The sequence below is a fragment of the Chelonia mydas genome, chromosome 9 (assembly GCF_015237465.2).
Source record: "Chelonia mydas isolate rCheMyd1 chromosome 9, rCheMyd1.pri.v2, whole genome shotgun sequence".
Lineage (NCBI taxonomy): Eukaryota > Metazoa > Chordata > Testudines > Cheloniidae > Chelonia > Chelonia mydas.
In genome coordinates, this window is record NC_057855.1 from 57,024,230 (window position 1) to 57,156,345 (window position 132,116).

Here is a 132,116-nt window from a genome sequence, read left to right on the forward strand (position 1 = left end):
GTAGTGTGGGGCCCAAAACTGGACACAGTACTCCAGATGAGGCCTCACCAGTGTCGAATAGAGGGGAACGATCACGTCCCTCGATCTGCTCGCTATGCCCCTACTTATACATCCCAAAATGCCATTGGCCTTCTTGGCAACAAGGGCACACTGCTGACTCATATCCAGCTTCTCGTCCACTGTCACCCCTAGGTCCTTTTCCGCAGAACTGCTGCCTAGCCATTCGGTCCCTAGTCTGTAGCTGTGCATTGGGTTCTTCCGTCCTAAGTGCAGGACCCTGCACTTATCCTTATTGAACCTCATCAGATTTCTTTTGGCCCAATCCTCCAATTTGTCTAGGTCATTCTGTATCCCATCCCTCCCCTCCAGCGTATCTACCACTCCTCCCAGTTTAGTATCATCCGCAAATTTGCTGAGAGTGCAATCCACACCATCCTCCAGATCATTTATGAAGATATTGAACAAAACCGGCCCCAGGACCGACCCCTGGGGCACTCCACTTGACACCGGCTGCCAACTAGACATGGAGCCATTGATCACTACCCGTTGAGCCCGACAATCTAGCCAGCTTTCTACCCACCTTATAGTGCATTCATCCAGCCCATACTTCCTTAACTTGCTGACAAGAATACTGTGAGAGACCGTGTCAAAAGCTTTGCTAAAGTCAACAAACAATACATCCACTGCTTTCCCTTCATCCACAGAACCAGTAATCTCATCAGAAAAGGCGATTAGATTAGTCAGGCATGACCTTCCCTTGGTGAATCCATGCTGACTGTTCCTGATCACTTTCCTCTCATGTAAGTGCTTCAGGATTGATTCTTTGAGGACCTGCTCCATGATTTTTCCAGGGACTGAGGTGAGGCTGACTGGCCTGTAGTTCCCAGGATCCTCCTTCTTCCCTTTTTTAAAGATTGGCACTACATTAGCCTTTTTCCAGTCATCCGGGACTTCCCCCGTTCGCCACGAGTTTTCAAAGATAATGGCCAAGAGCTCTGCAATCACAGCCGCCAATTCCTTCAGCACTCTCGGATGCAACTCGTCCGGCCCCATGGACTTGTGCACGTCCAGCTTTTCTAAATAGTCCCTAACCACCTCTATCTCCACAGCGGGCTGGCCATCTCTTCCCCATTTTGTGATGCCCAGCGCAGCAGTCTGGGAGCTGACCTTGTTAGTGAAGACAGAGGCAAAAAAAGCATTGAGTACATTAGCTTTTTCCACATCCTCTGTCACTAGGTTGCCTCCCTCATTCAGTAAGGGGCCCACACTTTCCTTGGCTTTCTTCTTGTTGCCAACATACCTGAAGAAACCCTTCTTGTTACTCTTGACATCTCTTGCTAGCTGCAGCTCCAGGTGCGATTTGGCCCTCCTGATATCTTTCCTACATGCCCGAGCAATATTTTTATACTCTTCCCTGGTCATATGTCCAACCTTCCACTTCTTGTAAGCTTCTTTTTTATGTTTAAGATCCGCTATGATTTCACCATTAAGCCAAGCCACCCTCTTAGTGAAAAAGTTTTTCCTAATATCCAACCTAAACCTCCCCCACTGCAACTTGAGACCATTACTCCTTGTCCTGTCCTCTTCTACCACTGAGAATAGTCTAGAACCATCCTCTCTGGAACCACCTCTCAGGTAGTTGAAAGCAGCTATCAAATCCCCCCTCATTCTTCTCTTCCGCAGACTAAACAATCCCAGTTCCCTCAGCCTCTCCTCATAAGTCATGTGTTCCAGACCCCTAATCATTTTTGTTGCCCTTCGCTGGACTCTCTCCAATTTATCCACGTCCTTCTTGTAGTCTGGGGCCCAAAACTGGACACAGTACTCCAGATGAGGCCTCACCAATGTCGAATAGAGGGGAACGATCACGTCCCTCGATCTGCTCACTATGCCCCTACTTATACATCCCAAAATGCCATTGGCCTTCTTGGCAACAAGGGCACACTGCTGACTCATATCCAGCTTCTCGTCCACTGTAACCCCTAGGACCTTTTCCGCAGAACTGCTGCCTAGCCATTCGATCCCTAGTCTGTAGCTGTGCATTGGGTTCTTCCGTCCTAAGTGCAGGACCCTGCACTTATCCTTATTGAACCACATCAGGTTTCTTTTGGCCCAATCCTCCAATATGTCTAGGTCCCTCTGTATCCTATCCCTGCCCTCCAGCGTATCTACCACTCCTCCCAGTTTAGTATCATCCGCAAATTTGCTGAGAGTGCAATCCACACCATCCTCCAGATCATTTATGAAAATATTGAACAAAACCGGCCCCAGGACCGACCCCTGGGGCACTCCACTTGACACCGGCTGCCAACTAGACATGGAGCCATTGATCACTACCCGTTGAGCCCGACAATCTAGCCAACTTTCTACCCACCTTATAGTGCATTCATCCAGCCCATACTTCTTTAACTTGCTGACAAGAATACTGTGGGAGACCGTGTCAAAAGCTTTGCTAAAGTCAAGAAACAATACATCCACTGCTTTCCCTTCATCCACAGAATCAGTAATCTCATCATAGAAGGCTATTAGATTAGTCAGGCATGACCTACCCTTGGTGAATCCATGCTGACTGTTCCTGATCACTTTCCTCTCGTGTAAGTGTTTCAGGATTGATTCCTTGAGGACCTGCTCCATGATTTTTCCGGGGACTGAGGTGAGGCTGACTGGCCTGTAGTTCCCAGGATCCTCCTTCTTCCCTTTTTTAAAGATTGGCACTACATTAGCCTTTTTCCAGTCATCTGGGACTTCCCCCGTTCGCCATGAGTTTTCAAAGATAATGGCCAATGGCTCTGCAATCACATCCGCCAATTCCTTTAGCACTCTCGGATGCAACTCGTCCGGCCCCATAGACTTGTGCACGTCCAGCTTTTCTAAATAGTCCCTAACCACCTCTTTCTCCACAGAGGGCTGGCCATCTACTCCCCATGTTGCGATGCCCAGCGCAGCAGTCTGGGAGCTGTCCTTGTTAGTGAAGACAGAGGCAAAAAAAGCATTGAGCACATTAGCTTTTTCCACATCCTCTGTCACTAGGTTGCCTCCCTCATTCAGTAAGGGGCCCACACTTTCCTTGGCTTTCTTCTTGTTGCCAACATACCTGAAGAAACCCTTCTTGTTACTCTTGACATCTCTTGCTAGCTGCAGCTCCAGGTGCGATTTGGCCCTCCTGATTTCATTCCTACATGCCCGAGCAATATTTTTATACTCTTCCCTGGTCATATGTCCAACCTTCCACTTCTTGTAAGCTTCTTTTTTATGTTTAAGATCCGCTAGGATTTCACTGTTAAGCCAAGCTGGTCGCCTGCCATATTTACTATTCTTTCGACTCATCGGGATGGTTTGTCCCTGTAACCTCAACAGGGATTCCTTGAAATACAGCCAGCTCTCCTGGACTCCTTTCCCCTTCATGTTAGTCCCCCAGGGGATCCTACCCATCCGCTCCCTGAGGGAGTCGAAGTCTGCTTTCCTGAAGTCCAGGGTCTGTATCCTGCTGCTTACCTTTCTTCCCTGCGTCAGGATCCTGAACTCAACCAACTCATGGTCACTGCCTCCCAGATTCCCGTCCACTTTTGCTTCCCCCACTGATTCTTCCCTGTTTGTGAGCAGCAGGTCAAGAAAAGCTCCCCCCCTAGTTGGCTCGTCTAGCACTTGCACCAGGAAATTTTCCCCTACGCTTTCCAAAAACTTCCTGGATTGTCTATGCACCGCTGTATTGCTCTCCCAGCAAATATCAGGAAAATTAAAGTCACCCATGAGAACCAGGGCGTGCGATCTAGTAGCTTCTGCGAGTTGCCGGAAGAAAGCCTCATCCACCTCATCCCCCTGGTCTGGTGGTCTATAGCAGACTCCCACCACTACATCACTCTTGTTGCTCACACTTCTAAACTTAATCCATAGACACTCAGGTTTTTCTGCAGTTTCATACCGGAGCTCTGAGCAGTCATACTGCTCCCTTACATACAGTGCTACTCCACCACCTTTTCTGCCCTGCCTGTCCTTCCTGAACAGCTTATAACCATCCATGACAGTACTCCAGTCATGTGAGTTATCCCACCAAGTCTCTGTTATTCCAATGACATCATAACTCCTTGACATCACCAGGACCTCTAGTTCTCCCTGCTTGTTTCCAAGGCTTTGTGCATTTGTATACAAGCACTTGAGATAACCTGCTGATCGCCCCTCCTTCTCAGTATGAGGCAGGAGCCCGCCCCTCACAGACGTTCCTGCCTGTGTTTCCTCCCAGTATCCCGCTTTCCCACTTACCTCAGGGCTTTGGTCTCCTTCCCCCGGTGAACCTAGTTTAAAGCCCTCCTCACTAGGTTAGCCAGCCTGCTCGCAAAGATGCTCTTCCCTCTCTTCGTAAGATGGAGCCCATCTCTGCCCAGCACACCTCCTTCATGGAACACCATCCCATAGGTCCTACATAGAGCCCCATCAGTTCAGTGCCTATGAATTCATGATGCAGACTAAGACCTTATTAATAGATGTGAGACCGCCTCGCTGCGGGAGGCTGGGTCAAGACCTCTAGAGTTTAACAGAGCCACAATCACGGAGCTGCTAAACTCCAGTACCATTCTCCTCCCCTCACCTTGGAAACCACAACTCCGTATCGTTATTCTCTATTCTCCTCTCTGCAGCATCTCTCATTTAATTTCTGTTGGGCCCACTCCTCTCCGAACGCCCAGTGATGCTCCTGGTGAGGATGAAGATAAAGGAGCACATCACTGGGACTAAGAGGCACTTGCAAGGAGAGCAGCAGATCATGCAGGTATCACAGCGTTTGCATTCTGATTGCACAGATTGGTTAGCTGTGAGCATTGTTGTCCCTCCCACCGCTCAACTTGCATTCCTCAGCTGGTGATTCCGAGTGCAAGACAGCATTTATAATTTGCATGCTAGTAATGGCTAGAAGCCCCAGCTAGCATGGGACTCACTGCACTAAGCACTGTGCAAACACATGGTGAGAGAATCTCTGCCCCAGAGCGTCTGCAGTCTACCTAGGTCAGACAGACAAAGGGTGAGAGAATGGAAGGGTTGTTATCCCTGTTTTATCAAGGGGGAATCTAAAGCCCAGCCCTTTGTGCAGCACCCTGAACATCAAACCTTTTCATTATAAAACTCTCTGACAGTGGCCAGTGCCAGGTGCCCCAGAGGGAATGAACAGCACGAAGGAAACTACACGAAAGGACAATGTATAGCACTGAGTTTACTGTTTGCTCTTCATGCATCAATCTGTCTTTCTCTCTTTCTCAGATCACCAAGGTTGGCAGTGCTGGTTGGGCTCATGCTGTGTGACAGGTCCTCAGGGCTGACAGCTGCAGTACGCCAGAGAATTTTTCAGAGGGTCTCTCCTCTCAGATACTGTTCAGACCTGGACATGCGAACCCTGGGGTGGGAAAATAAAACTGAGCTCACTTGCTAAGGGATGCAATGCACAGAGGATCACCCATCCTCTGAAAGGGAGCATGTGCAGAGGAATGCATACAAAAGAGTGTACAGGTTGGTGTGTATCTGCACATCCTCTGATAGAGTTGGTGTGTGTTCAGCTGTGTGTAAATGTACATGCATTGCAGATGTAAACATGCATATAAACCTGTGAGCCTGCCTGTATGCATGTGTATGGGGAGGGGCCTATATATTCTGAGATTCCATGGCTGTGAAATTCCACTGCCCATGAATTGTACTCAGTGAAGTCTGAGCTTTAATTTAAAAGTAAATTTCTGACCCTTAGGTTTATGAGGAAAATCTTCAAAACAGGAGCTAGCTGTGAACCAGTGTGTGACATCTCCCTGAGCCTGCAGCCAGACAGCTGCCCCACTACCTCTGCAGTGTAGGGAGTGCCCCATTCATCCCAATGGGGTGTTGACACAGAATCTGGATGACAACAGCCTTGCCAGTGTTTGCTATTTCACTGCTGAGTGTTTTAGCAGAAACTTTCCAGGAATGTGCTTATCTGTGGCTGCTGGACAGAGTGGTGAATCCTAGGGCATGCTGGCTCACCAGCTGCTGACACAGCCCTGGTCTACACTAGGAGATGAGGTCAAATTTAGCAGCGTTAAATCAATTTAGCCCTGCACCCGTCCACACGACGAAGCCCTTTTTTCGACTTAAAGGGCTCTTAAAATCGATTTCCTTACTCCACCCCCGACAAGGGGATTAGCACTGAAATCGGCCTTGCTGGGTCGAATTTGGGGTACTGTGGACGCAATTAGATGGTATTGGCCTCCGGGAGCTATCCCACAGTGCTCCATTGTGACCGCTCTGGACAGGACTCTCAACTCAGATGCACTGGCCAGGTAGACAGGAAAAGGCCTGCAAACTTTTGAATTTCAATTTCCTGTTTGGCCAGCGTGGCAAGCTGCAGGTGACTATGCAGAGCTCATCAGCAGAGGTGACCATGATGGAGTCCCAGAATTGCAAAAGAGCTCCAGCATGGACCGAACGGGAGGTACAGGATCTGATCGCTGTATGGGGAGAGGAATCCGTGCTATCAGAACTCCGTTCCAGTTTTCGAAATGCCAAAACATTTGTCAAAATCTCCAAGGGCATGAAGGACAGAGGCCATAACAGGGACCCGAAGCAGTGCCGCGTGAAACTTAAGGAGCTGAGGCAAGCCTACCAGAAAACCAGAGAGGCGAACGGCCGCTCCCGGTCCGAGCCCCAAACATGCCGCTTCTATGATGAGCTGCATGCCATTTTAGGGGGTTTAGCTACCACTACCCCAGCCGTGTTGTTTGACTCCTTCAATGGAGATGGAGGCAACACGGAAGCAGGTTTTGGGGACGAGAAAGATGACGATGATGAGGTTGTAGATAGCTCACAGCAAGCAAGCGGAGAAACCATTTTTCCCGACAGCCAGGAACGGTTTCTCACCCTGGACCTGGAGCCAGTACCCCCCGAACCCACCCAAGGCTGCCTCCCGGACCCGCCAGGTGGAGAAGGGACCTCTGGTGAGTATACCTTTTAAAATACTATACATGGTTTAAAAGCAAGCATGTTTAATGATTAATTTGCCCTGGCATTCGTGGCTCTCCTGGATATACTCCCAAAGCCTTTGCAAAAGGTTTCTGGGGAGGGCAGCCTTATTCCATCCACCGTGGTAGGACACTTTACCACTTCAGGCCAGTAGCACGTACTCGGGAATCATTGTAGAACAAAGCATTGCAGTGTATGTTTGCTGGCGTTCAAACAACATCCGTTCTTTATCTCTCTGTGTTATCCTCAGGAGAGTGATATCATTCATGGTCACCTGGTTGAAATAGGATGCTTTTCTTAAGGGGACACTCAGGGGTCCTGTTCCTGCTGGGCTGTTTGCCTGTGGCTGAACAGAAATGTTCCCCGCTGTTAGCCACGGGGAGAGGGGAGGGGCTAGCCATGTGCTGGGGGGAGCCAAATGCGACCTTGTAACGAAAGCACATGTGCTATGTATGTAATGTTAACAGCAAGGTTTACCGTGAAAGAGTGTACCCATTGTTCTAGAAAACGTGTCTTTTTAAATACCACTGTCCCTTTTTTTCTCTCCACCAGCTGCATGTGTTTCAAGGATCACAGGATCTTCTCCTTCTGAGAGGCTAGTGAAGATTAGAAGGTGAAAAAAATGCACTCGTGATGAAATGTTCTCTGAGCTCATGCTGTCCTCCCACACTGACAGAGCACAGACGAATGCGTGGAGGCAGACAATGTCAGAGTGCAGGAAAGCACAAAATGACCAGGAGGAGAGGTGGCGGGTTGAAGAGAGTAAGTGGCGGGCTGAAGAGAGGGCTGAAGCTGAAAGGTGGCGGCAGCGTGATGAGAGGAGGCAGGATTCAATGCTGAGGCTACTGGAGGATCAAACCAATATGCTCCAGCATATGGTTGAGCTGCAGGAAAGGCAGCAGGAGCACAGACCGCCGCTACAGCCCCTGTGTAACCAACCGCCCTCCTCCCCAAGTTCCATAGCCTCCTCACCCAGATGCCCAAGAATGCAGTGGGGGGGCCTCCAGCCACCCCACCCCAGAGGATTGCCCAAGCAACAGAAGGCTGGCATTCAATAAGTTTTAAAGTTATAAAGTGCTGTGTGGCCTTGTCCTTCCCTCCTCCACCACCCCTCCTGGTGCTTCTCTCCTCCACCACCCCTCCCGGGCTACCTTGGTAGTTATCTCCCTATTTGTGTGATGAATGAATAAAGAATGCATGAATGTGAAGCAACAATGACTTTATTGCCTCTGCAAGTGGTGATCGAAGGGAGGAGGGGAGGGTGGTTAGCTTACAGGGAAGTAGAGTGAACCAAGGGGCGGGGAGTTTCATCAAGGAGAAACAAAGAGAACTGTCACACCGTAGCCTGTCCAGTCATGAAACTGGTTTTCAAAGCTTCTCTGATGCACACCGCGCCCTCCTGTGCTCTTCTAACCACCCTGGTGTCTGGCTGTGCGTAACCAGCAGCCAGGTGATTTGCCTCAACCTCCCATCCCTCCATAAATGTCTCCCCCTTACTCTCACAGATATTGTGGAGCGCACAGCAAGCAGTAATAACAGTGGGAATATTGGTTTCGCTGAGGTCTAACCGAGTCAGTAAACTGCGCCAGCGCGCTTTTAAATGTCCAAATGCACATTCTACCACCATTCTGCACTTGCTCAGCCTGTAGTTGAACAGCTCCTGACTACTGTCCAGGCTGCCTGTGTATGGCTTCATGAGCCATGGCATTAAGGGGTAGGCTGGGTCCCCAAAGATAACTATAGGCATTTCAACATCCCCAACGGTTATTTTCTGGTCTGGGAATAAAGTCCCTTCCTGCAGCTTTTGAAACAGACCAGAGTTCCTGAAGATGCGAGTGTCATGTACCTTTCCCAGCCATCCCACATTGATGTTGGTGAAACGTCCCTTGTGATCCACCAGTGCTTGCAGCACTATTGAAAAGTACCCCTTGCGGTTTATGTACTCGCCAGCGTGGTGCTCCGGTGCCAAGATAGGGATATGGGTTCCGTCTATGGCCCCACCACAGTTAGGGAATCCTATTGCAGCAAAGCCATCCACTATGACCTGCACATTTCCCAGGGTCACTACCCTTAATATCAGCAGATCTTTGATTGCATTGGCTACTTGGATCACAGCAGCCCCCACAGTAGATTTGCCCACTCCAAATTGATTCCCGACTGACCGGTAGCTGTCTGGTGTTGCAAGCTTCCACAGGGCTATTTCCACTCGCTTCTCAACTGTGAGGGCTGCTCTCATCTTGGTATTCTTGCGCCTCAGGGCAGGGGAAAGCAAGTCACAAAGTTCCATGAAAGTGCCCTTACAGATGCGAAAGGGTCTTCTACTGCAATGCGGATTCCACCCTGGCCCATATGCTGCTTCCCTGTGTGCAGCAATTATCCCGCCGCCCCTCACGGCACAGTGGCACGGACATGTTAGCCTTAGTGGGACAAGGAGTACAGTTGCTCCAAGTCCATGGTGCAGTATATAAGCACCTGCCCATTGCCTCCTCAGTTCCTTCTTTCCCTCCGTGGCTGTCGCTGGAATGCTCTTATCTCTTGCTCAGGAAGCAATACCCCGTAGTGATCTTCTTCCTGCAACTAAATTGTAAATAAGTGCAAATAGTTAGTTAGAATAAGTTAGTAAGGTAGTTAATAGAATACTTGTAAACTCCTGCCCTGCAGGGCTAGCCTGCCTGGACTCCAGTGCATGCCTCGTTCCCAGGGCTTCAAACCGTGTGTGGCGTGCCGCAAACACATGCTGTCAGGGTTCACTCCCCACTCTGAGCTCTAAGGTACAGATGTGGGGACCCGCATGAAGGACCCCCTAAGCTTATTTCTACCAGCTTAGGTTAAAAACTTCCCCAAGGCACAAATCCTTCCTTGTCCTTGGATGGGTACTGCTACCACCACAAAGTGAGTTAGACAAAGATTCAGGAAAAGGACCACTTGGAGTTCCTGTTTCTCTAAAATATCTCCCCAAGCCCTTTCACTCCCTTCCCTGGGTAGGCTTGAGAATAATATACCAACCAAATAGATAAACCAGATTCTTAAAAACAAAACTTCATTATAAAGAAAAAAAGTAAAAGAAGCACCTCTGTAAAATCAGGATGGATGGTAACTTTACAGGGTAATCAGATTCAAAACAGAGAGGATTCCCCTCTAGGCAAAACTTTAAAGTTACAAAAAACAGGGATAAACCTCTCTCTTAGCACAGGGAAAATTCACAAGCTAAAATAAAAGATAATCTAATGCCTTTCCTTGCTTTACTTACAATTTTTGTAATCCTAGATTTTATTTCAAGCAGGGTTTTAAGAGATGGTTTTTCCTGCCCCTGGTTCCTCTCTAGCTCCGAGAGAACCCCCACAAAGAGACAAAGCAAAAACCTTTCCCCACAGATTTGAAAGTATGTTCTCCCCTTTTATTTGACCTTCTTAACCCTTTACAGGTAAAGGAGGGATTTTATGCTACCCTTAGCTGAATGTTTATGACATATGCCAATAAGTAATCCCCACGACAGTTATTTGAAGTGCCTCGGAGATGGTCAAATCCAAGAAAAGTGCCAGATTTTCAAACCTAAAACTAAGGAGAGAGACAATTTGTTGAAATTCCTCCTCATAGAGGCGGCGCTGTGCCCCTCTTCGGAGCGACAACCTGACCCGGCACTGAGCACTTCTTTGACCAGGAACACACCAGCATCTATTAGAGAAACCCAGCGTGGCCTGCGTTCCCCAGTACCAACCACCTCCTGGCACCGACACACCTTTCTGGAACCCAGGAAGGCAGCACCGACAGCACGACACCGCTGTCTGTCTCTGGTGCCGAAGAAGAGGACAAAAAAGTCAGACTGGGGGCATTCCCCCACGAGAAAGACCCGCATCAGGCCACGCCCAATCGGTCACAACTCAGCTGGTGCTGTTGACTCCAGCCTCAGCGGGGGACCTGTCGAGTCTCGTGCCGATGGACTCCCCTCTTAGGCTTGTGGACCACTGGAGCAGGTCCTTCATCATTCACCATGAGATGAACCAAGGCTGTGTAGTGCTGAAGGGATCAATAAAACACCTATATTAAATTCATCCCTAGGAGCACCATCGATGCGAGAGGCATGTGAGGCAGCGCAGAGCCTCTGTTCCCTGGGCTCAGGCACCGCAGGGCCTGGGTTCCAAGAAGACAAGCACCGTTCTTGGGCAAGCCAGCAATGATGGTGAGGCACCGCCCCCAGTCTTGCTCATCTTCGAGAGGCTCAACACTGTGGCCGCGCTCGCCACAGCCGCATCACTCCTCACCTCAGCACCGGTCACAGTCCCAGCACCGATCTCATTCGCAGTGCTGGTCGCACTCCCAGCATCAGTTGCAATTGTGGCACAGTTCATGATCCTGCCACCACTCTGAATCATGGCACTGCTCCCCATCATGTCTATTTGGCAGCCGGTATCAAGCGGAGTGCCCCAGGGGTCGGTCCTGGGGACGGTTTTGTTCAACATCTTTATTAATGATCTGGATGATGGGATAGATTGCACCCTCTGCAAGTTCGTGGATGACACTAAGGTAAGGGGAGAAGTAGATACCCTGGAGGGTAGGGATAGGGTCCAGAGTGACCTAGACAAATTGGAGGATTGGGCCAAAAGAAATCTGATGAGGTTCAACAAGGACAAGTGCAGAGTCCTGCACTTAGGAAGGAAGAATCCCATGCACCGCTACAGGCTGGGGACTGACTGGCTAAGCAGCAGTTCTGCAGAAAAGGACCTGGGGATTACAGTGGATGAGAAGCTGGATATGAGTCAGCAGTGTGCCCTTGTTGCCAAGAAGGCTAACGGCATATTGGACTGTATTAGTAGGAGTATTGCCAGCAGATCAAGGGAAGTGATTATTTCTATTCGGCACTGGTGAGGCCACATCTGGAGTATTGTGTCCAGTTTTGGGCCCCCCACTACAGAAAGGATGTGGAAAAATTGGAGAGAGTCCAGCAGAGGGCAATGAAAATTATTAGGGGGCTGGGGCACATGACTTATGAGGAGAGGCTGAGGGAACTGGGATTGTTTAGTCTGCAGAAGAGAAGAGTGAGGGGGGATTTGATAGCAGCCTTCAACTACCTGAAGGGGGTACAGAACAAGGAGCAATGGTCTCAAGTTGCAGTGGGGGGAGGTCTAGGTTGGATATTAGGAAACACTATTTCAGTAGGAGGGTGGTGAAGAACTGGAATGGGTTACCTAGGGAGGTGGTGGAATCTCCACCCTTAGAGGTTTTTAAGGCCCAGCTTGACAAAGCCCTGGCTGAGATGATTTAGTTGGCGCTGGTCTTGCTTTGAGCAGGGGGTTGGACTAGATGACCTCCTGAGGTCTCTTCCAACCCTAATCTTCTACGATTCTATGATCACCACGCCACTCCCCATCACCGCTCCCACAGTGACATCGCTCTCCATTTCAGCACCATTATTTGGCACCGAAGAGCACAGCATCGCAATGATCGCTTAGGAGCGGGTCCTCAGGCTCCGAATCACAGGTGGATTCATACATCTTGTGAGGGAGCAGACTCTGGGCGGAGCATATGTGTTCTACTGCCATGGCCCAGGGGCTCGTTCTGGCGGCATGGCCTCCTGGCCAGTGGCAGATGCCACTCCAGTGACTGACATGAACCCCTTGGACGACTGACATGGCCCAGGGCTCCCATGCAGGATGCTCACATTCAGCAGCCTCAGAGACGAGGGCACCCCTGCCATCCTTGTTGGAGATGGGTTTCTTCTCTAGGGCAGAAGTCTGGGACTCTCAGGTCACACTTGCAGGTGATCCGCCGCACCGGAGGATGTACAAGGTCCTGTTGTACTGAAGAAGTTATCACAAAAGTTAAACTAAATTAGAAGATTGTGATTTGGCCCCAGCATCCAGGATCTATCACCTGGTAAAATAAAATCCCTCACACCCCACCCAGCATCCCAGGTAAGTAAAACTTAACCCAAGTTTAAGGTGCAAACAAAGTGTTATTTATTTGGGGAAAGTGAACACAGTTAAGGGGGAGAAACAATAAACAGAGCAAAACAGCACAGTGGTCGGAACCAGTTGGGCCTGAAGCCCGGCTCCCAGCTAACCCTTAGCAAACCCTGGGTATCCCTAATTAGAGCCCTTTTTATACTTGCAGGGTGATGGCAATGACTGACAAGTGGACAGCGGACAGTTTACCGGGAACCTAGTCCCTGCAACCGCTGTTGGGCTCCGGACCTTCCACTGCCTTAAGATGGAGTTTGCAGGAGGAACACAGAACATGGCTGAGATGGAGCAGATGTTATGGCTCAGGACATGCTCAGGATCCTCCTGGATTGTTTGCAGGTGAGTGAAGTTGACTCTCATAGTGTGTGCAAAGTGACGGGTTCACAGGCTGCCTCTATGGCAGACAGCCACCATTGCTGGGCGCAGCATCCTTATACATATAACCTCTATGATGCAAAAGTTCTGTAGAGAAAGGCTGTTGTTTAGCCCTATTCAATATGGCAATACCAACAAGATGGCATCCAAAACCAGCAATGTGCATAAGCAGCACGCAAACATCATAACATTAACCCATTATAGCATAAGGATTCACATAACAAAACAAAAACCTGAAAAATAAGCCTACAGTCTGGTAACTGTACAAGCCTCTTCGTCATCTTTGCCTGATGAGGCAGTAGCGAGTATGACCATAGCCCTGATGCAAAATGATTACAAGGCTCACCAGGAGCTCTTGCGTCGGATGGCTCAGAACCTCAACCTTCAAGTAGAGGAGATAATGGAGTCAGCCCTGGCCTTGGTAGACATACTGACCCCCTCAGGACCAGCGAAAGTAGCCTTGCCCCTGAATACGGCTGTCTTGTGACCCATAAGGGCACTTTGTCACACCATGGCCTCTCTTCAACCCACAGCTAAACAAGTGGAGAGGAAATACTTTGTACTCCACAAGGGATATGAATACCGGTACACTCATCCTGCACCGGGTTCCCTGGTTGTTGCTGCAGCCAACAAGAGGGAAAGGCAAGGGGAACAGGGACCATCACCCAAGGCAAAAGAGGCCAGGAAACTGGACCTTTTAGGGAGGAAAATATACTCCACGGGAGTTCTCCAGTTAAGAACCACCAGGCGCTGTTCAGCAGGTATAACTTTAATTCCTGGTCAGCCATGCAGAAGTTTAAGGAGCTCCTACCATCGGACTCTAAATCAGAGTTTACTGCCATGGCAGATGAAGGCAAGGCCATAGCCAAGGCATCCCTCCAGGTGGCCTCAGATGCCATGGATGTGGCAGCCCAGGTGATGGCCACAGGCATGGTAACGAGACAAAACTCCTGGCTTCAGTTGTCTGGCCTACCCCATGAGGTCCAACAGACAGTGCAGGACATACCATCTGAGGGACAGTCCCTCTTCTCAGAACAAATGGATGCCCGGCTTCATAGCCTAAAAGATTTGAGGGCGACGCTGAAGTTGTTTGGCCGTCACACTCCAGCCCCTCCCCTCCCCTCCATCCCAATCCTGCCTGGAAGCATTACAAACCTCAGCCCTTGTGCCATTTTTACCCGCCTCACCACCAGCAGAGACACGACTTCGGTTGACGAAGGAATAAAGGCTTCAGAAAGAGACAACCAAAGGGCAATAAGCAAACTTTTGAGGGTGCGCCCGAGGACTGTGCACCACTCCATAACTTGGATGTCACCCAGAGGTGAAAGTGGGCCCCAAACCCTTTAAATCGCTGCTGGAGCCCCGGCCGGCACAGGCCGGGCAGCATGGAAAAGCTGGCTGGGGAAGGCTGACCCCCAGCCCCACCCTTTTCACCTGAGGCCCTGCCCCTTTCAGGGGCCCAGTAAGTCTTTTATCTTACTTTCACCCCTGATGTCACCTCTATGTTTGTGGACCGTTTGTCCAGCTTTTACTGGGCACGGGTCAACATCACTTCCGACCGATGGGTGCTTCATATGGTAGAAGTGGGATATACCCTGCAGTTTATTTCTTCCCTTCCTTTCCACTTCCCCTCCCTGTCCCCCTTCAGGGACCCTTCTCACAAAAATCTCCTGGCCCAGGAGGTGCAGTCACTCCTAAGGGTGGGGGCAGTGGAGGAGGGTCTAAGAGCTAAGAGGCCAGGGGTTTTACTCCTGCTACTTCCTGATCCCAAAGTCCAATGGGGATTTCAGACCCATCCTAGACCTTCAGAACCTCAGCAAGTTCATGAAGAAGCTGAAGTTCCGCATGGTCTCCCTAGCCTCGATTATTCCTTCCTTAGATCCACGGGACAGGTATGCCGCCCTCAACTTGAAGGACATGTACATTCACATAGCCATCTTCCCAGGCCACAGAAAATACCTTCGATTTGTAGTAAACCAGAATCACTATCAGTTCATGGTGCTGCCTTTTGGCCTGCCAGCAGTCCTGAAAGTATTCACGAAATGCACGGCAGTGATAGCAGCCTCTGTCAGGAAATGAGGAGTGAAGGTCTTCCCATACCTGGATGACTGGTTGGTCAGGGGTCAGTCCAAAGAACTAGTGGAAGGGCACATAGACTTCGTACAATCCACTTTCAGGAACCTAGGTCTCCTGGACAACAAACACAAGCCCACCTTGTCAGGATTCCCTCCCCACTCTGAACTCTAGGGTACAGATGTGGGGACCCGCATGAAAAACCCCCTAAGCTTATTTTTACCAGTTTAGGTTAAAAACTTTCCCAAGGCACAAATTTCACCTTGTATTTGAACAGTATGCTGCCACCACCAAGTGATTTAGACAAAGAACAGGGAAAGGACCACTTGGAGTTCCTATTTCCCCAAAATAGCCCCCCAAGCCCTTACACCCCCTTTCCTGGGGAGGCTTGAGAATAAACAAGATGAGCACAAACCAGCCTTGGATTTTTAAGACCCAAAAAACCCAATCAGATTCTTAAAAAACAGAACTTTTCTTCAGAGAAATTCACCCCACATCAGTTTCAGATTCCTGAACTACAGCATATTAGATATTTCTTGTGTTGCCTACTCTATCCCATGGCTGGATCTGGGTAGGCTGAGCCATACAGAGGATCACCTACAGGAGCGAGTGCCATGGTGCAGTGGTGCTAGGGTTAATTCTACAGAAGCGCTAAAAATAAGGTTGCGGGTTCTGGCAAACTGTTACTCTATGTAACTTAACTCCAAGATGCAGCACACAATACTGAACGAGCATGTAATTGTGTCCTCTCTCCCCCCCATCCCTTCCACTCTGTTGTTTGTTACCCTCTTGTTTTGTTGTGTTGGGAGCTGGTAGTCTCTTTGGACCATTTTTATGTCACTGGGAGGCCACTAGCCTATGCTTGGACTCTGTGAATGGATACACACTAATGAAGGCTCTGAGGTGAGGCAGGGAGGGCTGGATGTGCTGCTGACCATGCTGGCAGGTGGAGGGCGGATTTGGGGAGCTAGCCCTTTTCCCAGATGGAGCCTGCCCCTGGTTTGTGGGGCTTGCCCAGCGCCGTGCCCGTGGGTTGCCTGTGTCACTGTGTAACGGTGATGCCGTAGCCCGGGGTGGGGGGGGGAGGGGGCTGCGCTATGGCCCCACGACGGGGTTTCAGGCCTGATGAGCTGGGCTGCAAGGATCTGGGGCTGTTCCCCTCACAGGCTGGGACACCACACCCCTACTCCGCCCCACTCCCCAGGGAGCCGCTACCCCTCAGCCTCCCAGGGCTTTGGGGAGCCGAGCCAACTCCCCCCTGCATCCCCCCTCAACAGACTGGGGACCGACTCCCCTCTCCTCTCCCCTCCCCTCCCCTCCCCTCCCCTCCCACGAAGCGGCGGAAATCTCAGCCCCGCCTCTTGCCTGCTTCCGGGGGGTCAGCGCATCCCCGTTAGCCACGCCCCTTCTCTGAAAGGGTCGGGCACAGCCTCTTCCGGTCAGGCGGCTGCCCATTGGCTGGCACGCGACGGTTTCACTTCCGGGCGGCAGCAGGTGCGCGGATGGCGGCGGCGGGTGGCTCGGGCCCAGCTGGCCCCGGGGGACTGGGGGCGGCCGGCCCCGGCGGGGGCTGGGACGGGGACTTCCTGGCGCGGTACCGGCTGGTGTCGGCCAAGCTGCGGAAGCGGTTCCTGCGGAAGCCGAACGTGTCGGAGGCGGCGGAGCAGTTCGGGGTGCTGGCCCGGGAGCTGCGGGCCCAGGAAAGCCTGCCCTACGCCGCCTGGTGCCAGCTGGCCGTGGCCCGCTGCGCCCAGAGCCTCTTCCACGGGCCCGGCGAGGCGCAGGCCCTGACCGAGGCCGCTCGCCTCTTCCTGCGCCAGGAGCGGGACCTGCAGCAGCGGCTGAGCCTGAGCGGCGGCTTCGCCGAGCATCTGCAGGCCTCGCACAGCTGCTTCGCCTTCGCCGCCCGCCTGCACCTGGAACTGGGGCAGCCGGCGCTGGCGGCAGGGCTCTGCCTGGAGCTGGGCTCGGCGCTGCGGGACATGGAGCAACCTGGCCAGGCCGCCCCGCACTTCCAGCGCGCTGCCGAGCTGCTGGCAGCCGCCGAGCTGCCCTTGGAGGCGCTGCGCTGCCTGGGAGAGCTGGCCTCCTGCCTGCTGCTCACCCGCGACTACGACGGGGCCCTAGCAGCGCTCACCCAGGCCCAGCTGCTGGCCCAGGCCGGGCCCAGCCCGCCCAGTGGTGCCTTCCTGGAGGTGTTGGTGCGCTGCGAGGTGTCCCGGGTGCTGCTGCTCCTGCTGCTCCAGCCGCCGCCTCCCAAGCTGCTGCCCGAGCATGCCCAGACCCTGGAGAAATACTGCTGGGAGGCCTTCGAGAGTGGGGCGGGGGCTGGGCAGCTCCCCCAGGCAGGGTACCTGCCCCCTGGCCTCTTCCTCCTGCTGCAGTCCACTGTCATGGCCTGTCAGGAGAAGGACCTGGAGGCACTCAAGGTGCTGCAGGCAGAGCTCTGGCCACTGCTCAGCCCTGAACAGAACCACCTGCTCCACCTGGTGCTTCAAGAGATGATCAGCCCCTCTGGACACGGGGCCTGAGTCCCCCCAGGCAGACTGGCTTCAGTTGCCTGCTGCCACTTCCATAGGGGAGTCAGTCTCCCACCAGAAAGAGAGGCCTGCCCCACCCACCTGCTGCTGCCTTAGTGGGACTAGGGAGATAGGCCTTGTCCATCTTCAGCTGCCATCTCTGTGGCACCATCTGCCATCTCCACAGAGACTAACTGCACCTTCACTGATCTGTTGCTATCTCCCTCATATAGCCTGAAACCCTCACCAAGCATCACCAGAGAAATTAACCTTGTACACCTACTCCAACCATCCACAGGAGAGATGAGCCCCATCTGCTACACTGAGGAATGGCCTTTCCCCTCTGCTGCCAGCCACAGGAGTCTAATCCCAATAGGATCACCACCAACATGACTTGTTTCACCCACCATGGGATTCTGTTTCCCACAGTAGCCACATAGAGGGTTCTTCCATTTTGGCTCATCACCACTACAAAGCCTTGGTTCATCTCCCTGCTACTATCCGCATGTAGGAAAGGACTATGTGAGCTAAAGATTATTTTCCTATTGGGGACAAGGAACTTTGACATGCCAGCACTTCCTATTAACTACTTCTCGTTATAGAGACCTTTCCTTTTTCAGCCCCAGTGCAGCATCTTTGCAATTCTCCTCTCATTCACAGATTTGAGACACCTGCTACTGCAGGAGATGACCTGATCCATTAGAAACTGTGTATGTAAACTACTACAGTTTAAGGTAGTAAGAGGCTGGATTCTTGCCATTTTTTATGAAGATACTACAAATGGCACTCATTTTCTAAACAGTCCACAAATGCCAGGATTCAGTCTTTTAGTTTAAAATTCTCGCATTTGGAGATGTAATGACTAGTGCATTTTTTCTGTATCTGTTTCAAAATGAGACTGGTTTTGTATCAGTGTAATTCACATGTGAGCAAGCTGGTAAAAATACCAGTTTCTCTTTAAAATGCTAATTTAAAAAAAGTAACTAAACTCAACTCTTTCCATTTAAAAACTAAATTGGAAGCTAAAATTTTATTCTGTACCTTCTGCTCCTGGTTCTGTTTCAATGTTGGCAGCTGTTGCCTAAGAGTTGTACTTTCTAACTACCTGGCTCTCGGTCCTAGCTCTTCCTCTGTTAATATAATGCTGTAGCTAGAACTCTGGAGACACCAATGTATCCTGAAGCCTTCCTAGTTCTTTAAGATGTAATTCAGCAAATATTGTAGACTTTTAAAATTGTTTACTGCTCAATGCAAATATCACTAGCTACAACCTAGGCAATGTGGGGAGTCATTGCTGCTGGCTCTTTAGCTTCACTACCTTGTTGGTTTCATTCAACAAGTAGGTAAAGATGGATGTAATATGTTTAATTTTAGCATTTGCTACAGATACTATATTACTTTACATATCAGGCCTGTTACAGCAGTTTAAAAGGATTGTATTGGTGTAGGGGGAACATTTACCTGTAACTTTGGCCCTCAGATATGTTTTTGTAACTCCTTCTAAGGCGTATAGGAGTTGTGCAAAATTGAGCCTTGATGTATATCTGAAAAGCATGTGAACTTTGATTAGTTTAACACTTTTAACATTAATTTTTCCATTTTAATGATAAAGAGAATTGATAAGACCCTTTCTGTGGTCTAATGAACTAAACCTGGGCCTAGAAGCCATAGAGTTCTGCACTGTGACTCTGTAGTCTGACAAATCATTTAATCTTTGTGGGCCAGCTTTCCTACTTGAATTTCCATTTCCATTTTACAAATTGCTGGTGTAAATTTAGTGTTTGTATGGCACTTATGTGCTGAAAAATAACAACAATGCCCTGAGAAGAGCATGTTGCTGGCCATCTTCTGGAAAGAATGTTTTCCTGCTGAGGATGAACTTTAGTTACCCCTTTCTGGGGTGGGTTCCCTTTAATTGTTTCTTTAGGATGCATGAATACAATGTTTTTTTCTTTTTGCGAGTGGGATTACCTTTTACACAAATAGAACCTTGTGGACCTCAAGCTAAGTAGTGTTCCTATTTAACATGGTCTTCTGGGTGAATAAAAGTGAGGCTGTTTTGGAAGTTGCTTAAAAATACTTCAAGCCTATACTGTACTAAGTGGAGACGAAACATCCCTGTCAAACATTGGAAATTGATGGGTATTTTGTCTTTATTTTGCTTTATGTGCAACTGCAAACTGATTTATACATATAAAAGTGAACTTTACATTATTTCTTAAATGTTTCGAAATGTAATTTTTACTGGCATGTTTTGAAATCATCAGTTCATTCACTGATGTACGACTCTAATGAAGCATCTATGTACTGGAACTCAGAATGGAATTTCCTGTCTTTATTGTCCTGAAGTAGTCTTCAGCTCTCTAAGCTTGTGTATGTGCTGCAGGGCTTGAGCCTAGGTGCAGTGCCAGAGGGCAGGATACAGGGAAAAAAATATTAAAGGGAGCTACTACTGCATGTTACATCTTTAAGATAAAACTGTGCAAAAACAAAGCTCCAGGTCTTCCTCCTGTGGGGAAGACTCATAACCATGTACTGAACTGGTGATGGGTGGGAACAGAGTGCTTCAAAAAGAAAGCTTAGCCTTCTGAACTATCCTACTAGGGCTGAAAATGTTTAAGGGCTATTCTAAACATAGAAAACTCTGTCCCTGGTTAGAGATTGCTTATTCCATACTTTCCATGGTGTCTGATTCTGTAAAATACTCATACCCTTTTCTTTCTACTCTTTTAATCTGCATTATGACTTTTTAAAAAAGGAAAACTACTCATTACCTCCTTCCTCCATTCCACATCTGTTGGGTGAACGGTTTTGAGTTTTGACTGTGCTTCTGGAGCCTGTGTACCTCGGCCACAGCTCGCTCTTCTTCGCTTGAGTACACTACTACCTGCAGCAGCATGCTTGTAATAGCGCTATGAACTGGCAATCACATCGCTGTTGAGAGGGGCTGAGGCGTTTCTGTGGCTGTGGTACTCCTTTCCCCTAAGAAAGCGGAATGAGCATATGCAGTGTAATTACGGACTCTGGCACAGCTTTCCTGCAGCAGTAACTTTTTTTAAAAGGGTGTGACTGCTTCCCATATGTCCAAGAGTCAAATAGTCTTTGCTTGCCCTAGGAGGAGGTCTGGCGTTAGCGCTTGGCAAGGTCGCTGCGCCCCCCACGCTCCAGTTACGGCCATCCCCGTGGCGTGCGCTTGCTGCGGGAGAGGCACGTTCAATGTCGCATCCTGGCCCGGGAAGTTTGTGGGGGTGCCCAGCGCCCCGCAGGAGCTGGTCATGAGGGCCTGCGGCGGGGCTAGCGGGCTGCGGCGGTCGGGCCCCACAGTGGGGGGGGGGCTAGTCTGTCACGTGATGGGGAGCGGGCCGCACGCCGCCTTGTCAGGTGGCGGGGAGCAGCGCCCCCCCCTTCCCCGGGCTGGGTCCTTGAGCACGTGACGGGGAAGGGCCCTGCGCGCGGTGCATCTCGGGACAGGGGCGGCCCTCGAGTCTCTCTTTCTGCGCGGCGGCGGGTGGCGGCAGCACGCGGCTCCCGGAGCGCGCGGGGCGAAGATGGCTGACCGGGAAGGTGGGGAGCTTGTCCCGGCCGGGGGGCGGTTCTGTCCGGCCCGAGCACGTGGCCTGGGGCTGGTCTCGGTCTCTCCGGCTGTCCCGGGCGCGGCCCTGCTCCGCCGCCTGGGCCGCGATCCGAGCCCTGCCACCAACGGGGGCCGCTCCGCGTACACGTGGCTCCTGCCGCCCTTCCCCGGGCGACCTTTAGAAACCCAGGAGCTCCTGGAATTACCTCGGGGCCAAATACGTGGTGCCGTGGTGGCAACACCCGCTTCCCCGTACCCAGGCCCAGCGGGATGCGCGCGCGCCCCGGCGTGTGCCAGCTCCGCAGCCTCTCGGCTTTCGTTTGCAAACGCTCCAGTCACCCGAGCTGTGCTGGAAACCTGTCCGCCAGTATGGCGTGTGCCTGACTGTGGGCATCCTGGCACGTGGCTCGGAGACCGGGAGGTGTAAGCTTCGTCCCGCTCCTGCCCCATTAATCTCACTTCAGCACTGAGTCTAAAGCCTAATGAAGATAGTTTTCATGTCAACAATGGTCATTTTTTTGTCAGTTTTTGTCAGGAGAGGGGGAGGAGTGAAGCTCCTGGACTTGGGCGTTGCTGCAGAGAAGAAAATGCAGAGAGGTTAAAAGTAGGAAAGAGACAGATGAGGAGGGGAGAAAAAGAGAAAAGACAATGGAGAAGGGAGAAAACTGCAGTGTGGAAGTAGTTGCTCTTAAATATCATATGTTGCCTCTGATATTGAATGCAACAAAGTACTGAACAAATAATAATTAAATTGCTTTTGAACCTGATACTGAACTAAGGAATCTAATTTTTTAGGAGATAAATCTTGCTTGTGTATAAAATTCTGTAGTGCTGCCAGTTTGGATTTGGATGAGTTCTGGTATGAAAAATATTTAACGTACCTCTGTTTCAAATATAGGCTGTATAACTAAGAAGCAGAAGAAGAAAAAGGATAAGAAACTTCTACCAGATGCAGATGTTGCTGTGAGTGAAGTTGTTTTTCCACTTGTCTGACTGAGTTTGCCTCCAGGCTAGCTTGGTGCCTTGACTTGATTTCAAGTTGAGCAAAACTCTTGTTTGGGGAAGATCCTGGAACCTTCACCTGTTTTAAGTATCTCTAGAAAAGGACTCAATGGCCCACTTCTGGAATCTCTTACTGTTTGAGTAATGATTTAACAATGTTATTCACCTGCAATTTTAGGTCTTTAGTTGGAGGGTGGATGGGAGAGAAGCAGCAGGACAGAAGGCAAGCAGTGTTGTTTCCTGCCTTGGTTTTGGTGAATGCTGTTCATGGGAGCTCAGGGACTTAAGATGGGACAGTGTTATGGCTTAGAATGAAAGACAGTTGAAGTCTTTGTCCTGAATCAGCACCTCTCCTTGCTCCAAGTATGCACAGAAAAATAGAATTGCCCTGACTGGGGGCAAAAAACTGTGAATTTCTTTAATAATAAACACATTTTAGCAGATTTTTAAGTTCTTTGTCAGCTTTGATCCCCAAGAATTTAGAGTGTTGGTGTCTCTTGGAGTAAAACTACTTTTTTTTTTCTAATAAAAGTAAATCTCTTGAGACTAAAATGGCTGTTTAGGATCCAATGGAGTGATGTATTTGTACTACAACTGACTGAAGGTTTAGTATATCGCCTTCCGCCACCAACTCTCTGTATAAATTTTTTCATGAGTAATGTACCTGAATACTTGGATGCTAAATATCTAAACTGTATTCTTAAATTCATTCACCTAAATTTGGATTACTGCTGGTTATGCGCTGTGTATCTTATGACTTTAAAAACAAACTTTGTATTTGTGAATAATCTAAGCACTGTACCCAGGTGTACAAACAGTCTTTTCTCAACCTGTATATCGTATAATTTTAACATTAGCTTTAATACATTTTTGAAATCTGTTCTTATCAGTTTAATTATTCTGGTAGGTAAGGGGTGGGGGGAGATGCTTGTGCTTAGAATGTATCATTTAAAAGAGAATCTGTCCTAAATTGGCCTTTATTCATTTTTAAATAGAAATAATCCATTATTGGATTGGGATTTAGTCTTTTTTCACCCATTCACTGAGTCACCTGAAGTCAAGAGGAGCAAAATAGCACCTCTTTCCTTTCAAATTGTGATGCATGCATTAAGACGTGATCAGCCAGTGTTTTGGGTTTGTTTTTTTGGAGAAGTTGCTTAACTAAGGTCATGTCTATACTACAGACCTTGCACAGCTGTACTGCAGCAGCTGCGCTGCTCTAAGGTCTTCCGTGTAGCCACTCTATGCTGATGGGAGTGAGCTCTCCCATCAACATAATTAAACCACCCTCAACGAGCAGCAATAGCTATGTTGCTGGGAGAAGGGCTCTTGCCAACATAGCGCTGTCTACACCAACACTTCCGTTGGTGAAATTTATGCCGGTTGGGATGTGGTTTCTTTTGCTCCTCTGACCAACAAAAGTGCTAGTGTAGACATAGTCTAAGTCTAGCTTTTGCTCTTTTGCAATGCACCAAAGAGATTCTGCCTCCTATGGTCTTTTGGAACTGAAACTTTGCTAGTGTTTTAGTGAGTGAAGGGAGCAGACTGGGATCATTATTCTGCATTCAAACATGTAGCCATCCTTTAGTACTTTGACTTGCCATGGAGCTCTGAGGGCCTGTTTCACGTCATGGTTTGTTAATTCAGTTCCAGAACTCTTCAGTTTTACTTGGTGTTATAGCCATAATCTCTCTGGACAATGATCGTTTTGCAGTGAATTCGTGGTGCTGTGGATATATGTTGCTTTGGTGTAGCTGTCATTGAAGGGAATTGTGTAAGATGTGTTAGCAGTAATTTGTGAATGTTGGCAATAGAATACAAAAGACTTTCGGTTGTAAGAAAGAGATAAGACACTTTGCATGTCAACTCCACTTCTCTGATCTGTGATTTCTCTCCCCAGGACATACAGCACACAGAGGAATTCTTCATCAAACCTGAATCCCGAGTGGCTCAGCTGGACACATCTCAGTGGCCCTTGCTGCTGAAGGTAAAGAGGATTATAGGATTCCGTCTGTGTGTCCAGATATCAGAACATTACTCCTTGATTCACATGTGTTCCTTAGCCTGCCTGTAAAGAAATACCCTACATGGGAACCTAAGGCAGAGGGCAACCAATCTTGCACCAGGCTTTATGACCCAAATGTTGAAAAGGGCTTTCACTCATTGTGTGCCTGATCTGTCAAACTGCATATGATCTTGACCTGCCATATAACCATCCCCACAGGATTTTACACCCATCCCTTCTTTCTGTGCAGGGATAACGTTTGCATAAGTCTCCACAGAGACCCTAGTTCTGTACACAGGCACACTGGGTTTGCTCTACTTTGTAAAGCTCTGTTGTTCTACAGAGCTTTTAACCTTCTTTGCATAGCATTGGCCTTTTCTTGCTGTAGAAAGTCTGTTTCTAGAGCTGCCAGTATGGGAGAGGCATTTTCAGTTAATTGTAATTTAAACTAGGTCAGATTACGTGATAGCAGATCTCCATGGGGATCAAATTCCAGGTAAAATGGGATTTGTTTCTAAAGACTTAGAGTATTTTTGTTTATGGTACATTTTGTTTGGATTTTGTAGAACTTTGACAAGCTAAATGTGAGGACAACGCACTACACACCCCTTCCCTCTGGCTGCAATCCCCTGAAGAGAGACATCGCTGAGTATGTTAGGTATGTTTGTTGGGGAAAACTGTAACTTCCGTCACAGTTGACATCCTCAAAGGGTTTGGTGACTCTCCCAGTTTAAGTAGGTCTGGAAACAGTTACTTTTTCTTCACTGTTGTTGGGTATACAAAATTCCTCTTTAAATTTGGTTACCAGTCGCCTACATTTCAATTTGTTCTAGTCAGATTCTTTTGGGGTAGATTTAGAAATGAAAAGTAGAGTAATGTTATGGTGTCTGAAAGCTATATAGCTTCCCTTTCCCAGCATGGTTCACTTTCTGTCATTGTATAGTGGGTATTGATAAAGAGACACAAGTAAATGTACATCCAATGTGAAAACTTTAGTGGAGATGTTTTGCCAGGCTGGGGGAGTTTTCTCTTGTATTATTTGATGCAGTCAGGCCAAGGTGGCGGTAAGGCCAAGATTTTCAAAAACAGGAGTTTAGGGTTAAGCTGTGTAATAAAAGTCCTGTTTTAAATATAGAGCACCTAACAGCTCATTTGACTTAAATGAGAGCTGTTGGTTGCTCAGCACTTTTGAAAATGCTCCATATTAGGAGGAGCTCCTATTCTTAAAAATCTTGGATGTAGTTTTTCTTGGCTGCAAAACATCTCTCTCTTTAGAAGCCAGATGCCCTTGGTAAAATACAACCAGGTTATCAAATGGCATTGAAGGTTCTAATCATCTGTGTGCTGTGTTCTAGGACAGGCTTTATTAACCTCGACAAGCCATCCAACCCTTCTTCCCATGAGGTGGTTGCCTGGATCCGGCGCATCCTCCGGGTTGAGAAGACAGGGCACAGTGGGACGCTTGACCCCAAAGTGACGGGGTGTCTGATTGTGTGCATCGAACGAGCAACACGGCTGGTCAAGTCTCAGCAGAGTGCAGGCATGTCATTTACTGCTTTGGGGTAGTTTACTCTCTAGTTCTTTTAAGTGGTCAGATGAAAGACTGACTGACTGTCTGCATTTTAATGATGAGCAGAGGATTCCAGTTCCAGGCCTCTAAAGCCTGCCTATTTCTAACTAAGGTTTGCTGTCCATTATGGCAGAATACAAAGTTGGGATGAACTGGAGGCCTGGCAAGTTATTGTTTTCCTGAGCTTTGTGGCGTCACCATTTTTAGCTGATCAGGTCTCAGAACAGCAAATTTTAATTTACACACAAGAGGTTACCATTGCTTTTATTCAGCCTTGTGCTGTGCTGCCCTACACAATAAATCTTGCTCCATAAATAAACCTGCAGCTTGTGTTTCTTTGTTGATAGATTCAAGGGGTTAGAGCTTTTTGTGCTTGAGCCGTTTCTAAAAGTCAGTGGCTGTTAAGAAGACTGGTCTCTATAGATGTTTGAATTGTAATAACACCGACATGGCGGTGAACAATAAAATGCAAGTGGCCGCTCCTGACTACTCTTCTGTCATTCTTTCAGGCAAAGAGTATGTGGGAATCATTCGGCTGCACAATGCTATTGAAAGTGAGATTCAGCTTTCCAGGGTAAGTCTCTGCATGCTTGAACCCACGTTCGCTTCCTGCTGTGTTGTCTCACGCACATCTCTACCGTACACTGATAAGAGCATTCCTTAAAGAGCCATTGAGAGCATTTTGTTGCGGTAGAGGTAATAGAGTAAACAGCCCCTAATAAAATCAAAATTGTGCAACATGACATCATGTTACTTAATCAGATGCTTAATTTGCATTGGTTCACTGTATATTTGCTGTCTGTGTTTTAGTAGGATTGTCCATAACAATTGCAATTCTCCCTTGAGAATACGAACCTCAGGCCTTGAGATGTTGACATGCCCTTGCTATTTCACAAATGCTGTGATCGTGCATTTTAAAAAAGACCTTAAGTCTCCTCCTGGCAGGCATGCGGTGTATGTGAAGTGATGATGAATCCATTCTCAGAGTGCTACTGCATTGCCCTCCCTTCAGCATGCAGATTCCTGTTCTTGGGTCCCCGTGCTGTGCAGCCTCCAAATACCCTCCAGCCTTTCATTGTTTTATTGGGAGCCGCTGGTGCGGCCAGCTCTGTGCAGGAGAGGGGCAGAGCCAGCAGGGCGGGAGCCCCTCTTCATAGGGCTCTGTCTCAACCAAGATGAGTGATGCTGTCTGATCACATGCTGCTGCCTGGTAAAGTAGCCCCATTGGTAGCTGGGGGAGTAATTTCTATCTAGGGGGTGCATAAGTGGCTCAGATGGGCTTGCTTTAATGATGTATGATCAGATACAACATGTGATATACAATAGGAAAATGATTTTTATTGCCCAAATAGCAGCATGCTTTTCTGTCTAGATGTGCTGATGGGATGGTGTGGGCTCTGTGAAGGTGAAAGCTGACAGCTCTTCTGCTTCTCCCCCTAGGCAATAGAAACTCTGACCGGTGCCCTGTTTCAGCGACCTCCCCTCATTGCAGCTGTCAAGAGGCAGCTGAGGGTCCGAACCATCTATGAGAGCAAACTGGTAGAATACGACCCTGAGAGGAGATTAGGTAAAACGCCTCATATGTTCTCTGCTATCACTTCAAAGCATGAAAGTGCTGTTGTGGGCTCTCCTTGTGAGGATCTAGTGAACACACCACTAGAGGGGACTTGCTGTTCCTCTTCCAAGTGCAGTGATGTGCAGACACTTGATGGTCCCATTTTAAAATCCAGGCTTTAACTTGTTAATTGAAACTGGTTTAAAAGAGATGTCTGTGTTCCAGGCTGAACTCCAAAGGGGATGCACTGCACTGCAGCCATCTGAGGAAAGGAAAAGTGCCCTCTGTTGATGTTCCTGGGGAAATGTGATGAATTCCTCATTATGGTGATCTCTGATGACTGATGGAATCCCACCTACTTCCATGTGGGATGAGCTTCTTCCCAGTACAGAGAAATGCCCTTAGACTGCCAGTCCCCACCCTCTGCAAGAGCTAAAATTGTCTTGCATATTTTCCCCATGATAAAAGTTGCTGAACTCTTCCATGAAGAGCCAAATGATGCAAAGTAGATGACATTAGCACTCTGTGCAAAGATGACTTACATCTATCACCCAATACTGATGGCTCATTGGAGGCACTGAACATGGAGCTAATCACAGGGCTCACTTTAATCCCCACAGGCAAGTGTGTTAAATTATGGTACCGCTGGATAGCTCAAAATTCTTCTCTCCCCTCCCTATATTGCATTCCAGGTATCTTCTGGGTGAGTTGTGAAGCTGGCACCTACATCCGTACGCTGTGTGTCCACTTGGGCCTGCTGCTGGGGGTTGGAGGTCAGATGCAAGAGCTCCGGCGAGTGCGCTCGGGGATCATGGGAGAGAAGGTAGGAGGGTATGCCTGGCTTTCTTTTGAAAGGCCCTTGCTGTAAGTTATCTTAACCCAGAGTGTTGAGTTCAGTTCAGGGCTGCTGTCCCTGTTCTGATAATTAAACTTTGGGACAGTGAGTGGCTGGGAGTCATGTCAAGATGATGGGAAGCTTCGCTTTCTGCCACTTCCGTCACTCAGCCCACAAAACGTCCATGTACTGAAAGAGCTCAACTGCTTTCTTCTTGCACTCTGACTTTGGGCTCTTCAAGGTATCTAATGTAGGAAACATACTTGGATTAAAATGAGCACCTCTTTGTAAGGTCCTTGGCTACTGCTGTGCTGGGGGTGGTATAAAAGCCTAGGTAGACTTTCCAGCATGGGCCGAGATGGTCCTGGAGTTTTGGAGAAACACTTCATTTGTGGAACAAATTCTCTGCTCTTTTCATAGCAGGGAGGCTCTTGATGCAGCCATTTTTCCTAAGAGCCTGTGATCTTAGTGCCTGATACACTGCATCCAGAATACTGAGGTTTCTGACAGGGTGCTTGCTGCCATTGCAGACAGCGTTGTTGTGTGTGCGATTTGGGGCGCTAGGTAGCTCAGCCTTTCACGTGCTGATGTTTCATGTGTGGGAAGCTAAGTTCATTTGTGGGTCAGGTCACAAATGAGTTTTTGTGGTAAACATTATATACAAACGTGGCAGTTTGTGGTCAGGAGGGTCCCAGGACTGGAACAGCAGAGGTCAGAGCAGAGGGGTGCTAGCAGAGTTATGTGTGGGGAGTTTAAGCTGCACTTACCTGCCTTGTTCATAGCTCTCGGTAATTTTATCTTCAACCCCTTTTGGGAACCCCAGAATTCATCACTGCTTTTTCTGCAATGTATTTCTCACCATTGTTTTAGCCAGTTTTTCTCGGTCTGGTTAGATTGGGTGGCTGGGCCAAGGGTTAACTTAGTGGGCATCTCTCTCTGCAGGACCACATGGTGACAATGCACGATGTACTGGATGCCCAGTGGCAGTATGACAACAACAAGGATGAGAGTTATCTGAGGAGGGTTATCTTCCCCTTGGAGAAGCTGCTGACTTCACACAAACGGCTGGTTATGAAGGACAGTGCGGTGAGTTCCTGAATGGCTTTGGAAAATATCAGCAGGTGGTGGGACAGTGGGGTGACACTAATGCATTTCATCCTAACTTCACCTCCAGCTTGGACAACAAGTAACAAATAACTTTGGTGGTGGTGATCCAGATCCTTATAAACAACCACCAGCATCTCTTTCAAGGAGGCAATGTGCAGGTCTGAATAGCAGGGGGTGCTGTGAATCAGCATAGAGGAGCAATGGCCAAATCCTGGAGCGTGGGAGGAGGTGCTCTTAAGTCATACATGAAAAAATATCATTTTATCACTGGGGCAGCACCAATTGGTATTTAGTGGCTGAATAAATTTGCAGAGTCAATGTTATGCATTGGTTAAGACCATGTAACTTTACATTCTCAACCAGATTTTTCAGCCTTCCTCTTACACCCTTCCAGGTTAATGCCATCTGCTACGGCGCCAAGATCATGCTTCCTGGTGTTCTGAGGTATGAAGATGGCATTGAGATTAATCAGGAGATTGTCGTCATCACCACTAAAGGGGAGGCCATCTGCATGGGTAAGAAGAGGTCAATGTTCTTCCTCCAGCCACTGAGCTAGCTACTTGGCCGTAAAGCCAGAGCAATAGAACATCTTCAGAAGCTTGTAACAAACATGGGCGGCGGGACGGCACTCGCCATGGCTGGAATCTTTCATCCGTGTTTCCTGGTGGGAAATGATGGGATGCTGTCACTGAAATAACTATGACTTTGCTACCCTTAGAAGTGTGAGAACAACATTGCTTAGAGAGGTCAGTGATACCAGCTGAGAAATAATGGCCTAGTTATAACTCTGGTATCTGGTACAGTAACAGATTTTATTGCTCTATAATGTGTTTTTTCTATTTTTATCAATTTAAATTTTCCCAGTTGTGCGAAATTGTGGTAGAGCAGATAATTTAATGACACGTTAAGATTCAAAAAGTTAGTGTTACAACTGTTAAAACACATTGTCAACATTATATGTCAAAATGTACAAAATAAATATCTTTAAATCAAACTCTTAAGTTCTTAGGCAAAGAAAGAAATCAATGGAAATATATTTTGGTCAGTTTGTATACAGTGAAATTGACAATTATCGACACTTAGCAGTAAAAGTCTAATCCTTCCAAGCCTAGCTATACCACTCCATTCCCATGTCCTGGGCTTTCAAGCACACACTGTATGTGAAATGATGATGAAGTTTATCCATTCTCTGAGTACTGCTGCACTGCCCTCCCTGCAGCACCTAGATTCCTGTTCTAGGGTCTCTGTGCTGTGCAGTCTCCAAATACCCTCCAGCCTTTCAGTGTTCTACTGGGGGCTGCTTGAGGGTGTGGCTGGCTGCCTGCAGGAGCGGGACAGAGCCAGCAGAGCTGGAGCCCCTCTCCGTGGGGGCTCCATCTCAACCAAGACGAGTGATGCTCTCTGATCACATACTGCTGTCTGTGAACTTCTCTCTCCTAACAAATCTAGTATAAAGAAATGATGCATCTTGGATGGCTGCTGAATGGGTGTGCACTGTTATTTTGTACTAATGTCTTTTTTATTACCAGATATTTGCAGCAAAGAATTTGCCTAGGTAATAAGGACTAAGGTGCCATCCTGACTGGGCGCACGTCTGGCAATGAGCAGTGGTGTGTGTGTGTTGCTTATGCCCTGTATCCAATACAGGACACCACTGGGTGGCGTAACAATTCACTCCTAGCTAGTCTGTGAACCCGCATCTGTTGCTCTGCTGGGGGCTGAGCCACATAGTGGTTGGTGAACCTGCTACAATCTTAGCTATGAGATCTGAGTCTTTTAGCTCAGGCAGTAGATGCTCCTGCTTTCAGATCTAGAGTTCCCCAGTTTGTACTTCCCTGATGATGAACCAGACAGGGAGTGAGTTACAAGTGGAAGCCTGTCCAGGGCGTGAGTTGGATGGACTTCTTGGGTAATTGTGTAGGGGGCTGATGAAAATTGCATCCCTTTGGATGTCAATCTTGGGAATACCATCTTTGTAGCCCATCTGTGCACCACCATAATGCTGAGTCATAGGAGACTGAATCCAATAGCTGGCCAGTATTGCTCTTTTGTGCCTAAATGTTCATTCTTTTCATTTCCACTAATGCAGCTGTTGCCTTGATGACCACCGCAGTGATTTCTACCTGTGACCACGGTATAGTGGCAAAGATCAAGAGGGTGATTATGGAAAGAGACACTTACCCCCGCAAATGGGGTCTTGGTCCCAAGGTGAGACTAAGGGTGGGAGGCTGTGTGGTGTTGGAAATTGGTTCAAAGCAGCCTCTTACAAAGCTGCAGGTCCTAGATAAAGGCTTCCAGTTTGTCACCACCATTTACAAACATATGTTGTTTGTCTAAACCCTTGGAGCCAAGAAGATGAAAAAGGGAGCAAAACTGATCAAGCCGCTGTGAGACTGTAGAGCTCTTTGGGCTATGTCTACACAGCTGTAACCATGTCCGAGGACTAGGCTGTCCCTAACCTGGTTAAAAGTCTGGTTCCAGTTGGTGGTGTAGACTAGATCTTGACTAGGCTAAGCCAGGATCAGACTGATTTTAATCTGTGCTGCGAATTCTTCCAGGAAGAGCCAAATGATGTGATGTAGCTGACATTAGCACTGTGTGCAAAGATGACTTAAATCTATCACCCAATACTGATGGCTCGTGGAAGAATTAGAAGATGCTCCATGCCCCCCACTCTTGAGAGGCTGAAGTAGTGTCTGTAAGAATGCTTCAAGTCTCTAATGAAAGGTGCCATTGAAATTCAAAATAGCATTAGAGACACAGTATATCGTGGCCATGTGGCAGAGTACTAAAGTCTGTTGAAAGGGGCTCCAGGAGCAGCAGAAATACCACTTCCATCTCTCTTGCACAATTCCACTTACCCACGTGCCTGGTGCACATATGATTAGCATTTATGTATAGCTGGGTCTGTAACAGTAGAAGACTTGCTCCAATTTGCTTGCAGTTCCTTCTCATGCAGTGACACAGTGGGAGGGTAAAATAATCTTTTCTGGAATACTACTACTTTAATTAACCGGTGTTGCAAATAGAAGAATGACATCAGCCAAGGAATAAACTCCTAAGTAACAATGATAATTTGCGATGTGCTATCAGAGGCTCTTTGAGGACATATTTGTCTCTCTCTCTGACCTGGTAAAGGTTTCATCGTGAACTTGGTTCTCTTCCACAGTGTGTCATCACATGCCAAGTGACTTCTCCAACTAGAAATGATAGCTCCTTTGAAGCTAGAATGTGACCTTTTCTCTCTGCATTTTCACGCCAGGCAAGTCAAAAGATGATGATGATCAAGCAGGGCCTGTTGAGCAAGCATGGCAAGCCCAATGAGAGCACGCCAGATTCCTGGAAGAAGGAGTATGTGGACTACAGGTAATGCACAGTGCTCCAGAGACCTGTTTGAGGGACAGGGCAGAGGGGTGAATTGCATGTGTTCAGTCTCTGCTGTGGTATCTTAGAGTGCCACTTCCTTAGGGCATATTGCTGACTTCTGCTGGAAAATGTCAGTTTGGGGTATAAAAGGTCACAGGGGTTGAATATAGCATGTTAAAAATATTGTCAAGCAACATAATACCTTTTCAAAGTATGTTAATTGCAATGCGGTTATTTGCCATCCCTAGGGAGCACTGCCCTGGAGGAATAACGGACGGTGCTATTCCAGACAAGCCAAGTGAGCAGACAGTTATCCCTTTCTAGCTTGATACCTGTGGCTCTAGAGGGAGTCAGTCTGCCAAATTAAACAGGGGAGGCTCTGCCTTTGTCCAGCACAGTTAGGCACTGATGTGGGCTGCAGGCTTTCCGTACACTGTCGAGTGTTGTATAACATAGCAATCAGAAAAAGGAGCTGTAGTGTGTCAACTGTGTAGCAGCAGGAGGCTGAGGGATGTAGCTTGGTTTGCAGCAAGCATCTAGGAGGGAGGACAGTAAATCTGAACGTATAGGATTGATTGGCAGTATTCACACATTCAACTCAGAGGTGTTTTCCTCCTTTCAGTGTTGCTGTAAAGAAAGAGGCAGAAGCCCCAGCAGCAATGGCTGAGAGAGTACCAAAAGTAAGTACCATAGGCTGCTTTCGTGTAACATCCATTTCAGACCTGTGTATTGTCAGATGAACATCTCTGCCTTGGCAGATTGATCCTGTGAATTATGCTTTCCTATGCTGTTTCTTTGGGGGAGGCAGAGTTAACATGTGGAGTCTCCTTCAATTTGTCCAGCAGAGTGGACTTTCATATGTTATCCATATTCACCTGTGGTTAGTGTTACATCACCAGGCTTTGAATTCATTGGGGGACAAGATCTGGGAACAAGAGCCCTAAAGACGGCTCAAGACCATGGCCCAGAATCTGAATGCAGAGCTGCACTCATGGGATTCCAGAGGCCAGGGTCACTAGCCCCTATCCTAGTCTGGTGCAGTTCATCCCAGTTGAAAAAGCCCAACCAGCATGTGCGTGTTACCAAAGGAAGCAGGTTATCTTTGGGGAGCCAACCCTGGACCTGTTTTTGGGCTCTGTCACTTTGCGTACAGATGACATAGAAGAGACTGGAAGAATGTGGAGCCCTAAGCTGTAGATGGAATGATATGGGAAGAACATGAGGGAGGGGTGTGCCAGGGATTCTCGCAAAGCTTTCAGAAGACCATAGACAGGTTCCAGAGGATCTAGTCTCCCTCATTACACAAGCAGTGAGGAACCATGCTCTTACCATGCTTCTGAGGGTGCAGAAGGCTAGGATGGGAAGGCAAATTGAGGAGGTGGCGTCAGGACTATTTGGGGTCTGTCATCTGAACTTGAGACAGGACTCCTGTTATGGAGAGCTGATCTGATGCTGGCTTTACTCTTAAACAGAGAAAGCGGGAGACAGAGAGTGAAAATGAGGCATCAGTGGCTCCATCCTCCCTGGCCACTCCGCAACCAGAGGAGCAGAGCAGGAAGGAAAAGAAAAAGAAGAAAAAAGAGAAGAAGGCCAAAGAAGCTGCAGAGAGCGGAGGGGAGCTAATGGAAGTGGTAGGTAGCTTGATGGTGCTGCAGAGCTAGGAGTGTGGCTGCACTGCATCACTTGTACACCCCTCTTAGTGATACTTACAAACCCTGAGACACCTATTTAATTTGTCCATGTAGGTCGCTGCTTTCCCCCGTCAGTATAGAGTTACATCACTGCAAGCCTCCTCAATATAGCTAAGCTTAGTTGGCACCATTGTCTGTCCCTGGGGGCTGGCCTGCCATGGATAAACAGATTAATCTGTAGGACAGGGTGTGGAAGGGGCTGTTACAGACTGCCCTTGTTTAATGGGTTAGGAATAATCTGCCCCTGGGTAGCTTTCTCACAATTGTCTGGCAGAGATTATTATGCCGCCTTCTGGTGCCTCTGGAGTAGTGCACAGTTGGAGATAGGGCACCAGGCTAGATGCCTATTGATGTGGTGTGGCAATTGCTTCACCAGTGTACATGCTCCTGGACTTGGTGCATTGCATGTTGGTAATTACCCTGCCAGGCAGATTTTGTTTTGGGGAGCCTTGGATGGGGGAGTGTCAGCATGGTATGTCACTCTTCCCTCATGGATGAGAGCTCCTGGGGGGTAGTTAAGATGAATCCTTATATAAATACCTCATTAGTCCTTGCTGAAAGGTGTCACAAATCAGCAGTGATTCCTTCCCAGCCACCCTTCCTGAGCTCCATCTTCTCTGCAGGCCAGTGACACCAGCACCAAGAAGAAGAAGAAAAAGAAGAAACAAAAGCAAGCTGAAGAGAGCTCGGAGTAAGTGGCTAGATCCCTCCCAGCCAGACAAGGCCATCTGCTTTGGATGGAAGACAGAAATAACAAAAGCTATTCCCCAGCAGTGCAGAAACACTGCCTGCAGAAGGGTGATGAGGCTTCTAATCCATTGCTTACACAAACAAAAGCATGTCTGCAGTGTGGCTCAGCAAGCTCACCATAAGCCTCTCCTCATCCTGTTTTAAGGGTGGCTGGAGGGAAGAGGTAAAACTTACCCATTGCAGTGGACTCTGATCTGCTAAGCTGGTTGCCTTGATACGTATAAAACTCTTCTCAGGGAACCAGCAGCTTCTGCTAAAAATGGGCCCTCCTAACCTCCAGTGTTTTGAGCTATTTCCACAAATGGAGATAATGCCTCCCTTCCTAGTCCTGCCTTTCCCTCTGTTCGTGGGTCCGGGAGCCATTACCCTGACAGTCACAGAATGTTCTTACAGCTGAAGGAATTGGCCTGAGCCACTCGCCCTCTTGGAGCAGCGTCCGGGGTCTGGATGATCACACTGGATATTTTAAGTTCTTTGGTTTTAAATTGCAGTGCTTGGCTTGAGTCTCGGCTAGCCAAGTCCCAGTGTCTCCCCCAGGAGGGTAGATGGTTTTAGGTACGTTTTCAGTTTGTGTAGGCTTAGAATTTGTACTTGAGGTTTCTCCCATTTTGTTTCAAAGTGCAGGGACCTGGCTCCATTTGCTGTTCATCAAACTCCCATTTACATGTTCTGACGGCCGTGTCCACCACCGCCTCAGCCCTCCTTCCCAGTATTGGCACGTAATCGATTCTGGGGGTTGGAATGGAGAGACAGGACAGATCTCTGGGGCTAGAGGCCCTGTATGATCTGGAAAGTGTCGGCTGGTCATACGTGTTCTCTAAATGGTAGTGCGTATGGAGATTGGAGGCCTTCGGCACCAGCCCTCGGCTGGCTGAAGCTGAATGTGCTGTGGGCAGCAGATGGTCTGTTCCAAACAAAGCACCCAGGTTCTCTTGCTGGGGTGCCTCACTGGCAGGAGGAAGTGGGTTGCTGGTGCTACTGGGTGACTGGATTTATCCCTATACCTATTTTAACCCCTTCAGGGAGGGGTAGGATGCTCTGCATTGAGCAAATACCATCTGAAGTAAAGGCCTAAAGTTGCCTAACAGTGTGTGTTGCTTTTTTTTCCCCTTCTGCAGTACTAGGGAGACACACATGTGGTGAGCACAGCTGGGGGCTGTCAAGGATTTAAGGGAAAAGAAAGTTGTGATTTTTATTTACTTTTTATTAAAAAAAAAAAACAAAAACAAAAAACCTAACAAATAAACTATTTTTCAAGTGTTGACTTGTTGCTGTTCAAGCTGGGTAGGAGGCAGTGCTTCAGTTAATTGGCCACCTCTGCACTGAGGTGGGGGCTACTAGGAGACAGGCCTCTTCGCCATTCTGTCCTTAGTTGTGCCTCCCTTCCCAGGGAGGAGGAGCTTCAGGGGAGAGGATGGTTGGTGCTGGCTGCTAGGACTGATTCCAGGGCAGCACCATCATTACCTTTGCAATCTTCTAATAGGAACTGACTAAATTACCAATTAGTTTTGGTCAGCACCTACCTTGGCCAGCTTGGAACATGGGATTTTTGCATTGGAAGGCCCTATTCCTTTAAAAGGGCACTGAGACTGTTTGTGAACCAACCCACACATGCATATTGGTGGCTTTGCCCTAACTTCCTTCATAATAAGGCTGACTTTTGCTGTTTGGTGGGAGGGAAAAGGGCAGGGGTGAGTGCTCTTGTTACGTGTGGGGAGTAAAGCCAGCTTGTGCTGGTCCTGTGTCAGAGAATAAATTGAGTAGTGATTCCCTGCCCCTTAAGGGCCAGTGTGGAGCAGTCCTGTAGCTTTTCTGCTCTTGAAGGGCAGAGAGGTGTGCAGCTCAGATGGCAGTGTCCCAAGGGCAGGGAATACCTCACTGTAGTTCAGCTGTTTCCTTGGGGAGCAGTTCATTGGACAGATGCTTCAGTGACCTGTTGAGCTCAGTACAAACTATGAAACCAAGCACACACTTCAACACTTTTATTGCTATGTGGTGTTTCCCCTGCAGTGGACTAGAATAAAGGTCCCTATTGCACATCATCAGGTTTTTTGGCATTCTTAAAAATTGTAGATTTCAGACATGTTAATCCCCTTTCCCTCTACCCTTCCTGACAATAAAGCACACAAAAAGGTCCTTTGAGCTAGACATTGATTATGGTTTGAAGAACTGCTGCTCCAAAGGGGCCCCTAGCACTATCCCACTGGCAACACTTAGTTCTGGCATCAGAGGGGGTCTTGGGCTCAAGCAGCCCCACAAGTGGAGGTTGGGGTATGTGCATGGAGTAGGTGCACTCCTTGGACACAGTGAATGTGCCTGGACAGTCTCTCTTGTTGCTATGTAATGCAATGGATAGATGAGTGGGTCCACACAATCTAATTTACTGACTCCAGGGGTTATTTTAATCATTGTTGTCTTAGTGGTGTCTATGGTCAGAGGTATAACTGCACAGGCTGAGTTAGGAACTCCACACATCCAGCATGGAAGACCAGCCCCTGGGGTGACCAACTCCAGCTCACAGTTAAAAATAATTAGCCCTTCTGGTTGTGAAGAAAACCCTTGGAATACAAACTGTGGTAGCACTGGCTTAGCCTGAAAGAACAGCTCTGTGTAATCTGAACTCCCCCTTGGCTCAAGCATGTGCAGACTCTGAAGCCTAGGGCCAGGATTTTCAAACAGTGCATTCTGCCCAGCTGCATCAGATAATGTGCAAATGGCCAAATACGATTTATAGCTCATGGTGTTAGAAGTGCCTCCATCCTGTCTTCCTCAAGAGTGAAGCACAGTGCAAAATAGCTACTAGAGCAGGCCCCTTTTTTCCCCCCTCAGTCACTGGGAAAGCTTCCCTGTGTGATCAGTAGGAGTGTTGCTGAGTGGAGGGATGCTATATGGCCCCACCTGTGTAGCACTAGGATGCAAACCCTAAGATAAAATAGAATTTCTCCCCCAAACAACACGCCAGGGAGAAGGCTTCACACTACAGTAGTGCTGATGCACAAGGACTGGTGGCTTGTGGCCTGAGCTTGGAGATCCCTGCACTTACCCTGTGCATAATAGACCAAGTGAGATTGGGGCCATAGAACGTTAAAAGGAAAGGGGCTGGCTGTTGCACTATGTAGATCAGGGGTTTCCCACCATTCCATTCTGCAGGATGGGAGTAACAGGAAGCTGCCAGGGTTGGACAACTGCTCAGTAGACCCAGGAGACAGGCACCCACTGGGGTGAGCTGCAGGCCTGCTCAAAAGCTTCTTGTAGCAGCTTGAGGCTTTCATCCACACCATTGTTGACTAGTGACAGGTCAAAGTAGTGTGCGTAGCGGCTGCAAATGCTCTCCGACTCCTGGCGTAGCTGCAGCAAGGCCTCCGACTGCAACAGAAGAGAGCCAGTGAGCTGGGGCTTGTGCGAGGGGTAGTGTGTCCATACAGAACCCCCAGGCCAAGGAGGTTGAGGCTGGTGGATTGCCCCTATTGGTTTGGGAAATACATGATGCACTGCGGGAGGGCCTCTGGCCCAGATGAGACATTGCACCCATTTCTTAGTGCAGTGGTTTGTACTGAGTACTGGTCTCACTAGGCAGCACCCCCTGCTCTTACAGCATGTTGCCATAATGGCCCTCGCGGGGATACTGCATTGTGCCCTTATTGCTGTGCAAACTGAAATGATAGCAGCTTATTTAGGGACTCACAGGTGCTTCCTAAAACTCTGGGTGCTGAATGCCCAAAGCAGCACAGGGGCTGCTGCATACAGCATCACTCCCTACTTGAGAAAGCTAGCTCTGTTTTAGGTTTCCCACACACAATAGGCTCATGGCAGTCCCAGCAGAGTGCATAGGCGGCAGCTCCCTGGGCCGGCCTGCGGAGGACATACACACCTCACTGCAGGTTGCAATTCCCACTGACCCTACCCTAAAAAGTTGCAGAGTATCTTTAAGATTAACTCTATCTCTGTGAAAAGAAATCCCTTTGGGCTGGGCTAGTGGGACACTTTCCCAGCAGTGTTATACTGGTTTAATTCCCCAGGTGGGCACTTAGGAATAACAGCGCCTCTTCCCTATGACACTTTGAATGTGCTATCAGCTACAGCCAGAAGAAGGCATCCTGTCTTGACCGTAGGTGGCCCTTGGCAGGGAGATTACACCCATACAGTTCTGCTGGTAAATTTCCCTAGGGAGACAAACTTCCTCAACCTGCCTCTGGAGCAGAGCCCCAAAGACTGAGACAGTTGGTTGAGGGATGAGGGTGCTGGCCTGGGACTCTGGATAAAAGTTCTGTTCCCAATCCAGCTGCCAGCCAGTGGCATGCGCTCAGGGAAGTTACTTCCCCTCCCTTCCTCTGTTTATTCAGATAGCAGGCTCGAGTCTCAGTCTCTGTTCACGCTTTCCTTGTACCTCTACTGCTAAGGGCTACCTTTGGTAATGGCAGACATCAGAGATGACTACATGGCACTCTGCAGCAGCACACCTAGCTCCTGAAGGTATTGCAGGCCCGCAGGAGCCTGCTCCAGCATCCAGTAAATATTGTAAATAGGAACTCCACTACAACTTCCTTCCTGATTCTCTCTATCAGAGGGGTAGCTGTTAGTCTGTATCCACAAAAACAACAAGGAGTCTGGCACCTTAAAGACTAACATTTATTTGGGCATAAGCTTTCGTGGATGCATCTGAAGAAGTGGGGTGGTTCTTTGTCCCTATGGGTGCTCCACTTTAGGTGTCTGTGTGCCCCTGCACCTCTAATCGGAGATTTTTTGGTAGCAGTGTCCCCATTGAGCCCGCGCATGTACTCTCCCTCACTGGTGGTCTGCCTGGAGGCTATTTAGCACTGCATGGGCAAACCCCCCTCTCTTCCTTCTCTACCACCTTTGGCCTCTGAGGGAACAAGCAGCCTCTTCCTTATCTATGTCATTAGCATAAGTAGTGTTTGTTTTGTTACCTTTGTTCTCCTTAAAAGCAGTTAAGCTAGTGTTTATTTTATTCCTTTGGGGTTAAAAAAAAAAAGGGGGGGAGGGGGGGGAAGAACTTCAGTTTTCTGCCCTCTCTAGGGACATTCCTCCTCTCCCCCCACAGGCATCTAGTAGACTTTTTTTTTTTTTAAAACTGAAAAAACAATTATGAAAATAAAGACAACGCTCTTCTGCACTCCTCCCTGCCCAGGAGCTTGCCTGGCTCTCTCTGCTCCAAGCGGTGCCTCTGCTGCCAGGAGTCAGTTCCTGTAATGGCCAGACACTCACTGTGCCTGGGAGAGCCTCACAGAGGTGCTTTACCTGCCACAGCTAAAACGGCAGCCTCGCAGGAGCTGGGAGCTGAAGTTAAAACTCCTATGGAGAAAACATTTCAGTCTGCAGGGGACTCCGGTGGGTGCTGACCCAGGATCATCCCCGGAGCCCTCAATTCAAAAGGGGTCGAGTGGTGAGGAGGAGAGAGGGGAAAGAAAAAAAAAGCCACGAGCAGACTCCCCCCAGAAAGGCTTGTAAAAAGAGCTCCTCTGAGCAACTAGCCAGCGGGGCTCCCCAGAGCGGCCATTTCGGTAATATACCAGCAGAGGGACCTCCTGCTGTGAGCTCTGCTGCAGCAGCTCTGAAGCAGGCACCTGAAAGGGGCTTTCTGCTGTAAGCGCTGCCCTGCGGCACAGTCTCCATGGCACTGTCTTGCGCCAGGGGCTTCCAGTCATACTCTGAGACAAGAGAGAGGGGACAATTACCGTACCATCTTTAAAACAGCAGCACCAAGAAACCCTTTGGTATCAGGTGTAACAAAACTCCCATCTAGGAAGTGTTCTGCACCTTCCCAGCCATCAATACTGACAACATACTACAGACACTCCTCTGTGGTACCACATAAGCCCATGGTAACACACGTGCTCTGGAAACCTGTGGCCTCAGTACCCAGGGAGGGACAATTACTGTACCATCCCTAAAATATAGTGGCACCAACAAACTTTCTATACTGGGCACAACAACACTCATTTAGGGAGTGCTCTGCCCATCTATCGGTACTGACAACGTACCACGGACACTCCTATGTGGTACCAAATGAACCCATGGTGATGCACGAGCTCTGGTATCCTGGAGACCTGATGAGTGGGGAAGAAACGCAATCCCCATTACTTGGTACCAGAACCTCGGTACTGAGCACATCCTAACACCCAGAATTGCTCTTGGCACCGGGCTGTATACTGCCAATACCCCAGTCAGCGGCACCCTTACCAACTGACACTGGCCAGGAGGAGATCATTCCCTGGCCTCTCATTGTGGCCCACCACCACACTATATGCCTTTCTGTTTCTATTCAGCCTATTCCTCACCTGCTCCCTCAAAACAATGGGCTGACCCTTCACCCCAGCCTGCGGGTCCTCTGCCTCCAGGTTTGGTTCCTTCTTAGTTCCAAGGCTTAGAGGCAGAATGCTCTGACGAGCTGAAAGACGTGTTGCAACACGACCACAAGTTGACCACGCAACATACTTATCTACAAAATGGAAATGACTCCAAGTTTGTGTTATTCCAAACACACAGACCTAACCTCGTTTTTCCTCCCTTTGATTTTGCGTTACTTTTTAAACGCTCACTCAGCTCCCTTAAGGTACATCTTGTGGCGAAAACAGCTTCCCACTTGGTGTTTGCTCACCCACTAATGCGTAGATTCTTTAAGGGCATTGGGAATCTCTTCCCCCGTGTGACACCACCTGCTCCAGCCTGGGACTTCTCAGGGTTTTGACTAGACCTTTTACACCTGTCCATGACGACAGCATTTCTAATTGCCATCACCTCAGCTAGGCACATAGGAGAAATAGTGGCCCTGATGGCACATCCATCATTCACGGCTTTTTTTTTTTTTTTTTAAGATAAAGTACCTCTAAGGCCATGTCCCAAGTTTCTCCCTACTTTCTCTGCACTTTCCATGTGAAAAAACGGTTACTTTCTCGTAACTGTTGTTCTTCGAGATGTGTTGTTCACGTCCATTCCACATTAGGTGTGCGTGCGCTGCGTGCACGAGCGTTGGAAACTTTTTCCCTTAGCAGCTCCTGTCGGGCCGGCGGGGCCCCCCGAGTGGCGCCACTGCGCCGTGCATATATACCCCTGCCGGCCTGACCCCCTCCAGTTCCTTCTTTCTGGCGACTCCGACAGAGGGGTAGGAGGGTGGGTGGTGGAATGGACGTGAATAACATCTCGAAGAACAACAGTTACGAGAAAGTAAGTAACCGTTTTTTTTTTTTTTCGAGTGCTTGTTCATGTCCATTCCACATTAGGTGAATTACAAGCTTACCTCCGAAGGAGGGTAGGATTCACGGAACAACTGCTCGGAGGACCGCTCTGCCAGCTGCCACATCCTCTGGCCTGCTTGTTGACTGCGTAGTGGGTCGTGAAGGTGCACGCTAAGGACCAGGTGGCTGCTCTGCAGATCTCCTGGATCGGGACCTGTGGCAGGAACACCGTGGAAGTCGCTTGCGCCCTGGTCGAATGGGCCGTGACCGCCGGGGCTGGAACACCTGCGACCTCATAGCATGCCCGGATGCAGCTTGTAATCCAAGACGAGATCCGCTGCGCCAACACTGGGAGGCCTTTCATCCTCTCGGCTATAGCCACAAACAGCTGCGCGGATTTACGAAAGGGCTTGGTGCGTTCCAAATAGAACGCCAGCGCTCGACGCACATCCAGGGTGTGCAAGCTGCGGTGACTCGGGTCTGTATGGGGTTTCGGGAAGAACACCAGACAAATGTCCTGGCCCGAATGGAATTGGGAGACCACCTTAGGGAGGAACTTGGGGTGCAGTCGGAGCTGCACCTTGTCCTTGTGAAATACTGTATACGGTTGCTCAGAGGTGAGGGCCCTCAGTTCGGACACCCTTCTGACCAAGGTAATGGCAACCAGAAATGCCACCTTCCAGGAAAGGTGGAGGGGAGAATAGGAAGCGAGAGGCTCAAAAGGGGGTCCCATGAGTTTAGACAGGACCAGGTTAAGGTTCCATGGAGGGATTGGGGGGCGTGAGTACGGAAACATTCTCTCCAACCCTTTAAGGAACCGTCCCACCATTGGTGGGAAAACACTGAGCCCCCCGAGAACCCCGGATGGAAGGCGGAGATGGCCGCCAAGTGTACTCTGAGTGAGGATGGGGGCTAGCCCTTGCTGCTTGAGGTGCAGAAGGTACTCCAGGATGGCCTGCACCGGGGCCTGGCATGGCCGCACCTGTTGGGGTTCACACCAACATGAGAACCTTTTCCACTTGGCCATATAGGTCGCCCTGGTACAGGGCTTTCTACTGCCAAGCAGAATCTGCTGCATGGGAAGGGAGCACTGGCTCTCCAGGGCGTTTAGCCACAGAGCCTTAGGTGCAGTGACTGCAGGTTGGGGTGGAGAAGCTGGCAGCCGTCCTGTGTAATGAGGTCCCGGTGTAGGGGCAGGACTACTGGGGCCTCCACTGACAGCTCTAGGAGTGATGTGTACCAGTGCTGGCGGGCCCAGGCTGGGGCGATGAGGATCACCGCCACCCTGACCCTGCGCAGCTTGAGTAGGACCTTGTGTACTAAGGGGAGCGGGAGAAAAACACACATCAAGCCCCCTCTCCACGGGATCGCAAACGTGTACGTGAGCGAGGCCGGGCTGTGGCCCTGGAACGAGCAGAACCGTGGGCACTGGGCGTTGGCCCTGGTGGCAAACAGGTCTACCTGGGAAAACCTCCACCTGTGGAAGAGCGAAAGCATGACGTCCGCTCTGAGCTTCCACTCATGTATGCAGCATGACCTGCTGAAGGAGTCCACCAGCTCATTTCATATCCCCGGGAGACAGGACGTCTTGAGGTGAATTGCATGGGCTATGCAAAGGTCACAGAGGAGAGCAGCCTCAAAACAGAGTGGCAAGGAACGGGCCCCGCCCTGTTTGTTTATATAAAATATGGCAATAGTATTGTCTGTCAGAACTGTCATGCTATGACCACTCAGAGTGGCATGAAAGGTCTGGCACGCGAGACGAATCGCCCCGAGCTCTTCACATTGATATGGAGCAACTGCTCTGCTCTGGACCACAACCCCTGCGTCGTGAAGTCCCCCAGGTGAGCCCTCCATCCGTGATCTGACGCGTCCATCACCAGCGTCAGGTCCGGTTGCGGGGCGGCAAAGGGATGCCTTCGCAAACCACGGGCTGGGACTGCCACCACCGCAGGGAGTCCAGCATGTCCCTTGGGGCTGTCACTACCAAGTCCAGGGGGTCCCTGCCTGGGTGGTACATCCGAGCGAGCCACGCCTGCAGAGTCCTGAGTCTCCGTTTGGCATGCCTGACCACGTGCGTGCAATCTGCCATGTGGCCCAGCAGCCACAGGCAGCACCTGGCCGTTGTCGTTGGAGACTGGCGCAAGGAGGCCATCGCTTGCTGGATAGACTGGAATCGGGATACTGGAAGGCTTGCTCTGGCCTGCACCACATCCAGGACCACTCCTATGAATTCTACTCTCTGCATGGGTATGAGCATGGACTTGGGGACGTTGATCAGGAGCCCCAGCTCACAGAACAATCTCAGGGCCACCTCCACATGACCCCCCATTTCCGCCTCGGATCGACCCACCAGGAGCCAGTCGTCAAGGTACGGGTACACCCGGATTCTCTGCCTCCATAAGAAGGCCACCACCACCGCCATGCACTTCGTGAACACCTGTGGGGCCGTGGCTAGACCAAACGGGAGAACCGCAAACTGGTAATGTTCTTGGCCCACGGTGAAGCGTAGGAACCGCCGATGTGTTGGGTGGATGGCGATATGAAAGTATGCGTCCTTCATGTCGAGGGCAGCATACCAGCCTCCCGGATCCAGGGAAGTGATGATGGTGCCCAGAGAGACCACGCGGAACCGGGCCTTGACCAGGAACTTGTCAAGCCCGCGTAGGTCTAGGATGGGGCGAAGGCCCCCTTTGGCCTTGGGGATGAGGACGTACCGGGAGTAGAACCCCTTCCCCCTTAGCCTGTGCGGCACCGCCTCTACCACCCCTGCCTCTAGCAGCAAGCAGACTTTCTTCTCTAGGAGATGCTCGTGAGAGAGGTCTCTGAAGAGGGACGGGGAAGCGGGGTGGGGAGGGAGGGAAGGAAGAGAATTGCGGCAAGGTACCCGGTCTGCACCGTGCATAAGACCCAAAGTTCTGAGGTAATGGTGGACCACGCACGGGAGAAACAGGGCAGGCAGTTCAGGAAACAAAGGGATGGTTCCGGTGACTGGTTTGGTATGCTGTCCTCGAGCACACCTTCAAAAGCCTGGCTTACTGCCCGGCTGGGGTTTGTGCTGGCCTTGTTTCTGGCCCGGTGCATTATTGTTACTATTGTTGTTGCACCGTTGCCTGTTATCCCTGCCTCGCCTACGGTAAGGCTCATGCCTATGGCGAGGCTGGTACTGGCGTTGAGGGGGAGGCTGCGGCTTAAAGGGCTTCCTCTGGGTCGCCGGGGTGTGCATACTCAGCGACTTAAGCGTAGCTCGCGAGTCCTTAAGGCTGTGCAGCCTCGTGTCTATCTGGTCCGAGAAGAGCCCGGACCCTTCGAAGGGGAGGTCCTGGAGTGTACTCTGGACCTCGGGTGGCTGGCCTGACTCCTGCAGCCACGCCGAGCGCCTCATGACCACCCCCAACACGATTGTTCTGGCCGCCGCGTCTGCCGAATCCAAGGAGGCCTGGAGAGAGGTCTTAGCTACTGGCTTACCCTCGTCTACCAGGACCATAAACTCCTGTTGGGAACCTTGCAGGAGGTTGTCCTTAAACTTCCCCACCGCCGCCCAGGAGTTGAAATTATGCCTGTTGAGGATGGCCTGCTTGTTTGCAATCCTCAACTGAAGGCCCCCAGATGAGTACACATTTCTTCCAAAAAGTTCCAGGCGTTTCGCCTCCTTGGCCTTAGGGGCCGGGGCCTGCTGTCCATGGCACTCCCTTTCATTTACCGCTGAGATCACTAGGGAGCATGGACTCGGGTGGCAAAACAGGAACTCATAGCCTTTAGATGGGGCAAAGTATTTACGCTCCACTCCTTTGGCCGTTGGAGCGCTGGAGGCTGGGGTCTGCTATATGGTCTTATATTTGGACAGAATGGTCTTAATGAGCAGGAGCACTATTCTGGATGGACCTTTGGGGCTCAAAATGTCCACCATGGGGTCCTCCTGCTCAACCATCCCCTTGACCTGCAACCCCAAGTTCTGGGCGATGCTGCACAGCAACTCCTGGTGGGGTCTATAGTCTATCGGTAGAGGGCCGGACACCGCTGTACCCACCACTGCCTCATCCAGGGATGACGAGGAGGTTAACTGCTGCTCGACCCCCTCTGGCTGGTCCTCCTGTTCCCCTTCTCCCGTGGGAGGGGCCTCTGGCTCCGGCCGGGGCAGGAGTCCATGGGACAGCACTGGACTTGGTGCCGGTCTCTCCGGCTTATCCTGGGGGGATGCTGGAGGCTTGGATACTGTAGCCTCCGACACCGTCTGGCGTCGGTGTGGGGACCGGGATCACTGCACCGAGTAACTTGCCCTGGACGGGGCCCCTTGGTGCCCCTGATAGGCCCAGAAGGGCCAATGGCCTGGCGGCCCCCATTGGGGTTGCTAGCCCACCTGAGGGTCCCTGCTGTCCAGGGCCCGGTGCGGGTAGCTATAGCGGCCTGAGTCGGTGCCAGACTGCGGTAATGCCAATCGCGACGACCATAGCGGTGCCAACGATCTGCGCCGGCGGGAGAACGAGCAGCTCCTGGCTGAGTGGGAGCAGTACCGGTATCTCCGGGACCGGGACCAGTGCCGGCGTTCCCTGAACCGGGACCGTCTGCGGGAGTCCTCTGGCGAGGGCCGTTTCAATTCCTCCGGCGAGGGCCGTTTCAATTCCTCCCAGTGCCGGTCTCTGGGTGGTGCCAGAGAGCGGTGTGCCCTTTCCGGTGCTTCCTCGCGCCGACCCACTCCCAGTGCCGCAACCTCCTTCTAGGCTGCTGGTAACTGAGTCCACAGAGTCGGAGCTCGACCGAGACCAACTCCGGGAGCGGTGCCAGGACGGTGTTCTCGAGCGGCACACTATTGCCGGCTTACCCCTCAATGGCACCCGCGGCATGGGTGCTGGAGGCTTCTCTCTATGCGGGAGTGGGCTCGCCACCGACAGCTCAATGAGGTCCTTTGCAGCCTCAAAGGTGCCAGGCGTGGAGGGCTGATCCGTTATGCCCTCGAGCCCATCGTCTGCACTGAGCTCACTTAGGTCTGGGCTTGGTGGTGCTTGTGCTGCCGGGACCGCCGGTGTCAGCACCAGTACCGTGGCCTTCCCGCTCTTATCAGCGCTCGGGGCCTTGGGAGGCGCTGGCCTCCTGTGAGGAGAACGACTGCACCTTGCTTTCGGCTGTGCCAGGGGCTGCACCGGAGAGGACGAGCGGTGCCGGGGCCTAGTCTGGCGCTCTGGGGCCGACAGTTTACAGTGCTTAGCCAGTGCCAGGTCTCTCAACAGCTCCGGGGCACTACGCACCGAGGAAGCCTGAGCTAGAGTCAGGTGCTCCGGGCCCAGTGGCTGCAATGTGGCCTCCATCAACAGCTGCTTTAAATGAAAGTCTCTTTCTTTCCTTGTTCTTGGCTTAAACACCTTGCAAATCCTACACCGCTCAGTTTGATGTTCGTCCCCCAGGCAACATAGACACGAGTCATGGGGGTCACTAACTGGCATAGGTTTGTGGCACGTGGCGCAAGCCTTGAAGCCGTGGGCCTGCGGCATGCCCTTCGGCGGGTGCTGGAAACCTCCAAGCACCTAAATCACTTAAGTGTCCACCATAAAGGTATGTTAACTAACTGATAACAGCTACTCTGAAAAGGCTAAGGGACTGCTCTTCTGAGAGAGAGAGAGAGAGAGAGAGAGAGAGATTGTTCCAATGCCGCCATGGATGGTAAGAAGGAACTGGAGGGGGTCAGGCCGGCAGGGGTATATATGCACGGCACAGTGGTGCCACTTGGGGAGCCCTGCCGGGAGCCGCTAAGGGAAAAGGTTTCCGACGCTCGTGCACGCAGCATACGCACACCTAATGTGGAATGGACGTGAACAAGCACTCGAAGAAGAATCAACAGATCCATCTCCCTATTTTTTCCCAAAACCACATAGCGACAACTGGGAGACAATTGTGCGTATGCTAGATATAAGAAAGACATTAGCATTCTACTTGGACAGGACTCAGGACTTCAGGAAATCCCCTAAACTCTTCCTTTTGTCCACAGAAAGATCCAAAAGTTCTGTGATATTGCCTCAAAGACTATCCAAATGGGTCTCTAGTTGCATTAATCACTTATCAAGGACACAACTTGCTTCCGTCCAGAGTCCATATGCACTCCACGAGGTCAGTTTCTACCTCAATCACATTCCTTAGGGATACCCCTATCTCAGCAATCTATAGAGCAATGACTTGGGCTTCTGCCCATACTTTCACAGAACATTATGCGATCACTGAAGATTTGGCCACTGACACCATCTTTGACTCCACAATACTCTCTGTAGTAAAAGACTCGACTCTGAAGTCCCAGCCTCCAGTGGTGGGTACTGCTCGGGAGTCACCTAAAGTGGAGCACCCATAGGGATACTACTCGAAGAAGAGGAAGTTACTCACCTTGTGCAGTGACAATGGTTCTTTGAGATGTGTCCCCGTATGGGTGCTCCACAACCCATTCTCCTCTCCTCTACTTCGGAGTTCTCTATAGGGCTCTGTGGTAGAGAAGGAAGTGAGGGAGGTTCGCCCGTGCTAGGGAGGGAGAGCACATGCGCAGGCTCAATGGAACACTGCTACCAAAAATCTCCGATTAGAGGTGAAGGGGCACACCTAAAGTGAAGCACCCATAGGGACACACATCTCGAAGAACCATCATTACTGCACAAGGTGAGTAACTTCTTCTTTTTTACCCACGAAAGCTTATGCCCAAATAAATCTGTTAGTCTTTAAGGTGCCACCGGACTCCTTGTTGTTTTTCTGAGTCGCTCTAACATTGTTTTTTCATCTCTGTCCCCAGTAGCACTTGAAATGAACATGGCTGTTCTGTTTACCAGCATCATGAGCTCAGCTCTGGGCAACAGTGAATTGCTGCAGCCTGCACCCTGCTCTCTGTGTGGCGTTCAGCAGCCTGAGCGTATTTAGAGGGGAAAAATACCCCTGCTCTCTGAGCTGCTGGAGGTCATGTTTTGGCCATTGCCCTTGACTTACTAAGCAGTTACCTGAACTGTGAAAGCAGGCTAAATATAGCACTTGCTTCACCACCCGGGCCTGTCCCCTGCGGCAGAAGACAGTTTTTAGCAATAGTAGCTCCAGCCTTGCTTCACACTGGCACCTTCAGCAACTACAGTGGGTGCATGGGGTTGCAGGCCCATGGAGCCAGCTGGCCCACAACTTTTTCAGATAGCACAATAGTTAGCCCTTACATAACACGTTCCATTGGACAGCACTTCACAAACACAGACTAATCAGTTTGCGGGTGGCACTTCATTCAAAGGCTACATAAACCCTCCACCTGTTACAACCTGCTGATCAAATTGTCTGCAACCTAATCCCCAGCTACAGGTTGACTGACTGAGCCAGCCCTGTCCAAGAGCATGGAGCAGGGGTCCTGGCCAAGACTGAGTTCAGGCAGGGCTTCCAGGGCTTGTTTACTCCTCTAGGGAGTAAACAAAGGGAAAATGGGACACCCCACAGGACTGCCCCAAGGGCCCCCTTCACTCCCCATCCCCCACGCAGGGCCAGCCTGAGTCCCCACTACCGCGCAGGGCTGGCATTACCACTCACCCCCTGCATGTTCCTCCATTCCCCGCTAGGGGGTCACACCCCACCTTTTTGGCAAAACTGCATTTGTCCAGTTTGATCAGTTGGCAAGAACAAACGGGACAAATGCCCAGTTTTGCCAAAAAAGTTGGGATGGCTGGGACAGGGTTTAAAAAGGGGCCTGTCCTGGCCAAAATGGGACATGTGATCACCCTGCTCCTCTCGCCCCCTGGTTTCAATGTCCAGCTGTGTGGAATTTCTCAGCTCTACTCTGCCATTGCCATGCAGGCACCCTGCTTAGCAAAGGGTTAGCTTAGCCAGACCACGAGTGAACCAAGAGGGTTAGAAAGACACGCGCCTGCTGCAAGCTGCAGCCTGGGAGCCCAGCGCTTTCTGAACAGATTGCTGCATAAACCCCCCTTTCATCTTCAGTGGTAAAGGGCAGCAGCTCAGTTAGCTAAATAATCAAGAGAACATCTGCTGTTACCATGTGCTATTTGCATAGGCAAGACTATTCAAGGGCAGGACAAAGGGACCCATCCAACGGCACACCTAAGCCAGTCTCTCGTACAATACCAGTCACTTGGCTGCTGCACAGCACCAGAGACTGGAGAGGGGCAGCTGATCCAGGTGTTACTGTTTCGGGCTGGCTGCCGTCTAATCGGCATGAGCCGCACTGACAGCAGGAAGATCTCTGCAGCTTGAAACTGCTGCAAGTTGACAGCGCTTTGGCTCTGGGAAGTGAAATGACCTGTGCAGGGATAGCCCCAGGCAGGGCAAGGTCAGAATCCATGAATGCCAGGGACTGGGCCCCTTAAGGAGCCATTTGTGGGGTGGTTTATGTCCTTGCCTATTGGAAACTCAGCACCTTAGCTGGGATTCATGAATGGAGAGGCGTTGCTGGGGAGAAGCTGCTGGCAAAGTCCCCCCCACCCGCACTGCCACATCCCCTGTAATTCCAGTCCTGAGACAGCCCTCCCCTCCCTAGTTCTGGTGGGGAAGGGGAATGAAGTAGCAGGGGGCACCCTCCCCAGCTATGCTGCTGTCTGGGGTGAAGGTCTTGCTGCCTTCGCTATTCCTATAGGCTTGGAGGCAGCCAGGGGCTAGCTATGGAAGAGCACACATGCTAGACAGTTTCACTCCGTCCAGCCACCACAATCCCTCTAAGGGCAGGGGAAGCAGCCTTGGAGGAGGGGCAGGTTTTCCTCGTCTCACCTCCTAAGGAATTCCTTTTGCAAAGTGGGGAGATTGGGGCCCGCTGGGTCCTCTGGGGGGATGGTGCTGGCGACTGGCTGAGGGGGAAGAAGCTGTGCCCAAGTCTCTTGTTCAAGTCCAGGTGGCCACCAGCCTGAATGGGGAATCAGCCCCTAACAAACAGCTGCTGTGGCCCCAGCTGGGAGGGTGAGGGGGGAAGCGCACTCACACTCACAGCTTTGGAGTTACCTGGTGCTCTGCACTTTATCTCAGGGAGGTTTAAGTTTGGGGTATTGCAGATTAACTCCACTCCTCTGGCTGGAAAACCCAGACACCCGACAGGGAAGGGGCAAGCACCAGTTTCTGAACAGTGGACAGGAGAACAAGTCCCCAGGGAGGAAAGGGAACAGAAACAATTGCTGGGGGTGAGATTCCCAAATATATTTAGGTGCCTAACTCCCATTGATGTCACTGGGAGTTAGGCACCTAAATACCTCTGTGGACCCTACCTTTGGGGTCCCACCACTATGAGGAAAGGGCTCTTCATCCCCCCGTCCACAAGCCGCAGTGGGGGGCGGGGGGTGTGTGCAAAGAGGCAAGTGTGCGTGGGGGAGTGAGTATGGGAGGACACGCCTGTGTAATCGCTCCACCTCCCGCCACACCATGGCACCCACCTGATTGGCCTGGTCTGTTGGCGCGATGAAGACAATGAATGGGGACAGCTCGGCAGTGCGCACAATCTTCAGGGTCTGCAGATGGGGGTCAGGGAGAGAGAGGGGTCAGGAGCAGAGTGCAAGGCCCTTCCTGCCTTCCAGAGGGCTGCCAGCTCTGCTGGGTCCCGGCTGGAGGCCAGGATCCCCGAAAATCACACCCTGGGTGTCTGCCAGGGACAGGCCCACGTCACAGCCTCACGGAGAGGTGGGTCAAAGGCTGGCTCTGTGGGGCTGCGGACAGCTTGCACTGCTACTGCCAGAGGTCTTTGGGCTTCAGGCCTGTCATGTCGGCTAAGTATAAATTCACTTTAAAAATCCTTAGCTTGGGATGCAGCAAAGGATTCCAGCTGCACCCTTCCAGAAGCTGCCATGGGGATGCTGGCCCTCGGCTGCAGGAGCAGCTGATGTTCTGCTAGCTAGACAGGTCCGATCTGAAATAGTGACACCTGAAGGCAGATCAGAACTAGTGCAATCTACCTCTGCAGGCCAGCAGCTGGTGACCTCCGCAGCTGTAATTATCCTCTCTCATCCCATTGGAAAGTTCTAAGGGACCCACAGAACAGCCGTCATCATTAAGGGCTGGGACAGTCAGCTCTCACTGAGGGGAGAGGTTTGCCTCCATACCCTCGTCATTAGCTGAAGGCAGTAAGTCGCCGAGTTGGGGCGCAGACTCCCCTGCCCTTTCCACGGGCGCCCTGGGGATGGATATGCCAATCCCGTGGCAGCTTTGCCATCTGCCTTTATGCTCCCTGGAATACCTGTGCAGCAGGAAGGCGTGGGGCCATTAGCGGTAGTCTCGCCCAAGCTATCTGCCCAGTACGGGGGTACTAGGTGGAGTCCATCCATTGGTTTTATCTCTTGTGTTTATTTTCCTCCCTCCGTGCCCTTTCCCCCTGGCTACTGGCAGGTGCATAGCTCAGTCCAGCTCAGTTGCCCCCTACAGCGCCCCACTCTCCTAGCCAAATGGCCTGCTCTTTCACTGCCTTGCCTTTTCACCCAGCCCCAACTTGGGTTATGCTTTAAAGGATACATTTTGCACCCAGCCACTAACATCATGCCCGCGAGTGACAGGCCCCAGCGTTCTGCCTGCCCAACTGGTGGGCACAGTTGGGAAGACAGAGGGATAAATCCTCCTTTGCACCCCCAATTGCAAGTGCAGTTAAATGCGGGTGCAAAACTGCCCCCGAAAATTTTAGAGGTGCTTTTTCCAACTCTGACCCCTAACACGCTGCCCCCATCCCTCACCCTCACCTGGGGCTCAATGTCCAGGATGGCGATTTTATCCTGCTGGTGGATCTGATGCACTGTTTCAAACTTGGTGCCAAATATGTTTCCCTGGTAGCTCCCAAACTCCAGGAACTCATTGGTGGAGATGTCCCTGGTCATCTCCTCAGTGGAGATGAAGTGATAGTCCTTCCCGTCCACTTCGTTCTTCTTCTGGGGGCGTGTGGTGTCTGAATGGGCGGGAGAGCTGGGTGACTGACCTGTGCTGCCACCTCACAAGGGAACCAAAGGGGCCAGCTAGCTTGGGCCAACATGACCACTGAGCAGGAAGGCTGTGGAGAGAGTGGCTGCTGTGCCCTCACATGTTCCCAAGCTGGGCCCTAGGAAGGCCAGGAGGGGGGAGTCAGAGGAAGTGAGCACTTGTGAAGAGAGGCAGGGCCTCCGTCAGCTTTAACCCTTTGCTGCTCGGAACAAGGGTGGGCAGAGCATGGATTTGCTGCCTGTAGTGCCTTGACTGTTGCTCAGGTGAGGGCATCTGGAGCATTCCTGCCTCTCGACCTCCTTGCCTATGTCAAGGGCCACCAAGCCCTGCCCCTAGTGATGAATATGGCCAGTCAAGGTCACTGAAAGCAGCATCACTTGGGAACAAGGGCTCACGTTAGAGCCTGGACTGGACTGTAAACTCTTTGCCAACCCAAAACAGTTTTGGCAACAAAAATCAGGCCCAGCAAGACCTATGAGGCCTGCTTTGAAACTGACTAGGTTTCATGTTGATGGTGTCCTTTAAAGCCAAGGGAAAACACTGATCAACCAGCTCTGAGGCCAGGCTCCTGGCATCTCTTCTTCTATTTCTCCGCCGCTGGCAGGAGGCTCCGAAAAGCCAAGATACCCCAATGAAAGCAAACTCCACCAGCCTTTGCGTGCACACCAGGCCATTCCCAGCATGGGCCTGGCTGGATGTGCTCTTCTCCAGCTGGCCTTGCCATGTTTTCAGCACTGGCACTGCTCAGGAGTTATGGCAGGAACATGGGGTAATCTGAGCCCAATCGCTTTCACCGATGGCAAGGAAAGATGCCTCCAGGACAGACAAGCTGCCATCTTGCTGGAAAGTACAAGTGTGCTGGAGACACTGCTGCCTTGGTCGAGGCAGGCCCCATTTACCCAGCATGCACCCTGTGGGACTACAACATCTTCCCTAAACATGACTGTGGGCAACCTCCAGAGCCACTTTAGCAACACTAGCAAAACAGACCAAAAAAACCTGGCCCAATGTGATGGGTCTCTGAAATGTCCAGTGGCAGGAGCTCAGGTCTGATTTCAAGGCTGATTGAACTGAGGTTGTGCACTCCTGTATCTATGAACACATGGGGCTGAGACATTCTCTGACGGCATTTGGGGTGGTCCCGTTACTCTCGTGAGTCACTCCAAAGGAGCATCTATCACATCTTCTTGCCTCCTCATCCCCACAGGGGTTCTGCATGCACCATGGACAGTACAGAATGGCTTAGAGCTTCCCTATCTTTTTTTTTTTTTTTTAAAAAACAGGGACTATTTTTGGTAACCCTCCCCTGGTAATGCCCGGTGCTCAGTGACCATGAACCCAAACTGTGCAGGGCTCAGAGGGAGTTGGAACAATCTCTGAACATTCTCTGAAACAGCTTTTCTGCACCTAAAACCCCCCCAGCTCTACGCAGGTAAGGCTAGGAGTGAGTGCTGGGAAGCTGGCCTTCCTAGGGCTTTAAAATGGCTAGTTCTGGTTGCTGACACAGGCACTGGGGGCGGGTAGAGCTCAACCCCACTATGGGTGACTACTTACATGGAGCTGGATACCCAAACTTCTCCGGGTTCTTGCTGAGCAGGGCATTCTTAATGTGGCTACGACCTACCCCGCTTGCACCTGTGCAAGAGGATGAGAGAGGGATGGGAGATGAGTGCCCCCCGAGAGAGGCCTTTCCTGTACTGGAGAAGGGGAGAGGGGAATCACAAGAGCCATGTGGGAGGAGTAAGAGAAGAACCCCTCTTCAGAGGAAGGAGCTCTGGCAGAGAGAGCGAGTAGGGATGGAGCAGGATGAGCTAGCCAAGGAAATTCCATCCCTGTTGGGTCACTGAGCCCATCCCCCAGAAGCAATGGGATAACTGCTGCCCAGGCCAGATAGTGGAGCCTCTTCACCCCTTTGGAATGGACCAGACTCTGCAAAATGGGAGACCCTGTTCTTTTCAATGTGGCCATAATGCAGGGCAATGCACTTCCAGTCCCAGAGCCAGCCCACTGCTTCTCCATGGACTGGGCAAGGCACAGCCTCAGCACTACTGAGTTAGGTCTGGATCCTCCTAGGCGTCTAACGCTCAGTGAAACCAATAGAAGTTAGGCACCAAAATACCTTTCAGGATCTTGACCTTAGTGTCTACACAGTGGCACTCAGCAATGTTAATCCAAACTACCAAAAGGAATTAATTTAAAATGAATTAAAATAAATCCCCATGTGGACTCTCATTCAGAATTAGAGTGGTCTTAATTAGGTTTTGTTTAAAGTGAATTAAGATAAACCAAATTAAAGGCCACTTTAATTCTGAATGTGTGTGTCCACACAGGGAGTTAATGTGGTTTAACTAACCCACTTTAAAAGCTAATTTAGAATAACTTTCCTGAGTGTCCCCATGCAGACATGCCCTGAGTCTCATACCAAGGGGTCTGTGCCGTGCAAGGCTCAGGACAGGGGCTGATTCCCACCCTTAGATTTAAACCAAAGGCAGCTTTATCATTCTTTAAAAAAAAAAAAAAAAAACCACTGCATTGTTTTTGAAAACCCATCCCCTCCCACCCAGGGCTGACTGCTCCTCCTCCAGGTTCCTTCTGCAGCACAATTCACACCATGACTCGGGTACTGCTAACAGTGCCAGTTTCTAAATGCCCAAGCCAGCCAACACAGCTGTGCCTGAGGATGCCAGTTCAGCTCTTCTGAACTTCTACTGCACAGCCAGCAGGGGCAGCTCAAAACACGGGGAGAGCGGGAGCTTGGGGTGACTCTTGCAGCACCCCAAGCCCCCACACAAATCTCTCTAGAATCCAGTAGGACTCTGAATCCGAGGAGAATACATTTTATTCAGGCCAGATGTAGGTCATAAATCCACCAGCTGATGTTGTTTTAAGGATCAAGGGCTTGATCCAAAGTCCACTAAAGTTAATGGAAACACTCCCATTGCCTTAGGATCAAACCCGTGTTAAAGAAGTAACTGACCTAACCCTCAGCTGGCAGGGTTCCCCAGTGGAAATGCTCTATCAGGTTCCATTCTGTCCAGGCCATTGTCAGGGTGGAGAGGGACAATGGCCAGAAAAGCACAACATGTACATAGGGAGCAGAGCCATACCTATCAGCACCAGGGTCTTCCTCTTGAAGGCTGGCAGCCTCACCACCTCCTCATACGAAATCACATCCAACTGGTCAAAAACTGGGGGGAGAGAGGGGAAATGGAACCAAGAGAGGATCAGAATCAGTCCAGATGCAAAATCAGGGCACATCCCTGTCCAAGGCAACTGGGACATATTGGCATCAGTATATAATACCGCCACCAACATATAGCTCTCATATTGCACTTAGCTTCAGTAGATCTCAAACCACTTTACAAAGGTCAGTATCATTAGCCCCCTTTTAAATATGGTGAAACTGAGGCACAGAGAGGGGAAGTGACTTGCCTTTTGGGAGGCACCAAACTATTTCCAAATTCAGTGAATAGTCTGGGCTGAAAAAAAAATGGAGATTTTTTAAAAGTGAAAATGAAATAATTGGACTTTTCCTTCCAAAATGGCATTTCAGTTCAATATTTAGCTAATTTTTTAAACCAAAAATAAATAAATAAATAAATAGAGCACGCGCGCAAGAGAGAACAAGAATGAAAAACACCCCAAAGCAATGAACCCAGAAGGATTTTTTTCCCCCATTTTTGTTTTGGCAAGAAAAAAAGAAAATCAGGCTTGCTTCAAACCAATCTGATTTTTTTTTCAGATTTTTCAGTTTGGCCCATGTACCAAAAAAATCAATTACCCAGCTCTGCTCCTGAGGCTCGCTCCTAGGTCACACTGCATCCCTTACAAACTCAGCCGCAGAGAGAAATCAGCAAATGGTAACATAGTTTGGGGATTAATATCGGGAAACTGTAGTGACAAGGTGTGAAATAAACGGTTTCTCTCCCAGTTCAGTTCTGCCCAGGAGTCTGGACCCCTGAGGAGCCAAACTGGAAGCTGCAAGACTAACTCTTAGCTGAAGGAGTTATGGGGATCTTAGTTTATTCCCCTGAGGGAATTGTGAGGATCTTTATTTATCCCCTTGATTTACTGCCCCGTTTGTCACTGTCTCCCAGACTGCAGGCCAGGCCAGGTGCCAGCATGTCCCCAGGCTTTGGTCACACAACTCTCCACCCCCCATCACTCAGTTCTCTGGTGCATTGTTGGCACTGGCTTATTACGGGTCAGTTTCAGGTCCTGGTGCATTAAAACCTCACTAGTACAATCACTTAACCAGCAGGGTTTGTTTGCTTGGCTTGGCTGGGCCCTCGGATGAAGGTGGTGAATAGGGAGGATTCTCCCTAATCGAGGAACAGATTTTTGATCTGTTAAAAGTTTTAAGAGATGAACCGAAAACCTCTGACTTGCCAGGACCTGAGTGCAGAGTCTGTGTTTGTCCTGATGCGTCTGATGATGAGGGTCATAAATTAGCTCAGGGCCAGATTTCCAAGGTCTCCGCTCCTACAGTTGAGGCAGCTCAGCACACATTTCAGCACCAAATAAGGACCAAGATTTTAAAGGAGCTCAGCACCCATTATGTACCCACTGTGCCAAACTCTGGCCCTGGCTGTGGGTGCTGAGCCCTTCTTGAGCATTCCAGCCAGAGAGCTGCTTCCCGGTGCAACACGTCACTGGGGCACCATGGCAATGCTCAGGTGTCACTATGTACAATGTAAATGACGACATACAGTGCAGGGGAGAATTGGGCCCATAATTCCTAATGCAGAGCAGAGAGCTGCACTTCTGGGAGAGCAAAATCCCAGGGCAGAGGGAGCAAAGTGGGCAGAGACCAGGTGGGGGAGCCTGCAGGAAGGACTGGGCTGGGGACCATCCCTCTGGCAGGACAACAGGCTTTACATTATCTTTAGTTATGGGTCTCTGCCCATCCCTCCTGAAACGGGATTTAACTCTGCACCCATTCCCAGCTAACACACTTGGGCCTAGAACAGCTGTAAAAAAACACAGATGGCTCTTACAAAGCTGAATGCCTAGTGGCAGCACCCCCTGCCTCCCCTGGCACCAGCCGCTGGCAGAGCTGTTCCTACATAGCTCTTTCCTTCCAGTCAGGCGGGGAACACAGCATGTTTAATCCTCTCTCCTTCCTATGTGCACCCCAAGTCCACATCTGTTGTGACTCCACAGCAGCAATGTAAACAAAGCCAGCAGGTCGGGCTCTTTGCAAGCTGCTTTGCAAACAGGAGGAGACAATGTAAAGAGATCCCCAGAGGGGAAAATAATGGAGAGTCATTTACCAGATGACTCGAGGTCATCTGACTGATTTGTACATGATGGGACTCTTCCGAGAAAGCCAACACCAGGCGCGGCGCGGGGCAAGATGCCTTTCCTCACGCTCCCCTGGAGGTAGTTGTGGTAGCCTCCAATAAGGAGACAGCTACCAGAGAGCACACTGCCATGCTGTGCAGCTCTGACTGCATTGTTCCTAGGAGGAGGAATTTAAGAGACCACAGGAAAGGCAGTTTTCACATGACCAGGGGAGCCTGTTGCAGAGGACATGTGGATCACAGCCCCGTCACCAGGCTGCGGCATCCTGCGTACGCTGTCCAACCCGTGAAACAACCTCACAGAGTCCAGTGCTTGTTCTAAGCACCAGAGTCCTGCGAGCACCCCTGTCCTGCTGCCCAATGGGAAGGTGCATTGCGACGACAGCTGCCAGGGCTGATCCTGAGCAGCAACGGACAGGTGTTTGTGACAAGGAAGGGGGCTGCTTACTTGAGCTGTGCTTGGCCAGGTATTTGTCTTTGCACTTCTTCTTTTTCCCAAAGGGGCTGCAGCTCTGGGCTTCACTCTGACTGGACTGGGTTGTACTAGCCACACGCCTACAAGGGGGAAAACACACGAGCGATGGAGGGAGTCAGATCAGGTAAGGTTCGGTTTTGGTCCTGGTCCAAACCTAGTGACCCCAGAAGCATCAGGATTTCCTCAATGCACAAGAGAAGGAAAGGATAGTCAGGGCTCACACCAAAGGGGTCAGAGAGTATCTCCTTGCCAGATCTAGTGTCCACACCAAGGTGATCAGGGCAGCACCGGGCTAGACCCATGGGTCACTGTGGCCAAGGTCAGAGAGTGCCAACAGCCCATCCCAAAAGACATTGTCTACCTAGCTCTCTGCACTGAGCAACTGGGCCCAGCTTCTCCAAGGAGCAGCACCTACACCAGTTTCATCTCTGAAGCATATTCCACATGGATGCAAGGCAGGGATTCTGAGCCACCAACCCCTGGGCAGCTCCCATACTGGAGATGCAGCACTTGGAGCTGTGCACAGAGCCTGGAGTCTCCCGGCCCCCCCGAGCTGCTTTCACCAGCAACTCTGGAACGTACCATTCTTGTAGTTCAGGGGAGGGGATCAGCCCTGCTGACTCCGTGGAGGACCCTTCTACCCGGCCCTGCCACCAGTTGCTGTCATCCTTGTTGATGATCTGGATGATGTCCCCCGTTTTGAACTTCAGCCCTGCCTCCTTGCAGGGGATCAGGCTGTCCATCTTGGGGTCGTAGTCAAACTGGGCCCTCATGAACATCTGGAGAAGAAGCCAAAGGTCAGTCGGTCAATGCCACGTGTTTTTGGCTCTGCCATTTCTGCTATGTGGCTCCTGCGACGTCCCCCAGCAGTGACCATACAAAATGGGGTAAGAGATTAACTGCCCCAAACCTAAGCTGCAAGTGTAGGGCACATCCCCATCTTGTCTCCCCTGTCCCTGACCCCTTTTTCAGGTCTTATCTGCAGACCTGATGAGCTAGAAGAGATGCCACAACCTAGAGATGAAGGGGCCCAGGCATTTAGAAATACCAGTCGTTAGATTATGTACACACTCCCCCAACCGCACTGGCCAACCCAACAGTCAGTCTGAGGGGCTTTAATTCTACCTGAAGATCCACCCAAAATCTAACTCCATGCCTTCCCCGGCCATCCTAGCAAACTGCGTGTCCTCTGACTCTGGGAATCTCCTGGGGAAGGAGGAATGGCATCATCCTTGGGAAACGCTAAGAATCCAGACAGCAAGTGTGAGGCAAGCGCTGCCAGAGGTCGGGGCACAAATGGGGAAAGAAACCATCTCCTGGGGGTGAACTGTGGTGAACAGGTAGTTAAAGGTGGGATGAGCGGGGCAGAGGGAAGACAGAGTCTTGAACTGAACATTAACTGCTACAGCCATTGCTTCAAAACAGGACCAATTCTCCTTCCCATTTCTAGTCCCTCCAATACGGGACGAGCTGGAGCAGATCAGGACCTTGTGGTCTAATTGTCTCAGGTTCTCACCCTGCCACTGGTCAGTCCCTCCACACACGCTATTTCCCCTCTCCCAATGCAAAGACTCTCACTATCAATCAGAGCTAGTCCAAAACCTAAATGCAAGTCACTGAGAGCAGGGCCTAGACAGGGTTACTTGGCCTGGAGCCAGCCAGATAAAGTGCAGTAACCCAACAACAGGAAGGACCAGGGGAATTCCTCTATATACCAAACATACAGAGCTCTCTAGCAGGCACTGACTCAGCTATCTGAACCAAGGGGGCAGGGGAACTGGCTTAGGAGTCAGGTGCCAGAAGCCACAGAACAGACAGGGAATGTCTTTGAGCACAAAGGTCTCTGCATGAGCATTGATTTGGGGAGTGGGGGCTGGAGTGGAAAAGTTTCCAGAGAAGGGGATGACCTGATCCCTCATGACCAGATATCTTCTCCCGTCTTCTGCCCAAGGCAGCAGGTCTCAGAGGCTGGGTTTTTGTGTCCACACCTCGCCAGGAGCAGCAGTTTGCCTGGGATTTTACCTTTGCTGAGTAAACGTCTCCAGCTGCTCCCTGGCCACCTCTAAGAAACTCACACCTAAGCTTTGCAAACCCATCACACCGACTTTAGCAGGCAGGGCAACCCAGAGGGCTCAGCACTGGGGACCTTTACAGATAGAAAGGGCTCAATCTGCGAGTACAGTCCTATACCGTTGTCCATACCAGCTCCCTGCATCTCTCCTGTGGTATGTCTGTTCTGTGAGCATTGCAGAGCCCAGAGCAACTGCAGAAGAGGAAGTACATCTTTAGCAATATCATTGGTAAGCTCCACCCACGGGGGCTTTCTGGCTGTGAGAGGAAGCTGAGCACAGCTGGGATTTTGCAGTTGAGGGGCAGCTTTGCAGGCATCAAACATTTGGTCACCGTGCTGAAGGGTGGTGGTAGCTAAATCCACAACCCATGGAAAACCTGAAGTGTGTGATTAGCATACCCCATGAATCACAGCTTGCATGTAGAGATGATCATCGCTGAGCAGCAAAGCCATGAGCAGGAGATCTCTACTGTCCAAGGGAGGACCCTTGTTTGAGATCAAATTTACCTCCATTCCACACAAGTGTGGAGTTCACTCAGCTGTTATTGCTGCAAGTTATTTGCCCTGGAAGTGCAAAGCCATGACACTTAGAAAGTTTGTGGATGATACCAAGCTGGGAGGAGTTGCAAGTACTTTGGAGGATAGGATTAAAATTCAAAATTATTTGGACAAATTGGAGAAGCATTTTGAAGGAAACGTAATGAAATTCAATAAGGACAAATGCAAAGTACTCCATTTAGGAAGGCACAATCAGCTGCACACGTACAAAATGGGAAATGACTGCCTATAAAGGAGTACTGAGGAAAGGGACCTCGGGGTCATAGTGGATCACAAGCTAAATATGAGTCAAAGTGTTACACTGTTGCAAAAAATGTGAACATCATTCTAGGATGTATCAGCAGGAGAGTTGTAAGCAAGTCGCGAGAAGCAATTCTTCTGCTCTACTCCGTGCTGATTAGGCCTCAGCTGGAGTAATGTGTCCATCTCTGGGCACCACATTTCAGGAAAGATGTGGACAAATTGGATATAGTCCAGAGAAGAGCAACAAAAATGATTAAAGGTTTAGAAAACATGACCTCTGAGGGAAGACTGGGGGGGGAAGGGGGGGGAAGGATTTGTTTATTCTGGAGAAGACAAGACTGAAGGGAGACATGATAACAGTTTTCAAGTACATAAAAGGTTGTTATAAGGAGGAGGGTGATAAATTGTTCTCCTTATCCAGCGAGGACAGGAGAAGCAGCAAAAGGCTTAAATTGTAGCAAGGAAGGTTTAGGTTGGACATCAGGAAAACTTCCTAACTGTCAGGATAGTTAAGCACTGGAACAAATTGCCTAGGGAGGTTGTGGAATCTCCATCACTGGAGCTTTTTAAGAACAGATACACCTGTCAGGGATGACCTAGTTATTACGAAGTCCTGCCTTGAGTGCAGGGGACTGGACTAGACCTATGAGGTCCCTTCCAGTCCTACACTTCTACGATTCTCACTGTGGAAGCAGAGAACAGTGCAATTCATGCTTGGAAAAGAAGCTACTCCCACATGATGTCTGGAGTAAAATATTCTTTTTTGTCCTATCTTTAGACCCTGCCAGATCAGAGCTCTTGACAAGCAGGGCCTTGGAGATCTTTCTTCCTGAGCAGGATAAACCAGACTTTCTTTGCAACATATTAAAATAGGGGTTGGCAAAGTATTGTCCACAACTGTCCTCACTTTTACTATGGAGCTGTGGCCTGTGAGATAACAGGTCCCAGCATGTAGTAAACAGTATCCCTTTGTTGCCAGAAGGCCAGAGTGCTGGGGATCAAGATGGAGTATTGCATGCTGGGACTTGAAGACTCTGTGAGCCACATCTCAGCATTAAAGACCATAAAGGGTCCAACTGCCCCTGCAAGTGAGGCTCCCAGACTCCAGATTTGCTAGTGCAGCCCCTTCCATTGGTCAAAATTTGGATGGACCAACCTGAGGAGAGCCTGTGAAATACCAGTGACATTGGCCAATCTCTTGTTAATATAAGAGCTCGGCGGGTTGTGACACCCTGTACCCCATGTTCACTACTTTTATATGGCTATAAAATATTTTGTACAAAGTATACCTTGTTTGAAAACTCAATCTGCTGAATATTATTATCTTGTTGAAATATGTGTAACATCACTGCATGTCAAATTATGAGAAGCCTGAAAGATCCAAAAGTTCTGTGATATTGCCTCAAAGACTATCCAAATGGGTCTCTAGTTGCATTAATCACTTATCAAGGACACAACTTGCTTCCGTCCAGAGTCCATATGCACTCCACGAGGTCAGTTTCTACCTCAATCACATTCCTTAGGGATACCCCTATCTCAGCAATCTATAGAGCAATGACTTGGGCTTCTGCCCATACTTTCACAGAACATTATGCGATCACTGAAGATTTGGCCACTGACACCATCTTTGACTCCACAATACTCTCTGTAGTAAAAGACTCGACTCTGAAGTCCCAGCCTCCAGTGGTGGGTACTGCTCGGGAGTCACCTAAAGTGGAGCACCCATAGGGATACTACTCGAAGAAGAGGAAGTTACTCACCTTGTGCAGTGACAATGGTTCTTTGAGATGTGTCCCCGTATGGGTGCTCCACAACCCATTCTCCTTCTCCTCTACTTCGGAGTTCTCTATAGGGCTCTGTGGTAGAGAAGGAAGTGAGGGAGGTTCGCCCGTGCTAGGGAGGGAGAGCACATGCGCAGGCTCAATGGAACACTGCTACCAAAAATCTCCGATTAGAGGTGAAGGGGCACACCTAAAGTGAAGCACCCATAGGGACACACATCTCGAAGAACCATCATTACTGCACAAGGTGAGTAACTTCTTCTTTTTTACCCACGAAAGCTTATGCCCAAATAAATCTGTTAGTCTTTAAGGTGCCACCGGACTCCTTGTTGTTTTTCTGAGTCGCTCTAACATTGTTTTTTCATCTCTGTCCCCAGTAGCACTTGAAATGAACATGGCTGTTCTGTTTACCAGCATCATGAGCTCAGCTCTGGGCAACAGTGAATTGCTGCAGCCTGCACCCTGCTCTCTGTGTGGCGTTCAGCAGCCTGAGCGTATTTAGAGGGGAAAAATACCCCTGCTCTCTGAGCTGCTGGAGGTCATGTTTTGGCCATTGCCCTTGACTTACTAAGCAGTTACCTGAACTGTGAAAGCAGGCTAAATATAGCACTTGCTTCACCACCCGGGCCTGTCCCCTGCGGCAGAAGACAGTTTTTAGCAATAGTAGCTCCAGCCTTGCTTCACACTGGCACCTTCAGCAACTACAGTGGGTGCATGGGGTTGCAGGCCCATGGAGCCAGCTGGCCCACAACTTTTTCAGATAGCACAATAGTTAGCCCTTACATAACACGTTCCATTGGACAGCACTTCACAAACACAGACTAATCAGTTTGCGGGTGGCACTTCATTCAAAGGCTACATAAACCCTCCACCTGTTACAACCTGCTGATCAAATTGTCTGCAACCTAATCCCCAGCTACAGGTTGACTGACTGAGCCAGCCCTGTCCAAGAGCATGGAGCAGGGGTCCTGGCCAAGACTGAGTTCAGGCAGGGCTTCCAGGGCTTGTTTACTCCTCTAGGGAGTAAACAAAGGGAAAATGGGACACCCCACAGGACTGCCCCAAGGGCCCCCTTCACTCCCCATCCCCCACGCAGGGCCAGCCTGAGTCCCCACTACCGCGCAGGGCTGGCATTACCACTCACCCCCTGCATGTTCCTCCATTCCCCGCTAGGGGGTCACACCCCACCTTTTTGGCAAAACTGCATTTGTCCAGTTTGATCAGTTGGCAAGAACAAACGGGACAAATGCCCAGTTTTGCCAAAAAAGTTGGGATGGCTGGGACAGGGTTTAAAAAGGGGCCTGTCCTGGCCAAAATGGGACATGTGATCACCCTGCTCCTCTCGCCCCCTGGTTTCAATGTCCAGCTGTGTGGAATTTCTCAGCTCTACTCTGCCATTGCCATGCAGGCACCCTGCTTAGCAAAGGGTTAGCTTAGCCAGACCACGAGTGAACCAAGAGGGTTAGAAAGACACGCGCCTGCTGCAAGCTGCAGCCTGGGAGCCCAGCGCTTTCTGAACAGATTGCTGCATAAACCCCCCTTTCATCTTCAGTGGTAAAGGGCAGCAGCTCAGTTAGCTAAATAATCAAGAGAACATCTGCTGTTACCATGTGCTATTTGCATAGGCAAGACTATTCAAGGGCAGGACAAAGGGACCCATCCAACGGCACACCTAAGCCAGTCTCTCGTACAATACCAGTCACTTGGCTGCTGCACAGCACCAGAGACTGGAGAGGGGCAGCTGATCCAGGTGTTACTGTTTCGGGCTGGCTGCCGTCTAATCGGCATGAGCCGCACTGACAGCAGGAAGATCTCTGCAGCTTGAAACTGCTGCAAGTTGACAGCGCTTTGGCTCTGGGAAGTGAAATGACCTGTGCAGGGATAGCCCCAGGCAGGGCAAGGTCAGAATCCATGAATGCCAGGGACTGGGCCCCTTAAGGAGCCATTTGTGGGGTGGTTTATGTCCTTGCCTATTGGAAACTCAGCACCTTAGCTGGGATTCATGAATGGAGAGGCGTTGCTGGGGAGAAGCTGCTGGCAAAGTCCCCCCCACCCGCACTGCCACATCCCCTGTAATTCCAGTCCTGAGACAGCCCTCCCCTCCCTAGTTCTGGTGGGGAAGGGGAATGAAGTAGCAGGGGGCACCCTCCCCAGCTATGCTGCTGTCTGGGGTGAAGGTCTTGCTGCCTTCGCTATTCCTATAGGCTTGGAGGCAGCCAGGGGCTAGCTATGGAAGAGCACACATGCTAGACAGTTTCACTCCGTCCAGCCACCACAATCCCTCTAAGGGCAGGGGAAGCAGCCTTGGAGGAGGGGCAGGTTTTCCTCGTCTCACCTCCTAAGGAATTCCTTTTGCAAAGTGGGGAGATTGGGGCCCGCTGGGTCCTCTGGGGGGATGGTGCTGGCGACTGGCTGAGGGGGAAGAAGCTGTGCCCAAGTCTCTTGTTCAAGTCCAGGTGGCCACCAGCCTGAATGGGGAATCAGCCCCTAACAAACAGCTGCTGTGGCCCCAGCTGGGAGGGTGAGGGGGGAAGCGCACTCACACTCACAGCTTTGGAGTTACCTGGTGCTCTGCACTTTATCTCAGGGAGGTTTAAGTTTGGGGTATTGCAGATTAACTCCACTCCTCTGGCTGGAAAACCCAGACACCCGACAGGGAAGGGGCAAGCACCAGTTTCTGAACAGTGGACAGGAGAACAAGTCCCCAGGGAGGAAAGGGAACAGAAACAATTGCTGGGGGTGAGATTCCCAAATATATTTAGGTGCCTAACTCCCATTGATGTCACTGGGAGTTAGGCACCTAAATACCTCTGTGGACCCTACCTTTGGGGTCCCACCACTATGAGGAAAGGGCTCTTCATCCCCCCGTCCACAAGCCGCAGTGGGGGGCGGGGGGTGTGTGCAAAGAGGCAAGTGTGCGTGGGGGAGTGAGTATGGGAGGACACGCCTGTGTAATCGCTCCACCTCCCGCCACACCATGGCACCCACCTGATTGGCCTGGTCTGTTGGCGCGATGAAGACAATGAATGGGGACAGCTCGGCAGTGCGCACAATCTTCAGGGTCTGCAGATGGGGGTCAGGGAGAGAGAGGGGTCAGGAGCAGAGTGCAAGGCCCTTCCTGCCTTCCAGAGGGCTGCCAGCTCTGCTGGGTCCCGGCTGGAGGCCAGGATCCCCGAAAATCACACCCTGGGTGTCTGCCAGGGACAGGCCCACGTCACAGCCTCACGGAGAGGTGGGTCAAAGGCTGGCTCTGTGGGGCTGCGGACAGCTTGCACTGCTACTGCCAGAGGTCTTTGGGCTTCAGGCCTGTCATGTCGGCTAAGTATAAATTCACTTTAAAAATCCTTAGCTTGGGATGCAGCAAAGGATTCCAGCTGCACCCTTCCAGAAGCTGCCATGGGGATGCTGGCCCTCGGCTGCAGGAGCAGCTGATGTTCTGCTAGCTAGACAGGTCCGATCTGAAATAGTGACACCTGAAGGCAGATCAGAACTAGTGCAATCTACCTCTGCAGGCCAGCAGCTGGTGACCTCCGCAGCTGTAATTATCCTCTCTCATCCCATTGGAAAGTTCTAAGGGACCCACAGAACAGCCGTCATCATTAAGGGCTGGGACAGTCAGCTCTCACTGAGGGGAGAGGTTTGCCTCCATACCCTCGTCATTAGCTGAAGGCAGTAAGTCGCCGAGTTGGGGCGCAGACTCCCCTGCCCTTTCCACGGGCGCCCTGGGGATGGATATGCCAATCCCGTGGCAGCTTTGCCATCTGCCTTTATGCTCCCTGGAATACCTGTGCAGCAGGAAGGCGTGGGGCCATTAGCGGTAGTCTCGCCCAAGCTATCTGCCCAGTACGGGGGTACTAGGTGGAGTCCATCCATTGGTTTTATCTCTTGTGTTTATTTTCCTCCCTCCGTGCCCTTTCCCCCTGGCTACTGGCAGGTGCATAGCTCAGTCCAGCTCAGTTGCCCCCTACAGCGCCCCACTCTCCTAGCCAAATGGCCTGCTCTTTCACTGCCTTGCCTTTTCACCCAGCCCCAACTTGGGTTATGCTTTAAAGGATACATTTTGCACCCAGCCACTAACATCATGCCCGCGAGTGACAGGCCCCAGCGTTCTGCCTGCCCAACTGGTGGGCACAGTTGGGAAGACAGAGGGATAAATCCTCCTTTGCACCCCCAATTGCAAGTGCAGTTAAATGCGGGTGCAAAACTGCCCCCGAAAATTTTAGAGGTGCTTTTTCCAACTCTGACCCCTAACACGCTGCCCCCATCCCTCACCCTCACCTGGGGCTCAATGTCCAGGATGGCGATTTTATCCTGCTGGTGGATCTGATGCACTGTTTCAAACTTGGTGCCAAATATGTTTCCCTGGTAGCTCCCAAACTCCAGGAACTCATTGGTGGAGATGTCCCTGGTCATCTCCTCAGTGGAGATGAAGTGATAGTCCTTCCCGTCCACTTCGTTCTTCTTCTGGGGGCGTGTGGTGTCTGAATGGGCGGGAGAGCTGGGTGACTGACCTGTGCTGCCACCTCACAAGGGAACCAAAGGGGCCAGCTAGCTTGGGCCAACATGACCACTGAGCAGGAAGGCTGTGGAGAGAGTGGCTGCTGTGCCCTCACATGTTCCCAAGCTGGGCCCTAGGAAGGCCAGGAGGGGGGAGTCAGAGGAAGTGAGCACTTGTGAAGAGAGGCAGGGCCTCCGTCAGCTTTAACCCTTTGCTGCTCGGAACAAGGGTGGGCAGAGCATGGATTTGCTGCCTGTAGTGCCTTGACTGTTGCTCAGGTGAGGGCATCTGGAGCATTCCTGCCTCTCGACCTCCTTGCCTATGTCAAGGGCCACCAAGCCCTGCCCCTAGTGATGAATATGGCCAGTCAAGGTCACTGAAAGCAGCATCACTTGGGAACAAGGGCTCACGTTAGAGCCTGGACTGGACTGTAAACTCTTTGCCAACCCAAAACAGTTTTGGCAACAAAAATCAGGCCCAGCAAGACCTATGAGGCCTGCTTTGAAACTGACTAGGTTTCATGTTGATGGTGTCCTTTAAAGCCAAGGGAAAACACTGATCAACCAGCTCTGAGGCCAGGCTCCTGGCATCTCTTCTTCTATTTCTCCGCCGCTGGCAGGAGGCTCCGAAAAGCCAAGATACCCCAATGAAAGCAAACTCCACCAGCCTTTGCGTGCACACCAGGCCATTCCCAGCATGGGCCTGGCTGGATGTGCTCTTCTCCAGCTGGCCTTGCCATGTTTTCAGCACTGGCACTGCTCAGGAGTTATGGCAGGAACATGGGGTAATCTGAGCCCAATCGCTTTCACCGATGGCAAGGAAAGATGCCTCCAGGACAGACAAGCTGCCATCTTGCTGGAAAGTACAAGTGTGCTGGAGACACTGCTGCCTTGGTCGAGGCAGGCCCCATTTACCCAGCATGCACCCTGTGGGACTACAACATCTTCCCTAAACATGACTGTGGGCAACCTCCAGAGCCACTTTAGCAACACTAGCAAAACAGACCAAAAAAACCTGGCCCAATGTGATGGGTCTCTGAAATGTCCAGTGGCAGGAGCTCAGGTCTGATTTCAAGGCTGATTGAACTGAGGTTGTGCACTCCTGTATCTATGAACACATGGGGCTGAGACATTCTCTGACGGCATTTGGGGTGGTCCCGTTACTCTCGTGAGTCACTCCAAAGGAGCATCTATCACATCTTCTTGCCTCCTCATCCCCACAGGGGTTCTGCATGCACCATGGACAGTACAGAATGGCTTAGAGCTTCCCTATCTTTTTTTTTTTTTTTTTAAAAAACAGGGACTATTTTTGGTAACCCTCCCCTGGTAATGCCCGGTGCTCAGTGACCATGAACCCAAACTGTGCAGGGCTCAGAGGGAGTTGGAACAATCTCTGAACATTCTCTGAAACAGCTTTTCTGCACCTAAAACCCCCCCAGCTCTACGCAGGTAAGGCTAGGAGTGAGTGCTGGGAAGCTGGCCTTCCTAGGGCTTTAAAATGGCTAGTTCTGGTTGCTGACACAGGCACTGGGGGCGGGTAGAGCTCAACCCCACTATGGGTGACTACTTACATGGAGCTGGATACCCAAACTTCTCCGGGTTCTTGCTGAGCAGGGCATTCTTAATGTGGCTACGACCTACCCCGCTTGCACCTGTGCAAGAGGATGAGAGAGGGATGGGAGATGAGTGCCCCCCGAGAGAGGCCTTTCCTGTACTGGAGAAGGGGAGAGGGGAATCACAAGAGCCATGTGGGAGGAGTAAGAGAAGAACCCCTCTTCAGAGGAAGGAGCTCTGGCAGAGAGAGCGAGTAGGGATGGAGCAGGATGAGCTAGCCAAGGAAATTCCATCCCTGTTGGGTCACTGAGCCCATCCCCCAGAAGCAATGGGATAACTGCTGCCCAGGCCAGATAGTGGAGCCTCTTCACCCCTTTGGAATGGACCAGACTCTGCAAAATGGGAGACCCTGTTCTTTTCAATGTGGCCATAATGCAGGGCAATGCACTTCCAGTCCCAGAGCCAGCCCACTGCTTCTCCATGGACTGGGCAAGGCACAGCCTCAGCACTACTGAGTTAGGTCTGGATCCTCCTAGGCGTCTAACGCTCAGTGAAACCAATAGAAGTTAGGCACCAAAATACCTTTCAGGATCTTGACCTTAGTGTCTACACAGTGGCACTCAGCAATGTTAATCCAAACTACCAAAAGGAATTAATTTAAAATGAATTAAAATAAATCCCCATGTGGACTCTCATTCAGAATTAGAGTGGTCTTAATTAGGTTTTGTTTAAAGTGAATTAAGATAAACCAAATTAAAGGCCACTTTAATTCTGAATGTGTGTGTCCACACAGGGAGTTAATGTGGTTTAACTAACCCACTTTAAAAGCTAATTTAGAATAACTTTCCTGAGTGTCCCCATGCAGACATGCCCTGAGTCTCATACCAAGGGGTCTGTGCCGTGCAAGGCTCAGGACAGGGGCTGATTCCCACCCTTAGATTTAAACCAAAGGCAGCTTTATCATTCTTTAAAAAAAAAAAAAAAAAACCACTGCATTGTTTTTGAAAACCCATCCCCTCCCACCCAGGGCTGACTGCTCCTCCTCCAGGTTCCTTCTGCAGCACAATTCACACCATGACTCGGGTACTGCTAACAGTGCCAGTTTCTAAATGCCCAAGCCAGCCAACACAGCTGTGCCTGAGGATGCCAGTTCAGCTCTTCTGAACTTCTACTGCACAGCCAGCAGGGGCAGCTCAAAACACGGGGAGAGCGGGAGCTTGGGGTGACTCTTGCAGCACCCCAAGCCCCCACACAAATCTCTCTAGAATCCAGTAGGACTCTGAATCCGAGGAGAATACATTTTATTCAGGCCAGATGTAGGTCATAAATCCACCAGCTGATGTTGTTTTAAGGATCAAGGGCTTGATCCAAAGTCCACTAAAGTTAATGGAAACACTCCCATTGCCTTAGGATCAAACCCGTGTTAAAGAAGTAACTGACCTAACCCTCAGCTGGCAGGGTTCCCCAGTGGAAATGCTCTATCAGGTTCCATTCTGTCCAGGCCATTGTCAGGGTGGAGAGGGACAATGGCCAGAAAAGCACAACATGTACATAGGGAGCAGAGCCATACCTATCAGCACCAGGGTCTTCCTCTTGAAGGCTGGCAGCCTCACCACCTCCTCATACGAAATCACATCCAACTGGTCAAAAACTGGGGGGAGAGAGGGGAAATGGAACCAAGAGAGGATCAGAATCAGTCCAGATGCAAAATCAGGGCACATCCCTGTCCAAGGCAACTGGGACATATTGGCATCAGTATATAATACCGCCACCAACATATAGCTCTCATATTGCACTTAGCTTCAGTAGATCTCAAACCACTTTACAAAGGTCAGTATCATTAGCCCCCTTTTAAATATGGTGAAACTGAGGCACAGAGAGGGGAAGTGACTTGCCTTTTGGGAGGCACCAAACTATTTCCAAATTCAGTGAATAGTCTGGGCTGAAAAAAAAATGGAGATTTTTTAAAAGTGAAAATGAAATAATTGGACTTTTCCTTCCAAAATGGCATTTCAGTTCAATATTTAGCTAATTTTTTAAACCAAAAATAAATAAATAAATAAATAGAGCACGCGCGCAAGAGAGAACAAGAATGAAAAACACCCCAAAGCAATGAACCCAGAAGGATTTTTTTCCCCCATTTTTGTTTTGGCAAGAAAAAAAGAAAATCAGGCTTGCTTCAAACCAATCTGATTTTTTTTTCAGATTTTTCAGTTTGGCCCATGTACCAAAAAAATCAATTACCCAGCTCTGCTCCTGAGGCTCGCTCCTAGGTCACACTGCATCCCTTACAAACTCAGCCGCAGAGAGAAATCAGCAAATGGTAACATAGTTTGGGGATTAATATCGGGAAACTGTAGTGACAAGGTGTGAAATAAACGGTTTCTCTCCCAGTTCAGTTCTGCCCAGGAGTCTGGATCCCTGAGGAGCCAAACTGGAAGCTGCAAGACTAACTCTTAGCTGAAGGAGTTATGGGGATCTTAGTTTATTCCCCTGAGGGAATTGTGAGGATCTTTATTTATCCCCTTGATTTACTGCCCCGTTTGTCACTGTCTCCCAGACTGCAGGCCAGGCCAGGTGCCAGCATGTCCCCAGGCTTTGGTCACACAACTCTCCACCCCCCATCACTCAGTTCTCTGGTGCATTGTTGGCACTGGCTTATTACGGGTCAGTTTCAGGTCCTGGTGCATTAAAACCTCACTAGTACAATCACTTAACCAGCAGGGTTTGTTTGCTTGGCTTGGCTGGGCCCTCGGATGAAGGTGGTGAATAGGGAGGATTCTCCCTAATCGAGGAACAGATTTTTGATCTGTTAAAAGTTTTAAGAGATGAACCGAAAACCTCTGACTTGCCAGGACCTGAGTGCAGAGTCTGTGTTTGTCCTGATGCGTCTGATGATGAGGGTCATAAATTAGCTCAGGGCCAGATTTCCAAGGTCTCCGCTCCTACAGTTGAGGCAGCTCAGCACACATTTCAGCACCAAATAAGGACCAAGATTTTAAAGGAGCTCAGCACCCATTATGTACCCACTGTGCCAAACTCTGGCCCTGGCTGTGGGTGCTGAGCCCTTCTTGAGCATTCCAGCCAGAGAGCTGCTTCCCGGTGCAACACGTCACTGGGGCACCATGGCAATGCTCAGGTGTCACTATGTACAATGTAAATGACGACATACAGTGCAGGGGAGAATTGGGCCCATAATTCCTAATGCAGAGCAGAGAGCTGCACTTCTGGGAGAGCAAAATCCCAGGGCAGAGGGAGCAAAGTGGGCAGAGACCAGGTGGGGGAGCCTGCAGGAAGGACTGGGCTGGGGACCATCCCTCTGGCAGGACAACAGGCTTTACATTATCTTTAGTTATGGGTCTCTGCCCATCCCTCCTGAAACGGGATTTAACTCTGCACCCATTCCCAGCTAACACACTTGGGCCTAGAACAGCTGTAAAAAAACACAGATGGCTCTTACAAAGCTGAATGCCTAGTGGCAGCACCCCCTGCCTCCCCTGGCACCAGCCGCTGGCAGAGCTGTTCCTACATAGCTCTTTCCTTCCAGTCAGGCGGGGAACACAGCATGTTTAATCCTCTCTCCTTCCTATGTGCACCCCAAGTCCACATCTGTTGTGACTCCACAGCAGCAATGTAAACAAAGCCAGCAGGTCGGGCTCTTTGCAAGCTGCTTTGCAAACAGGAGGAGACAATGTAAAGAGATCCCCAGAGGGGAAAATAATGGAGAGTCATTTACCAGATGACTCGAGGTCATCTGACTGATTTGTACATGATGGGACTCTTCCGAGAAAGCCAACACCAGGCGCGGCGCGGGGCAAGATGCCTTTCCTCACGCTCCCCTGGAGGTAGTTGTGGTAGCCTCCAATAAGGAGACAGCTACCAGAGAGCACACTGCCATGCTGTGCAGCTCTGACTGCATTGTTCCTAGGAGGAGGAATTTAAGAGACCACAGGAAAGGCAGTTTTCACATGACCAGGGGAGCCTGTTGCAGAGGACATGTGGATCACAGCCCCGTCACCAGGCTGCGGCATCCTGCGTACGCTGTCCAACCCGTGAAACAACCTCACAGAGTCCAGTGCTTGTTCTAAGCACCAGAGTCCTGCGAGCACCCCTGTCCTGCTGCCCAATGGGAAGGTGCATTGCGACGACAGCTGCCAGGGCTGATCCTGAGCAGCAACGGACAGGTGTTTGTGACAAGGAAGGGGGCTGCTTACTTGAGCTGTGCTTGGCCAGGTATTTGTCTTTGCACTTCTTCTTTTTCCCAAAGGGGCTGCAGCTCTGGGCTTCACTCTGACTGGACTGGGTTGTACTAGCCACACGCCTACAAGGGGGAAAACACACGAGCGATGGAGGGAGTCAGATCAGGTAAGGTTCGGTTTTGGTCCTGGTCCAAACCTAGTGACCCCAGAAGCATCAGGATTTCCTCAATGCACAAGAGAAGGAAAGGATAGTCAGGGCTCACACCAAAGGGGTCAGAGAGTATCTCCTTGCCAGATCTAGTGTCCACACCAAGGTGATCAGGGCAGCACCGGGCTAGACCCATGGGTCACTGTGGCCAAGGTCAGAGAGTGCCAACAGCCCATCCCAAAAGACATTGTCTACCTAGCTCTCTGCACTGAGCAACTGGGCCCAGCTTCTCCAAGGAGCAGCACCTACACCAGTTTCATCTCTGAAGCATATTCCACATGGATGCAAGGCAGGGATTCTGAGCCACCAACCCCTGGGCAGCTCCCATACTGGAGATGCAGCACTTGGAGCTGTGCACAGAGCCTGGAGTCTCCCGGCCCCCCCGAGCTGCTTTCACCAGCAACTCTGGAACGTACCATTCTTGTAGTTCAGGGGAGGGGATCAGCCCTGCTGACTCCGTGGAGGACCCTTCTACCCGGCCCTGCCACCAGTTGCTGTCATCCTTGTTGATGATCTGGATGATGTCCCCCGTTTTGAACTTCAGCCCTGCCTCCTTGCAGGGGATCAGGCTGTCCATCTTGGGGTCGTAGTCAAACTGGGCCCTCATGAACATCTGGAGAAGAAGCCAAAGGTCAGTCGGTCAATGCCACGTGTTTTTGGCTCTGCCATTTCTGCTATGTGGCTCCTGCGACGTCCCCCAGCAGTGACCATACAAAATGGGGTAAGAGATTAACTGCCCCAAACCTAAGCTGCAAGTGTAGGGCACATCCCCATCTTGTCTCCCCTGTCCCTGACCCCTTTTTCAGGTCTTATCTGCAGACCTGATGAGCTAGAAGAGATGCCACAACCTAGAGATGAAGGGGCCCAGGCATTTAGAAATACCAGTCGTTAGATTATGTACACACTCCCCCAACCGCACTGGCCAACCCAACAGTCAGTCTGAGGGGCTTTAATTCTACCTGAAGATCCACCCAAAATCTAACTCCATGCCTTCCCCGGCCATCCTAGCAAACTGCGTGTCCTCTGACTCTGGGAATCTCCTGGGGAAGGAGGAATGGCATCATCCTTGGGAAACGCTAAGAATCCAGACAGCAAGTGTGAGGCAAGCGCTGCCAGAGGTCGGGGCACAAATGGGGAAAGAAACCATCTCCTGGGGGTGAACTGTGGTGAACAGGTAGTTAAAGGTGGGATGAGCGGGGCAGAGGGAAGACAGAGTCTTGAACTGAACATTAACTGCTACAGCCATTGCTTCAAAACAGGACCAATTCTCCTTCCCATTTCTAGTCCCTCCAATACGGGACGAGCTGGAGCAGATCAGGACCTTGTGGTCTAATTGTCTCAGGTTCTCACCCTGCCACTGGTCAGTCCCTCCACACACGCTATTTCCCCTCTCCCAATGCAAAGACTCTCACTATCAATCAGAGCTAGTCCAAAACCTAAATGCAAGTCACTGAGAGCAGGGCCTAGACAGGGTTACTTGGCCTGGAGCCAGCCAGATAAAGTGCAGTAACCCAACAACAGGAAGGACCAGGGGAATTCCTCTATATACCAAACATACAGAGCTCTCTAGCAGGCACTGACTCAGCTATCTGAACCAAGGGGGCAGGGGAACTGGCTTAGGAGTCAGGTGCCAGAAGCCACAGAACAGACAGGGAATGTCTTTGAGCACAAAGGTCTCTGCATGAGCATTGATTTGGGGAGTGGGGGCTGGAGTGGAAAAGTTTCCAGAGAAGGGGATGACCTGATCCCTCATGACCAGATATCTTCTCCCGTCTTCTGCCCAAGGCAGCAGGTCTCAGAGGCTGGGTTTTTGTGTCCACACCTCGCCAGGAGCAGCAGTTTGCCTGGGATTTTACCTTTGCTGAGTAAACGTCTCCAGCTGCTCCCTGGCCACCTCTAAGAAACTCACACCTAAGCTTTGCAAACCCATCACACCGACTTTAGCAGGCAGGGCAACCCAGAGGGCTCAGCACTGGGGACCTTTACAGATAGAAAGGGCTCAATCTGCGAGTACAGTCCTATACCGTTGTCCATACCAGCTCCCTGCATCTCTCCTGTGGTATGTCTGTTCTGTGAGCATTGCAGAGCCCAGAGCAACTGCAGAAGAGGAAGTACATCTTTAGCAATATCATTGGTAAGCTCCACCCACGGGGGCTTTCTGGCTGTGAGAGGAAGCTGAGCACAGCTGGGATTTTGCAGTTGAGGGGCAGCTTTGCAGGCATCAAACATTTGGTCACCGTGCTGAAGGGTGGTGGTAGCTAAATCCACAACCCATGGAAAACCTGAAGTGTGTGATTAGCATACCCCATGAATCACAGCTTGCATGTAGAGATGATCATCGCTGAGCAGCAAAGCCATGAGCAGGAGATCTCTACTGTCCAAGGGAGGACCCTTGTTTGAGATCAAATTTACCTCCATTCCACACAAGTGTGGAGTTCACTCAGCTGTTATTGCTGCAAGTTATTTGCCCTGGAAGTGCAAAGCCATGACACTTAGAAAGTTTGTGGATGATACCAAGCTGGGAGGAGTTGCAAGTACTTTGGAGGATAGGATTAAAATTCAAAATTATTTGGACAAATTGGAGAAGCATTTTGAAGGAAACGTAATGAAATTCAATAAGGACAAATGCAAAGTACTCCATTTAGGAAGGCACAATCAGCTGCACACGTACAAAATGGGAAATGACTGCCTATAAAGGAGTACTGAGGAAAGGGACCTCGGGGTCATAGTGGATCACAAGCTAAATATGAGTCAAAGTGTTACACTGTTGCAAAAAATGTGAACATCATTCTAGGATGTATCAGCAGGAGAGTTGTAAGCAAGTCGCGAGAAGCAATTCTTCTGCTCTACTCCGTGCTGATTAGGCCTCAGCTGGAGTAATGTGTCCATCTCTGGGCACCACATTTCAGGAAAGATGTGGACAAATTGGATATAGTCCAGAGAAGAGCAACAAAAATGATTAAAGGTTTAGAAAACATGACCTCTGAGGGAAGACTGGGGGGGAAGGGGGGGGAAGGATTTGTTTATTCTGGAGAAGACAAGACTGAAGGGAGACATGATAACAGTTTTCAAGTACATAAAAGGTTGTTATAAGGAGGAGGGTGATAAATTGTTCTCCTTATCCAGCGAGGACAGGAGAAGCAGCAAAAGGCTTAAATTGTAGCAAGGAAGGTTTAGGTTGGACATCAGGAAAACTTCCTAACTGTCAGGATAGTTAAGCACTGGAACAAATTGCCTAGGGAGGTTGTGGAATCTCCATCACTGGAGCTTTTTAAGAACAGATACACCTGTCAGGGATGACCTAGTTATTACGAAGTCCTGCCTTGAGTGCAGGGGACTGGACTAGACCTATGAGGTCCCTTCCAGTCCTACACTTCTACGATTCTCACTGTGGAAGCAGAGAACAGTGCAATTCATGCTTGGAAAAGAAGCTACTCCCACATGATGTCTGGAGTAAAATATTCTTTTTTGTCCTATCTTTAGACCCTGCCAGATCAGAGCTCTTGACAAGCAGGGCCTTGGAGATCTTTCTTCCTGAGCAGGATAAACCAGACTTTCTTTGCAACATATTAAAATAGGGGTTGGCAAAGTATTGTCCACAACTGTCCTCACTTTTACTATGGAGCTGTGGCCTGTGAGATAACAGGTCCCAGCATGTAGTAAACAGTATCCCTTTGTTGCCAGAAGGCCAGAGTGCTGGGGATCAAGATGGAGTATTGCATGCTGGGACTTGAAGACTCTGTGAGCCACATCTCAGCATTAAAGACCATAAAGGGTCCAACTGCCCCTGCAAGTGAGGCTCCCAGACTCCAGATTTGCTAGTGCAGCCCCTTCCATTGGTCAAAATTTGGATGGACCAACCTGAGGAGAGCCTGTGAAATACCAGTGACATTGGCCAATCTCTTGTTAATATAAGAGCTCGGCGGGTTGTGACACCCTGTACCCCATGTTCACTACTTTTATATGGCTATAAAATATTTTGTACAAAGTATACCTTGTTTGAAAACTCAATCTGCTGAATATTATTATCTTGTTGAAATATGTGTAACATCACTGCATGTCAAATTATGAGATTTTGCTCTATGGATTATTACTGAAATATGTTGTAGTTCTGGGTAATGCCTACAAACTAGTTTCTGAGAGAGAAAGACACACTGAAGTATCATCATAATCAAATGAACCATCAGGGACTGTCACCTAGATAAGCAGCCATCCTTTGGCAGGAAGGAAGGTATAAGCAAGAACTTTACATATTAGCACTGGAAAACAATTGGAGGTCCCGCGTAAACAGTTTGTCGCCTGACTCCCAGCTGGGGGCAATCCTCAAAGAAGGGAAAAAAGTTTGCAGATGATACCAAGCTGAGAGGGGTTGCAAGTACTATGGAGGATAGGAGACCAAACAACACACAAATTACCTTTCCTTGTCACCTTACATCTCTCTGCTCATAACAACAATGAATACCTGAAGAACACTGAATTAAGGGCAGTGGTCCCAGGCTGAAAGGAAATCAAGTCCGTGAACTGAGAATTACTTGCAGCATCTGGCGCAATGAGAATGATATTTGCCTCTAATCTTATTTACCTAGGTAAAGTTTAGTGGAATTAGCTTAATTTTAACTTTTTATTTCTTTTGTAACCAATTCTAACTTTTATCCCTTATCACTTATAATCACTTAAAATATTTCTCTAGTTAAATAAACATATTTAATTGTTTTATCTAAGCCAGTGTGTTTGTTTGAAGTGTTTGGGAAACCTCTACTTGGGATAAAGGCTGGTGCATAAATATTACCCTTTGTTAGAATGTCAGACTATCTATGAGCTTATACTATCCAGGGGTCTACCAAGCAGCATAAAATGCACAGTTCTGGGGAGATATGCAGTATCACCCTGTATTTATTCATGGATGGTGAGAGAGCAGTCAGATACACATCTGGGAGTGATTTTACATGCCAGTGGCTGTGCATGAGCAGGTGAGGAGTGGCTGTGTAAAAGGCAACTCAGGCTAAAAAGTTACGGGGACACAGCATTTCAGCAGTCCAGATTGTACCCTGGGGAATGTCACATGGGGCTGAACCTCCCAGCTCTAGGAACTCCCAGTTGTCCAAAGATGAGGGGGTGGGATGTGTGTGGAGAGATATTTAATTCTGCTTTTGAAATAACCGAATTGCAAAGTGGGCCTAAATCAGAGCACTGGATCTAAACACCTCAAACATTATCAGGGCCCTTGTTCAAACAGGACTTGTTTTGGGGCAGTTCTCTGGCCTGCATTATGCAGGAGGTCAGAGTAGACGATCACATAGTCTCTTCTGTCCTTGGAATCTAGGAAGTGAAATCCAGATTTGAACTGCATGTTGGTCCTGTCTCCCCCCAGAGGTGTAACCCAAATCCCAGTGGTGGAGTTTGAAATCTAGGCCAAGTCTGAATTTCAGAGCTTGCCTCTAGCTCTGGTTATGAGGTTACAACAGGTGGGACCTGTTTGCTCTTATCCTCCCATTCAGATCATTCATGGTGGTTTAGTTCAGAATGGAACCACTCTCGCAATCTCTAAACAGCAATCTAATTGGTGCAAACTAATTGCTCTGCTTGGGGTTGGCTGTTTACAAGATGTGGGGGAGGAGCTTGGGCAGGGGCTGGGAAGGGATGGTTTAGCTCCAGAAAAAGTGATGGGATTTGCTTCACACTTTGTAACCCTATCTGTGAAGTGATAGCAATCGTGAAGGACAGAGAGATTGATCACAATGGGCAGGCAAAACTGAAGTCATTAGGCTTCCTAGCACTGAAATGTCACAAGGAAAGGCAGCAAGAGCATGTGTGCATGGCCGTTTATTGGCATAGACTGCTCCAGAATCTAGCCAAAATGATATAAGGGAGAAATGAGAGAGACGGGGGGGGGGGGGGAGAGGAAGGGAATATCTTTTATTTGAGCAACTTGTTGGTGAAAGAGCCACGCTTTCAACCTCACACAGAGGGAAGAAAATTTCAGTCTTCTGGGGAACAATGTCTCAGTGAGGAGGGTTTGGGTCCTTGACACCGGCTAGCATGTGCAAGATACTGCCCTGGTGTCCCCTCTCAGCAGAGGTGCCTGCACATATCTGTTATTAAGTCAGTGGCACTACAGCTGGTTTTCACAGAGTCAACTAGGGTAAGTCTCTAGCTAGAGAAGGGAAAAGAGGACAGAGCTTAATAAATAATCAGAGATCAGAGCTCATCCTGGTAGCAACAGAGATGAAGGGGAGAGATGGGGAGGAGGAGATATTCGTCTTTCACCTCATTGCTTAGAGAAACCAACTCCAATGGGAGATATGTGATAAAGGAAGAATAAAGATGAAATACAGAAAAGGGGGGAAGAATGGCTCCAGGGCCACATATGTTAATTTAAAAAAATAACTTCACCCAATCATCCTTTTTAAGGAGAATCTGCCTGAGCAGAATATTTGGCTCTGTGCAAATGGTGGCATAGAGTCAGATCAGGGTGTTTCATGTTGCTAGTTTTACTGAACTAACTTGAGATCAGAGAGAGAGAAAATGTTATGTTAACTCCTGCAATTTAAACGTATGGGATGTGAAAGAGATCGAATCACTGGAGACACAATCGCCACCTCGAAAAGCAGTTTTTGTGAGGAATAACTAGCACTCTGCTGGGATGAATTTAGTTTAGACGCTTTGCATGGAAGAGATACACTTTTGCCATCTGTAACTAGATAGATTCTGTTAGCCTGTATAGCTGGTATCACACATGTATGATTGGTGCCATCTGTGACAGGTGTCATGCCCTAGAGATATTGGGGTGCAGTGAGCTGCTCCTAGATTAAGCCACAAGAAAAGCTCAAGTAGCTATAAGAAGGGAGGAAACTGTATCCTCTTGGAATCAGTTGGGACCCATCAGTCCTTGCCAGCCCCCTCTTCCCTCTGGCCTCATTCATCTCCAGAAGCCAAATGAGCGAGATGAATGGACCAGCCCTGGCTTCTGAATCCCTGTGCTGAGAACAGGAGCCTCGTAAAAACATGCACTTCTGTTGCTATGGCAATGGCAGTGTGGTTGCATAGCCAAGAGCTGGGGTGTTCTGCTCTGCTTTCCCGCCACCTCCGTTTCCTTCCGACTATCACATCAGCACCCCGGTGGCGGCAGAAATGCTGCGACCCAGCCTGACTGCAGAGTGACAGCATTTCACCAAGGAGGCTAAGGCATTACAACACAGGGCAGAGTCTGTCACTCTCTCCTCCAGCCAAAGAGCAGACTGGATGCTGCAGGCTCAGGAGCCCATGTCTGCAAAGGGTCTTTGCAGTCTAACCCCACCACCACTGAGGCCAATGGGAATCGCTCCCATGGAATTGAGAGTGGAGTCCAGCCCTTGGTACCTACCGAGCCCCCTTTCAAACCGCTTAACACAGGAAGTAAATATTGCTGTCCCCTTTTTAGAGATGAGGAAACTGAGGCACAGAGAGGGGCCATGCTGCGCAGTGTTATACAGAGTCTGTCTACACTGCAAGCAAAGATGTGATTGTAGCACGGGTTGGCTTTAATGTAGCAGCCATGGGTAACAATGATCGCGTAGCCACGGTGAGACAGGCTCAGAGTGGGCTAGCAGCCAGAGTACAAACCAGGCTCCCTGACCGTCTTGTCCTCAGGGTGTGGGGCTGCAGCCTATGTGACCACGTCTACATGGCTAATGTTACCTGCGCTAGCTAGATTTAAGCTGGCACAGGTATGCCCACCTGTGCTACCATCACATCTTCACTTTGCAGGGCAGACAGACCCTCAGACTGGGTAAATACTGCTCTCCTTTCCCCCATGTAAATGCAGAACAGCTCTGTTTACCTGTGTGGGGTTTACATCAGTGTAGCAGAGCAGTTCAGCCCACTGAACCTGCACCCCAACCCCGTGACACCCCGGTGACTTCTCACCAGCTCAAAGACATCTGGTTTGCAGGGCCACTGAGAGAACACAGCTGCACCTACCTGTAGTGCAGGGAGGCGGCTTTGCTGGTTGGGGATGACTTTTATTGAGACCGTCCCCTTGGCTTCTCTCTAGTGGATAGAAGGAAGGGGAAGAAAGAAGAGTTGGAGAATGTGGCTTCTAGATCAACCCAGAAACCAGCTCAAGGCCCCTAGTGTGTCATTAACCTCAGGGTGCACAGGCACTCCCCACTGGTGCCGGGAAACCTACAGAGAGCTGGGAATCTGGAGCCATGGTGGCAATAAGCAACAGGGGAGTGAAGAGCTGATGGGAGCTCACCAGAGCCAGAATTACTGTGGCTAAAGGCTTTTGCACTGTTGAAGCCACAGTGGCTAACTTAACTAACTCGGGCCTAGAGCCGCATCTACGTGGCCACACAGAGCGGAGTTTTGATCCTCTTGTAGCTTTAAAGGGGTCACCAGAATGAACTAGGAGAGAGAATTAAATTCACCTCATCTCTCCAGCCACAGAGAGGGTTCGGGGCTATGGGGCACTGACAGACAAGCCTGGGAAAAGGAGGGCAATTTGAACTAATTCTTCTCCCAACCCTTGAGACCTGCCCACCCTCCGTATTGCCATTGCCTTATGAACCAGTTCAGGAGAGCAGGGAGAGGGATGGGAGCTCCTGTGGATCAGAGGCTGAGACCGGTGGTGTTCGAATAATCCACAAACTCCAGACAGCCCTTTCCTGCTCCTTCCAGGAAGGGAATGAGCGACTCCTTGGCACCTCTAACAGGTCTGACAGGCTAGAGTTTTAACCATGGACAAGGTGAGCGCTCAGGGTACCCTGAGAGAGGTCCTTCTGTGAAGCTGGGCGACCATCTACTGAATGGTGCAAGAGGACAGTTGTGGCCCTAGCAGCTGGAAATCAGAGCCTGACTGAGCACCATCCCCCTAGCTCCCATGGCAGAGGGGGGGTTCTGGTTTGACTACATGGGGGCAATTTTAAATTAAAAAGACAACTGAGCAACCCGAGCCCCACCATGGGTGCTGCATGCACAGCCCCGTCCAGTGCTCTGAGCGGAGATGGCCTGCACTTGAGAAGTGGCCTGGCCTTTGATGAGGCTCCAGTAGAAAGGGGAACAACAATAGTTCCTCGTAGTGCAGGAGGTGTTGCAAGATCTGTCGTGATTTGCATATTAAGAATGAATACAATCAAATCAGGCAACATGTGTGTTATGTGGCCAAATGGGTCATTCCTCTGGAGCAGCCTCCCAGAATACCTACCAGCATCTTCTGCAGCTGGTCGACCGAGTGGTTGCTCACACTTTGCCCATTGATTTCTATGATCTCATCACCCACATGAAGGGAGCCTGCCGGTGACAGGAGAAACGAACCCATGAAATGCACAAGCAGGCAAAATACAACCCCCCAAAAATTCTGGATCGCAAGCCTGTTTGCAAATCTCAGATCAAATGGCTTTTGCATTCACAATGCATAGGCATAGTTGCTTTGCAGCATGCAACCATCTCCTGCCATTTTACATCCAGACTGGCTCATTTAGCATGATTCTACCAGGGAGTCATGGTGTGTATCAGTGCACATACATGTGAAATACATACATGAGGGGAACACAACTTCGCTCCCTCCATACACACTCCTTTCTGTTATATTTTTTAAAAATTGATCAAAAACTAAAGCCATTCATACTAGCCTTTGATTTGCATCGTTCTGTAGTTTAGCTTGCAGTAAAAGCATTCTATTTTAGTGGTATCCACAATGTTAGCCAATATGTAACGTAAAGCTGAATGGTAACCTCATTGCAGAGCCAAGTATATAAACATTCTCTACCTTAAGTGCTCTCTTTTTAGATAACAGGGAGTCCGGTGGCACCTTAAAGACTAACAGATTTATTTGGACATACGCTTTTGTGGGTAAAAAACCCACTTCTTCAGTTGCAGAAGCGGTGGGTTTTTTACCCACGAAAGCTTATGCCCAAATAAATCTGTTAGTTTTTAAGGTGCCACCGGACTCCCTGTTGTTTTGGGGATACAGATTAACCCAGCTACCCCCGATACTCATTTTAGATGTCCGTACAGGTAACGAAGGCTGGATTCTGATCTCAGATACACAGGGATAAGCCAGCACTCCAGTGACGTCACTGGAGCTGGTCTTGACTTATTCTGGTGCTAGATCAGGATCAGGCTCTTGTTTTCGACATGGACCTATAAAGCCCTCTAACTGGACCCAAGGCCATCGAAGGGCACTCCTTTTGTACGTACGGGACATCTATTTTGCATGTAGCCACCACACCATCTGCAGGTGCCAGAAAAAAAAAAAAAAAAAAAAAGGAAATGGTGCAAGTTCATTTACTTTGGCAACTTCTTTTTGTTTGCAGGTCATTGGCACAGAAATTCTGCCTTGTTTGTGCATTTAAGCAATGGAAAAAAATGTCCTTCAAAATTTGTAGGATCTGATCCACATGGAGTGACAAAGAATCCATCAGTGAGATGAACACAAATGATTTCTGGTTCTGTTTGCAGACATGAGCTTAGTGACTGCTCCTGCCCCATCTCCCCTCCCACTTTTCCCAGCAGAGAACATCCTGAAACCTCCAGGGCGTTAATGCAGCAGCCACATGTAAAGAGCAGATGGAGGGGATACAAGAGGTACAGGAAGGGCACTGATGATATAAATCAAAGGGAAAATTCACCGGCACCATGGAACTGTTTAATCCCTTTGCACTGAAATTGCCCAGCTCCAAAGATGAAACTAACAGGCCCTACCCAGCACCAGGGTGGAAGGAAAGGGCTAAAATCTCTGACTAAATAGAAGACTTATGTGTCTAGGTCTCAGTCAAAGACAACTTCATATTCCTGCCATTTGCTGTTACCTTGTCTATGTATCATGCCTCCATGGAGAATCCTGGCCACCATGCAGTTCTGCTTCTCATTCAATTTCAGTGTGATTCCCTGGAAAACAGGAAAATCTGTGACTATTACATATCTAGGGTAGACACCCACTTCTCCAGGTAAAGGCCTTGCCTGGCCAGTATCCAAGATGGTCTGTCTCACTTCTCAGAGTCCTCTCCTGGCTCAATTCCAGCGGGGTTAATTTCCTCTTGGCAGAATAAATCAACAGCTGATGCAGCTTCCTCCCGGTCCCACTATGCCCTGTGTAGCTCCCCTCAGGCTCCTAGTGGGGCAGTGGCCAAAGCAGCACCTTTGTCCCAGTGGAACAGGCAATAGTCTGGTTGAAGTCTGCAAAATTCAAGATCATCCCTACCCCACCCACAGACCTGGGAGCTGGACTGGATTGTCACTCCCACTATGCATGCCAATGCATTGGTGGGACTCACCCTGACCCCTGGGGCCTTAAGGGTTACCAAACTCTTGCCAGCTCACCATGGGTTCCTCGGTGACCTTCTCGAACTGGACCAGCCGGATCTTGCGCACCTCCCGGCTGTTCATGTGAGCCGGGCTGCCCAGCATGGCTGAGCCGTTGGTGTAGATGTCCTCGGTCACAGTGTTTGATGGATACACGACGGCCTATCAGGGCAAAGCACAGACCAGGGTTAGGGACAGCATTGGAGGCCCTGCAACACACCCTTCTGTGGGAGATGAGCCCATCTGGAACTTCCTAGTGTATCCATGATGATCCCCTATGTGCTCAGGGACTGTTGGTGGCTCTTGCTGCGCTCTGCTGAACCCATCAGCCTCAAGATACACTTTCTGGCCACGCTATTGATGCCTCTCCTGTGAACAGAGCTGGTCGGAGAGCCGGCACCAAGCTGGAGAGCTGAGATTGCTGAACATCACTGCCCTTGGGGAGGCAAGGTCCAGGAGTGCTGGGAAAGCGGCACTCCCAGCTCTCAGGAGGAAGCTCCACAGTGATCCCTGCTGGCCAGCTCAGGAGTAAACATCAGTGGAGCTCATTCTAGCCCAGACAGCAGGTGGGGCCTGTGTCCAAGAGAGATGGGAAAGTAAAAAGAAAAAGAAACATGAAGGGCTTCAACCAGAGAGAGAGACGAGCTTGATCCAAATGTCCAGCGTGCAAACAGCACTGGTGGTCTGGCAATACTTGAGAAAGGAAAAATGAAATGGTCACGGTGGCCAAAGGGTTCCCAGGAGCCTGCTGCAAGGAGTTCCAAAGCTTAATAAGACGGCGCAACAGAATATTACAAATCTAGAGTTAAATGTTACTTTTTCTCACATGAGAATCACTCCAGAGTAACTTCGCTAAAATAAATGGAGTTACTCTGGATCCACACAAATGTAACTAGGAGCAGAACTTGGACTCTGGTTTCCATTAGTTTGAACCAACTCTCACCTCTGATCCAAGCAACACAGCTGTCTGCAGGCTAAGCTCCTCACAGTGCCCATTCTCCCCAGCGTCCCACAGGGTTTTAAGCACTAAACTTTGTGGGATAAAACTGATGGATCACTGACACAAATCATAGCTGTCTCTCCACCCATAGACGCAGCAACCCCATCTAGAAACTACCACATCAAGAGCAGGCCTTCCAAAACTCACTCCAAGGATTTCCAAGGAAGCATGAACCCGTGTACCCAGAGTTGTTCACACACACTGCAAGTCCTAGAGCTCGCCTGTAACTCCTGCTGTGCCACCCATGATGGCATATCCAGCCGGGAGGGTTATACAACCTCCTCAATATCACAAATTAATAGGACTAGATGGAGGATATTTCTCGAGCAGTACTCGGCAGCACATAAATAATTAAAGAACTGATACCTGGTCAGTAGGAACCATGGGAACCGCTGAACTAGTTCCCGCAAGGCCAGCTTTTGCAAACATACCCCACAGAGCAATCTAACATCTCCCCTGCGTGCCGGCTGGGTCCTGCTTCATGAAAGCACCAGACCTGCCTCACCTCGGGCTTTTGGGGTTGCTTGTCAGGCCCTCGCAGCTCTAGGACTCTTGGTACCATTCTGGCCACGATCCATGGATGTCACAGTTGCAGGTGCTGAAAGCTGCGAACAGCACATTGGATAGAGAAGAGGCGGGACAGAAACATGTCCTGTCCAGGCAGCGCAGGAGAGAGGGTTTAAGCCCCAACACCAGCCAGAAACACTTGATTTTCCCAATTTAACAACAGTTACAAATGAGCTGGCTGTCAGATGGCTGTGTGTGTGTGCGAGAGTGTGTGTGCACGAGAGAGAGAGAGAGAGAGAGATCTGCAGCAGGATATTGGAAAGGTGGAGATATTCTCAACAGCATTCTCACTCCCCATGGCCAACCTGGTCCCAGTACAATGATGCTTTCCACTGGCCAATAAGCAGATGAGAAGAGGAACCATTCCAAAGCCAGGTTGCAGATGATGTGTGTGAAGCTCTGGAGACTTAATCTCCCCTTGGCCGGAGGATGTTACACAAAGCATCAGCAGAAATCTATAAACAGCATATAGAGGGCCAGATTCCTCCTGGGACAAAGTGAGCCTAACTCCACCAAAGTCGATGCAATGACACCACTTAGGCCCCTGGCCAGCATGGTGAGGGATGCTGGGAAATAAGCTAGGCACCCAGGATTTCACCCAGAGTGCATCTTGCAAGTGCCAGGGGCCAGTGGCACCTCATTTCAGCCCTGCAGCCCCTTCTCAGTTCCAGTCTTGGGCCCCACTCAGCCCCGTCAATGCTCCTCAGTCCTGAACCACAGCTCCCCCTGCTACTCCAGTCCATATCCCTGCTTGGGCAGCTCACTGCAGACCTGCAGCCCCTGCTATCCCATGTTGGGCCCCAATGACACATCCATTGGTGGTGAGCTTGTCAGACATCTCCCCCCCACAGCTGGCACTACACAGCCTCCCCTTTAGCCAGCTCCCAGCACTCGCTAGGGTAAAGCAAACACCCCCAGCTGTTCCAGATTAGATATTAGTCCACTGATATTAGTATCACTGCACAGACCCCTGTGGCCCCTCCCCCTCCTCCCCCAGGTTCCGGCCACTTCCCGGAGCAGTGCGGGGGCAGGGCAGGGAGCCTTCCCTGCCCCCCCCCCGTGCGCGCCGGGCCAGAGCCACTCTAGGTAAATGCTGGGGGGGCGGGGGGCCGTGGGGAGCTGACAGGCTGCAGAAAATAACCCTGCGGGCCACATGCAGCCCATGGGCCGCGTCTTTGAGACACCTGCTCTTATATCAATTTGTTTTAGGACATTTCTGCTCTGAACTCAAAATGTCTCTTCAACCAGCTGATTCAGCCACCACAACTGCTCTGCTCCACTCCACCCTCAGTCCCAGTTGCGGAGCACATTCAGAAAACACAGGATCAGACTCTGGTGGGAAATTGTTTTTCTCTAGTTTCCTTGATTTTTGCTTATTTTGTTCTTTGTTTTTCAACTGACCTTGGATTCCTTCTGCAACTTATCTGACACCTTGCCGGCACCCTCCCCTCCTTTTACCTTACAGGTAAACACTAAGGACATGTCTACGCAGGGAAAGGTTTGCAGCTTATACCAGCATCAAAGTGCCATTTCTGGTATCCCTTATGTTTAAGGGTATGATTTAGTCATCGGTATTTTTAGTAAAAGTCATGGACAGGTCACGGGCAAGAAATAAAAAGTCACAGGCCATGACCTGTCCATGACTTATACCATAAACCTTGACTGAATCTTAGAGGGGGAGAGATGCTGTGAGGGGGGAGCACTGTGGGGGGCGTGCTGCCGCTCCCACCGCTGCCTTGGTGGGAGCCCCGGGGAGCCTGCTGCCGATCTGGCCACCGCTGCGGGGCGGGGGGGGGGGGAGCCCCGGGGCCAGCTACTGCTCTGGCCACCCCAAGATCGTTGCTGGGAGCCGTTGAGCTGTGGCTGTTCCCTCTACCCCCCCGGGACTGCTGCTCAGGCGGTCCCCAGGACAAGTCACATCAGGTGCTGCTCAGGCAGTTACAGGGGCCCGCTGCCCAGAGCTGACAGAGCAGTGGCTGGTGCAGCTGGCTGCAGAGCCGTTCCAGCAGCAGCCAGTGTGGTTGTCCCCAGGGCCGCCTGAGGAGCTGTCCCCAGGGCAGCTGTTTGGGTGGCCCTGTAATCAGCCACAGGAGCCACTGCAGAAGTCACAGAGGTCGCTGAAAGTCACGGATTCCATGACTTCTGCAACCTCTGTGACAATCACGGAGCCCTACTTATGGTTGGTGAATGAAATAAGCAATACCAGCAGAAGCATTTTTTTTTTTTTTAACCTACCTACACATTAGGGCTTCTGCCAGTTAGAATCATAAATCACACTTGAACCGGCATTGCCATACCATCAAGAGTGTTTAGTGTGGACCAGACCTGTTTTGGAACCAGCCTTGTACATAGAGAATGCAGAATCAGCTGGGTGCAGCTTCCTGTCTTTAAGAGGATGTGTGTGGGGATGTAGCAACTTCTCTCCCCCCACCACACACACACACACACACACACTTCACATTCATCTCCACCATAAAACCACAATGCAAATCAGCATGCATTGGCAGATGCTGGACAAAAGGAGCTAGGGGCTGCAATAGCAAAGGGGCGGAGGGGGGAAAACTGCAGGCCTACGGTGCACTGGCAAAGCTGTGTGGGGAGCCCAGAGCTCTAGTGGGAGATGGGGGCTGCAGGTCAGGTTTGAGGGACATTGGCGGAGCTGTTTTGGGTGCCAGGACTGGAATAGTGGGGAAGGGAAAGTGGAGAAGAATGGCTGTGGGTCAGGTTTGAGGCGTGTTGCCAACTGTCAACCACGTTTCAACATTTACCACGAGCCTGGTGATACTGGGTGCCTTATTCAAAGTCCCAGCTCCTGGAGACCTGTGCTTAGGTGAGAATCTGAAGTTTAATTTAAAAAAAGAATGGATGTTTCTAACCCCCACGGTCAAAGAGAAGAGCTTGAAAATCGAATCTGAATGAACCGTAAAGGCTCAGGTTTCAGAGTAACAGCCATGTTAGTCTGTATTTGCAAAAAGAAAAGGAGTACTTGTGGCACCTTAGAGACTAACCAATTTATTTGAGCATAAGCTTTCGTGAGCTACAGCTCACTTCATCAGATGCATACTGTCGAAAGTGTAGAAGATCTTTTTATACACACAAAGCATGAAAAAATACCCCCCCCCACCCCACTCTCCTGCTGGTAATAGCTTATCTAAAGTGACCACTCTCCTTACAATGTGTATGATAATCAAGGTGGGCCATTTCCAGCACAAATCCAGGGTTTAACAAGAATGTCTGGGGGGCGGAGGTTGGAAAAAACAAGGGGAAATAGGTTACCTTGCATAATGACTTAGCCCCTTGTTTTTTCCCCCCCCCCGACATTCTTGTTAAACCCTGGATTTGTGCTGGAAATGGCCCACCTTGATTATCATACACATTGTAAGGAGAGTGGTCACTTTAGATAAGCTATTACCAGCAGGAGAGTGGGGTGGGGGGAGGTATTTTTTCATGCTGTGTGTGTATAAAAAGATCTTCTACACTTTCGACAGTATGCATCCGATGAAGTAAGCTGTAGCTCACGAAAGCTTATGCTCAAATAAATTGGTTAGTCCCTAAGGTGCCACAAGTACTCCTTTTCTTTCTCCTAAAGGCTCAGAAACTAAATGCAAGAAAATGAAGCCAAAGGGTATTGTTTTTAAAAACAAATCTCATGAATTTTACACCAATCCTGTGACTCAGGGAGGGAACCCGACTTATGATTTCTGAACATTTGGGGTTGGCCGTGCTGCATTGGCAGAGTTGGGTGAGGTGTCTAGGGCTGGCATAGCTGGGGGGGTGGGACGGGACACATTTCAGGACTGAGGTACACTGGGGGAGTTACTGAGGGGTGATGCTGCAGATCAGGTCTAGGGTGCATCAGCAGAGCCATGCGGGGACCCCCAGACTGGAACCGAGGGGAATACAATGCTCTGGCACAACAGGGGGGCAGAATCCATCACTGGAATAGCAGGCAGTGCTGCAAATCAGGACTATGGTGCATTGGCAGAGCTGTGCAGATGCCAGGCCTGGACTCCCAAGGAGCGCTGCAGTCAGGATTGCAGGGCAACGGCAGAGCTGGGGAGGACACCAGACTTATTGAAAGAAGCCATCTTTGAAAGCCCAAAAAATCTCCAAGAAATTAAAAAGAGCCGAACAGGTTGCTCCTGCCAAATTTGTTAAATACGTTCAGACTACAGATCCTGAAGCCAAGCCTCAGCCCCAGGTCATGCACATTGCTGTTACAAGCCCCAGGAAAGCCTGGCTTATGGCGAAAGGGAGAATAGCTAGAATATCAGGTAGGGGGCCAGGTCTGCAATCCAGACTGGGGAGACAGAGGGACAACTAGATGCTCAGGGGCGGTGGGTGAACCTCCCCTTCGGGGAGGCAAGCCCGCAGCCTCGCCCCTTCCGCCTGAGGCACCACTTGCTGGAGCCCCGAGCGCCCCCCCCCCATGGCCGGAAGAGCCCCCGCTAGCTTCAGGGGAGGGGCCTCAGGGTGGAGCATGGGTGAGGCCACAGCCTGGGTTAGGGGAGACTTAGCCTCTCCTGGCCTACAATACCCGCCACCCATGCAGATGCTTCTGGATTCAGGGAGCAGACAGATGGCGGGTGATGAGGAAAGACACACGGTGAAATTGCCCTGGGCCACTGGACAGAGGAGGGGGAACGGAACCATTCTGAGGCAGCAAGCAGACATGCTGCTCCCTGTTTGCCTTCTCCAGCAGAGCCAGCAGGAACCTTTGGGAAGCTGGAGGAAGTCTCACTGTGGCCCCAGTCAGAGTTCAAAGTATCTCCGGGGAGCAGAGTCAGCATGGCTTCCCCTCTTATCTCTCCTTGCCTTCCTCAGCATATATGACACAGCAGGATTCCAGCACATCAGCAACCCTCAAACGCCAGGCTCAGCAAAGCAGCACATTCCAGTCAGCAGAGCACAGGCGCTGTCACAAAGGTTGGGACAGCCTAGGAACCTCCGCCCCTCCCCAACCCTAACCTTTGCTTTCAGCTGAGGAAGAGACAAAACACGCATTTGAATACAGCTCAATGAAAATGTCTATGCCTAGGAACAAAGCATGCAGGCCACACTTACAGGCTGGGGGACTCTATCCTGGGAAGCAGTAACTCTAAAAAAGATCTGGGGGTCTTGGTGGACAATCAGCTGAACAGGAGCTCCCAGTGTGACACGGTGGCTGTAGAGGGGTGGTCACCCACTCCTGCCTTAAAAGGCTTAAAACAGCCCAGGGAGAGGGCTGTGGCACGAAAGGAAAAGCGGGGCTGATTGGAAGAAGAAGCCTCAGCTGGGGGCCACACCCCAATCAGGCAGCAGCTGGCTTAATCAGGGCCCAGCTGGCCCTTATAAGAGGGCAGTGGGCCAGGAGCACAGAGTCACCCTCTAGCTGAGGAGGGAGATGGGCCTAGCTGCCTGAGTGCTAAAGGGTACTGGAGCGAAGCAGGGCTGGGGAAAGGCCAGAGGAGCTGCAGAGCTCCGGGCCGGCAACTTCCCAGGCGACAGGGCCTTGTACAAGGCCCCTGGAAGTACTGGGTTACAGGGGAAGGCAGCAGGTCCAAACCCCCCTTGCCTATGATGACTGGCTTATACACACTGCAGTTGGCCCCAGTGAAAGGAGGCTAGATGGTGACTGGCAGTAGCCCATAGGCTGAGGCAATGTGGGGATAGAGGGTGCGGGTTCTCCGGGGAAGGGAGACCCAGATCTGTGGGGTATTGCCTGGAGGGGCAGCAACCCAGGTAAAAGGGCACCAGGGTCTGGGAGGGACATGGGGGCAAGCAACAGCGAGACACCGGCAGAGGGCGCTCCGGAGCTGTTAAAAAGGGCTAATTCCCAGACAGCCAGCAGGAGGCGCCACTGGGTGAGTCTGTGCCCCGTTACAGTGGCCAAAAGGGCTAATGCTAGCCTGGGATGCATCAACACAAGAATCTCAAGTAAGAGCAGGGAGGTTATTTTTCCCCTGTATTTGGCCCTGGTATGACTGTTGCTGGAATCCTGTGTCCAGTTCTGGTGCCCACAATTCAAGAGGGATGTTGATCAATGGGAGCGGGATCAAAGAAGGATGAGAAATCAAGCCGTACAGTGACTCAGGAGCTCAATCTATTCAGCTTAAAGAGAAGATGAAGAGGTGACTTGAACACAGTCTATGAGTAAGGCTGCGAATCTTTCATGGAGGTCACGGAAGTCACAGATCCCGTGACTTCCAGAGGCTGACCCCAGGGCTGCCCAAGCAGCTGGGGCAGCCCTGGGGCCAGCTGCACCAGTCGCTGCTCCAGCGGCCCCAGGCAACTGGTCCCGGGCATTGCCCTGGAGCAGCGGTCTGAGAGCAGCAGCAGCGGTGCCCCAGGCTGCCTCCACCCGGAGGAGCAGCAGTGGTGGTGCGGCCCCAGGCCACCCCCCACCTGGAGTGGCACCAGGGCCCTGGGCCCAGAGTGGTGGTATTGGGGCCACAGGCCCCCCTGCCCTGCCTGGAGCAGTGGTAGTAGTGGGGCCACAGGCCGCCCCCACACCCTAGAAGCAGCGGCGGCAGCGGGGCCCTGGGTTGTCCCCCATCCCCAGGAGCAGCAGCGTCCGCTGGAGTACCGCCACCCCCCCCCAAGCAGGTAAGATTTAGTTAGGGGTATTCTTGGTAAAAGTCACAGACAGGTCAGTGACTTTTACTAAAAATACCCATGACTAAATCATAACCTTATCCATGAGTACCTACATGGGGGACAAATATTTAATCATGGGCTCTTCAGTCTAGGCAATCCAATGGCAGGAAGCTGAAGCTAGACAAGTTCAGGCTGCAAATAAGGGGTACGTTTTTAACAACGAGAGTAATTAAACATGGGAACAATTTACCTAGGGTTGTGGTGGATTCTCCAGCACTGCCAATTGTTCAATCAAGATGGGATCTTCTAAAAGATCTGCATTAGAAATTATTTTGAGGAAGTTCTCTAGCCCATACTATACAGGAGGTCAGACTAGGTGATCATAATGATCCCTTCTCACCTTGGAATCTATGAAACTTTACGAACACTCAAATACAGTGGATCACTTCACCTTCCTCCTGAAATGCAGACACCTCGGGGGTGGAGCTCAGCAGCTGTTTCACAGAACACTGCAACACCGCACAACAGTTTAGGTTGAGAAGTGAACAATAACATCAGTGGACTCTACAGGGGGAGCATTAGGACAGAAGAAAGTGCATAGCTGGTATTATGGCCAGGACAAGGGAGCACCCCACTCTGATTACAGCTCCCACCTGCCCACTAGTGACAATAGAAACTGAGACAAAAGAGGCAGGAGTGACCGCGGGTCTTTTACAGCTGGTGCACAGATGCATTGTGGGAGAGTTGGGTCCCATCTCAGAAGAATTAAGCTGCTGTTTGTACATTCTTCTCTGTTACTGCTCCATTGATGGCACTAGCATATAGATGAGAGAAAAAAAGGATTTCAGCTGAAATCTAAAAGAGAGACAGAGAAGTGATGAGGCAGAGAGACACAGGGAGGCTGTGCTGGACCGCGGGGCTGCAAAGGAGAAGGCACAGTGGGAATGTGCAAGAGATCCATGGGGAGGTTAGTGCTAGATGAATGGAGGGAGCAGAGACAGGAGTGGGCAGCGAGGGGCAGAGGCAGCTGATGATGAGCCAGCTGCAGGAGGTTGGCACACCTGTTCCAAACCTCTCATCGTCTTCCTAGACCAGGGATCGGCAACCTATGGCACGCTGCTCCCTGCCGGGTCGCAGCCGCTGGGTCCCAGCCGCCGGCCCCGCTCAGCCCACTGCCGAACCCAGACCAAGACCCCAGCAGGCAGCAGCGTGCCATTAAAAATCCTGCCCATCCCGGGCCACTCTTCTCCTCCCCCACCCTCCCCTATGGGGGCAGCGTGAAGCAGCTTGGTTCTGCAGGCTCCTGCTGCAGGGCAGGCAAGCTTCCCCCTCCCCAGCCTCTTCTGCTGGCGTGCTGCGTTCCTGCCCCTCCTCCTCTCCTTCCCTGCCACCAATCAGCTGATGGCCCTTGCAAGGGAGGGGGAGAAGCAGAGCCACAGAGCGGGGCGCTCTGCTCCGGGGAGGAGGCAGAGAAGTGGTGGGGATGGGACTGTGGGGATGGGGCTTTGGGGAATGGGGGTGCAATCGGGGCATATCCCCTCCAGCCCCCTGCCATGAGCCGCTCTGGGCAGGGGGCTGGAAGCACCCCCAGGACCCTAGCCCACACCCCCAGCCATCTGTCCTGACCCCCTACATCTCCCCACAAACACCCAGCCCTCTGCCCTGACTCCAGCACCCCCCCATAACCCCAGCCCTGACCCCTGCGCCCCCCTCATACACACCCAGCCCTCTGCCCTGACCCCTGCGCCCCCCTCATACACACCCAGCCCTCTGCCCTGACCCCTGCACCCCCCTCATACACACCCAGCCCTCTGCCCTGACCCCTGCACCCCCCTCATACACACCCAGCCCCCTGCCCTGACCCCTACGCCCCCCTCATACACACCCAGCCCTCTGCCCTGACCCCTGCGCCCCCCTCATACACACCCAGCCCTCTGCCCTGACCCCTGCGCCCCCCTCATACACACTCCAGCCTCTTGCCCTGACCCCTGCGCCCCCTCACACCCCATGCCCGGACTCTTGCACCCCCCACACATACCCAGCCCCCCCACACCCCATGCCCTGACTCTTGCACCCCCCACAATCCCACCCCCATCCTGAGCACCAAACGGGAGCTCCTGCACACACACCCCCACACACACATTCCCACCTGCACCCCTCGCACCAAATAGTAGTTGTCCTGGTAAGCACTCCACACCCAAGCCTCCTGCCCCAACCCTGAGCCTCCTCCCTTATTCTAGCTCCTGGCCAGACCCTACATCCCAACCCACAGCCTGCTCCTTCACCCCCAGCCCTGTGCTCAGTGCACTCCCACCCTCAGCTCAGTGCAGAGAGAGAGGAAGAGAATGGGCTAGAACCAGGGAGAAGGTAGGTATGCACTATGTGGGCAGGTCTGGGATCCCAGACCGGCAGCGGGCTGAGTGGGGCTGGCAGCCGGGACCCTGGCTGGCAGGAGCTGGCGGACAGCCCCACTCAGTCCGCTGCCGGTCTGGGGTTCTGGCTGCCAGCCGCTTGCCAGCTGGGGTCCCGGCCGCAGGCCCCACTCAGCCTGCTGCCAGCCTAGGTGAACAGAACCCCAGGCCGGTAGCATAAGATCAGCATTTTAATTTAATTTTAAATGAAGCTTCTTAAACATTTTGAAAACCTTGTTTACTTTACATACAACAATAGTTTAGTTATATAATATATAGACTTATAGAGCGAGACCTTCTAAAAAACGTTAAAATGTATTACTGGCACATGAAACCTTAAATTAAAGTGAATAAATGAAGACTCGGCATACCACTTCTGAAAGGTTGCCAACCCCTGTCCTAGACCCTAACCGCCGCCTGTTGAAACCACAGTCAAACAAGGAAAAATTACAAGAGAGGCCAAGGCACCAGGGTAGAAAGGGAAGAGGAAACAGGCATGCTAACTGCTCTGCTGCTGGCAGATGGGGCTAATACAGCCCCAGATACATCCTCTTTACTAACATCAACACTCCAAGGGGCTGCCACAGCCAGGACCAGCCATGTTGGGGTTAAACAGGAGCACTAACCTTTCTAAACCACTAGGCCAGCTTGTTTCTACCTTAAGCATTGGCATTAAATAAGTCGATGCCCAAGTATCAGCAGAGGTAAAACCAATAGGAGCTGTGGGTTAATAAAGAGACCTGTAATGCAAAGCAGTTACTGTGTTTCCAACTCTCAAAGCTTTCATGAGTCTTGCAATGTTCAGTGTGTTTCTTAAAGCCCCAGCTCCTGGAGTTCCATGAGAATGTCAGCTAAGAACATTTCTAGCCCTGGTGGTCCCTGAGAAGGGTTTGGAAAAGTGATCTCATAAAGGCTTAAAACCCAGAAGCAAATAAAAAGACCCCAAAGGTGTTATTTTTTTTAAATCTCATTATTTTGAAGCCAATCTCCTGATTTTTCAGGGCCTGGCTCCTGTATTTTGGGTGACCTGGGGTTGGCAATCCAGTAACCTCAGAGTTAGGAACACCAGAGTTACGAACTGACCAGTCAACCACACACCTCTTTTGGAACTGGGAGTATACTATCAGGCAGCAGCAGAGACCCAAAAAAAAAAGGCAAATACATTACAGTGCTGTGTTAAATGTACACTACTAAATAAATAAAGGGAAAGTTTTAAAAAGATTGACAAGGTAAGGGAAAAGAAAAGGAGTACTTGTGACACCTTAGAGACTAACCAATTTATTTGAGCATAAGCTTTCGTGAGCTACAGCTCACTTCATCGGATGCATACTGTGGAAAATACAGAAGATGTTTTTATACACACAGACCATGTAGACTCCCTCCTCAGGCCCTACGCTACCAGCACTCCCAGCTACCTTCGAGACACCACTGGCTTCCTGAGGAAACTACAATCCATCGGTGATCTTCCTGATAACACCATCATGGCCACTATGGATGTAGAAGCCCTCTACACCAACATTCCACACAAAGATGGACTACAAGCCACCAGGAACACTATCCCCGATAATGTCACGGCTAACCTGGTGGCTGAACTTTGTGACTTTGTCCTTACCCATAACTAAATCACATTTCGGGACAATGTATACCTTCAAATCAGTGGCACTGCTATGGGTACCCGCATGGCCCCACAGTATGCCAACATTTTTACGGCTGACTTAGAACAACGCTTCCTCAGCTCTCATCCCCTAATGACCCTACTCTACTTGCGCTATATTGATGACATCTTCATCATCTGGACCCATGGAAAAGAAGCCCTTGAGGAATTCCACCATGATTTCAACAATTTCCATCCCACAATCAACCTCAGCCTGGTCCAGTCCACACAAGAGATCCACTTCCTGGACACTACAGTGCTAATAAACGATGGTCACATAACCACCACCCTATATCGGAAACCTACTGACCGCTATTCCTACCTACATGCCTCCAGCTTTCACCCTGACCACACCACACGATCCATTGTCTACAGCCAAACTCTGCGATACAACCGTATTTGCTCCAACCCCTCAGACAGAGACAAACACCTACAAGATCTCTATCAAGCATTCTTACAATTACAATACCCACCTGCTGAAGTGAAGAAACAGACTGATAGAGCCAGAAGAGTTCCCAGAAGTCACCTACTACAGGACAGGCCTAACAAAGAAAATAACAGAACGCCAGTAGCCGTCACCTTCAGCCCCCAACTAAAACCCCTCCAACGCATTATCAAGGATCTACAACCTATCCTGAAGGACGACCCCACACACTCACAAATCTTGGGAGACAGGCCAGTCCTTGCCTACAGACAGCCCCCCAACCTGAAGCGAATACTCACCAGCAACCACATACCACACAACAGAACCACTAACCCAGGAACCTATCCTTGCAACAAAGCCCGTTGCCAACTGTGCCCACATATCTATTCAGGGGACACCATCACAGGGCCTAACAACATCAGCCACACTATCAGAGGCTCGTTCACCTGCACATCTACCAATGTGATATATGCCATCATGTGCCAGCAATGCCCCTCTGCCATGTACATTGGTCAAACTGGACAGTCTCTACGTAAAAGAATAAATGGACACAAATTAGATGTCAAGAATTATAACATTCATAAACCAGTCGGAGAACACTTCAATCTCTCTGGTCACTCGATTTCTCATCTCAAAGTGATTATCCTTCAACAAAATACTTCAAAAACAGACTCCAACGAGAGACTGCTGAATTGGAATCAATTTGCAAATTGGATACAATTAACTTAGGCTTGAATAGAGACTGGGAATGGTTGATTCATTATAAAAAGTAACCTATTTCCCCTTGTTTATTCCCCCCACCCACACTGTTCCTCAGATGTTCTTGTTAAACCCTGGATTTGTGCTGGAAATGGCCCACCTTGATTATCATACACATTGTAAGGAGAGTGATCACTTTAGATAAGCTATTACCAGCAGAAGAGTGGGGTGGGGGGTGAGAAAACCTTTTGTAGTGATAAACCCCCTTTTTTTTCATGGTCTGTGTGTATAAAAACATCTGCTGTATTTTCCACAGTATGCATCCGATGAAGTGAGCTGTAGCTCGCGAAAGCTTATGCTCAAATAAATTGGTTAGTCTCTAAGGTGCCACAAGTACTCCTTTTCTTTTTGCGAATACAGACTAACACAGCTGTTACTCTGAAAAGGTAAGAAAACTGTTTCTGTGATTGTTTCATTTAAATTAAGATGGTTAAGAGCAGCATTTTTCTCCTGCAGAGCAAAGTTTCAAAGCTGTGTTAAGTCACTGTTCAGGTGTAAACTTTGGAAAGAACCAGAATGTTTTGTTCAGCGTTACAAACAGCCTCTGTTCTGAGTTGGTGCTAGCAATGAAACAGAAGCACTAAGGGATCGTGTGTAATGGCCTTACCAGGCCTGACTGGGTTAGGGGGATGTTGACCATAGGGACAATGCCACAGCCTGCTCAGTGTAAACCTCCTGCCTAGCACACACACGCAGCATTGTTGTTCTGAAGCTTTGGCCTTGTGTAGCTTGTGACCTCTCGAGAGTCAGGGCAATGACGGCTGCTTATGCAGGGCTCTCAAATCCCTCTGAGGGAGAGGAAACATCTGCAGGAGGGCTCAGAGTTCAGGAGCACTGTGAGGAACCAGCTGAAGTGAAAATACAGACTGAACGCCAGCTCAGCAGAATCCAGGCAGAGGGAACAAGGGTTACTGCTGTACTTCGCTGGAAATGGGAACCAGGTCAGGTCAGAGCCCAGGGTCACCTTGTCCCACATTAGAGATTCAGGCTCAATTCCTCTGGGACGACACAGCTCCTGAGGTGAATGGAATAGCTGTGTAATGGGTGGCAAAGGAGGGGGCACCAGGAGCTGCTACTCTGTACAAAGTGGCCTTGATAGTGCTTTGCAGATGGGCCATGCTGCATTGGGCACGCTGGTGGAAAAGTGCCCTGCTAGGACCACATGTTCCAAGGGATGGGGGGAGCAGTGCATTTACTCAACCACTAAATATACCAACCCTGCCCCCAGCACCTCACTGAGAGCAACACAGAGCAACCAGATCACCCCCTGGATCTGGACCCAAGCGCTGGAGTGTCTGAAATCCAGACCTGAATTTTGCAGTGGGCCCCCCCATTTCTAAAATGGGCTGAACCCAGATCCCAGGCTGGAGAGGGGATATTCTTTGGAAAGGCCAAAGAACTCTCACCCCTCAGCTCACACAGGTCCTGGGGGAGGGGAGGCGTAAGCAGCCCCAGCTTAGCAAAGGAGGCCAAGCTCCTCCAGCCAAATGCTGCCACCCTTGCTGCAGCGGCAGGGAACACACACGCTGGCAGGCAATCAAACATTAACTTCACAGCAATTAGATAATTTGAACAGCCCTTGTCCAAAGATCAACCAGAGAATGGTACACTTTGCTAATGCCCCTGCCCCACAAAAGGGGATAAAGGCCATCTGCCTCCACTACCTGCTTCGCTCTCAGTTACTTCTTCAGGTCAACTTTGAAAGAACAGGACTCCCAGGGGAAGCCCTGATTAACAAGGGCAGATATAAAGTCACCCAGCAGAAACCCAAAGGTGATGCTGGCTCTCTACCCACTTCAGGCTGGCACAGGGACCCAAGGAAACAGCTGTGCAGCAACAAATGAGGTCAAAGACACACACAGGCCTAGGTCTCTCTTGGATTCACCGCCAGGCAGGGATCACTACACAGCCAGCTGCGGACAGGAAGCAGGCTCCACTGCACGCGTCTACTCCCTTCACAGCACCCTTACCGCTGCCTGATTGCGACGGGCCGTGGCCACACACAGACACCACAGCTGTCAGCCAGCAGCCCTATCAGGCACTGGGAATTAAACTGCCATGCGGGGGATGGATGATGTTGCTCAGGGTACGGTTAAAGGGACACAGAGCCCTTCGCACTAAGCTCCCCAGTTCAAACCCAGCCCAGGCCAGCGGAGGCTGGAAGCTGTTGCCAGGGGTGCTTTGTGGATCCCAGCCCAGGGCCACATGACCAAGCACCCTACAAACCAGCAACACCTTTGGCACATCAGACCATAAGAACAGCCACGCTGGGTCAGACCAATGGTCCATCTAGCCCAGTAGCCTGTCTGCCGACAGCAGCCAATGCCGGGTGCTTCAGAGCGAATGAACAAAACAGGCAATCGAGTGATCCATCCCCTGTCATTCAGTCCCAGCTTCTGGCAGTCAGAGACTTAGGAACACCCAGACCAGAGCATGGGGCTGTATCCCTGCCCATCCTAGCTAATAGCCATTGAGGGACCTATCCTCCACACATGCCCCCTTCACAGAAGCCCCAGCAGATGCCAAGGAACAAATGGGCAATGGAGACAGAACTCCCTCTTGCTGGAGCCCCTTGGCTCAGGGCTGAGGCATGCTGGCAGGGCAAGGCAGGTGGGGGAAGCCTGACCACTGTGCTTACCCTAGTGAATTAGGAAAGGCATTCTGTCTTCAGGGACCTCCTCTTGCCTTCTGCAGGATACAAATAATCCTCTTGGGGAGCCACTCAGATCCCAGGCAGGAGGACGGTCCCCTGGGCTGCCAGCCTGGCACCTTTCTCCAACAAGAGACACAGCCCAGCAGCCACTCATCCCAGAATCCCGGCCTCCACCTGGGACAGAGGGCAAGGGCAGAGCCCCAACACCAACCTCCACTCCCTCTAGCAGAGGACCACTGGACCAGCCCACCCTCAAAAGCCTAGTGTTTCAAGAGCACAGGCTGCCCCCACCACCTGCTGTGACCAAGCAATTCACAATAGCACAACCCAGCCAGTCTCTCCTGCCCCTCCCCAACATCCCCGTGGCACCCGCTATCTGTGCGCAAAGACAGCAGAACCTCCCCACACCTTACCCTGCCATCTGGTTACTGATAACAAGGGGTTACTTGGAGGCATAGGACCATTCCAAAGGGCCAGTGCTTCACAGCCATCTCCTGTGTCTGCATGTGACTGCAGCAGGAGGGCTTTGGCAGACTGGGACAGAGAGCTCGTGGTTTCACGGGCCGAGAGGTGGGAAGAGCACCTGGCTGCAATGCACGATCCAGTAGCTAGAGAGAGAAGAAGAGGTAGCACGGAGCCAGGAGAAACCATGGAGACCGCACCAATATCCCCACAGCAGTAAGCACAGGTGAAAGTGTTAAGCATCAGTGTACGAGGGGCCAGGGACCCGCTCCCTTCACCACCAGTACAGGGATCCATCAGGGAGCCCATTGCGATTGAATTATTATTTAAAGCACTTTCAATTTAAAAAAGTGTTGCAAGTAGGGCAAAACTGCCCATTTTGACCTTTTTGGAGCAGAACATTTTGATTTTCCTTTTCAAAATGACTTTTCATTGCAATTTCCTTTTATTCTGAAAAATAGTATGAAATTTTTAAAGATGCAAAATTGGAATGCTTTGATTTTGTCAAAACAAAACATTCTGATCGACTCAAAGTGATTTTTTTTTCAGCATTTCAGCTCACAAGGAATTTAAGATTTTTGTTATTTTTATTTTCGATCCAGAAGAGAAGACATTTTGAAATCACGAAACTCCCCTTGACGTACCCAGTTTCTCCACAGCCCTACCCAACACCCAACCTCAGAACTTCTGGCCTAAGAGCTTTGACATTGGCTTAAGTGGAAGCAGGATGAGACCGCTGAATGCATTTGAGGTTGGATCTGTTATTAGCATTTTACAAAAAGAAAAGGAGTACTTGTGGCACCTTAGAGACTAACCAATTTATTTGAGCATAAGCTTTCGTGAGCTACAGCTCACTTCATCGGATGCATACTGTGGAAAGTGTAGAAGATCTTTTTATACACACAAAGCATGAAAAAATACCTCCCCCCACCCAAGTATTACTCTGTATTCAGTATTACTCTGAAACTGTAAGGAAAGTGATCACTTAAGATGAGCTATTACCAGCAGGAGAGTGGGGTGGGGGGAGAGAAAACCTTTTGTAGTGATAATCAAGGTGGGCCATTTCCAGCAGTTAACAGGAACGTGGAGCAGCAGTGGGGGGTTGGGAAAATAAACATGAGGAAATAGTTTTACTTTGTGTAATGACACATCCATTCCCAGTCTCTATTCAAGCCTAAATTAATTGTATCCAGTTTGCAAATTAATTCCAACTCAGCAGTCTCTCGTTGGAGTCTGTTTTTGAAGTCTTTTTGTTGTAATATTGCGACCTTTAGGTCTGAGATTGAGTGACCAGAGAGATTGAAGTGTTCTCCGACTGGTTTATGAATGTTATAATTCTTGACATCTGATTTGTGTCCATTTATTCTTTTACGTAGAGACTGTCCAGTTTTACTAATGTACATGGCAGAGGGGCATTGCTGGCACATGATGGCATATATCACATTGGTAGATGTGCAGGTGAACGAGCCTCTAATAGTGTGGTTGATGTGATTAGGCCCTATGATGGTGTCCCCTGAATAGATATGTGGACACAGTTGGCAACGGGCTTTGTTGTAAGGATAGGTTCCTGGGTTAAAGACACTCTGATGCAGAACAGGGCATAAAAAGGAAAGACTGGGAGCAGACTCATAGTGGGTATAAACTGTCACAGCTCCAATGAAGTCTCTGAGGCCGCAACAATTTACACCTGCTGTGGAGCTGGCTGTGGGATTCCAGACTGGTGAGATGGGGAGCAGGAAATGTGAAACCATTTCTTTGGTTTGACTGAAGTACCAAAACCCCTCTTTCCACACAAGATCATTCAACTTTCCTCATGGTGCCAGATTTCAGCCACCAAAAAGAGAGAGAATCCAGAGTTCTGGATGAAAGCTCACATTTAACTCACTCATGATGGGTGGTTGTGTTTCTTTCTATTGCTTTATTGAACAACAGGGTGGGTTAAGGATAAAATTTCAGTTTGGTCACCAATTTCCTCCCTGCTTCTGTGGGTTTAAAAAGAGAAGCAGTCATTGCTCAACTGTGCGGCTTTACAGCCTGAAAGCTACACACCCTAAGAGTGCTGAGATTTCTGAGCATTTCTGGGGATAACGGGCCACATCCTCAGCTGAGGTAAATTGTCATAGCTCCATTGACTGCACTGGAGATACCCCAATTTACACCAGCTGATAATCTGTGGCCCTGAAGCAGGAGGGCACACTGCAGATGTTTTCTTAACCAATGCCACTGCCATTCAGCCAGTGCTGTTGTGTGTAGGGTGACCAGACAGCAAATGTGAAAAATCGGGACCGGGGATGGGGGGTAATAGGATTCTATATAGGAAAAAGACCTAGAAAATCGGGACTGTCCCTATAAAATCGGGACATCTGGTCACCCTAGTTGTGTGTGAAGCCTGCCACACAATGATCATTGTCTCAGGAGCAGGAATTAGGAGGCATGTGCAAGATTGGCCTGCCCCAGTTTCCCAGGGCTAAAATCCATTGCCACATCTCCTTCAGCCTGATGTGTGGACCTGCTTAACTGAGGTTGCTCAGCAGCTAAATCAGCTCATGTGACAGGCAGTTCCAGTTCAGACCAGCTACAACTTTGCAGCAAAAACAAGAAAGAGCCTCATTTTAGCCTGGAGCTGCAGCTTTCCTCCTCCCACTCAGCTACCCATTCCCTACCCAGGGCAAAATGGCAAATCCTTTTCCAAACTAACTTCACATGCCCCCCCGCCACCCCGGGCCCCATTCCTATCCACCCAGAGAGGAGAGCCACCCATGAAATGTTGCAGTGTGATGACAACAGGGAAACAGAGCAGGACAGTTCATTACAGATTCAAATACAGCTGTCAGCCCCTCAGCTGTCCCCCAGCCCCACTCAGAGATCTAAGGGCAGTGAATACCACCTCCTTCCCTCACACCCTGCTTTTGCATCTGCAGCTCTCCCTACCCTCAGATTAGGGTTTCCTCACTGTACCCTGGGCTGGGGGCTCCAGAACCAATCAGTGCTGCCCCCATGTCAGCCAGGGAGGTAGCGTAGGAGTAACACAGAGCGAGCACTCCCTCCCTCCCTGCTCCTGGATCTTCAGCCACAGCACCCCCCAGCTCTAACCCTGATCCCACTCACACCAGTTTTACACTGCTCTAATGCCACTGTCTTCAAGGGAGTCACTTCGGAGTCAAATCAGAGCAAGCAAGAGTGGGATGAGGGCCACAATCTCTGCCAGCCCCGGGGATGGAATGGGGTGGGGAGGCAAGTGACCTGGATTCCTAAACACTGATATCCTTGGTGTTGTGAAGAGCAGCTTCACTAAAGCCAGCCTCAACCCTTCAGTGACCTCACAGAAAAGGCTACACACGCCCAAGGGCCAGAGACTGGAGTGAATAAGAACCGAGAGACTTTGCAATAAGCACCTCCCATCTGTGGATCTTGAACCAGGAGAGGGATCGTTATCCCCATTTTGCAGATGTAGACACTGAGAAATGGAGCGGTGCAGAGACTTGCCCAAATTCAGACTGGGAGACCCAGACCTCTTAGCTCCCCATGCCCCTGCTTTGCCAGCTGTAGGGAGGGAAGTGAAATGTGATTGGTGCTGTACCACAAATGTACATCAAACTGCTTGGTCACGTCAATTCTACCCTAGGGAACTTAGTAGCTAATGCACCATCTACATACCTGATTCAGAACACAGCAGCTAAGGCCGGGATGCCTTCTGCTGTGGGGTCATTTGGGCTGGAACTGTAATAAATACATTGGCTTCTCCAGTACAATAAATTCCTATCTTGAAAAAGTCAGCCAGCCAGCACCACCAGCATCCAGTCCAAAGTGAAGGCAATGGAAGCACCAGTGAGGTTAACAAGCACTAGACATGCCCCACAGGGAAGCTGTTAGCGTCTTTGCCTGGTGACACCTTCAGCCTGCAGGGACCTGTGCTCTCTGCGTGTCCTCTGCTCTCTCCATGATTTTTGCCTCAGGAGAATGCCAGAGCCCAGCCTACAAAGCTCAGGAGAGTCCCTGTTTGCAGGAGAAGCTGTGCAAAGTGGCATCTGCTTTATTTGTTCGGTCACTGCTGTTTGCTTTCCCTCACTATACTTCTGACTGGTGCTGCTCAGGGCATGCTGAAGTGCCATTGCACACAGCTCCTCTGCTGGGACACAGATGCTGTGGAATCTCAAGTCCCCACAAACCCACCCCTCTCATAGCAGACTGGGTCACACAAGGGAACTAGGGGTGGCATAAAACCCTCCCTCTAAACCAGTGGTTCTCAAACTTTTGTACTGGTGACCCCTTTCACATAGCAAGCCACTGAATGCAACCCCCCTTATAAATTAAAAACACATTTTTATATATTTAACACTATTATAAATGCTGGAGATGAAGCGGGGTTTGGGGTGGAGGCTGACAGCTCAGGACCCCCCATTTAATAACCTCTCAACTCCCTCAGGGGTCCCGACACCCAGTTTGAGAACCCCTCCTCTAAACATCCCGACAGTACAATTGGCCCATCTCCCCTCACTGCTCAATAAGTGTCCGCCCCTCTAGTAAATGGGGGAAATGTATGATGCTATAGGCTGCGGGTCCCCAACCCTTGGAAGGTACCCCCCATAACAGACTAAAATTATATCCAAAATAAGCATTTTAATTGCATCTTTCCTAAATAGGGGTTTGAACATTTGTGGGAGGGGAACATTTGTGGCAACTTCTACCCCCTTCCCAAAGGCCTTGGGATGAGGGGCACAGATCCTGTTGCTTTGTATACTGATCTCCCTCTCCCCCCTTGAAATAGCGTGTCCGGGTGAGGGGAGCCCCCAAACATAAAGTGTCCTGGGGCAATCACCCCCCACTGTAGGAGACCTGGCTGCTAGCGGCCCTAGGCACTGTACCCGGCTGCTTGCTCCCTGGCTGCCGCAGCACCCGGGGCCATGCTACCCTATTGCGGCTGCCTGCTGCTTTCCCTGCCCCCGGGAAGCGACCCTCTTACCTCAGGCTTGGGCCGGCTCTGCAGCAGGTGCTCCAGGTACAGGTCGGAGAGCGCCGTCCGCATGCTGTTCACACTGTGGCCCCGGCTCGACTTGAGGGTCATGCCGAGCTCTCTGTTGCCACCCGAGCCGCCTTCTTTGCGCAGCGGCCGCTCCCACGCCGACTCCAGCCACCTGAGCCGGTTCCCCTGGCTCCAGCAGAGCGGGCCCGCTCCCCGCTGCAGCAACGGCTCCAGGGCCGGCTCCAGTCCCTGCGCAGGCTCCTGGGTGCAGCCCCTGCCCTCCCCGGCCGCCTAGCGCCGGGACATTAATTCATTCGAGCCGACTGGTGCCTGTAAAGCTGCTGCGGGGGGCGGGATCTGGGGCTGGCCGGGCGGCTGCGCTCCCTGCCTGCGGGTTCGGGGTGCTGCAGCCAGCCGGGCAGCGTGAGGAGCCGAGCCGGCGGGGAAAGGAAGCGCCGGGCTGCAGCGAGCTGGCGAGCTGTCACTGTCACTCCCCCTCCCCGCCCTACAGGAGGAGTGTCCAGGCCGGGGAGGCCGCGGCCCCTGCTCCTGCTGTGGGCGGAGAGACAGACCCCAGGAACCCGGAGAGAGGCGGCTGGTAGGGGATGCCCGCTCTTTCCGCGCAATGGCTCCCCTCCCTGCGCTCCTCCTCCGTGCACCAGAGGGGAAGGAAAACAAACAAACGGGCAGGGAGAGGCAAAGGGGACGCACAGCTTCCCCCCACCCCCAACAGCCATGCACCCCCTCAATCCCAAACCCTCCTGCCCCGTCTCCCCCACCCCAAACAGCCATGCACCCCCTCCAATCCCCATCCCCTGCACCCCCAAACAATAATGCACCCCCTCCAATCCCCATTCCTCCAGCCCCATCTCCCTCATCCCCTGAACAGCCATGCACCCCCCAAGTCCCATCCACAAACCCACTGCTACTGCCCTCTATTCCCAGACATCCCTGCCCCTCTCCCATCCACATCCCCCCTCTAGTCTCACAAAATGCACCCTGAAATCCTTCCACCCTGCAGACATTCATTCATATCCCCAGTCCCCCAGCCATTGTACCCATAAATCCAACCACTGCCACCTGAATATTGCTCCTCCAAAACCCATGTGCCCCCAAGTCAGCCAGGTGCCCCCCACAAAAACCATCACCACAGCTCAGATAATATCTACTCCTCCAACATCCAACTCCCCCAAAATATCAATCCATCCCTATCTCCAAATACCCCCCAAATCCAGGTTTCAGAGTAACAGCCGTGTTAGTCTGTATTCGCAAAAAGAAAAGGAGTACTTGTGGCACCTTAGAGACTAACCAATTTATTTGAGCATAAGCTTTCGTGAGCTACAGCTCACTTCATCGGATGCATACTGTGGAAACTGCAGAAGACATTATATACACAGAGACCATGAAACAATACCTCCTCCCATCCCACTCTCCTGCTGGTAATAGCTTATCTAAAGTGACCATTCTCTTTACAATGTGTATGATAATCAAGGTGGGCCATTTCCAGCACAAATCCAGGTTTTCTCACCCCCCACCCCCCCTTTCCAAAAACCACACACACAAACTCACTCTCCTGCTGGTAATAGCTTATCCAAAGTGACCACTCTCCTTACAATGTGTATGAAAATCAAGGTGGGCCATTTCCAGCACAAATCCAGGTTTCCCCCCCCCCAAAAAACACACACACACAAACTCACTCTCCTGCTGGTAATAGCTTATCCAAGGTGACCACTCTCCCTACAATGTGCATGATAATCAAGGTGGGCCATTTCCAGCACAAATCCAGGTTTTCTCACCCCCCCACCGCCATACACACAAACTCACTCTCCTGCTGGTTATAGCTCATCCAAACTGACCACTCTCCTTACAATGTGTATGATAATCAAGGTGGGCCATTTCCAGCATAAATCAGTCATCTATCTCCACTCCCTCCCCGAGGGGAAGGAAGACACAAAACAGTCCCCAGCCCTGTGTGTCAGAGAAAGAAAGAAAATGATGGGGGGATGGGAGAAAGAGAGAGAGCTGGGGTAAGTGGGTGCTCCAGAGGGAGCAGGGAGACGGATGTACTGTGCAAGAGGGGATTAGATGGGAGCTGGGCGGTGGGGGGGAGGGGAGGAAGCAAGACAACAGTAAGTTACTTAGGCTGTGAGCTCCTTGGGGAAGGAACTGCCTCTGTGTTCGTACAGCCCTTAACGCAGTGTGGTCCTGGGCTCGCCGCTACTACCTGGCCCTAGTCCCTCTGGCACTAAGCCCCAGGCTGTGCTCTGCTCTTTGGTGAATGACACTTGGATCTCTCTCGCTCCTTTGGTGCAGAACCTGTGTGCTGGGCCTACAGTCTCCCACTACATGTCTCATCAAATGGGAGGAGATCACGAGGTGAGATCAATCTAATAACCTGCCCAGAAATGTGAGGTCCCACTCCCTTGGGATATGCTTGGCTCACCCCCTACCGTGCTAAAACCTTCCCACAAGCAGCAGATATTTGGGTGCTCGCACTGACGTGAAGCACAGGGCCTGGGCAGCAGGAGTCCAGCTCACCCCTTGTGGGAGTGTCTAAACCCCTTGTCTGCAGCCACTGTCTGACTGCACTCCCAGCCCAACCCCATCACTACTTTGGGTCGAATGAAATGTTTAATTTAATTTTTGAGGGTGTTTTAACCTTTTATTTTTTTTAAACTGAAGTAAAATTCAAAATTCCATTTGTTTTGAATGGAAAAAATCAAAGCTTTTTATTCTGAAAATGTCAAAATGAGCCCTCCAATCTTTCTGGATTTTTTTTCACCAAAACAGTTGGGAAATTAGCCATGAATTTGTGAAATGTTTCCATAGATCCGAACCTGCATTTTCTGATGGAAAAAAGTTTAGTTTGAAAATTTTTGCCCAGCACTAAATGAAAAAGCTACAGCCTCTGAAACGAGAGTCACAACGGTCTTACCATTTCAACCCTCAGGCTAAGAGACCCGAACAAAACAAGCCCACTGCTCTGTACCCTTCAGGCACGTGATATGGACATGCGTGATGTATGGCCATAGATAGGAATCAACTGTAAAACTGGAACGCAAAGTCTGAGGGTGTTGAGATTTGCCCGCCCATCCCACAGACAGGCCCAGCCATGAGGTCTGGATGCTAAGCCCAGCTTTCCTGAAGTCTGGAGGTATTCAGATCTGGTGTTTTGGTTCACACTCATCTCTAGATGCAAGGTCAGCAAGTCTGTGCTTGCACCATCTCCCTGCAAGCTGATAGGGCTTTCATGCCTCTTTGGTCACATGTGTCACCTTGCCCAATGCTGAGAGGCATTTGGTCCGGGAGAGTGGGAGTTGAATGGAGAGTAAGAAGACCTAGCTTCTATTCTCAGCCCTCCACTGACCTTGTGCAAGTCATTTCCCCCTGTTCCCGCTCCCACCCTTTGTCTGTTTTGTCTGCTTAGATAGTAGGAGACAGCTGATACCCTGAAGAGCTTACAGTGTCTAGTACAAGGAGACCTTGATTTTGGCTGGGACCTCTAGCTGCTAAAAGTCCCTCATGTCACAGTGCAGCCTGCTTGGGAGGGACAAGCAGCAAGACTCAAAACTGCAGCCAGGAAGGTTTAATCCCATTTAAATGGCATCTTTTAAAAATAAATATTTTAAACAAGAATTAATCAAAGCTTTTGTATACAGTTTTGTGGGGCTCACAATCAGTGCCTTTGAGCAATGTGTGGCAAGAAACCCTCCCCTTTATGTAGCAGAGCCATGTCCTGACTGATAGAAGACAGATCTGTCAGTGTGCTTGCCCACAGATTAAGGCATGGACACGAGCAGGGTTTGAAGATCTATGTACTGGTAATGGCACCAGAGGAAGATGAGCTGACAAACCATTTTGCTCATTTAATGTGATCCCTATTAATAACAGACTATCAGAAAGTAGAAACTGAAGATCTATGGATTTATCTATACAGAGACCCTCAGAAAAATTAATCTGAATTAACTCAAGGTGTGAATTTAAAGTGGATTAGTTAAATCACATTAAACCCCTGTGTGGATGCTCTTATTCAGAATTAAAATGACCTTAATTCAGTTTAGTTTAATTCCCCTCAAGTGAATTAATTAACCTCAAGTGAATTAAGCTAAACTGAATTAAAGTCATTTTAATTCTGAATAAAAGTATCCACAGAGGGGCTTAATGCAATTTAACTAATCCACTTTAAACTTATTTCAGGCCTGGTCTACACTTACAGTTGATGTCACCACAGGTCTCCACTCCTCTGACCGACAGAGCTAGGGCAACCTCAGTCCCAGTGTACATGCAGCTTCAGTTGACATAGCTGCCCTTGTGTGGGGAGATGGTGGTCTGACTCGGACTGAAAAAACCCTTCTCTTGGTGTAGGCTGTGTCTACACTGTGAAATTATACTGGCATAAGTACAGTGATGTAGCTATGCCAGTATAGTGTTCCTAGTGTAGACATACTTTCAGATTAGCTTTTCTAAGAGTTATTTGGAAATATGAAATTCAATGTGGGTGTTGGGAGAATGTTTTTCATTAAGATAAAACCACCACTGTGAAAAGGAAATAAGTAACAGCACAGGCTAATCTCCTATCTGTGGAACACAAACACTTAGAACTTCCTGGGGAGGCTTCCTTCAGTGGGGCCATGTGCACCTCGGCCCAACTGGCAGCTCGTCGCTGGACTGAGAGGACATAGACACATCTGGAAGTTCCTCTGATCTCTTCAGTCCAAAAGAACCCTGAGAAACCAAAGGAGAGAAGAGAAGAATGTAAGTCACCGAAGAAAGGAAATGGGGAGAAGAGGAGGAGGAGGAGGCAGGAAGGGGAAGGAAAATAAGGGTAACGAAGGGTAATGAAAATAAGACTCAACTTGCTGTAACTACAACTTTCTCCTGCTTGATGGAATAAGGCTTCTGGCCGTGGCATTTAAAAGCCAGAAAGTAGTGTGAGTTGTGGGGGGTTGGGACGAAGAAGAGAAGGCCTGTTCTAGGTGACTAGAACTATAAATCTCTCAGAGGATGGGCCAGGTCCGCAGCGGGGGCCACCGGTCACACCTCCTGAATGGAATAAAGCAAGACTGCTTAAGGGACCAAGTGTAGGGCTTCTCCACAACAAGGCATCCAATGCCCTGGCTCTGCAAATGCTGTTTTTCAAAGAAAGGAAATTAATTGTTCTCCCTGCCCCAATCAAACCATCTCACTGGAAACATACTCCATAGAGAGTGGGGGGGATGCATCAGCCATTGCTGTTCTGTGTAGGTTCTTATATCACACTCCTCCCTGTAGTAGCTGAATATCTTCAGTAGCACATTCAGCAGGGTGACTAACACCTGGCACTTGGTGTTTATTCTCTCAGCCTCTTCCCAGGGGATGAAGCATGTGCAGTGGAGTGTCTTGTTAGGGTGGGGTGTTTTGGGGGGGTGATGTATTTATGTTAGAGAGGCAGGTCAAAGAAGTTCACCTTCCACTTGGAGCAGAAGGTACGTGGGGAGTGTGACGGTGCCCCCCATAAGGCTTTATGGAAATATGCTTATGAATGTATATATGACATAACTAGAATATGTTTTATGCTACATAGCCCATGTAATGTATCTCTGTAAAGGTTATGATCTACTGAATCTATTAATCCTATTTGTATGCATGTATCATTTTTGTATTCAAAGTCATGAATATTGGGTGTGTACTGGCTTGATTTATAAGTAGCCTTTGGAAAGCATTTGGTCAGCTTCTTGAGAAAGGAATGTGCAAATTAAGTGCCCAATCAAGAAGCACTTAAGGGACAATGGATCTTGGAATGCTCCAATCCACATAAGAAGTCTACTTGAGGATGTTCAAGGTAGCATGTGACCCATGGCTGCTACCTGTAAGTTCTGAGTCATGCATGGACATGTGACTGGCCCATTTGACACCAAAACTCCATTTTGTAGCTGGAGTCTACACATGGAGAGGGAGGGGTGTCCACCCACAAGAGAGAGCCTATTTAAACCCCTGGGAAACCCCTCCATTTTGTCTTCAGCTTGCTCAAGAGATAGCCTCTCCACTCCTAAGGATACCTGAAAGAAACTGGAACGAAGGATAGTAACTACAGGGGGTGTGAGTGATTGCTGGACCCAGACTAGAAGGAGACTAGTCTGTAAAAGAAAGCTTACTGGAATTCCTCTAAGGGTGAGGTTTTTATCTGTATTCAGTTTTGTTAGACATAGACTTGCGTGTTCTATTTTATTTTGCTTGGTAATTCACTTTGTTCTCTCTGTTACTATTTGGAACCACTTAAATCCTACTTTCTGTATTTTGTAAAATCACTTTTTACTTATTAATTAACCCAGAGTATGTATTACTACCTGGGGGTAAGGGGGGGCAAACAGTTGTGCATATCTCTCTATCAGTGTTATAGAGGGCGAACAATTTATGAGTTTACCCTGTATAAGCTTTATACAGGGTAAAATGGATTTATTTGGGGTTTGGACCCCATTGGGAGTTGGGCATCTGAGTGTCAGACAGGAACATTTCTTTAGCTGCTTTCAGTTAAGTCTGTAGGTTTGGGGCACGTGGTTCAGACCCTGGGTCTGTGTTGGAAGAAACTGGCATGTCTGGCTCAACAAGGCAGGGCACTGAAGTCCCAAGCTGGGAGGGCAGGGGCAGCAGGGGTAGAAGTAGTCTTGGCACATCAGTTGGCAGCCCCAAGGGGGTTTCTGTGATCCAACCTGTCACAGTGGCATCGCGAACAGGATCTATGCACAGCTGATTGCTTTGAGACACTGGTAGTGATTTTCAGTGAGTTTTAAATGTGGTGGCTGGAGAACAGACAAAGTGGTTACTGGTTTGTTATTTTCTGTTTGCTTATTTCGGGTAAAGGAAATAGGGACAGAAAAGGAAGCAAAATAAATAAGAGTGAAGATCAGAAGAAGCTAGAACTGCACAGTTTGCAAATTACCCAGAAAGCCTGAACACGGGGTGCTGGGAAAGTCTCTGTTACCTAAGAAGCCCCTGAGCTGAGTACATCCCAGTTTCAGTGAACTGCAGAGGGGGCATGGCCCAGCACAAGAAAGCAGGAAAATGACTACCAGTGAAGCAGCTACTAAACTAGTGCTGGCTGGACTGGAAGCAGAAGAGAAGGTAAAGGACCAGGAGTTTCAACTGAAACACAAAGAAGCAGAGGCAACTGAACACAGAAAGGCTATGGAGGCAGAAACAGCCAGGGAGGAGGCTGCCCACAAGAGAGCTATTGAGGCCCAGAAGCATGAACTGGCTGTTACGGAGTTGAAGAGAAAAACCCTCCAGCTGCTGGCTCCACTTCCCCAAAAATCCACAAATGGGAGTGACTACGTCCACAGTATGATGAATCCAGCAATATTGCCGAATATTTCATCATCTTTGAGACTGTGCACCCTCCATGCGATCCCTGAAGATCAAAAGGTGACCACTGTGGTTGCAAAATTGACTGGCAGAGCCCTGGACATATTCAATAAGATGCCTATTGATGATGCTTCAAACTATGGTAAATTTAAGGAACTGGTTTTGAAACAGTTTCAGGTTACACCTGAAACCTACAGGCTTAAATTCAGGAGTCTTAAGAGGGGATCTGGATTGAATAGTGTGGCTTATGTAAATGAAATGAGAGATTTGGTAGATAAGTGGATGAGGGGGAAAGGCATTACAAGCTTGGAAGGAATGTGTGATTTGGTTACTCAGGAACAATTCCTAAATATGTGCAGTGATGATGTAAAACAGTATTTGTGGGACAAAAAGGTGGGTGAATTAGCTGGGTTTGCAGACTCTTATGAGCAATCACAAGCTGTAATTAAACACAAACCACTGGCAGAGGGGTGCAGGGTTGGGGGAAAGCAGAATCACCATTTTACGCCTGGGGAAAAGGAGGCTGGGTGTTCACATCCCCATTCCCCTGTTATTCATCCCAAGTCTCCTGGACAAGCAGAGGAGCGCAAGAGATGCTACCATTGTAAGTCCACTGAGCACCTGAGGAATAAGTGTCCCTTGCTGAGTGGAAACAGGCAGAAAGTAACACATGAAGCTGCTGCTTCTCAGAGCCCAGCTGCTGCCTCTTTCCACACAGGATTTATAAAGCTTGCTTCCACACAACCAAGCAGTGAGCATATGCGTGCTGGTAAACTGAATGGTAACAAGCTTCTTGGATTGAGGGACACAGGGGCCGAGATTTCTATGGTCAGGAGGGACCTGATCCAGGAGAAGGATTTATTGCCAGGGAAACTGGCAGAATTGGAGCTGGTAGGGGGTCACAAAGTCCTTGCCCCTTTAGCTAAAGTACACATGCAAACTAGTGATTTGCAGGCTGAGCTGACTGTTGCAACAGTGGCACACAATTTTGCACTGTTTCTACTGGGGAATGATTTCTTTAATGTGGCAGAATCTGCCCCAGGGTTGGTTAGCAGTGAGCAGGAATCTTGGCTAAAAGCCACGGGGCTGGGGGGGAAAGTCACATGGACTGCTGGGGAATAGGAGGATGTCTCTTCCGTAGCAGTAAAGAATGCAGCTTTGGGGGCAGGGATGGTTGTGGACAGTTCCTGTAGCCCGGGGGCTGGGCTCAAGGCAAGTTCCAGAGGGAGGGGCTGCACAAAGCCAGCTCCTGTCCCTTAATCATCTCCCCAGGGGAGGGGGATGCACCACCTTGTAGCAGGGGGGCCACCCCAGCTGCTGACTGCCAGGAAGTTGCAGGTCAGCAGGGGGCAGGGCCCTGCACTGGGGTGCACAGAGACGTGTCCTGAAGGTGGAATTTGGGGTCCTAGTGACCGCTGCGGTGGGAACAGACCCCAAGGACTCTGTAGCTGGAAGCAAGCCCAACCTGAGTGAAAGGGGGGGAATTTTGCTGGCCAGTGAAGGGTCTGTCATAGCTGGTAGCTGTGAGTCCTTTTGGGGGACACAGGAATGGCTGACCCAGAGGGAAGCCCAGATGGAAGGTGAAGGAGGGGTCGGAGAGTCTGCCCACCTTTTTTAGGGAGGATCTTTCCCAGGACGAGGGTGAAGAATCTGTATTTAAAATACCAGACCCCTCTCCTGTGGATCAGGGTTTAAGGGAAAACTGGGGGTCAGATCTCTCGGAAGGGGGCAACCCCCCAGCTAACCTTTTGGGAACAGAAAGTGGGGTGCCCAAAGGAGTCTTACCAATCCAAAGCACCCCATTGAAAGATGTTGTTCTTGCTACGCTTATAAGAGGTAAAACTGTCTTTTCAAGGCAGGAGGGAAAAAATCTCTGCATGGGTGAAACTTCACAAGGGAGTGGGGTCCAGCCCAGAGAAATTCCAGAGGGAGGGGCCGAGGGCAGGCGTAATTGCAGTTCACCCTTTCCTTGCCAAAGCCTCAAACCCAGGCCTGAATTAAAAGCCTTCTCCAAAGAGACAGAAGAATCTGCATCAGAGTGCCTACCAGGGCACACAAAGAAATGGGAAATGCAGTAGACACTAAATGAGCTAACTCATGTGAACAAAGCCTATCCACCGTAGATTTGCTGTTAATCTTTTGTCTTTTGCTAATTCATCTGTGGGTTAAAACAAAGGAGTTACTACTAGTGGTAAAGACTTTAAAGATGTGGGACATACCTGGTTTGTGGAAGAAACTGTTGTACGTGCTAGGGATAGTGACAAGACAGCCCCACAAGCCTGTTACTTTTCAGCCTATACCTATAAACAGACTGGAAGCTTGGCACAGCAGCAAAAGCATAACAGGCCCATGCTGCTGGGTAGAAGGGGAAACGGAGGCACACCGCCTCATGGCATTGGTGGCTAAATGCCAAAACACCTCCACTTTAACAGATTTTGCTGTCTGTATTCTGTTAGCAATACTACACCCCAACCTGTTTTCAGGCATCTGGGGCCAGCAACCCCAAAACTTGCTAGAACACTTATGAATGATATTGTACGGCTTAAAAGTACTGAAAAGGAGTGTGACCAAAGACAAACAGGGATTTTACATGTACTGCCTCCGCCATGGACAGTGTCCAAATCTCTGGCAGTAAGGTCAGGAAGAGGGTCTGACGGTGCCCCCATAAGGCTTTATGGAAATATGCTTATGAATGTATATATGACATAACTAGAATATGTTTTATGCTACATAGCCCATGTAATGTATCTCTGTAAAGGTTATGATCTACTGAATCTATTAATCCTATTTGTATGCATGTATCTTTTTTGTATTCAAAGTTATGAATATTGGGTGTGTACTGGCTTGATTTTTAAGTAGTCTTTGTAAAGCATTTGGTCAGCTTCTTGAGAAAGGAATGTGCAAATTAAGTGCCCAATCAAGAAGCATTTAGGAGACAATGGATCTTGGAATGCCCCAATCCACATAAGAAGTCTACTTGAGGATGTTCAAGGTAGCATGTGACCCATGGCTGCTACCTGTAAGTTCTGAGTCATGCATGGACATGTGACTGGCCCATTTGACACCAAAGCTCCATTTTGTAGCTGGATTCTACACAGGGAGAGGGAGGGGTGTCCACCCACAAGAGAGAGCCTATTTAAACCCCTGGGAAACCCCTCCATTTTGTCTTCAGCTTGCTCAAGAGATACCTGAGAGAAACTGGAACGAAGGACAATAACTACAGGGGGTGTGAGTGATTGCTGGACCCAGATTAGAAGGAGACTAGTCTGTAAAAGAAAGCTTACTGGAATTCCTCTAAGGGTGAGGTTTTTATCTGTATTCAGTTTTGTTAGACATAGACTTGCGTGTTCTATTTTATTTTGCTTGGTAATTCACTTTGTTCTCTCTGTTACTATTTGGAACCACTTAAATCCTACTTTCTGTATTTCGTAAAATCACTTTTTACTTATTAATTACCCAGAGTATGTATTAATACCTGGGGGGGGTGGGTGGGAAGGAGGGGCAAACAGTTGTGCATATCTCTATATCAGTGTTATAGAGGGCGAACAATTTATGAGTTTACCCTGGATAAGCTTTATGGATTTGTTTGGGCATCTGAGTGTTAAAGACAGGAACACTTCTTAAGCTGCTTTCAGTTAAGCCTACAGCTGTTAGGGGATGTGGTTCAGACCTGGGTCTGGGTTTGCAGCAGTCTAGCGGGTCTGGTTCAAACCAGGCAGGGCACTGAAGTCCCAAGCTGGGAGGGCAGGGAAAGCAGAGGCAGAAGTAGTCTTGGCACGTCAATTGGCAGCCCCAAGGGGGTTTCTATGATCCAACCCATCACAGGGAGGTCTGTGGTTCCTGGGGGAATTCATTTCACAGTCTCAGACCAGCCCCCCAAGAAAGCTGTCTCCTGCACAGATGAACTTAACCATTGTTGTTGAGAGTTCCATTGTGCTAGAGCTGTGGTTCTCAAACTTATTTGATCACACTCCCCTTCTTTGTGTCTGTAGTCATTTATGCCCCTCCCACCACACAAGTACATATACTGGCGCCCAGTTCTGAAGGCAGAGCGGACAGCAGCGATGGCTGGCTAGGCACCCAGCTCTGAAGGTAGCACCACCTCCAGCAGCAATGCAGAAGTCAGGGTGGCATGATATGGCATTGCTACCCTGACTCCTGTGCTGCTGCTGGTGGCGGCACTGCCTTCAAAGCCAGGCACCTGGCCAGCAGTCACCACTCTCCTAAAGCTTCTCATGCCCTGCAGGGGGGCATGCCCCCAGTCTGAGAACCTCTGTAGAGGAATGAAGCTGTCAACCATGGTCTTCATCCCAGAGCTCTAGACAAGAGGAAGCTAGTCTTTTCTTCCAAGGGAAGACTACCTGATTTTTATACAACCATCAGCCCTACAGTATTGGAGCACGGAGGGGGGCTGTGTAATGTGCACTGAGCACGAGGCTATGCGCACACTTACGTGATGCAGCAGAGAAGGAGCATGATCCCCAAGGCAAAAGGGAAGGCATACAGAGCTGCCCGGGGGAAGGACCCACGGATATGGGTCCAGAGATCGTCCATGTAGTTTGCCAGCCAGGACCTGCGGACTCCTGCAGAGGTGACACATTCTAGTCAGCAAAAGGAGCAAGGTGCTGGAGGGATAGAATAAAAAATCTGCTACAGGGATGTCCTTCATTAAAAGCACCACAGGGGAAGAAGGTATGTGGCACCTGATCCTCTACATGCATTTCTGTCTGTGGGAGAGCCAATAAAGTATCACATTGGCGAGTCCCTGCTGCCTCCCCACATGTCCAGCCAGTTATCTCACCCACCTTGTCTCTCCATAGCCCAGAGAGTGAGGAATGGATAGCTCTGAGGACTGGTGATGGAATATAGCACCTGTCTGTGCTCCCAGTGAACACAGTTGACCTCCATGGGAACAGGATAGGGCCCAGGGCAATTTGCATCTCTAGGTCGCTTGACTCAATGCAGACCAGGCTGGTAGTGCCCACCTGATGGCTTGTTAGTAGCCTACATGAAACAAGCTGGTTGCCTGGTAATATAAGAAGGTTCTAACTTGGTACAGTAGAACCTATAGACACATTCTCCTGACATCTGTGAAGCAATAGAGAGCCAGATCCCGTGTGTCTTTTTCTTGGCAGACTCCTGGGTCCCAAAGCCACATGAGGATTGGACCCTGGGCTGAACGTAGACATTTGGGAGAAGGTGGGCTCTATCTCATTAGGTTTTGGAACCTGAAAGGCAGGTTTGGGGAAAGCTGAAACAGCCTGAATAGCCTTCAGAAAGACTGGAACATCTCTAAGGGCTCATCTGCCTGGGGACACTCAGGAAAGTTAATTCAAATTAATTTTTAAAGTCAATGAGTTAAACTTCATTAAAACTCTCTCATTCAGAATTAACGTGGCTTTAATTTGGTTTAATTTAATTCAGTGAATTAAGCAAAATGGAATTAAAGTCACTTTAATTCTGAATGAGAGAGTCTACACAGGAATTTAATGCAGTTTAACTCATCCACTTTAAATCCACACCTTTAGGTAATTCAGATTAACTTTCCTGAGTGTTCCCATGTAGACAGACCCCAATATTAATTGTTAAATGTTTGAGTTTTCTCATAGTTATTTGAACAGAGACCAAGAGGACCCATTTTAACTGACGCAAGGAGTTTCAGTCTCTTAGTGAGATTTTTCATAAAAATAGATTTAGAAAAGGACCAATAAATCAGAATTTATTCTGAAGCATGAATAGTATAATAATTCAGTTCCTGTTCCATTTGCCCCGTTGATCCTACATAGCTCATAGTGTTTAACTATTAGAACTAAGAATACACTTACCTCTTCACTTGCCTCACCTTGTGACTGTCCTTTGCCATTGTAAGGCACAAGAGCTCGAGGAGGAGATAAGTCTAGTGTCAGTGCCCTCGATGCTTTGTATAAAAGTAAAAAATAATCTGCAATCAGAGAGACAACCCTGAACCCCTAGCCCTTCCTACAAAGGAAATGGAGGGTCATTTGGTGGCAGGGTAAACAAATTATATTCTGCCCTCTTGAAACATCCACATACCCCTTTGGCACGGGAGGGGGGTGGAGGAACTAGCTATGACAGTTTCATAACCACATCACACATCCCCCGCCCAGTTGGCACTAATCTTCCCCCTTGGCAGCAGTTTTAGCAGAGTGACCAAGAACTGAATGGGTTATGGTGACTGAACTCCTCTCTTGTCTCTAAAACTGGTTCCTCTTAGGTCCAAGTTGGGGTACATAGCTAGGGCCAGTGCTGTAGATGCTCTTATGGATACACAGAGAATTTATAGTTTCAGGGCTGCAAATCCTATCCATTTCTCCAGCACTGAACTGACTCCAAGGGAATAATAAGCCTCACATCCATCCTGTACCTCAGCCTGCAGATTCCAGACACCGGGAGAGAGGGGGGTTTAAAAATATGCCATCTACGAGCATTACCATTCTCTACTTCCACCCCATTGAGCTGGAGGCATGGGGCCTGTCTCTCTTTAGCTGCTGCTTTTGCTACTTACGTTGGATTTCCTGGCCTGGGTCTCCTCTCTCTCCTACAGCAAAGGGGTAAACTTTCCCCTTCTGCCAAGCCAGAAGTCTTCCTGGGACTGGTTTCTGGGCTCCCCACTCTCTGATCCTGAAGAGGTGCCTGCGTGGATGGGAGATGGCCTCAGGCTTGGAGGTGGGCTGGTGGCAGGAGGCAGAGGCAATCAGCCAGACCAGCAGAGGAAACACAGCCTTGTGCAACAGCAGTGCCATGGCTTCTTCCTGCCAGGGGACTTCTCACAGGGCTGGATTCTCCTCACCTGGTTCCGCCTGGCCCCTCACACGCTTGCCCTTGCCCTAGTCTTGATCTTTAGGGATCCTTTGACCACAAGAAGACTGAAAAGTGTAAAAGAGGTTGGGGGTTTGTTATTCTGAGAAAAGACTTGTCAGTTACTAAGGGGAAAATTTCCCAGACCAATTCCCTTTATTACAGCAGAAAAATTGGTATGAGCCCAACATGCTGGTGAGTAACTGTCCACACAGGGCCTGATCCAAAGCCCAGTGATGTCAATGGGAACCTTTCCACTGATTTCAGTGGCCTTTGGAACAGGCCCAAATAATGCACAACTGTGCCTGTAGTGCCTGTTTGGATGTGCTCATGCAGGCTTAAGTGGATGCAAATTGCAGCCCACATTTGAAAGTAGTCCCTTAATTCTCTAGCCAGTCAGACGGGCTCTTAAGTGTATTTCTTGCTAGAAAGAGCATCTCACTAAGAAAGATTCTGAATTTATAAATATAGAGGCAAGGCCTGAGCTATAAAGCTGGGATTCCAACATCCCCATCATTTGAGGAAGTCTGAATCCAGGATGATCCATGGAATCACACTTTGTGATCTGATTGCAGGCATAGCTAGGAACTGTGCTGTTATGAGCACTTATTATAAAGACTCTCTTGTGCATCCCTAGGGGAAGCAGGGCTGTTTGGATTCATGCTTCCCTTATCCTAATAGTGCATGAGACAGGCTCATAACAATGAAAATGCTGCTGTGGGAGCCTACAAATGCAGAGAGCAAACTACAATCCTGCAGCTAACCACGGTATAAACAGCAGGGAAGAGGAGAATTACTCTGAAATATGAAGAGAACCATTTAGGATCATAGCCAAGATAGAAAAGACCCTATTGAATCAGCCAGTCCACACCCCTGCCAGAGGCAAATGGAGTCCCCCAACAGAGAATATATCTGATATTAAATTGACACTGCATCTGAGCATTACAAATATTCCTGGGAGACACAGGTTGCCATACAACAGCAGTGTGTCCTCTTTACCCTGTCCCCCACAAGCTTCAGATCCTGCATGGAAGATACAACTGACAATGACTTCTCAGATATCTGACACTCATGGGGGCATTAAATACGTTCAGACAGCATGGGGGATCTTCAGTGTAATTAATAGCCCCCTGATTCAGCCCATGCAAGAAGAAGGCTGATCATGTAGTTAAAGTACTGGGCTGGGTTCAATTCCTGGCTCTGCCATAGGCTTGGATAGGTCACTTTGTCTCTCTCTGCCATGGTTCCCCACCACCTGTAAAGCGGAGATAATAGCACTGCCCCACCTGTTGGAGGTTTTGTGAGAATGAATACTTGGGAGGGGCTCCGATGGGGCTTGTAAGTACCTGAATACATGTAATAATAATAATCCTGAGATCTTCTATAGCGCTTTTCAGCTGTACTCTACACAGGAGGGCAATGCCATAATCCCCATTTTACAGAAAAGGAAACTGAGGCACGGAGTGGGGACGTGATTTGCCCAAGGTCACCCAGCAGATCAGTGTAGGTGGGAATTGACCCCAGCTCCTAGTTCAGTGCCCTATTCACTAGGCTACACTGCCCCCTCCCTCTGGGTTGTTTCCCATTTTTGGGTCTGGTCCTGTATTTTGTAAAAACATAAGACTAGCCAAACTGGGTCAGACCAACGGTCCATCTAACCCAATGTCCTGTCTTCCAACAGTGGCCAATGCCAGGTGCTTCAGAGGGAATGAACAGAAGAGGTCATCATCAAGTGATCGATTTTATGCAGCATGGGATTCATTCTGAGAATAACAAATTGTTGCTAATTAATGTTAACTGTCCCCTTATATCAGTCTCCCATATCTGTTTTCATAGAATTGGTGTTGAGAACCCACTGTTACAGCAGCAGGGTTTGACATTACCAGTATCAAGTGTCTCCCCTGGACAGTGTGCTTCCTGCTCATGCGCAGGATTGAAAAGAGCAGCACATTTTGGATTGAAAAGTAATTTCCTTTTGGGATATAGCAGGAAGGACCTTGGGGGTGGGTTATGCCTTCCTGGGAGTATTGAGGGTCTGTCTATTAGGATCAGATAAGTGTCCCCCACCTGGTCAATTTCCTGGGCCTGCAGGGCCCCCGGGTGTACCCCATGTGCTCAATATCCTGGACCTGCAGGGGCTCCCAGAGATGGCTGGGTCTGGATTCTGCTGTTTCTAGAGTCCCATTATTTGCCCTGATTCTCTTGTCATTTGCCATTTTATCTGGGGAAAAAGCCCTTTTTAGCCAGCATTTTGACATTGTAACAAATGTTTATTCTGGTGCCTTTCAGTGTGGGGGAAATGTTTTTCTTTTTAAATGCTTTAAGAAATTAAAATGTATCTAGGGACAGGAATAAAAGTCCAAAGCAAAGACACCCACAAAAAGGTCACTGGCCTCTTGGCAGGATCCAGGGTAGCCTGTACATAAGCAATAGACAGGGTAGTTCTGTGTCACATGAGTGAGTCTGTGACCCAGATCCTCAAGCTGTGGCTGTTGCAGCTCAAGAGGTGCTTGCAAAGGTGGTCTTTGTGCTCTCCCAATCCTGGGCTAGCTGCGTTGACAAGCCAATTCCCTGGCATAATTTAGAATAGCCTGAAGGCAGTTGTAAACAATACAGGGTGTACAAAATACCTCTTATGCCCCCTGTGCTGACAGGTAGGAGTAGGGGTGATGTAGGAGCCAATATACCAGCTCTACACCACTGATGAGCCCTATGTGATACTCCTGTGGAGCCAAAATCCACCAGCAGTGCAGCACAAAGCAGCAAAGGGTTTGGGTTTGCTGTTTGGAACCGAGTTACTCACATGGATACCTGAAGTCTAAGCAAGATCAGCCACAAGAAAAAAGGAGAGAGTGAGACGAGAGGAAGAAAAGGTAGAAAGACAGAGAGAGGCTAGAAAAGAGGGAAATGGATAACCTGAGGTATGGCTTTGTGGGGGAGGGGGATGAAACCATCAGTGAGATATCTCAGAGAAGCTTCCGGGTAATGGATAATCCCTCCACGCTGTTTCTTGAAAGAATGACCAGGGTTATTTCATAACACAGTTTATCAGACTCCCCTCACCCTAAACTGAGTAGGTTTCTGTAATCCTGAGATGCTATTGCAGGAAAGATCCTCTATCCCCAAATCAACCTAATTGCACTGTTAGCACTTGCTACCAGTTTACACCATGCAAGCACTTTGGGTCAGATCCTCAGCTGGTGTAAACTGTCTGGCACCGTTCTACTGAAGGCAACAAAGCTACGACAATTTACATTAGCTGAGGATCGGGCCCTTTAACTCTGCAGAACCTTTGAATTCTTGTTTCGAGATGACATGGGGGCTGGGGAGATTTGGGGAGCTCTGACTCATATGGCAAGGGGAAACCAGCTCTTGTTTCCATTCCCAAGAAGAAGATACATTTAACGAGACCGTTCTGGAAACTAGTCCAGGAGCCTGTCAGGCTTTACAAATCCACCACCCACAATCCAGCACTCCACAGCCATTACTGCGTCACATGACTTCTGGGCAGCTGGAGTTGCCACAAGGGACTTGTGACTTTGCCCACGGACTGCAGGTTTAGTGTAGTTTCCCTGTTCATACCCTGGTGCCTGGAATTTCAAGGCTGGCTTCATACTTTGGGAACACTCCAGATTGGACACTTTCTGGGTTGACCTTCTGTCCAATTGATTGATTCTTTTAAATCTCTTTATCACTATATTTTAAAAACTCAGCATCTGGGATGAGGGCAGCGAGTCACGACTCCTGCTTTGAGCAGGATGAATTGAAGCTGGTGAGAGAGCACCACCATCCTTTCAATGCATCTCACTAGCCCTGCAGCCCAAGAGACCCTGGCCTCACAAAAGAGAGGCAGATACAAAAGAGAGGCTCTGGGATGTGCCAGTGGTAGAGGCTGGTGCGATTGTGTGGATTGGTCCATTCTCCACAGGTGCCCCTGATTATACCCCCCTCGCACCTTTATTCCGGCCATTGCCACCTTCCAAGCCAAGACCAACCATTTTGGCCTCCTGACCCCTTTCCTGCTGATTTTACCAATGCCAAGGAAGCTGCAGTGACTATATGGAATAGAGCCCAGGCCCTAGTCTAACAGCTTCAGAACACAGCTGGCAAGGGCAGGCTTATCATTGGAGGAGGTACCTGTCATTGTAGGCCACACCTCCCAGGGGACTCAACCCCACTTTCCCCACAGGGTGGCTTAGTATGACAGGAACTACAGAGCTGCTTAGCCATCTGGTCCATCTCTCTGCCAGTGCAAGATGGATCCCTGCAGGGCATGTCAGATGGCACCCAGGGTTTCTTTGGCACTAGCTTGTGAGCTGCTGGTTGATATGAGGAGGGTGGTCCATCATGAAATGGTATCATGGAGCAAATCACTGAGGGGTGCAGTGGCCCTAGCCAGCTGTGTTCTGACACTGAGTGAGTTGGAGTACCTAGATTCAGTGTATATCCTGCAGCTGCTCTGGGTTCTGGAAAGATCACCTTGGAAAGGGACATTGTTTGGTCTCCTGTTCCTAAAATAAAAGATAAGATCAGCTTGCAAGCCACTGAGAGACAGACTGTTCTGAGCCCTGGGAATCCTTAGGTTTCCAGCCCTGAGTTTGAAGTGCTCTTTGTTTCCCCTAATGAGGGCAATGACCCTGTTAAGATCCACGTCACCAGCCACACAGGCAGGAGTTCCTTGCTCTGATGAGCATGAGGAGCCGTCCTTCAGTCTGGTCACTCTGTTCCTGTGAGCAGGTTGTTATTGTGATGATGCTGTTGGACTGAAGGGTAATCGGATCTCCTGCTCTGGGCAATAGTCACTGCAGTGGCCAACGAGGAGGGGATCCTTCGGCCACTCACATACAGCAATGCAGCACCACCTGGTGGCATTATGTTTGAATCCTCCTGTCAGCTGAAGTGTCAGATATTGGCTGCTGCTGCATGTGGGTTACCAGGGGGATGCACTGATGGCCTGTGCGATGGCACATCCTTCACGCCTATTGAAACGCACAGGAATCCTGCCCTGTGCAGCACTGTAAAAGCTGGATGCTTGTGTGTTTCGATCCACAGCTGACTGCTCACAAGTGTTAGGGCACAGAGAATGGATATTCCATGTGCCTCCACCAGCTGGCAGGCCTAGTCTTCAGGCCTGTCATCCTTGTTAGGGTATCTAGGACCCACTGAAGATACTCTTTTACTGTCCTGCTGCCTTGTGCCACTGAGCTAGCACTGCTGTAGGGATGCATTTATCACTGTCTATTACAGCCCAGCTAGTCACCCACTGGCACGGAGAGACATTCCTCCACTGAGACCAACCTGCTTCAGGCTTCGTGTTGCTTTCCTCCAAGGGAGTGGCTGTCCTGGCTGGCCAGCAATGTCTCGGAATCTCGCTACACCACCCATGCAAAGAGCTGTTATTACAGTCCCCAGGAAAATCACTGTCCCACACATACACAGGCACACACATCTGTATCTGCACATGCATATACAGACACACTCCAGAATGTCAAGGCTGTATTTCTCATCTTTTACCAGAGCAATACAAAGGTGCCACATTACAGAGCAAGGACTGAGATCCTCTTGCTGTCAGGCCATCAGGTCTGTAAAAAGATTTTTGTACAGAGCAAATTACCAGGTACTCACTGTCAGAGGCAGCCCTAGGGCAGGGAGACCAAGCCCCGGAGGAACAAATCAGGCTTCTGGTTCCAGATGATGGCCAAACTGCAGAGTGCCAGCCCCAGAGGACATGCTCGTGTGCGCGTGCACACACACACACCTGATCACATCTGATCTTGGAGTCTTCCATTCTGGGTTCTAAAGCTGCCATGTGGAACTCTACTGTTTTTATGACATCACCCCCGCCCCCCTTCTCTTCCCCATACCTGCCTTGGTTAAAGTAGATTGCAACGAAAGGGGGAGCTCTCATGTCACTATCCAGCTGTGGGGGGAGGGAGTTGAGTTGACCCCCCCCCATACACACACCAGTCAAGAGGGGGTTAAGGATCAGCTCCCACCCAAGCATCTATGAGGCTTGTCAGACCCCGACAAGGGTCTATGAAAGGGAGGAATGCAACAAATTGGGGTGCCACCCAAACCAGACTGGGGCACTGTGTTGTTATTAGCTGGTGCATGGTGTGCACGCACCGCTCGCCTCAGCCCTCTGAGGACGAAGATGGGCTGGGCTGTTATTGCTGTTGAGACACTGTTTAGCCACCCAGGAGAGTGGGAGCCGCAACAGCCTGCAGTGCTGAAAGCCTGCTCCCCTCTCCTATGCATGAGGCAAGGGCCGTGGAACTAGTTTTCTTTTGTCTGGTCTGCTTGCCATGCCCTGGCAGGGGGCAGGCCTGCTTACATGACACCAGTGGAAGGGGGCACCTCAGAACCGCACCAGAGAACTATGTAGGAGGTGAGCCAGGCGCCCACCCTCACCCAAATGGCCCGCCTGAGGCCTAACGTGACAGGGAGCTGCAAGCCAGGGAGAGGAGGGGGACAGCAGGGGAGCTGTGTGCCTTACCAAGCCAGGGAGAGGGGAGGGAGCTCCCCCTCCATCTCGCTGCCCTGTACTCTCACCCCTGCACCCCCTTCATCCTGAATCCTTGGCAGCTGGACAGAATCTGCAGTGATCCCCAAAGAGCAGGCTGATTATGGAAGCTTAGCTGGTGAACCATCACCTGTCTCCCCTGAATCACTGCGTTTGGTTAAGGGAGGCTGGGTGCTTTTCCACGCGGTGGATCACTTTTCGAGAGAGAGGGACCCACTTCCCTCTCCAATGCCTCAACATTAGCTCATCTAATCTCACTAGGTTCCTATCGCTGCAGCCTCTATCCTATGCCAGACTCTCTAAACGTTTCACGCTCTGACCTGCTGGAATGCAGCAGACCCTGGGCCTCAAGCTGGATGGTATTTAAAAGGGGAGAGAAATCTTTTCAGGCTTCTCGGTGAAACAGATATTTTCACCAAAAATGAAAGTCCACTTTTGTAAAAAATTGTTGGTGTAAAGGAACTTGTTTCTGGTTTTGTGATTTCTCTCCTGCCCCCCACACACAGTTTTTAGTTTTTCAACAAAAATCTAAAAAATTGCAAAGAAAATTTTCAAACAGAACCCCACATTTTTGACATTTTTTGCAGCGGGGAAAAAAATGATTTTCTGACTAGTTCTAGTGCAGAGCACTCTGAATGTCCATTGGAGCTGACGAGAAATGTGCACTGTCTAACCCCTGAATCAACCCTGGTATAAGAAGAAATGAGGTCATCTGGGATCAGTCAATCAAGGACCCATGAAGCAAATTCGGAGTCAGCATCCTCATCAGAGCAGCTCTCTGCTTCAGTATTTCCACTCCAAGTCGATTGGTGACTAAAAATATTTTCAGGTTTCAGAGTAGCAGCAGTGTTAGTCTGTATTCCCAAAAAGAAAAGGAGTACTTGTGGCACCTTAGAGACTAACCAGTTTATTTGAGCATAAGCTTTCGTGAGCTACAGCTCACTTCATCGGATGCATAAAGTGGAAAATACAGTGAGGAGATTTATATACACACAGACCATGCAAAAATGGATGTTTACCATACGCATTGTAAGGAGAGTGATCACTTAAGATGAGCTGTTACCAGCAGGAGAGTGGGGTGGGGGGAGAGAAAACCTTTTGAAGTGATAATCAAGGTGGGCCATTTCCAGCACATTTCCAATTTCCAGGAGTTAACAAGAACGTCTGAGGAACAGTGCGGGGGGGGGGGGGGGGGGGTGTGGAGGGGAAGGAATAAACAAGGGGAAATAGTTTTACTTTGTATATTGACTCAACCACTCCCAGTCTCTATTCAAGCCTAAGTTAATTGTATCCAATTTGCAAATTGATTCCAATTCAGCAGTCTCTCGCTGGAGTCTGTTTTCGAAGTTGTTTTGTTGAAGAATAGTCACTTTTAGATCAGAAATCGAGTGACCAGAGAGATTGAAGTGTTCTCCAACTGGTTTATGAATGTTATAATTCTTGACATCTGATTTGTGTCCATTTATTCTTTTACGTAGAGACTGTCCAGTTTGACTAACGTACATGGCAGAGGGGCATTGCTGGCACATGATGGCATATATCACATTGGTAGATGTGCAGGTGAACGAGCCTCTGATAGTGTGGCTGATGTGATTAGGCCCTGTGATGGTGTCCCCTGAATAGATATGTGGGCACAGTTGGCAACGGGCTTTGTTGCAAGGATAGGTTTCTGGGTTAGTGGTTCTGTTGTGTGGTATGTGGTTGCTGGTGAGTATTTGCTTCAGGTTGGGGGGCTGTCTGTAGGCAAGGACTGGCCTGTCTCCCAAGATTTGTGAGAGTGATGGGTCATCCTTCAGGATAGGTTGTAGATCCTTGATAATGCGTTGGAGAGGTTTTAGTTGGGGGCTGAAGGTGACGGCTAGTGGCGTTCTGTTATTTTCTTTGTTGGGCCTGTCCTGTAGGTAAAAAAGTACTGAAGGTAAAAAATCCATTACAATCTACATACCACACAGACTATGCTGACAGCATGTGCCACACGCTCTCAAAGAAACTGCGGAACCACCTGATCAACATCCTCTACAGCAAACAGGGAAAGATTAAGAATGAGCTCTCAAAACTGGATACTCTCATAAAAAACCAACCTTCCACACAAACTTCCTCGTGGCTGGTCTTTACTAAAACTAGACAAGCCATTTACAACACAAACTTTGCTTCTCTACAAAAGAAAAAGGACACTAAATTATCTAAACTACTACATGCCACAAGGGGCCACAGCAATGGTTCCCTTAACCCACCTAGCAATATTGTTAATCTATCCAACTATACTCTTAGCCCAGCAGAAGAATCTGTCCTATCTCGGGGCCTCTCCTTCTGCCCCTCCACCTCCACGAACACGATACAGTTCTGTGGTGACCTAGAATCCTATTTTCGGCGTCTCTGACTCAAGGAATATTTCCAACACACCTCTGAACAACATACTAATCCACAGAGACCTTCCTACCAGCACTACAAAAAGAAGGATTCTAGGTGGACTCCTCCTGAAGGTCAAAACAGCAGACTGGACTTCTACATAGACTGCTTCCGCCGACGTGCATGGGCTGAAATTGTGGAAAAGCAGCATCACTTGCCCCATAACCTCAGCCGTGCAGAACACAATGCCATCCACAGCCTCAGAAACAACTCTGACACCATAATCAAAAAGGCTGACAAAGGAGGTGCTGTTGTCATCATGAATAGGCTGGAATATGAACAAGAGGCTGCTCGGCAGCTCTCCAACACCACTTTCTACAAGCCATTACCCTCTGATCCCACTGAGGGTTACCAAAAGAAACTACAGCATTTGCTCAAGAAACTCCCTGAAAAAGCACAAGAACAAATCTGCACAGACACACCGCAGGAACCCCGACCTGGGGTATTCTATCTGCTACCCAAGATCCATAAACCTGGAAATCCTGGGAGCCCCATCATCTCAGGCATTGGCACCCTGACAGCAGGATTGTCTAGCTATGTAGACTCCCTCCTCAGGCCCTATGCTACCAGCACTCCCAGCTATCTTCGAGACACCACTGACTTCCTGAGGAAACTACAATCCATCGGTGATCTTCCTGATAACACCATCATGGCCACTATGGATGTAGAAGCCCTCTACACCAACATTCCACACAAAGATGGACTACAAGCCATCAGGAACACTATCCCCGATAATGTCACGGCTAACCTGGTGGCTGAACTTTGTGACTTTGTCCTCACCCATAACTATTTCACATTTGGGGTCAATGTATACCTTCAAATCAGTGGCACTGCTATGGGTACCCGCATGGCCCCACAGTATGCCAACATTTTTATGGCTGACTTAGAACAACGCTTCCTCAGCTCTCATCCCCTAATGCCCCTACTCTACTTGCGCTATATTGATGACATCTTCATCATCTGGACCCATGGAAAAAAGCCCTTGAGGAATTCCACCATGATTTCAACAATTTCCATCCGACCATCAACCTCAGCCTGGTCCAGTCCACACAAGAGATCCACTTCCTGGACGCTATAGTGCTAATAAGCGATGGTCACATAAACATCACCCTATACCGGAAACCTACTGACCGTTATTCCTACCTACATGCCTCCAGCTTTCCCCCAGACCACATCACACGATCCATTGTCTACAGCCAAGCTCTACGATACAACCGCATTTGCTCCAACCCCTCAGACAGAGACAAACACCTACAAGATCTCTATCAAGCATTCTTACAAGTACAATACCCACCTGCTGAAGTGAAGAAACAGATTGACAGAGCCAGAGGAGTACCCAGAAGCCACCTACTACAGGACAGGCCCAACAAAGAAAATAACAGAACGCCACTAGCCGTCACCTTCAGCCCCCAACTAAAACCTCTCCAACGCATTATCAAGGATCTACAACCTATCCTGAAGGACGACCCATCACTCTCACAAATCTTGGGAGACAGGCCAGTCCTTGCCTACAGACAGCCCCCCAACCTGAAGCAAATACTCACCAGCAACCACATACCACACAACAGAACCACTAACCCAGGAACCTATCCTTGCAACAAAGCCCGTTGCCAACTGTGCCCACATATCTATTCAAGGGACACCATCATAGGGCCTAATCGCATCAACCACACTATCAGAGGCTCGTTCACCTGCACATCTACCAATGTGATATATGCCATCATGTGCCAGCAATGCCCCTCTGCCATGTACGTTGGTCAAACTGGACAGTCTCTACGTAAAAGAATAAATGGACACAAATCAGATGTCAAGAATTATAACATTCATAAACCAGTTGGAGAACACTTCAATCTCTCTGGTCACTCGATTTCTGATCTAAAAGTGACTATTCTTCAACAAAACAACTTCGAAAACAGACTCCAGCGAGAGAC

At 49.8% G+C, this 132,116-nt stretch overlaps 3 protein-coding genes, 2 long non-coding RNA genes and 6 other non-coding genes across 16 annotated transcripts; 10 read left to right on the forward strand and 1 right to left on the reverse strand.

Annotated features, from left to right (window-relative positions):
- Positions 1 to 16,833: 16,833 nt before the first annotated feature.
- Positions 16,834 to 20,216, forward strand: LOC102929306 (40-kDa huntingtin-associated protein). The gene has a single exon (XM_027818612.3). The coding sequence runs from the start codon at positions 16,883 to 16,885 to the stop codon at positions 17,909 to 17,911; it is 1,029 nt and encodes a 342-aa protein (XP_027674413.2). The 5' UTR covers positions 16,834 to 16,882; the 3' UTR covers positions 17,912 to 20,216.
- A 1,119-nt stretch (positions 20,217 to 21,335) lies between these two features.
- Positions 21,336 to 36,616, forward strand: DKC1 (dyskerin pseudouridine synthase 1). 3 transcript variants are annotated; one of them, XM_037908063.2, is made up of 15 exons: positions 21,336 to 21,463; positions 22,372 to 22,436; positions 24,376 to 24,462; positions 25,047 to 25,138; positions 25,836 to 26,020; positions 26,560 to 26,624; positions 27,491 to 27,617; positions 28,298 to 28,428; positions 29,383 to 29,526; positions 29,942 to 30,062; positions 31,637 to 31,755; positions 32,810 to 32,913; positions 33,536 to 33,593; positions 34,386 to 34,544; positions 35,228 to 36,616. In XM_037908063.2, the coding sequence occupies exons 1-15, from the start codon at positions 21,448 to 21,450 to the stop codon at positions 35,297 to 35,299; spliced, it is 1,545 nt and encodes a 514-aa protein (XP_037763991.1). In that variant the 5' UTR covers positions 21,336 to 21,447; the 3' UTR covers positions 35,300 to 36,616. The 3 variants fall into 3 exon arrangements, 2 of the variants coding, with proteins under 2 accessions (XP_037763991.1, XP_037763992.1); XR_005226642.2 differs by lacking the exons at positions 34,386 to 34,544; positions 35,228 to 36,616 and having other exon boundaries at positions 32,717 to 32,913; XM_037908064.2 differs by lacking the exons at positions 33,536 to 33,593; positions 34,386 to 34,544; positions 35,228 to 36,616 and having other exon boundaries at positions 32,810 to 32,917.
- LOC114018593 lies at positions 27,009 to 27,247 on the forward strand. Its single transcript, XR_003563885.1, has one exon. It is a non-coding gene; the product is annotated as a small nucleolar RNA SNORD17 (small nucleolar RNA).
- LOC114018594 lies at positions 28,096 to 28,171 on the forward strand. Its single transcript, XR_003563886.1, has one exon. It is a non-coding gene; the product is annotated as a small nucleolar RNA SNORD83 (small nucleolar RNA).
- On the forward strand, positions 28,483 to 28,619 carry LOC114018595. Its single transcript, XR_003563887.1, has one exon. It is a non-coding gene; the product is annotated as a small nucleolar RNA SNORA36 family (small nucleolar RNA).
- LOC114018597 lies at positions 30,708 to 30,956 on the forward strand. Its single transcript, XR_003563889.1, has one exon. It is a non-coding gene; the product is annotated as a small nucleolar RNA SNORD17 (small nucleolar RNA).
- LOC114018592 lies at positions 32,111 to 32,186 on the forward strand. The gene has a single exon (XR_003563884.1). It is a non-coding gene; the product is annotated as a small nucleolar RNA SNORD83 (small nucleolar RNA).
- On the forward strand, positions 33,214 to 33,349 carry LOC114018596. The gene has a single exon (XR_003563888.1). It is a non-coding gene; the product is annotated as a small nucleolar RNA SNORA56 (small nucleolar RNA).
- Positions 36,617 to 37,321: 705 nt separating the features above from the next.
- MPP1 (membrane palmitoylated protein 1) lies at positions 37,322 to 107,744 on the reverse strand. 4 transcript variants are annotated; one of them, XM_043522857.1, is made up of 12 exons: positions 107,094 to 107,744; positions 85,643 to 85,786; positions 85,132 to 85,210; positions 83,526 to 83,611; positions 82,301 to 82,369; positions 74,758 to 74,954; positions 74,149 to 74,255; positions 71,505 to 71,585; positions 69,952 to 70,032; positions 68,162 to 68,364; positions 66,872 to 66,946; positions 37,322 to 38,720 (listed from the first exon to the last, which is right to left on the reverse strand). In XM_043522857.1, exons 1-12 carry the CDS (start codon positions 107,193 to 107,195, stop codon positions 38,544 to 38,546), a joined length of 1,401 nt encoding a protein of 466 aa, XP_043378792.1. In that variant the 5' UTR covers positions 107,196 to 107,744; the 3' UTR covers positions 37,322 to 38,543. The 4 variants fall into 4 exon arrangements, with proteins under 4 accessions (XP_043378792.1, XP_037765064.2, XP_043378793.1 ...); XM_037909136.2 differs by lacking the exon at positions 37,322 to 38,720 and having other exon boundaries at positions 66,635 to 66,946; positions 107,094 to 107,538; XM_043522858.1 differs by lacking the exons at positions 37,322 to 38,720; positions 107,094 to 107,744 and adding an exon at positions 101,654 to 101,975 and having other exon boundaries at positions 66,635 to 66,946.
- Positions 56,814 to 63,406, forward strand: LOC122461768. The gene is made up of 2 exons (XR_006283932.1): positions 56,814 to 59,354; positions 62,881 to 63,406. It is a non-coding gene; the product is annotated as an uncharacterized LOC122461768 (long non-coding RNA).
- Positions 72,396 to 78,350, forward strand: LOC122461769. Its single transcript, XR_006283933.1, has 2 exons — positions 72,396 to 74,299; positions 77,825 to 78,350. It is a non-coding gene; the product is annotated as an uncharacterized LOC122461769 (long non-coding RNA).
- Positions 107,745 to 132,116: the final 24,372 nt, after the last annotated feature.

Bases quoted from the DNA above. Each gene is read 5' to 3' on its own strand.
- LOC102929306 (XM_027818612.3), top strand. From the start codon at position 16,883: ATGGCGGCGGCGGGTGGCTCGGGCCCAGCTGGCCCCGGGGGACTGGGG.
- DKC1 (XM_037908063.2), top strand. The intron at 27,618-28,297 runs GTAAAACGCCTC...ATTGCATTCCAG, and splicing joins CGACCCTGAGAGGAGATTAG to GTATCTTCTGGGTGAGTTGT. The intron at 30,063-31,636 runs GTAAGAAGAGGT...CCACTAATGCAG, and splicing joins AGGGGAGGCCATCTGCATGG to CTGTTGCCTTGATGACCACC.
- MPP1 (XM_037909136.2), bottom strand. From the start codon at position 107,195: ATGACCCTCAAGTCGAGCCGGGGCCACAGTGTGAACAGCATGCGGACG. The intron at 71,586-74,148 runs GTAAGCAGCCCC...CTCTCCCCCCAG, and splicing joins CCTGGCCAAGCACAGCTCAA to TTTTTGACCAGTTGGATGTG. The intron at 70,033-71,504 runs GTATGGCTCTGC...CCTCTTGCACAG, and splicing joins GAAGACCCTGGTGCTGATAG to GTGCAAGCGGGGTAGGTCGT.